Source organism: Cupressus sempervirens, chromosome 3 (assembly GCF_028749045.1).
Source record: "Cupressus sempervirens isolate cs-2001-9-10 chromosome 3, ASM2874904v1, whole genome shotgun sequence".
Classification (NCBI taxonomy): Eukaryota; Viridiplantae; Streptophyta; class Pinopsida; order Cupressales; family Cupressaceae; genus Cupressus; species Cupressus sempervirens.
The window spans coordinates 678,664,228-678,808,406 of record NC_143120.1 but is presented as its reverse complement, the minus strand read 5'-3'; positions in this window follow the sequence as shown (position 1 = coordinate 678,808,406).

The following is a 144,179-nucleotide window of genomic DNA, read 5'->3' as shown; positions in this document are numbered from 1 at the left end:
GGCTAGCTAAAAATAATGGTAATAACTAATGAATAGTTGTATTTTGAAACTCTCAAGGAGAGACATTATTTAAATTTGTTGTGCTATCATGTAATTCAACTGGTCTAATTTGTTATCCAATGCATTTGCTTTGGACATTGTTAGTGAAATTTATAGATTTGAATATTTATAATAAAATCTATGCTACTATATTGAAAATAATGAAACCATGCTAAATGTTTTGCATTTTTCTACATAGCATTATTGTAGAAAATTTTTACTATAATATCTTTGTTTGTTTCCTCTATTCAAATGGTCCACATTGTTTAAATTGTTCACTGTCTTTACAGAACCTAAAAATAACCATGGCTTGTTTGAAAGGGAAAACAATTATTGATTTGGAGGATGAAGACACATCCAGGTTTAAAGAAAAAAAATCTCTTCTACCAAATCAACATAATGTCCAAAAAATAGGAAATATAAGGGTGTTAGGAAATATCCTTGGGGATGCTATGCTACAGAGATAAGGGATCTAGAAACTAAGCATTGCCAATGGCTTGGAACATTTGAAATGCTAGAGAAAGTTGCAAATGCATACAATAGAGCAACACTCTCCATGAGAGGCATAACAAAATGTGCAGATTGCTATAGAAAATTTGCGGTAGAGAACAATGATGCAGTAGTTAGTATGAAGCCATTTGTGATGGAAAGTTTTCTCTACCAGATCCTAATAGATGATGAGGAAAAAATCAAGCCTCCTTATGAAACATCAACAACTATACCCAATGGCATACTATTACAAACAACATCACTAGATGATTTCTTGTTTGATAGCAGAGTAGTACCTAATGTGCATTGTGTAATGACACCTACAAAATTGAACTTCTTTATAGCCCAACATAATAAAGATTTCCAATCATCAACAATTTTCTCCAACCAATATGGAACTAGTTATGTCCCACCATATACAATTTCATCAACAAGATTACTAGAAAACATAGTTACCCAATACTCTGTTGGAAATGATACTATAGACAATGTGTACAAGTTAGACAATACTTGCAATGTGCATTCAACCTTTGAAAAGAAACCAACCTTACCATACAATTGCAATGTTGGAGATTTGAATGTGTTGCAAATTGCTACCGAAATTTTGAAATATGAAGACTTTCACTATAAAGGACTACAAGTAGAGAGTGGTATTTCCTTTTCCCATTTTTTCTTTGTTTTCTAATCATAGTCAATGGAGAACTCAATACACTCTACTCAAGTAATTTGAATAATTTGTAGAAATAGAATGTGGGAAAAGACATTTGAATATGAAGGATATCTAATTGTATTTTCCACATATTGTAGGGTATAACAACATCAACAAGTATAACATAGAAGCAATCCTTCCATGGAACCCAAAAATTCTACCCATAGAATTAGATCCAAGCACATATGATGTAAGTTTGAGCAATATGAATCAAACAAAGGTGTATAAAAATAATTTTGTTAATGCGACGGAACCAAATGTAGGGTGGGAAACATATGCATCTACTCTTTTGACAAATAATGTTGATAAGAAACAGTTGTCAGTTACTTACAAGATAATTTTAGATATTGATATTTTAAAGTGCAAGTTATCCAAAATTGAAAATGTGATAAATAATATAGAAAGCACACTCGTCAAATATGTACCTAGATCGATTCATCCAATATGAAATGTTTGGGAGCATACAAAGGTTCTTGCACATAGGCCATAATCTTGAAGCATTCTATTCAACTCTCTATAATGAGTTTCAATAGAACTATTAAAATGCTTGCACACATAGGAAGTAATCTTGCAACATTGTATTGAACTCTCAATATCAAGTTTCTATACCACTATTAAAATGCTTGTAGAAATATACACATATGTTACATAATAGAAAACCTCTAGAATTTATGATACAATGTAAAATAGTTTTCATTTGTTCGACTATGTACAACATTGGTTTGAGAAAGTTTTAATAGAAATATAGTGTGATAGATTATGTGTAATACATATTCAAATGTGGAAAACATAAATTTTGATGTTTTTTCAATTAGTAAAAATTATTTTCGTCCTCATGTTTCCAATGTTTGTTAAAATATAAGCACTTACATAGACTAGTTTACATGTTTAAAGAAGATTTTAAACATAAGTATTGGTTACAAAGTTGCTAAGTACAATTGAAGAAAACTAACAAAGTATGTGTGCTTCATGCACAGGGTAAGACATGACAGCTAAAAAATAACGGAGCTGTCAAAAATATCTAAAGAAGCTGTCTACTTTTGTGAGAATGCATTTATTCCACTTAGTATGAGGATCATTATCATTTCTTAAAAATTACTCCTTATCAAATGCATTAACTACAACTACACATTACCAAAGAATACTTATAAATTGATAACTTGTAATAAAGCAACATTCATGTCATGAACATGACTAATCGATATCAACCATGCAACATCAATATAGAGTTGGCAAAACAAGGACTATGTAAAGTAGAAGAATTCAAATACAATGTTGGAAATTTCTTGGTTGACTCTGTTGAATATTTACTTCACTTTACAAAAAATTCTAAAGATTTATGAAATGGTACAATAGACCATTTTTCAATGTGCCTTGAAAAAGAAGATCCAAAAGCAATACACGCATATAGTTATGAGTTGCACCCTCTTCTCATCAAAGACCTCCACAATGTAACTAACAAGAATACTTACTTGTGAAGAATGCATCTGTCTGCAAAAGAACAAAACAATAGTAAGAAAACTAGTTTATGGGGAGACATATTTTGCATTCACTGGCTTTCGAAGTGGTTAAATATTTGTATTTGTATCTTCTCACTACAAATAGGAAAGCAATAGCTAGACTTCAATAAAAAATTGAACACAAAACCATATTGTATATTATGTCATGATACAAATTCTCATAATGCACATTTTGAACCTCTAGTACAATCAAAAGTAGTCCAATGCGTAAACCATAAGATAAATTTACATAACTTTAGAAAAATGCCTACTAAAAATATGGACACCTTGAAAAACCATTGTATTAAAGAAGAAGAAATGTAAAGAGGTAAAGAAAACCACAAAGAACAACAAAATAAAGATATTTCTAAGGAAATCATTCCACAATCTCTCATAAACACAAAAAACTTCATCCAATCTAAAATGATAAGCAAAGAATTAGTCTAGAATACAATAAAGCTATTTTGAATACTAATCAAAATCTATGCAATATTAATTCTCTACCTATATCACCAAAAAAAAAAGTTTAAAAAGAAAGCAAAGAAGATAAAAAAAGATAGAAATAGAAAGATATGAACTCCAAATAGAAGACACTCTAAAATATACCTGTCGAGTTTGTCACACTCTGCATTTCAAAAGAGATATCAAACATGTGAGAGAAAAGGAAAAAGATATATACAAAATGTTGACCCAACATAATTACCCAAATAATGATGCAAAGATATGCAAAGCATGTGATAAAGCTTTGAAACAGTCAATGCTTCCAAAATTTGCAACACCGAAAAACATTGGAAAAAATAGTCCTTTGCAACATGTGAAATTTCTAAGTCAATTAGAGGAAAGGCTTGTGTCCTTGAGAATTGCTTTTGTAGAAATATGGAAACTAGGACATAGAAGATCACAAATGGGGCTAACCAGATCTATCATAAATGTTCCTATCAATTTGAACATTGTGCAGAAGCCTTTGCCCCTATCATTGAATAACAAATCAACATTTGTAATCTCCCTTAAGTGATGCCTTGAATATAAGAGTGTGTTTCAAAAAGGAGTGGAAAGACCCAACATTATTATGCAAGCTCTTAATGAATTGTCACATACAAAATTGTATAGATCACAAAATGTTGAGATCAATGATGCATAGCTACAATTACTAGAGGAAGAGAAAGAAGATGAAACATTAAGCAAATCTATGTCATCTGATTTTGATTTAGAAAGTGCTACTAACAATGTGAACCCATCAGAGACATTGATACATGGATTTACAGATTCAAGAAGCACATGAAACATGGATGAAAAAATTATTAAAATAACACCTACTCAAGAATCTTATTCAATAGGAATATTCAAAGGTAAACATGCTGAGGAAATGAATTTTCCTACATTATTTTTTGGAGAACCACATAGTAGTCATATCTTAGAAAATTTAAGTTATTAGAAAGTGGCACAATGGGAACTCCTAAACTGTCATCATAATTTTGCACTCCATACAACAAATCATTTCTTCAAAGCAATCATGATACTAATACATCAAGTGTTCTCAACAATGTGGGTCAGAATCAAAAAAGGTCAACTTAAAGGTAGGAAACTCATTGCAAGAGACATTAAAAAAATACCAAACTTAGAAAATATGTTGAAATTAAACATTGGATATGTTAATTTCAAAAGGATACGAATATCTCCAAACTATTGCCAACAACTAAAGAAAAATGTTTTTGCTATGATATGTCAATTGGGACCACCAACTTGTTTCCTTACTTTTACAAGTGCTGAATAGAATTGGGAACCATTAACAGAAACTCTATATGCTTGCACAAAATAGATGAATCAGGAGTAGAAAACAATGAAACAACTTCTGAAAATAATACCAACCAAGGTATTTTTTAGTGGCTAATATTCACAAATTGGCTAATTTTAGAATTTTTTGTCTAGTAATTCGGCTAATAATTTAAGATTTGATATAATCTAAATTGTCATAGTTTTATAAAATTTAGTTCTAGAATATTTAAAATCGCTCAATAATTCATTTTATTGAAAAATTTAAACTCAAATATTCACCACAATATTTGGAACATGATTAGACTTGAGTCACCTAAATATAATATATTATTGGAGAAATTAAATTGAGCTGACCAATATTTATCATAATTATTAGTTACTTTAGGGATATATCACCAATATTTAGTTTTTGCTATTGATTTAAAGTATATGTAACGATCCTCATAATATTCCATGAGGTAAAATAATGTTCAATTTTGATTTGTAATATTTCACAATGATTAATGAGCTTCCTATTATTATTGAGATTCATCAATATTTTATACAAAAAAATTATGATTCGAAAATAATTGCCAATTTTAACCATATTTAGAATAAAAAATTGAGAGATTCTTTTTGAAAATAATGAAAGAGTCGCGGATATTTTATATCATTTTTTGGAGGTGGCTTTCTTAAAGTTTACCTTGATACCAACATAAAAAACCTTATTTGCAAAGACCCTGTTACATGTGCAAATTATTGTCAACATCAAATAAAAGTTGTCTGAAAATTAATAATGAGTGATGTCTCCTTCTTTAGTAGTGTTCCTGATTTCTTCTCTATAACAACATTTCAGAATAGAGGTAACGAACATGACCATCTCTTAATTTGGGTAGATAATGCCCCAATCTATTGGAGAGAAAGCAATATGGACATAGTTAATTTTGTTGATAAGTACTTAAGTTGTAGCATAGAGCACTTAGATCTATCTTTAGCAAAATTGCAGATACATCACCATGCAAAAAAATGTAGAAGGTCAGGAAGAAGAACATGTTGATACAACTTCCCCATGCCTCCCTTTCCATGAACAATGATACTTGAACCTCTAGTACAAAGATCTGATACAATATCAACAAATGCAACAAATATATTTCTCAAGACTACAAAAAGAAAACTATGATAGTTCATGCACATATGATATGTTTCTCAATGACCTTCAATTAATAGAGTATGACTACATCAACTCAATTATGTCTACATTAGATAGGCCTACTCTATTTCTCAAACAAAGACCTTCTCAAATTTGGAATTTAACAACTTCTCGAAGAAAATGCCATCATTGTGGAGAGCAAATATAGATGCACAATTTGTACTTAATGCATATGTCACGGCTATGTATTGCAGCTCATGTATGGCAAAAGTAGACAAATCAGTGGAAAATGCATTCAAACACATTTGAAATTATCACCAAAGAAATAATATAGATGCAGTTCACATGATAAGAATATTAGGAAATACTTTACTTAACTTGCAACAAATGTCAAAACAACAAGCTGTACATTTAGACCTCTCAATGTCACTCAATCAAAGTTCTCGAAGGTGTATATTCATTAACACAATTCCTGAAGATGACCACATTTTTGTGCTTAAATTTGTAAAAGAATTAAGGGATGAGCCAGATGAATCTGAGAATATAATGGTAAGATGTACACACATTTCTATGTTGACCATTCAAAAACTCTACAACACATATGCTTTGCTAAATTTGTTTCAGAATATAACAGAACTAAACATCTTACTAGTAAAAAAAAAATACCTACTATAATATGCTTTATGAATTACAACATCCATACAGACCTAGAAAACTACTACAGAGAAAAAGTCCTAATATATGTTCCATTTATAGTAAATGCTCAAACAATCTTTGAAGAATTTAGGTGTTGGCAACTAGCATATGCATACCATGAACAAATAATTATTAGAAACCATGCATAGTTCTACTACAATATCAATATAAAATAGGGAAACATCGAAGAAGAAGAAAATGAACTACATTTCAGAGAGTCCACAGACAAAAGTCAAAGGAAGAAGAGAAAACTGACATAACACATGAAGATTATGATAGATTAAAAGATATACCAACAAATTCATACAAAAACATATGTACAATATCAAACATCAAATTCAAAATAACCAAAAACCCTCAAATAATGAATAACATTGACCACTTCAACTTATGTTGATCACTTAATACCGAGCAACAAATGATAGTTAAAGACATCATAATGAGGAAACAAAAAGATACAGCCACACCAATACACCTTTTCTTGACAAGTGTTGCTAGCACTGGGAAAACATTTATAGCCAAAGCTATTTACCATGCACTTGTATGTCTATATAGTAATGGCATCAATGATGACCCTAACAAACCTAAGGGATTGATAGCTACATATATTGGAAAAGCTTCCTATAAAATTGGTGGTGTCACTAGACATACCATTCAATAAGTCTGAATTTATCCCTTTAAACAGTGATATACTTGACAAGATGTGTAAGCATTACTGCCACCTTCGAATCCTACTCATAGATGAGATATCCTTAGTTGGATTCTCTTTCTTGAGATACATTGACTTACATTTGCAGGACATCATGCAAAAATCCACTACTTATTTTAGAGGACTGGACACAATCTTCTATGGTGACCTATACCAGGCATTACTAGTTCTAGATTCAAATGTCTTCGAAAAAAAAACAACAGCGAAAGAATTGATGCCCTACAATTTATGGAATGAGAAAATAAAGTGTTTTTCTTTGAAAAAAATAATGCGTCAGAAAGACCCCACATTTTTTGACATTCTAAATAGAATCCATATATGTAAACAAATACTAGAAGATATAGAATACCTCAATGACCACTGTGTACAAGCCATACCAAATGATCCTACCCTTCCTTTCCTCTACTTTAGGAGATTAGATGTAGACAAAGATAACAACAAAATGTTATGAACAATGCCTATAATTATAATTACATTAAGAGCTATTGATAATTTTGAGGACTAGTACAAAGGAATACGACTATATACTCATACAATAGCCCTTCCTACTAAAATAAATGTGAAGGAAGGAGTCCTTGTAGAAATATATTCAGAAAACTACAACACCCAAGATGGTATTGTCAATGGCTCTGATGGTATTTTAAAATTATACACTACAAATGATGAGCATGACATTGTATGGATCAAATTTAATGATGTAAGCATAGGCCACCAACAAAAAACAAGGTATATTACATACTACAATGATGAAATTTAAAAAGATTGGGTACCAATTCTGCACATTGCAAGACCGATCCTTAAAATTTTTGCAAATAAAAAAATAACCATACAAAAATAATTCCCAATACAACTTGCATGCGCTTGTACTATCCACTGATCTTAAGAGCTAACAATGGAAGCACTGGCTTTTGATCCAATAGGAGTTAAACATCACAACCTCACATATACAACACTGTCGTGAACAAGAACAATTGACCACTTATACTTGGTCAAGCCTCTTATGCCAAATAATTTCAAAGTGAAGTAGAAAATAATTATAGAAATGGAATGACTAGATACAATCGTAGAATGGAAACTTCAACATCATCATATATGTTTGGAATCATTACAACATTTGACCATTTTCTCACTAAACACTAGTGGATACCGTACACATTTATTTGACCTCTCAAATGACTATGATATCATCTCTTGTGACATGCTATGCCTACAAGAAATCAATGGAAAAATTGATGAACCCAAACCTTTTAGTGACAAATACAACCACTTCTTTATTCATGGTATCTTTGGTTTACTAACTTTAACAAAAAAAGAATTATCAGCAAGCAAGATCCAAGAACACATTACAGAAAATGTAGAAATATTGACAATCAAAATAATAAACTTCAACAATACAATAAATATTACCAACTTATATGTAAGGTCAAATTATGATATAATTGAGATACAAACAACTCTAAATTACGTACTCAACAACATAGACCCAAATGACATGTTGTACATATTAGGAGATTTCAATATAAATATGCAAACAACAAGCAACCAATCTAAAAATCTTAACAATTACATGCAATACCACAGACTTCAATTCCTCTTAGAACATATAGACAACATTAACTCTCCACTTATTGACCATATTCGGTCCAATATAACTACAAACATATGCAATATTTATAGATTGGAGGCATATTGGACTGATCACCTCTCAACAATACTAAAAATCCATCCAACAAATTACAATTTCCCAACTCAAACAATAATACATGACAATTGAAGTAAAAAAAAAATCAATACTCTTTGAAGAACATAACTCCTCTGTGATCTCAGACAATGATAAACTATAGGTTTACGATAATTGTTCTTTAGTTTTTAGGCACCAATGGAAGCAACTAATATGCAAGAACTCAATGCAACAAATGCTCAAGGGAAAGTGGAAGTAGCCGAAAGATCTAGAAAAACCACTCAACTAAAACAAGACCAAATTGTGAAAAGGTAATTAACTTATTTTTCTAATTTGATAGTTAATTTGATTGTTCAATTGTAACCTGTTTGAAAACTATTTGTCCATATACAGGTCCAAGGTAAAAAAAAAATTCCTCCCGTTTCAATTGAGGAGCTCAATGAAAGGAAAATTTAAAATATATTTAAAGGAGATGTTTTAGTTATCTACAAGTCACACTTGACAAGGTCAACAAGACACGAGAAGTGCTCCATGCTGACATGACAAATATAAAAGAAGAGGTGACAATTATAGTCAATGTTAGAGATGCTTTGGTAGAACAATATGATGGCAAATTCATCATAGACACGGGCATACAGATTACTAAATTTGATCTTGCAGCCAAATTTTACTATGATCAAGGAGACTACGAATTTATTGTTGTCATCAAAGATACAACCACAGTTGAAAAAATTCCCTAGATTTTCAATGAATACAAATTCATACCTGGTTGTACAATAAACCAACTCCTAAACAATCCTAGTGATTATCCAATTAGCACTATTGGAGCACTAGTTTTTGAAGCAAAGAAAATAGGGACACTAACAACATTTGAGCTCAAAGATGACTATACCGACAAGGACAGGGCATAGGTCATTACTTCACTTCATCTTATTTTAATAATTTTGAAAGAAAAATAAATAAATAAATTATATATATATATATATATATAAATGCTGAAATTTTTTTATGTCAAAAATTCCCCCTACCTAATATTGCGACAGTTATGCAGCTTGAAATACATCCATCCCTTGCTCACCACTACATTGCAATAGATGCCCAATTAAAGCAGAACGAGACTCCTGCACTGCTCTTTCAAAACATTGTTACAAAAGTGGACCAAAAAAATACATTCCACACAAGATCCTCTATATACATCTGCAAATTAAATGATACCACAACTGTTTGACTGTTGAATGAATTATTACAGAAGACATATCAAGTAAACAAAAGGAAATGATATAGTTTTCATTCTAGTGAACTATTTATGAAAAAAGAAATATAAGACATGACATCGACAAATTTGCAATAGGTGTGTGACATTCTCAAGGTCATCAATCCTTTCTCAAATCCTTTCACTGCATTCTACACACAATGCAACTACAAGTTTGATGGTTTTGGTATTCTCAAAGATGGATTTGGTCATTGTATGAAATGTGACAAAGATGTTGCCTATGTACAAAAAATCCATCTGAAAATGATGCTCAATAGTGTAGGTAAGAAAACAATATATTGTTCAGTTGATCATCCAATGGTTGAGAAGTTGATACTTGCCATTGGAAGCATTAAATATGAAGAGTACCTACAAAAAAATCCAAGGTAGTCTTTTGTCTCCCCAAAATATCATTGAAAGGAAACTACACCCTCACCCAAAACAATGTTGTCATACATGTGGCTGTCCTCGAAGACCATGAGTAGGTAGAACAAGTAATACGTTTGAATGTACACATTACTAGTAATAGAAAATTAATAAATTGTTCAATAAAGATTTTTTAAAGTTTTTTCCAAAATCTAACCAAAACTATTACCTTCTAAACACTGTAGGAGGCTACTCAACAGTAGGGAGTTGGTACAATGGATTAATATATTGGCACCATTGATTTCATCTAGATAATATGATTGGCTACCACCTCCTATGACATAGTAGTTTACACACACACACACACACACATATACATACATACATATATATGTATGTATGTATATATGTATGTATGTATGTATATATGTATGTATATATGTATATGTATGTATATGTATGTATATATGTATATGTATGTATATATGTATATGTATGTATATATGTATATGTATGTATATATATATATATATATATATATATATATATATATATATATATATATATATATATATATATATATATATATATATATATATATATATATATATATATATATATATATATATATATATATATATATATATATATATCACTACTACATTTGACCTCATTTTTCTACCAAAATTTTTGACCATCAACTAAAAAAGTTTAAGTTGGTTGGAATGTAGAAGATAAAAATTTCTTTTTTTTACATCTAAGCCCTGTGTTGGTCAAAATTTTGACCAACAAATATAAGGTGAACTGTGTTGGTCAAAATTTTTACCAACACGAGGATTAGATGTAAAAAACAAAAACATTTCTTGTTTGTTATTTTTCCTGCACATGTGATCATTCACATTTTGTTAGTGTTGGGTGCCATCAGACAAATAACCCAATGCTCTACCCTTGCTTGCTCACGGCTACGGATAGTAGCAATTTCTTAGATATATCAAAATCGCTAAAGAGGAAGAGGAGAGTGATGCATCAAAATTGCTAAAGAATATAGATCTGGAACAAGCTAAGAGGTACATATGGCAAACTCGAGCAACACCATGGGAAGAGGCCAAACAAGAAAAATATACAGCCAAGTAAGAAGAAGCAGCTAAAATACAAGCTTGGGAAAATCATCATAAAGCAAAAGATGAAGGATGAAATTTCATGCTCATGAGAAACTATTATACAAGTTGGCAACACTAAAACAACATGCAGAGCAAAAGTGTGCAACTGCGAATATATTATGATTATTACCACATTCCTAAACTTGGTAGCTCAGTACACTGCATAAACTAGGAAAAGGAGGCCGATTTCCTTCACAAGATGCTCCTGGATTCCCTGTGGGTGAGCATCCATAGGACATCCAGTGTGCATCCACAGGGCATCTAAACACATCTCCCCATGCATCCATACCCAAATGAATCTGCAATGGGTTGTAGGGACAGGGAGTGGGCATCCAGTAACATAGGATTCAAAAGTTGATAACATTTATAATAGGTACGTTTCTTTTTCTCATCATGAACATAATCTAGAGATATCTAAACTATTAAAATGTGCGTAATATGTGAATGGTGCTATAGCTATGTACCTCTATTTTTTTCACACTACAGTTTTGAACTAATGTTTAAAAGGGACATTGAGAACAGGTTTCTCTCTTTTGGCCTTGCTTATTTGATCCTACAAATTGAAGTTGTTACAAAGGAATGCTTTTGAGGAAAGGCCCTTTCATTTCCCATCTCCTCCTGTCAATGGATGAAAATATTTTCATACGGAATACAAGAACATAAATATTCAAAGTGTACTAGATGAGATGCATAAGATAGTTTTAGTCTTATGAAGATGATGATGCTAGAAAAAATGATAACAATCTTATACTAAGAAAGTATGCAATCAATGGATTAGCATGCCAAACAATCAGCACTAGTGAGCAGTGGAGCGCAAACTATGGAACTATCAAATATACTCATGTTACATATTCTTGTCCTCAATCAGAAGAAAAACACTTATAGATGCTATACAACAGTTTAGATTGAGTATTCTTTCCCAATTTAAAACCATTCATCTGCTAGAATGCATTCTCACATTTCATTTTTCCTTGACTCTCTTGCATCCTGACAATGGATCATGCAGTATGATGCGAAACATTGATGACAAAAAAACTTACACAATCATTCCCAAAAAATTGATAGAACATTTACATGGATTGTGGAAATCTGATAGCTTTGTTTGCATTCTCACTGTTAAATCTATTAAATAGTGATAAATCCTTTGCAGTCATAACTATTTAGAAAAATATTATTTATAGGACCAACTACTAAACATTGAAGCATAAGTAAAACACAAGTTAAATTTAAAAAATAAAATAAGATCATTCATTGTACCACAACAAATATTTGAAGTGGGAATACCTACTAATTGAATAAAAGCCCACATTTATTGGTCAAGATGACACCATGAAATCATACAAGGCTTACACACTCTCTCTCTATTACAAAATATGAGTATTCTAAAACAAAATGATAAAAAAACCTCACTTGAAGAAAGTAATGGCAAACCTCTACTTTATAGGGGTGATTCAATCATGCACGCAACTTCAAGTCTCTACATTTTTCATTTTGCATTTTGTATTAGTCCGTGCCTATTTGTTCTATTCCTCATGACAGGATGTAAGCTCACATGTGCAATTATTGTAGTTACATTCTAATATTTCTTGTAAAGAATATGGCAACACTTAAGAAATTGAAAGTCTTTAACTTAAAAAATGAATGTAATAGAAAACAAAAGATTGAAAGTTCTTGCCACCTGATTTAGAACAAAATATGTTTAAATGTGGGAAAGATCCATACATATAACTTAATGAGAATATCCTTTGTCATAAAGTTCACTGAACATCATATATGGAGTTTGATTCAGTGAACTAAAAAATAACCTACTTTTTTTTTCTTTAAATTCGTGTTTCCCCCTAAATTTATTTGTGGATAAGGGCTTATAGGTTTCTTTTAATAAAATGTATTTTTTAATAAGTGTTTTCAATAGTTTTTTAGAGCTTTTGTGTAAAATGAACACTGGAATGCTTCATGTCTGCAACCCTATGGCTGGAGTTTTGTGCTGGAATATTGCTGATGATTTGATGATCGTACTGACTATTCTCAGACATGGTGTAACAATACAATTATCACCTTTCAGTCTTAGACATGACACATCATTTTCTAGTGATCAATATTATTCATTGATTCCATATAGGACATCAAGAGGCATGTTGTTGTTGGTGTCAAGTGTCTATTAACCTTAATAATGTGGCAGTAGATTTGTGAGAACTACACTATACCAAATGAAATGTAACCCATCCCGCAATTGATTAACTTTGGTTCCTTTAACATCACATTCTTGTCTCTAGTACACTAGGTTACATATCTTGCATTGTAATCTTTTATATATTCATAAGCTAATTATATATTTGTGTACAATGTGTTTTGTAATTGTTTTTAACATTCACATCAATGTGTATTATAGAAATCTATTTAATATTTGAGCTAAAGACTGGGTTACATGTATGTGTCTCCACCCCTCAAACCCTCTTTCAGTCCTAAGACATTTCAAGGATAGGGGAACATTAAGGAATGTCCCCTAGCTATCCCCCTCAATATGAGAATCTGGAAGTATCTTGAAACATGTTTGCCATTTTAGGGACAGAAGGAAACATGTAGGGGATGTGTAACTATCCTCAAGGCAGTTGGGGATGTTTTAGATGTCTCTTGCCCTTCTCAATGTTAGATTGTGGTGACTGATCAGGAAAGTACTGTACATACTTCATAAATAGTGGGGTTCGGGGCATCGGCCCAAAATTTTTTTTTTTGGGAAGTAGCCGACATGGTAGCCGACATATTATGGCCGACATGTTATAACCCTAAAGCGGTTTAATACTTGTATAAAAAGGGCTTAGGATTGGGTATTTTTCATGTGTGGTGATACAAAATTGGTTCTTGCGGCGGTATTGAGCTGTAAGGGATTACGGATTGTAATCACCGGATTGTAATAAGATCGAACTTGCTGTTTGGTGGACGTAGCCCAGGGATTGGGTGAACCACGTCAAATCTTGGTGCCTTGTGTTCATTTCTATGTGTTCTATTATTTTCTGTTATTGGTTATATTTGCATGTAGTTTTTATTTTTGTCCATGGTTTATCCTAACAAGTGGTATCAGAGCAAGGTTGTCTTTCAGTTATCCTCTGCAGGAAAGTCTCACGGTTAAGTGGGAGTCTCACAGTTGAGTGGGAGCAATGGAAAATGAGGGTAAGTTGAGGGTTGATAGGTTTAATGGGCAGAACTTCCAATTATGGAAGATGCAAATGGAAGACTATTTATATCTGAAGGATTTATGGAAGCCGTTGGAAGGAAAAGCCAAGAATTAGGGAACTATGTCAGAGGTTGAATGGGATCTTTTGGACAGAAAGGCACTCGAAAGCATTCGGTTATGCTTGGCACCATCGGTGGCATTTAATATTACAAAAGCAAAGACGACAGAAGATTTGATGAAAACCCTAGCGACACTGTATGAAAAGCCCTCCGCTTCAAATAAGGTATTTCTGATGAAGCGTTTATTTAATATGAAAATGGCAGAAGGTGGATCTGTTGCAGATCATTTAAATGAGTTTAATACTATTACTAGTCAATTATCTTCTGTGGGTATCAATTTTGATGAAGAAATTCAGGCTCTCTTGATTTTGTGTTCTTTGCCTGAAAGCTGGAATGGCTTGGTAATGGCGGTGAGTAATTCTGTTTCTGGATCTAGTACCCTAAAATATGATGATGTGATCGGTGTTATTTTAAGTGAGGAAACTCGTAGAAAATCCTCAGGTGGATCTACATCAGGAAGTACTTTAAATGCACAAGCAGGGGCAAAACGACTGAAAGAGGAAGTAACTCTGGAAATCGTGGGAAATCAAGAGGAAAGTCAAAGGGGAGGAGGTCTCAATCGAGAGGACCAAATGATTGCTAGTACTATGGGAAACCAGGGCACAAAAAGAAAGATTGCTGGACTCGAAAGAAAAATGAAGGAGATAAATCAAATGGAGACAAAGAGGCAAATGTGGTAAGTAACAAATCCGAAGAGGATGCTTTGCTTCTATCTTTAGAGAGTGTTGATGATTCATGGGTTTTAGATTCTGGTGCTTCTTTTCATGCTACACCTCATAGAGGTTATTTCATTGATTATGTCCAAGGAGATTTTGGGCTTGTTTATTTGGGGGATAATGAACCCTGTCAGATTGTTGGAAAGGGAAAAATTAAGATTAAGTTGCAGAATGGGAATCATTGGCTACTACATGAGGTAAGACATGTTCCAAAGCTGAGTAGGAATTTAATTTTAGTAGGGCAACTCAGTGATGAGGGTTGTGTAGTTACTTTTAATGATAAAAATTGGAAGGTTTCAAAAGGTTCCCTTGTAGTAGCAAAAGGTGTGAAAGTAGGCACCTTATATCTTTGTACAGGTCATATTGTTCCTTCTACTTTGATTGTTTTAGAGAAAAATGAATATTCAGGAACAATTACTGCAGTTGAGTAGGGAGAACAAATAGCTGCTGTAGATTCTGATACAGCGTTGTGGCACAATAGACTTGGGCACATGAGTGAGAAAGGTATGAAAGTACTTCATTCAAGGAAATTTTTACCAGGTCTAAAATGTGTGAATATGGATTTCTGTGAAAGTTGTGTGTATGGAAAACAAAAGAGAGTGAGTTTTGTAAAGACTGGGAAGGAAAAAAAAAAGGAGAAATTAGAGCTTGTGCATACAGATGTATGGGGACCGGCTCAGGTATCTTCCCTTGGTGGCTCTCATTATCATGTTACATTTATTGATGATGCAACTAGAAAAGTATGGGTTTATTTCCTTAGACAGAAATATGATGCATTTCAAACTTTTAAGAAATGGAAATGCTTGGTTGAAAATGAGACTGGTAAGAAATTAAAATGTCTCAGATCTGATAATGGTGGTGAGTATTGCAGTCATGAATTTGAAGATTATTGCTCCACTAATGGTATTCGTAGACAAAAAACTGTTCCAAGGACTCCACAGGAAAATGGAGTGGCTGAACGCATGAACATGACTATAATAGAGCGCGCAAGGAGCATGAGGTTGTATGCTGGGTTGCCCTTACACATGTGGGCAGAGGCTGTCAATACTGCAGTATATTTGATTAATAGAGGACCCTCTACTCCTTTGGGCTGTGGTATTCCAGAGGAAGCATGGACTGGTAAGAAGGTGAGTTATTCTTTTCTCAAGACCTTTGGTTGTGAAGCTTTTGCTCATATAGACTCTGAAAATAGAACCAAGCTAGAAGCTAAATCAAAGAAATGTGTCTTTGTTGGATATGGCATTAATGAATTTGGCTATAGGCTTTGGGATTTTGAAAATCATAAAATTATAAGAAGCCGGGATGTCATATTCAATGAAAAAGTGTTGTACAAAGATCTGTTGCAGCAACATGAGAAGAAAGAAGATGATTATGTAGTGTTGGATGATACTCCAAAAGCTGATGTTCCAGCCATTCCTCATGATGTGCAACAACTGCAACAACAAATACCACACACACCAGTGAATGTTAGACGGTCAACAAGGCCAATTAGACCTCCACAAAGGTTTTCTCCCTCTTTGTATTCTATTTTACTTACTGATGCTGGTGAACCTGAAAGTTATGATGAAGCTGTGCAGGTGGATACTAAGATTCAATGGGAGTCTGCAATGAAAGATGCAATGGACTCTTTGCTGAAAAATAAGACATGGGATTTGTGCAAGTTGCCTGCAGGTAAAAAGGCTTTACAGAATAAATGGGTTTACAGGTTGAAAGAAGAGGAAGGAGGTAAGAAAAGATTTAAGGCCAGGTTAGTTGTAAAAGGATTTGCACAGAAAAAGGGAATTGATTTTGATGAGATATTTTCTCCTGTTGTTAAAATGACTTCTATTCGTACTATTTTAAGTCTTGTGGCTACTGAAGATTTGCATTTAGAGCAGATGGATGTTAAAACAACCTTTCTTCATGGTGATTTGGATGAAGAAATATATATGGCTCAGCCACAGCGTTTTGAGGTCAAAGGTAAGGAGAACTTAGTGTGCAAATTGAAGAAAAGTTTATATGGCTTGAAGCAAGCACCTCGGCAATGGTATCTGAAATTTGACAGTTTTATGCATGAGCATGGATATAATAGGTGTCATTCAGATTATTGTGTTTATTTTAAGAGGTTGGATGATGATAGCTACATTATTTTATGTTTATATGTTGATGATATGCTTATAGCTGGGTCTAACATGGATCATATTAAGGGGCTGAAACGCCAATTAGCACATGCATTTGCTATGAAGGATTTGGGGGCAGCAAAACAAATCCTTGGTATGAAGATTTGCAGAGATAGGAAGAATAGAACATTGTCGCTATCTCAAGCTGATTATGTTGAGAAGGTGTTGCAACGTTTCTCTATGGAGAATGCTAAAGCTGTCAGCACACCTTTACCTGGTCATTTGAAATTGACTAAGGAGATGTGTCCCAAGACACAGGAAGAGGAGGATAAGATGTCCAAGGTACCCTATGCTTCAGCTATAGGAAGTTTGATGTATGCTATGGTATGCACTAGGCCAGATATTGCACATGCAGTGGGAGTCGTTAGTAGGTATATGAGTCATCCAGGATTTGAGCATTGGAATGCTGTCAAGTGGATTCTCAGATATTTGAGAGGAACATCCCATAAGTGTTTACACTTTGGGGGCTCTACTACTGATTTACAGGGCTATGTTGACTCAGATTTGGCTGGGGATATTGATACCAGGCGGAGTACTACAGGTTATGTCTTTGCTGTTGGTGGGGCAGTCGTGAGCTGGGTTTCTAGGCTACAGAAGATTAATGCTCTCTCCACTACAGAGGCAGAGTATGTTGCTGCTACAGAGGCAGCCAAAGAGATGATATGGCTTCAGTTCTTCTTGGAAGAATTGGGACATTCTCAGAAGGATAATTATTTGTTCACAGATAGTCAGAGTGCCATTCATCTTGCTAAGAATTCAGCTCTGCATTCTAAGACCAAACACATACAGTTGCGGTACCATTTCATTTGGTCAGTTTTGGAGGATGGACAGTTAAAGCTGGAGAAGATACATACCAATGAAAATCTAGTAGATATGTTGCCAAAGGTTGTAACAAGGGAGAAGCTAAACTCCTCTTCAGCTTCAGTTGGTCTTTTAAACTAAATGTGAATAAAAGAACAGCAGAGTCTAGGGTGGTTTGATCCAGTGGGAGCCCCATGCGGTAGTTGTATTGCTACAGGATCAGTCTCCAAGTGGGAGATTGTTGTTTAGTGTGGAGCCTGATTAGTCCCCAAGTGGGAGATTGTTAGATTGTGGTGACTGATCAGGAAAGTACTGTACATACTTCATAGATAGTGGGGTTCGGGGCATCGGCCCAAAATTTTTTTTTTTGGGAAGTAGCCAACATGGTAGCCGACATATTATGGCCGACATGTTATAACCCTAAAGCAGTTTAATACTTGTATAAAAAGGGCTTAGGGTTGGGTATTTTTCATGTGTGGTGATACGAAATTGGTTCTTGCGGTGGTATTGAGCTGTAAGGGATTACGGATTGTAATTAGGTTGTAATCATTGGATTGTAATAAGATCGGACTTGCTATTTGGTGGACGTAGCCCAGGGATTGGGTGAACCACGTTAAATCTTGGTGCCTTGTGTTCATTTCTGTGTGTTCTATTATTTTCTGTTATTGGTTATATTTGCATGTAGTTTTTATTTCTGTCCGTGGTTTATCCTAACACTCAAGAATGGCTATGCGTTCCTTATAAAAAGAAACTTTTATAATGTTTTTGATTAAGTAAAATTTTTTTTTGACAAGGATTCTTGAAATAATGGCATTCCCTTGTCAAACTCAAATACATCATCTGCTAGAAATGAAAATCCTAACTGAAAGCACCCTTGACCCTGAAGCTCAGAATCTATAAATGCATTAGGATTAGACACAGATTCTGACATTAAATCCAAAATTTCTGTTATCTCTTTCTCCAGAGATGACCGTCCATTGTCTAAAAGGTTCAAGTTCACCTCATGATCCACCATTTGCATTCTTCCAATATCTATCTTGTTGAAACAAAACATGTGGATGGAACCAGAAAGAAGACTAGATCTACTTGTTGAGTCTTGCTTGGACTGTAGAAGGGTAAAAAAGGCTTGAAATCCATATCCACTTGTATTAGAAGGTAATAAGAATTTCCACAGTTCAAAAAACCCATAAGCAGTAAGTTTGAGCCTTTAATTATTGATTTAAGAAGCTTAACTCTAGCCACATCTTTTTCATACACTGATATTTAACAATTCAAGATTTATGAAAATTGATATTTGCACCAAAATTCTGCTACAAAGATAGGTAGTAAAAAAGTAGATTCCATCCATGTTATCTCTAGAATATCCACGAGGTATGAAGTTAATGCTATTGTAGTTTGAGCTAAAGTGGACTCGTATTTTGCTGTTATGTATGACACTGGTAAATAGAGTGGAAAGTGATAGCATCTTACAAGATGGATCAAAAATGTCTAAAAGGTTTGGTAGACTGTGGGGAAAGTGGTGATTTTCTCACCAATGAAAATCTAATTCTTTAAACCTTGACTCCCAAGAACAAAGAACGTTATAACAAGAGCACAACTATCTTTATTAGTGCCATACATTCCATGTAGAAGGAACACATGGATCTCCATTACATCACATTCAATTAGGATTTTGAAAAGATTCTTTTAATGCTTTCATAGTTAAAACTTTTGATGCTTCAGTTGTGAAATCCATTGAAATCAATGCATAGTTCTCAAGACCACTAATTATTAGAGTTCTAGTAAGAGGTGCTAACATTATGCTCATTGTTGGTTTGGTAAAGTTGTGAGCAGTCTGATGCCAATGAAATGCATTGAAGCTTCCTACTCCCTTGAAGATATCTATCAAGTGTAAATTGATGCCAGTGAAAATAATGCCAAACACTTGCTTCCCAACATCAGTAATACTTGAATCAATTTCTGCAAGGTGAGAAACCAAAGCCTATAGTGCAACCTTGTATCAACATACTCATAGTCTAAATTAGAAGTCAATGTAAGAGGAGTTTGATACAAATGAGCTGAGAAATAATCATGAGCTTGATTTGTACTCTTTATTAGATATTGGGTCGACAACGCCTTGCTTCCATTGAGGCTATTAACACCATTGATGTTTGATTGCTAGGCACACCCAAAATTATCTATATCATTCTTAAAGCCAGGACCAAGAGCCACATGTCAGGTGGCAACAATTCACCAAGATTACAATTCAACAATAATATGGGTTGGAAACCCCCGCAACATGTGACTAGAAACTCTTCTTTGGGTGTAAGGAAAGTACAGGAAATGCTAGAATATTGAGAATAGAGCTAAATTTGGAGCCATACTCAATATGGCCCTTAGCTCATAACTACTACAAGTAACTCTCATCCTAGTGATGGCAGCTCTAGGATCTCTCTTTATTAAAAAAGTTGAGATTATCATCAAATGGTCTTTCATCCGTAGAGTTATGGAAACTCTAGGATCTCTTTTTCAATGCCTTCAAGTGAAATCTCCTCTTTTGTTGATTCCAATTCCAAAGTGAATTATCTCATTACATGCTCCTAATGCAAGTTCCATGTTTTTTTGATCCCTTGAAGACCCATGATATTTAAATCTTTGCATCTCTTGTTCACTCAAAAGGATGATCAATTGCCTTTCTTTCATGTTGCTAGTAATTTTTCGTGTCTCATTCTTCTTGAACTCATCATCAACCATTTAAAAAGGGAAACCTTGTATGTAGCTTGAATGCTACAAGTCCATACCATGCTAAGTCATAAAACCTTGAAAATTTAGTTCAAATTTATTTTGCTTACAATCTTTCATCTCCAAGCATCTCATGGTGACTGCCATTAGCCATAAGTCTGGCACTTAGCTCCCAAGAGCTATCTATGAATCATTGAATTGTGAATCTCAATCCTTTACAATGTGATTAGGAAGCACAACCTACCCTATATGATCCATCCTAAACTTCCTTCCATTTAATTTACCTGCGGAAACTAAAAAAGAATTTGGGTTTCTTCAATTTCATGACATCACTCAACTTCTCTGAATAAGACAATTGTCAAAACTTTAGCATTGGTAAATACTAAATATAGAGCACAGATCTCCATTAGAACCATGAGCTAAGCTCTCTTTTAATATTGCTCAAGATGAGGCTCCATGGATCAAGCTTATGAATATCCCTTATTAAAGATAAACAAACTCTTGAATCTTGCTTCAAAATGTGTTGGTCATTTTGGACTAGAGTGCTTTTGTACCCTTCCACATTTTCTATATAAAAATGTTTTTCATGATAGATAAGCTGATATAGATCTATGTTATTAATCCAATACCTTGATCTGAAATCATAAAGATCTATAAAGTATTGACCTTTAGGTTTGGATGCTTTTTTGAGACTCTCTTATACAATTATCCTTGTAACTTAGAATTAGAATCAGCCAAAACATCTTCTTTAGTTGCTTGCTCCTCCACATGGTGACTCAAAAATTTGATGACTTGTTGCACTGGCTCTTCTTTTTGTATATTGGTGGGTATTTTGTAAATGAGAATGTCTATTTCTACCTCAACCTTTTCATTTTCAACCAGAAATGCTTTTTCAACATTAAGTTCATTGATATTTTTCTTTTGTTTTGACTACTCTTCTAGAGTCTTGGGCTCATGCTTAGTAACCTCCTCCTTAGCAACTTCAACAACTCCCTTCTACTTACTCTTTGGAATTCTTCATTTTTAATTCACACAACTCATCAAAAGATAAGTCATTATAAATTGCTTGACTTAGAGCATTATATACTTCATGATACTTTGCCATTTCTTCTTCTGGGTGTAGTGGTAATTGTTATTTCTCAATTGGATCTTCTTCCCTCTACAAATTTTTTTCTTGGAATGTCCTTATATGAGGATTCTTTGAAATTCTATCATTAGCTGAGTTACTTTCTTTTGCAAAAGGCTGATTGTATTTAGTAGTCTTTCATTGTTGATTCATCGATGTGAACTATCTCTACCATAGAATCACATATAGATTATTGAAATTCTTTGTTTTCTCTGATAACCTCTTGCATAATTTTTTCATTCCTATTTGTTAATCTACATTATAGGCTTTCAAGAACAATGGCTTTAAGACCAATTGAATGCCCCTAGGATTCATAAACTATTTAACCATTTTCAGATCTGTGATTTGAAGTTAATTCTCACAATTACGACAATATTTTAATCATTAATAATACTTAGGTTACCTAGAATACTAGTAGAATTCAGATTTATGGTTAATAAGAAAAATGTAATGAGTTGTTTGTGAACAAAAAAGAATCCTAATTTCTAGATTCTACACAACAGTTGAACAAGGTACATCAAGCAAACTGATTGCAATCTCTTGCTATAAAGTTCAGGTCTAAATTTCAAAATTGGCTGAGAAACAAAATAAATAATGTATATTGAGTCTAATTTATATTTTTTTTCATGCATATCCTAATTCACAAACCTCATAGGATTGTTTATATAACATTTACTATAGGATCAAGTTTAGATTTGTGTCCCACTCTGTATGCCATTCTAGATAAATCCAAAAGCTGATGAATGCATGCCAAATCTCCCTCTGCAACTTTCTACAGGACCTCAAAATTGAGGTAGTGGTAATGTCTCTCAAGGCTGGTGCCAAAATTTCCTTACCAAATCATAGAGGAATATACCCTGTAATGGCAGTTGCAGTCATCAATTTAGCAAGGATTAGACTCAGTTGCTCGGGGAAATCTGCCCAGCACTCAATTGTCCAAGATAAGAATGAACAAGTAAATCTACAATAATGCTATTGTAAATTTTATGTTTTTTGTTGGTGAGTTATGTGCAGTCAATCCATGCTAACTACACTTCATATTTAATTTATATTAACATATTTTACATTTGTATTTTTTATACTGAATGTATTCAGTAATTATGTAATGTTTCTAATGGTCATCTTTAGTGAGTTTAATTTTATTTGTCAATTTCTATTTTCATTTTTAGTTAATGATTATTTCATTTAGAGACCAGAATGTAGCTCTTAGGCATTGTATAGATATTGATTAAACTTGGTGACTTCAGTTGTTTGTAAATCCAAGCCTTCAAAGGTCTGGATCCTTAAGATGAGAGCTTTTAATTTCATGAACCACGGATGATGTTTAGCTTCTCCCAAGAGTAAATGAGCATAGGGTGTGTATTCCATCTTCTTTAATGTCTGGAAATAATGGCTTGATCATAATTCTTGGGTCATGATGGTGTAAGAAATGGGGTAGATTGCCCTTTAGAGAATGGGTGATTTTTTATAATAGCTGTTATAAAGGATTTGTGCTGAGGACAGATGGAGCCCATGCCATTCCTGTGGGAAATGCCAATGATAAATTTGATCGAATGGTTTTCCAGAATATTTTGGTTGAGAGGAAAAGAATGGGGATGGGTGTCTGTGGTGAAGTAGAGAAGAGCATGGTCAGTTAGATGATAAACTTTGCTAGCCACTACAACACAATATAGGGAATCACTAACCTTGCGATCCAAATTATAATTTTTTTTTTTCATATATCTGATGCTAATAATTCTTCAATATTGGTTTGAAGAAAACCTTAATGAATATATTTTAAAAAATTTATGAATAAAAACTTTTGGTTGTCGAATAATTACTAACAAGTTTATTCTTCCTTATTGGAGGTTGTAGAAATATGTGAATGCATTCTTTAGAAAGGTTCTGGCATGTTTGAACCCTAGAAAATCAATCACACACATTTTTGGGTAGGGAATATTAATAACTTGGTTTTTTGATAATAAAGTAGGATTGTGAAATTTTCAGTGGATTTTTTTGGCCATTCTTGTGAAAAATTAAGGTAATTCATTAATTTCTAGTCTGTATGCACTGTATGGAGCTATGAACCATATTAAGCTAGATTCTTGTAATATTTTAATGTTTGTGTAGCAAAAAAATGCTATTTTTCCAATTCTAATACATGGTGCATCTTTGTGAACTCTGATAATGAATGCTAATTCGACTATACTGTTGTTGCTTGGTAAATTGTTGCTCTCCATCTTAAATGACAGTGCTTTTCGTATTTTAAAAATAGCCAAACTCTATTTTCCTTAGCTCCTAGGATGATTACAGAGTGAGTGGAACTTAATGTTGTAATTGCAGGTTTTAGTGAACAACGGTTAAAATTTTGTGTGTCCATTTGAAGTAGATATGAGGGAGGTATAGTCACAGTTTTTTTTTTTGGAAGATTATTGATATTCTTATGCATTTATTTTAGAGTACTCTTATGCACTATACTTATCTTATGAGTTTTCTAATGTTTCTTTTATGTCTAGAAAATTTGATTAATCAATTTGCCTTTGACAATACTGCAAATACGATTCATTACATCTGGTAAATGTATTTGGTAGTATTTGTGCTGACATTTTTGCACATGGACACCATATAGCAGGGAAAGATAGACAGACATAGCTTTCAGGCTTGAGGTAGGTATTGCCTATGAACCAATTGCTTTTGTCTTTTTGTGAGCTATAATTGGGTCAGACCTTATGATGCTTTTATTCAATATTTTATCTTTACTCTCTATTTGTTATGTACAACAACTTGATTTGTTCTAAGAAAATAGATTGTGTAGTTTTATTGCATGTTTATTTTTGGGGAAGTTAAATGCATTGACATATTGATTGCATGGGTCACTTCATTGATGGATTATAATTTTGTCACATGCTTATGTCAGATAGTAATTTATTCAGCACTGTTCCAATAAACTTTTACAATATATTTGACTCCAATGTTAAAGAGACTTTTAACAAATCATTGATAGTCTTCAATTAACCTTAAATCTTACAAAACACCAACTTTACATGCAAAGAAACTTGTAAATACTTTGAAATCAAACAATAATGGACATCACTGTTATGACCGTCAGAAAAAAATACTGAAATGACAGAGATTTTATTTATTCTTTCTTTCAAATTGCTTCCTCCTCGACCACCACTATCTCTTACATTCAAAATGCATTCTTTTTAAAGACGTCTTGCCCTCTAACTACACTCAAACTGACTCCTATCGACCAAACTCCCATATAACTATCACATGAAAATAAACAAGCATTTTTGATAACTTTTAAATGATAGTCATTACTTATTTGGTTTCCCTTTGCCACTTTCTTGGCTTAAGATCTTGAGAACATTTATTATTGTACCTAAATGACTTTATGACACCTAAGTGACCTAAAGACTCCACCTTTATCCTTAATTTCCTCTAAGGTGCAGCATTTGGCTTACATTGTCAATATTAACAATTTTACCACATCTTGCACTTTGAGTGCATTTTACATCATTTAGAGTGTTTAATAGCCTATTACATTATTCATGACCTTGGACACATTTAATAACACCTAAATGACCCTTTATGACTCTTGACTCCTTATTTATGCTAATTTGCCCATTCTTGGCAAGGCATTACATTTTGACAACTTTATTATATTTCTTACATTTAATGGCTTCAATAGCCATGATTCCTCATCAATTGACTTCATATGTCTTCATTAGGGATGGGTTTCCCTTGGTACCTTTATGATCTCCTTCATAGCTCTTAGTGTACCCTGTAGTTTCCTGTGTCCGATGGGTGCCCCTGCACCAAACTCCCTGACTTCAAATGTTTCCCAGTCCCTGGGAAATTTTGTACCTACAAAATAAACATTAGAAAATTTATCTCGATGTCTTTGCAATGTGTTCTTCTTGTTCATGCACTTGCATGTGTCTTGTAGACACCTTGCATCCTCTTGTGTCCTAAAACTCTTCAAGACTGTCCTTTCCTTCTTCATATGCTAATCTATGTGTGGATCCTCCTTGTCAAACCTATAATTCATCTACTCCCACATCCCTTTGTGAGCTATGACATTCCCATTCTTCTTTCCCCTTCTCTTCTTCTTTTTGGGCTTAGTAGTCATCAACCCAATAAGTAGAAACAAGAAGCAATAACAAGCTCCTTCTAGAAATTAACTCTTACCAATTATTGCTATCTTCCCCACACTAGGAATCTCCATCATATTCTCATATGCCTACAACAAAATCAGAATAACAAACCAAAAATAACTCATATTTTCATACTTCTCCATGCTTGGAATATAATCACCTTGTTTAGCCTTCCCTTGGCTCTTCATCTCAATTGTCTTCTCATCCTTAGTCTCTTTACACCTTGAGACCTCTACTGCTATTTGCAACATGTCTTCACACCCTTTGCATTTGCCTTGGTATACCAACTCCTTGTTGGTGGCTATTCTATCAGATTCAATCATCATTGTATTTGTGAATTTTCTTTGTCCAACTTTCAATGGACACCATATAGAACCAATCAATATCATATCTACTTCTCCAAGCCTTGTTTCTTTGCTATTTACATCAGCATTTTCACTTTTCATCTTTGTTCCAATCATCTCCTTTAGCCCTTCAAGACCTGATCTTTTTCTTTCTTCATCAGCATCCCTTCTCTTTACCTCTGCTACAACCTTTTGAACCTTTTTGGTGTTAGATTCTCCTTTCTCTTCAACACTTGACTGCTACTCATTTGTTATTTGTCCTCCAAATGGACAAGTTGTCTTCATATCATCCTTTTCTAGGTTCTTTTCCTCAACCTCATTCTCATTAGCTATTTTCTTCAAAGCATCATCCTTCTTGATCAAAACATCTTCCATTGCTTCACCATGTTCCTTTTTTCTTGGGAACCTTTCCCTCTCAAAGATGCCAATGCTCACTGACACCTTCCAAGTTGTCTTGTGCTCCTCCAATGGTGTTAATACCATCTTCTCTCCATGATATTAGTATCTTTAGTTCTGCCAGTTTGAGCATCAATGTCCCTTTTCTTCAAATTTCTACTAGCTTAGGTTCAGAAGGAGTTTTGCTAATCGATGATCCTGGTTCTAGCTCATTATTGAATTTCATTAAGTTCCAAAGTCAAGAGCCAAATGAATCTAATACAAAAATTTTAGAAGATGAACTCCAAAGTTCAAGCACTTCTATATCTAATAGCACAAAAGAAATGTCTCCTCAAACTATTGTTTGTTCCTCTCAAAATAAGAAAAGGGCTTCAAGTTGCACCGTTTCTAATAAAGATGATTTGAACATTGATGATGACTCAATTATTATGCATAATTGGGATCCCACTACCAATGGTCTGAATATAACTGAAAAGAAATTTGCATGGAATTCTAGATCTCCAAAACCTATGATAGAAAATACTCCAAAAAGAACACATGATTTTTTAATAGAACATGCCAAGGTAACTCGGATTCTGCTTGAAGTGTTCATTGTTATAATTTTTGAATAAGTATAGTTTGCAAATTACAAAAAGATCAAAGTAGAACCATGTTGTTCTGAAACAATGTCCTTCATTTTCATGGATTTTATCGTCGATTGTAATGTTTTTTCATTTTGCTTAAATCACTGTTTTCTAAATCAGGAGCCAGATGAGTATAATTCTACAATTCTAGAAGATGAACTTTAGGGTCATAGCACTTCCATGTCTAATGGTGCAATGGAAATGTCTCCTCAAATTGCGATTAGTTCTTCTCAAAATAAGGAAAGGGCTTCAAGTTGCATCGTTTCTAACAAAGATGATTCTGACATTAATGATGACTCAATTTCCATGCATAAATCAGATCCCACTACCAATTTTTTGAATAGAACTGAAGAGAAATATTCATGGCACTCTAGATCTCCAAAACCTATGAAAACAAACACTGCAAAAAGAACACATTAATTTCTACTAGAACCTCACAAGTTAATCCAGACTCTGCTTGGATTTTTCACTTTTAAAAGTTGCGAATAAATATACTTGGCAAATTAAGAAAAGATCAAAGTAGACCCAATTTTTGTTTTCAAACAAAGTCCTCCATTGTCATGAATTTTATCTACAATCATAATGTTTTTATTTTATTTTAATCACCGCTTCTCTGAATAAGTTTATCATTTTATCAGTTACTCTTCCCATATGAATATTTTACCAAGCTTTTCAACTGGAACAATCTAGAACTTGCACCTCGTGGATTGATAAACTGTGGAAATAGGTAATCTTAGCATACGTGAGGTTGTTATGTGTTAATGAAGTCTTGATTAGTATTTTGTATTAATGAATTTTATATCATATTAATGAATGTTATGTGATTGTATTGATTGAATGTTAGTGTTCATAAATGGATGAATGAATGAATGAGGTATGTAATTAGATGATAATGGGTACTTTAGATTGATGTTAGGGTGAGGGGGGTGATGCCAGATGAGCTTCCACCTTCATGTGGTTGGCCTTGTTAAGTAGAGAATATTATATTATTCTTGAAACCAAGTGAAGCTCAAACTAACATAAAATGGACACTTTGCATGTCGTAGGTCTAAAATGATCCACAACTAATTGATCTCGATTCTCAACTGAATACCTTTGATTAGAATTGTCCTACTCGTGAGATTGTTTCCCTTGGTTATATTTTGGATAACTAGTTGAAAATGTTAAACTATTGTGGATGCAATGCAGAGAGTTTGTTTTAACTCATTTGTTAAATGTGTTGATCACAAACTTCTTGTGTTTGAACTACCCTTGACATCAACAATGGTATTTATTCAAAATATGATAATAGATTTTATCAAAGTTTAAGAATTTATGGTAATATTTAGGTCAATAAGTTATAGCATAATACAAAGTATATCAAATTGTGAATTTTCTGTGAATATTCTGCAAATCTGCTAAATTAGAGGGCTTCATTAATACCAAAGACCCTATCCCCAATATGTCAAGTGTAGGCCCTAATATGAAAAGACTAAGGACCCTAAGTGTATATTATATATATGCCATATATTTGGTCAATATATCCAACACAAAGCTTCAAGCTAAACTCTTCATTCTACCATCTGCATTCAACCTTAGGATTCATGGCACTAAGTTTTGTTTTAAGGTTAGATTACCATTTTAATATGAATAATGACATAGTATTTTATTAAAATAGTTAAAAAAGATTAATATGGTTCTAGCTTTTTATGGATATAGAAGTTTTAGGCTTCATATATATATATATATATATATATATATATATATATATATATATATATATATATATATATATATATATATATATATATATATATATATATATATATATATATATATATATATATATATATATATATATATATATATATATATATATATATATATAATGTATGTCTTGCATTGACATACCCAGATTGTACCCTGACTTCTGTTGCTCAACTAGAAATGCAGGCTTAAGAAGGGGTCCCTATAGTGATAGTCGTGCATCTGCCAATGACCATATATAAATTGATACATGTAACCTTTCATTCCAAGTATAGTGATACATGACCATATATTGATACATGACCATATATAGTGATAGTCATTCCAAGTACTATCCAAGGCATAAATATGGTATGAAGAGGACATATATGTCAGTTATTATCACCATGTGGAATTAAGGAGTTATTATTAAAGAGTATGTGGTGCTGAGTGCCAGAAAGTAACAAAGAAGATATTTGAACTTTTATTTGCATCCAAAACTTGTAAAACTTACCTAAAAGCATCATTTCAATACAAAAATTATTTTGCTCTCTTCATTCTTTTTTTTCTCATTTTTTGCATTTTGAAGAAGAGCTGATATGTGCAGATGGAATATATTTTAACATTTGTTTGAAGTCTGGATGGAATATGAGAATTGAGGATAAAAGTTTCTGAAGGTTTAAAATTTAAATCAAGAGGAATTTAATGAAGGTTTTATCCTATGATCACAATTCAGTTTTAAATTTGTTAAGATTAGTAAGATGCAAATTAGTGAGACTGTGCTATCTCTTTTATTACATGCTTTTTAATTCCTGATTTTTGAGTTTATATTTACTTTTTGCTATCTCTTCTATTACACACTTTTTAATTCCTAATTTTTGAGTTTATATTTACTTTTAGCTATCTTGATCTGTTAGTTCCAGGTGTTGACATACTAGTACTATTTGAAATTTGATTAAAAACATTGGTGTTGCTTATAAAAACTTTTGTGGTAGTTACAATGCCATGTCTACATTAATGGGTTTTAATGAACTTAAGGGGCACATGTTATGTAAATTTTTTGTAGAAGTCAACAAGACATTTTTAGATTCCCTAGATTAGCATGGATTTCATACATTTAGTAGTTTTCACTTGTCACCATATTTGATGCATAGTTGTAGAGTCGTGAGAGTGCTATATGTTCTTTGACGCAGGCTCACTCATACTTGCTTTGACAAATGTATAGAGAAGAGGTATGCAATTTTTGGAATTAGCTCATTTTGTTTTGGTTGAAATACATTGCAACAGTTTTATGTTTTTTCAGCATTAAGTTTCCTTGATGGGCTATTTCTTCAAGGACAACCCTCCAAGAATGACTGCTTGCACTTGTTATTTCTGTAGACATTGTTTTTCTACAAAAACAAGTTCCTTGATTTCTTGTTACTGCAATAATAATCTACTAGTGCTGGATGCATTTTTTGGTCAATTAACTAACTTTGTGCAACATGGAAACAATTTTTTATGTTGTTCTTTCTAAATTGTTTTTCAATAAACACATAAAGGTGGTAGGATGAAAGATCCCCTTTGATCTGATGTCTACTAATCTTGATTTTTTTGGTTTTTCCTTGACTTTTATGGTTTTTTGAGATTTTTGCAATATTCTGTTTTTTTTGGTATTTTGAATGTGTTTTGATGTTTATGCAATGAAATTGTTGGAAATATAGGGAAATTGAAAAATACTACTATTCTAAACAATAAAATGCATGATTTACACATAACATGACATACCCATTTCAATAGATGACTTATAAATGAATTGCTACATGACTATTATGGATTCCACAAGTCTGATCTGAGTTCTTGGGCTGCATCATGTGGCTGCTACAGGCCTGATATGCAACTTCCAACCTCTAAGATAAATATTATGGATTCTTCTTTGTTGCTCCAGCCAATCCTATGCCTGGTATGGATCTGGTCTCGAAAATCAGACTTACTTATGACTGATTTGTGGTCTGATTATGGCTCCAAACCCAACACCCAGTTGTAGTAGGTTGTATTTCACTAAATATGTCTGATATGCTATTGAAGATAGATTTATAAGCTCAAACAGCCCAGATCTGAATTCTCATCCTTAAATTTTCTCTTCAAGATGACTTTACCTAAGTTTTGCTCTAATGCCCAAGTTAGGTCTGATTTATGATTGATCCAAGGTTTGATTATGACTCCAAACCCGAATACCCAGCTGTAGGGTATGTTGTATTTCATTGGATAATAGATGGTATGGTAGGTCTAATTTTTTGCTCATGTATAAGGTCAAACAATTCAAATCTGAATTTTGATCTTTAAATATATTGTTTAGTGGTCCATTTGAAATCATATAGATTAAAAACTCATTTTATATTAATCTCATTTTATATTAAATTACAAACTGTATATAAGATCATCCAGACATGGACTGGGAAATGAGACAATGGTCTCTTTATGCTACTATATTTTCAAGTGTTTTTCTTCTTGAAATTTAGATAAAATATTGGATGCAATATCTGTGTATAAGTTCGTATTCTATCATAGTTTGTTCCGTAAAGGTTTCTTATGTTTTTGTTTATGTCTGAAATCCTTGAAGTGGCATGCTGCAGAATATGCCAGATGCTAAATGTTATTTTACAATAGTGCTAAATTCTAATTGATAATGGTTCAAATAGAGCAATTCAAATAATAAATTATTGTCATGTAATTCTTTCTCTCCTAGTTTTCATTTCTTTTTCTTAGTTGTTTCTAGAGTAAATGTATAGTAATATTGTTTGCCAAACTGGTAATGTCGTTAATTTTATTCAAGGTGATTATCCAGAGTATTATTTGTTCAAAATATTCATGTCTTTGAATAGAGATAAGTGATTGTGATGATCTGGTGTTCATCTTACCTGGATTAGGGAAAAGGTTAATAAAGAATTTGTCTACACTATTCAAGGGGATTGAGATAAAACCCTGTTTGCTTCATGGAGATCTTTGGAGTGGGAATATTTCTTCTGATAAGAACAATGAGCCTATTATACTTGATCCTACAGGTTATTGTAAGTTTTTAAATTTTCAATTTTTTGCATGATATCTTTACATTGTATTATAGGAATTTCTTACAGATTTTCTATATTACATAACTTTTGTCACAAGGATAAAAACCAAGATAAATGAGTGGATAAAAACCAAGATTGATGGGTATGAATTTTTTGGAACTGTTGAGGTTGGTAATATGTCATTACATGCTTCAATAGTACATAAAATAGTTGCATTTATGTACAACATCTCAAAAGATGCTAAACTTGAAAAGACAGTGAGCTGTATGCTTCTCTTTATCATGTTGGTAGAGGTATAATTTGATTTCCATTTTATTCAGAATATTTTCAAACACTTATTTCTATATATATTTCTTAATTTTATGTTTTTCAGCATGTTGGTTGGTGGTCACCAACTATTGTTAGAGGGGATGACCGGGAGGCTGTGCATATTTTGAATTGCAAATTTACTATTACTGCAGTAGGGAACATTAGTCAGAAGTCACACTGGCATATAAAGACTCATTTTTCTATCAGCCATTTAGATGTGAACAAAATTTGAGTAAGTAGACTTGACTTATTTTCCTTCTAGCTTGTGTGATCATGATATGCAAAAGTGTCTTTTGAGTTTATGTAATAAAGTATTTTTTTCACTATGGCATGTGGGAGAATGTGTAAGTTACTAAGACACTAATGATTTTGAAGTTTGGTGCAGTTTTCTTTTTCTCTAGCATTAATTGCTGAGTCTATTTTCCTTATTTCAAGATAGTTTATTTCTATTAGGCTCATAGGCAGGATTAAAAAATTGAACCCAGCCACTCCATATCTTCCATCTCCTTGTCTATGTGTTCCCAAATTCTGTGCTATTAAGCTTGAAAGCATTTTGAATAGGGGCAAGTTGAGTTCATTGTTTGTTGATAGATCCTTTGAGATCATCAATGAAAAGTGATAGTGGCATCTTGACAAGGCATCATGTTGCCCTTTCTCCTTCTTTCTAGCTATTTGATCAGTACCAATATCTATTTGGCATGAGGTTTTTGAATCTTAACATATGGCTGTTCAAATTCTATATCTCCTAAATGATTTCCTTTTAGTGTATAACTTGCTGTGCATAGTTGCCAAGTTTTCTTATTGTATCGGGCATATTAATGAAGAAGCATATTAGTTACTGTTGATGTTTATGACAGTTTGATTAGTTACTGTCGATGTTTTTCAGGCATTCTATAAAATAGTTCACATTCCTTGCGTATGATATGACATTTTGCATGCATCCTGCACTCTCTCATCTGGCTGATGATGGATTACGGAGACTGATCTGAAATGATGATGCTAAAAAACACACACAATCAAATGTACTAGTGTGTGTGTGTGTGTGTGTGTGTTTATGCACAAATATGTCTTGCTATGAATGAACCATAAGTAAGCTTTGTTGTTCTTTGTAAATAGACTGAGGTAATTGTGAAACACTTTAGCTTCTCAGTAGTAGGAGATTGGTACAATGCACTGATATATTGATAAAATCAATTTCATCTGGATGATATGATTATTTGGCACCTACTATAATGTAGTATTTATCAATATCTATGAATTATGATATGAAAATATGTCTTCTTTTGATTGTTTGAATTTATGGACTATAGAAAATGAATTTTTCTTAATTTGTGTTGTAGATTTTTCAAATTTAATGTGCATGCATCATATTGCGTGATATGTCAGAGGCTATTTGTTTTAGTGCATGCTAATATTGTTATATTTCCCATGTTTCAGTAATCTTTTGATCATTATTAACTGTTTAGTGGGTTTTTACCATCGATATCTTGACCATATTCTTTGATATGTTTGAGCTCACTATTTTCAAATATGTTAATTTTGTTTGAGGAGTAAATGCCTTTGAGCACTAGCTATGAAGTTTTGATCTCATTCCTAGCATAAATACTCACCAATAAAACTCTAGAGACCATTTGCAACCTATCAAAATGGCAATAATGCAAGATACATGAAATGCAGATGGCAAAAAAATTGAAAGTATCTTCATCTAGAAACCTATTTTTAAGTAAAAAGACTAAGTTTTTGTTTTTTCTATAAGCATGCATGCACACACACACACACGCGCACACACACGCACACGCACATGCACACGCGCATGCGCACGCACACGCACACGCGCACGCACACGCGCACGCGCACGCGCACACGCACACACACACACGCACACACACACACACACACACACACACACACGCGCGCGCGCGCGCGCGCACGCGCACATGCACACACACGCACGCACGCACACACACACACACACAAATTTGTAATTTTTATATTATATTAACAATTATAAAAATGAAAATACTCATAATTTCCAGTAAAAAAGATATTGAAATGCCTCATAATTTGCAAATTAACATATGCAATATGTGTTGCTCCAGCCAAATGTTATGGGCCCCAAAACTCTTATGAATACCATACCCATATACTAAAATTTAAAAAATTAGAAAATAAAAATATTGATATGTAGTTTGAAATATGAAATTAAAATTGTGCACTCTCTCATCCTAATGCTTAATCATGGAGTGTGATCCAAAACATTGATGATGAAAAAACATACGCAATTAATTCTAGAAGCAAAATTCTCATGTCATCACAATTGTAAATTCCATATACAAAGATAGTTTAAGGTAAATTACTGTAGATATCCATATCATTTCCAAAAATAATTGTATTTCTTACTTGAATTGAGAATTGGGGCCTTAATCCTCTCAGAGTTTTTCTTAACATGTTGTTTCTTGAGTGCACAGAACACGGGGAATTTTCTTCATGGAGGAGCTACTGCAACATATGTTAACATTATAGGTAGTGTAGTATTATTCATTATAGGAGCTAAATCATCTGTTGTTTCGGTTCAAATCAATGTCTCTTATCTTAGTGCTGTAAAGTTGGGGGTAAACCTAGGACATTCTCATTGTAACTATTTTGTTGTTGGCCTAGATTCCTTTGTTTTTTTTTGCATGATGAAGAAACCTTAAACTAATTTTTCCCCTTTAACTTAGGAGGAGATTGAAATTGAAGCCAATCTTCTCTAGATTGGCAAGGTGGTTTTTCTTTGTTACTATTGACTTCAGGAAGAAGAAAACAAGGAAACTAATTGCCTAGGGACATCACACAAAGTACCTTGCTATGACTAGTAAATTGTAACTTTCAAAAATTCACAGACTCCAAATCTTTCTTTTGTTTACCATGAGAAACATAAAGGAAAGGAACTCTAAAAAAAATGGGAAGAGACTACAACATGCCAAAATCTATATGTAACAAATGGCAATTTGTAAGCCTATTTTTGGCTTGCTAGGAAAGCTTAAAACAACATAAAGGAATAGAAACAATCCAGTTCATCAACTAGCAACCATGTTAAAAAGTTGATAATAATCCCATTGTTGAATCATTTAGCTTGAACTCTCCATTGGTATCATTTGATGACACAAAATAGAAAAGCTTAAAGCATAATCTATTAGTAGAATTCAAAGATCATACACCCACATCATAATCAATGTTTAATAGTACAAAAGTCATTCATGAACAATGAATCTTCAAGAGACCAAATAGTTGGAAGCATGATTGATTATATTTCATTGATTCAATTGCACACTATAATTTAAGGCCTAACAAAAACTAGTTCCAAAAATTGTGCTAGATGGCTTGCTCTATGAAGCAAAGAAGTTGCAACCTCCATTTCCACCCCTAAAAAAGTGACAAATAACATTTGATCCATTAAAATCATAAGATCCTCTGTAGTACGTAGTTAATACTCCTTACTAAAGTAGCAACCTCACTTGTAACTATGTCTTAACAGAAAGAGAATTGAGCTTGTGGATAGAGGATGCATGGATGCCTTCACTTTAGCTAGGGATGACATGTGGCAGACCAGTGCGAAATCTATTACACTTTATCCTACTCAACTAGCATTAAAAATAAAACATTAACAAACAATAGAATCATCAAAAACCCTCAATAAGCATTAACACCACCTGAAGAGGTAATAAGCGACAGGAACTAGATGCTTTGCATTCGTGTTAGGATAGGGTTTAGCCAAATTGGTTGTGAGATGAGTGTGGATTCATGGGTTGTATTTACTTTTATTTGTATGTTAGGGGAAGAGATCTCATATTTGCACACCTCAATTTTCTATATTATAGATTGTATAAGTATGTTGGATTTTGATTTTTTTTTTGTTGTTGTTTCTATGTGAGTTACTATTAAAAGCTAGTGTTTTAACTTCTAGTTATTCATAGATTTTTGAGACATCAAATATCAAATTGTTAAAAAGTGGTCATTTCAAAGTGTCACCCTAGAAATGGGCTCTTTCTTCACCTATACCCACTCACTAAAAGTCACCCATACTTGTTGATAAGTGTGTCTGTGGTGTACAAATATCCTAGTAGTTGTCCACAAATCTCCTATAGTAGTGCATAAATGGACCAATCATGAATCAAAAAGGTTAAAAAAAGTTAAAGAAAAAGGTAAATGTGATCAACTACTACTACATAAAGTGAGTGGTTATTACGAGTACATGCGAGGTTAATTAGGTGGATAAGAAGTGAACAGTTGGTGAGGGTCACTATGATAAAAACATACTGGTTATTGAACCCCTTGTTGGTTCTCAATGCTCTTCCTAATGATATTTGGCACTAGCTATGGGATCACAAATTGTGTCAAGATTAAGTCCTATTAGCTCCCCAACATGGTCATCCATGTCATCATTGTACTATGTTGCAATGTTAGTCATGGAAACACTATACATAATACTTTTGGTTCCAAATCTTCTGTCTAAAAAGTTTTATTTCATGTATATTTTTTCATTATTATATTTTTTTTTTATTAATTATTAAAATTAGTATATAATATAGGCAAGAGTCTACATCGCAACGATAAATTTTGAGCCTCTCATTGAGGAGGTCTTGGGTTCAAATCTACTTGAGCTTAACACGTAATAATAATAATAAATTTAACCAAATAAAAATAAAATAATAATAATAAAAATAATCTCTAGGCTTCTTCCCATTACCTATCAAAAAAGAAGTATATAATATAATATTTATCTTCTTTAATAATCTATATATTTCATGACAACAGTTAACTTTGCTTCACAATAATGTTGAGCTAATAGCAAATTTGTTTTCCAATTATAACAATGAAAAAAAAATTCTATATATATTTTTATACTATAAACATGTGTTAGAATATAACATAAATATAGAGTAAAAATATTTATGTTTAAATAAATATGTTTTTAATCTATATTTATATTATATTTTTGCATATATTTACAAGACAACATAATCGTTAATCTAATGTAAAAACTATATTTATAGAAATATTTTTATATCTAATTTATATCTATATAAATTATTTATACAATATTAAACATTATTATATATATATATATATATATATATATATATACACACACACACACACAGTTAAAAAATCTCTTCTTATACTTTTGGCATCAAACCAAAAATATTCATGCAATTTTCATTTTTTATTAAGTGTCTAACATGGCTGCCAACTTTGCATCATATGTCTACCAATCAGCTTTAATAAATGTTCATAATACAATAATGATATGGATGGCCATACAAATGAGCTAATGGAACCTGATGTAAATTTTCAACCCCATGGCCAGTGCCATGACATATGGTCTAGGCTAATTGGTGATAAGATGATGTAGGAGCATCTTGGGTTCGAAGCAATCTAGCATCGACCAAAATATTTTGTTTCTAGTTGTTCAATTTTTCAATTTTTATAGTCTTTGTGATCAATTTACTGATCCTTGAGTTAGCATTTGTGATGATCGGATTATAATCAGATTATATCTTGGATCATGTTCCTAGTTTTGCATCTCATTTTGTTCATTATTGCTTGACTTATGATTTGTTCTCTCTCTCTCTCTCTCTCTCTCTCTCTCTCTCTCTCTCTCTCTCTCTCTCTCTCTCTCTCTCTCTCTCTCTCTCTCTCTCTCTCTCTCTCGTAGTGTGTTCTTGCATGTTTTTGGACCTCTTTGTGGAATTTGATCTTGTGATGGAAATCTACAACTAGAAATCCTAATTGGTGCATAAATCTATGTTCTTGGACCATATGTAGACCTAAATCTTAGTTTGTGGTCCCTTACATGATTTTTGTGGGTTTTTCCTTATGATTTGGGACCAAATCTATTTGTTGTAATATGTTTCTTGTTCTTAGGGAATGTAATATAATATTGGGTTGACCTACATATTGTGATGCCTATATATTGTTATGCAATGTGTCTCTTGAGGTAACTCTAAGAACATTAAGGATAGATATCATTAGAAGGGGATCTAAGGTCACTTACCAAAGTTCATAATCAAGCAAGCATGTTGTAGCCTAGCATTTATGAATACATTTATCTTGCCAACTAGTTCTAATTTGATTTCCAATTAAATGAAAGTAGATCTAGCATTATTCTCTCAATCTCTGGTTATTTTCTATTTTGCTTACTCTTGTTGCACATTTGGGCATATCTCTTTGACATCCCTTTTTTTGTGACATCATCAAATGGTGTTAGAGCAATGTTGTGTTCCTTATGGAGTTAATTATTGAACATATTACTGTAAATCCTTAAATTAATTTGGTTATAGGATGGCAGAGTTGTGATATGGTCTAGAACTACATAGGGTTAACAAAATGGTTCAAGGAAGGAGATAAGCAAATCCAATTATGAAGGAAAATTTGAGATAGATAGGATCTAGATTGGAAGCTACAGCGACTACCCAAACAAGAGGTAGATTGATTGAAGATGTAAGTGGTGATAAAGTTGAAGAAGCAATTGAAGAACCTATAGTTGATTAAGGAAATTAAATTTTTTTGAAGGCCTTAAGTAGGGTTGATGCAAAACTGCATTTGTATTTGCCTAATTATAAAGGAAATCTAGATTCAGATAAATTGTTTGATTGGATTATTGAAATGGAAAAGTATTTTGATTATGAGAGTATGAATGTAGATAAGAAGGTGAAATTTACTGGCACTAAGTTGAAAGGACATGCATCTTTATGGTGGGAGCACTTGCAGTTGGATAGGAAAAAGAGAGGAAAGCAAAAGATCAAATCATGGGATAAGATGGTGAATAAATTGAAGGATAAATTTTTACTAGGTGATTATCAAGTAAGCTGGTTGAGGTAGATGCAAAACCTATATCAAAGAGATCCTGTGATGAGTGAATATACACAAAAATTATATATCATGATAAAATTAGTTTGGTCAAGATGGATAGTATTGATGAATCATACCAATTTTCTTTGAAGGATGAATAATTTTTTTTTAACAGACATGAATAAAGATAGAGAGGATGAGGTGGTAAATTTTAGAGAGACAAAGGTAGATCATTTGTAGAAGGAGGTAGATCTTAATCCAATTGAGACAAGGGTAAGTCAAAACAAAAAGAAGAGAGTACACACTGAGAAAGAGGAGGTGGATACCCTAGAGGTAATGATTACAAAAGAGAGGACAAAAATTCATTTAAAAGAACTTGTTTTAAATGTGGAGAAGAGGGTCATAGAGAATTTGAGTTCACCCATGGGAATTCAAGTAAGAAGATGGGTAGTAGTCGATAAAATCCATTTGCAAAGAAGAGTCACCTGATCAATGAATAAACCAGAAGATGGAGAATTCCTAATAGTTAGAAGAGCCCTATGTAATGAGGAACCTAATTAAGGATTGGTGATGAGAAAGAGTTTTTAAAAACCATATGTTAGGTTGCATGGAAGTGTTGCAAAGTCATTATTGATAGTGGAATTTTAGATAGCTTAGCATTAGAGCAATTGGTTACCAAGTCGTAGTTTCCAAGAGTGAAGCATCTAAATATATAATAAATTTCATGGATCAAGGATGATCATAATGTTCTAGTGAGTGATCAATGTCTTCTCAAATTAAAAATGGGAACATATCATGATGAATTTCCTTGTAATTTTATGTCAATGGATTGTTGTCTTATCTTGTTGGGTAGACCATGGTAGTATGGTAAAAAAGAAAGGCATGAAGGTAGACCGAATACATATACTATTGTAGCTAATGGGATGAATCAATTATTGTTTTCTTTGGTGGAAGATTCCAAGAGTGTGCATTTTACTATAGTAAGACTTTGTTTAGTTAAAGCAAGGGAATTCCTATATGAATTGAACAAGGAGAGTATGTGTTTTTCTTTGATTCCTAAGAAAATTGACTTGGGAATAGTAGATGAGAAACCACTAAAAGTAAAGTAATTGATGAGGCCATTTTATGGTTCAATATTTATGTCTTTTTATATTGTTAACTTAGGACTTGAGTTTTTATCATGATTTCACAAAGACTCTTTTAAGAAATTATAGTTCAAAATACTTGAGTATATATATTTTTGATACATATGGTTATTAGGAGGAACTTTTCTTATTATAGATAAACTTATATTGAAACTAATTACCTTTATATCATTCCATATATATGCAAATAGTTGAAGTATTATTTATGTGTGCAGCCAAATGAGTTCTTTTCTTGTAGCTATGGGTTGAATGAATAGTTATTTTTACTAAGATTAAATTGATGAATTTCATGTGTAATGAATAAGGTGAATACTTGTACCAATAACCTATGCTACAAGACTAGGTCGACCATGTGGGGACAAGATGATAAAGTAGGAAAAATTTTAGCTCGTGATCATCTAACACTTCAACATCTATTGGACCAATTCAAGACCATTGAGTGAATGGAGGAGTGATGACAGTCATAAAGAACCAACTTACTCATCACAACTGATGGATGAGCCAATATGAAGATGTTTCAATTTGTATAATATCTAGTTTATGTTCAACCTATATTTTCTCTCTTGTACTTAATATGAAGACATGTTCTTTTCAGTTGAGAGGAATTATTTAACGTGGTTTCAATGTAACCAACTATTGTAACTCATTTGACTAGTAATTTCCATTTATTTAGAAGTTAATTAAGCTTGTATAACTCTATAAATAATTGGTTGAGACCTCCTTTAAGGGTTTCAAATGATAGAATGGATAAGATAGAAGTCGATTGTACTATGTAATTTTTAGCAACAAGGTTGTCACTTTTCAATTATAGCATGTTTTATCAATTTTTAAAGTTATAAATAAAAATAACCATGTTTTAGTTTTTGTAGCTTTAGAAAACATTTCTAATTCTCTCATCCAAGGGAGTTCACTCGGTGAGAGAACATTCTATTTCCTATTTTAATAGAAGTTCTTCAACCATTTTTTTCCTACAACCACTAGGAAATAGAACATGTTTTATTCCTACAGCCAAGGCAAGAAAAGTATATTCATATTTGAAATTGGGCTTGTTTAAGTTTTATTAGTTAGTTGTGCTTTGAATTTCATCTAGAATATATTTTATTTCCAATTCTTTCCATTTTATAAGTTCATTTTCAAGTAGCTTAAGCATGGCATCAATAGTATCTTAGTACATATACTTTGTTGCATTATTTGAAGACTATGTCCCTGGGTTTGAGAAAGAAATGATCCTCTTATTAGTTTGATAGCTAATTAATAGGCTATCCAATTCATATGTATGCTAAATTACCCTAGTTATTATTCTAATTAAGTATGCCACAAATTATTTACTCTTTTAAAGTATGCATTGTTAGGAGCTTAACCTTGCTAAGAGTTACAAAGACATTGTTACGTTCCACCATGTTAGGGGATTTACCTCTAGCCCTATTAGAAGATTTTTCCTGTTATGGATATCCCTTTTAAAGGAATTTGAACACAAGTTAAAGTAACACCATGTTAAATAATTTACAAAAAGGAACCTCCTATAATCCACATGGTTAAGAGATTTTGACTATTGTAACTATTAGGAAATAATATAAAGAATGATTTGTGTAACAACACTACCCATTTCTAATTAGATTAAATAAGGCTCATACTCACTTCTAAACATTCATAACTTCTTCTTGGATGGATTGCACCTTTCACTTCTTCACTGCACTTGCTTAACCATGATCAACAACACAAATTATTCATCCTTCACTAGTGTATATAGGACTTCCAAGTCCATCACCATAATAAAACCCTAAACACATTACTTTCATAAAATTCAAATGTTCCACTCATATCCAATTATTCATAAGAAAAATCTTTAAAAAGGGAACTTGTTTACAAGACCATGCCAATTGATTCCTAGAATTCAGCTCCAAGAGGTCAAACACATTTTGACCAAACACTTCCTTCCTCTAGAATCTTCTATATGTGTTGTCCTCAAAAAATGTTATGACATATCATCACCTCCAAGTGTTCATTCATTTCCCTAGATCACAACTAACTCCTCTAGATTCATGAAAAATTTAATATCAATTGACAATCATCAACTAACTAATTGTTACTCAAGAACTCATTCTTCTTTAACCCTCTCATCAAAATTGTCACTACTTCACTAGTCACCTTTCCATCCTTGAAATAATTTTTTTATAATAATAATAAATTACCTTCATAACAAAATCAACTTCATTACCTTCTTCACATCATCTTCCAGTCACTCCACTCTATGCAACATAGTTTTGACAAAAAAATCAAATTACTTATTGCTTGTTACTAAATGTTCTAGCAAATGCACTATTGATTTTGCTAATTGTCTTAATATTTACTTCAAAATAAATATTCACCATATGCACTTCAAGAGGCATCCTTGATTGTATTTTAATGATCACACCTACTAAACCTTACTACAACACTCGACTCGTCATAATTGTTCTAGGTAACACACTAGGAACACTATGTCAATAGCTGACATTAATCAATAACAACACAATAGTTGATCATCAGACACTCAAATACATACCATGACATTACTAACATCACTAGTCATCACAACATCATTTATTCCAACAATATCCCCCTTTAAAATTAATGAAAACACCTATTACACTTATTTTCTTAATGTGCACATACTTGTTTATCAGTAACCAACACTAGAAAAAAAAAATCCAATTTAGTCTTTCATAACATCATCAAATGCTTCCCCTTAAATTGGAATTCTCTCTTTTTTCTTATACATTCTTCTCCTTTTCTTGATCAATATGTTCTCTCCTCCTATTACAACAATGTCCAAGGCACCAATACACACCTTTAATCTATTCAATGAATCTTGACTTACCAGTACTTACTGCAACTACAAATATTTCCCCTTAGAAGTAGCCTCCAAATATAAATTCAAAGCATAAAGATAGTTGATGACTACACTTGAACTAATTCAATTGTATCTTCTTCTAATTTAACTCAAGTAATAGAATTACCCCTAACCTACCTCTTAGATATTCAATCATATCCTTAGGCAATGGCTTGGAGAATATGTATGCTACATGTTCCTTAGATAGCATGTAGTTTAACTTTACTTCCTTTTCCTAAACTTATTCTCGAAGAAAATGATACTTGATGGCTATGTGTTTGGTCTTAGAGTGAATCATTGAGTTCTTTAAGATGTTAATGGAACTTGTATTATTGAAGTTGATAACCACCAATTTAGTTATCTTCTCTTGAATTCCTTCTATGACCTTCTTGATCCATATCACTTGTGTCTAATTTATAATAGCACCCATATACTCATCTTTGGTTGTCAACTGAGATACATAGTTCTATTTCTTTCTTGCCCATGGAACAAACTTATCACCAAGAAAGAATGCTCTTGTAATTATGCTCTTTCAACCATATACATTACCTACCTAATCCTTAGATCAATTAATGCATTTAATGTGACATCATCATTGTGTCTATACCATAGACTATAATCTTCACTCCCCTTAATATATCCAAAGATTCCCCTTATTGCAATCAAATGATATTCTTTGAGATTAGAAGAAATTATAGCCACTAATCCAACTTCATGTATTATATCTAGTCTACTATGCACCACATATTATATCTTACCATAGTGTCTCATTTACTTCTTTAGAATCATCTTCGTTGGACAACTTATAACTTGTTACCATTGAAGTACTAATGAGTTTTGAGTTTGCTAACTCAAATATCTTCAATATATCTTTTACATACATGGTCTGACTATGTAGATGCCATCTTTGAGTTGATATATATATAATCCTATGAAAAAATTGATCTCACCAATCATAAATATTTCAAAATCTTTCTTCATTATTTTTGAAAATGAAACACTCATTCCATGACCATTTCCTCCAAAAATGATAGCATCTACAAATGTTTTTGTACTTAGCAGCTTGTCATCACTTTTAGCCTTAAGTAGACATTGATATTATTACATGTTCTTGTGAACCCAATCTTGATTACATATGAATGCATCCTTTCATACCATTCCCTAGGTTCATTTTTTCAATCTATACAAATATTTATGTAGTTTTCACACCATATTCTTTCTTTCTAAATTAGTAAATCATTCTTGTTATTCTATGTATACTTTTTCTTCTAATACACCATTCATAAATGAAAACTTTATATCCATTTGATAAACTAAGTTCTTTTTTAGAATAAAATGTAAGAAGTATTCTTACCCCTTAGAGTCAGGCCACATGTGCAAATGTTTCTCCCTAGTCTAGGCCTTCTTCTTCTATGTATTCTTTGAAAACTATTCTTTCCTTATTTCTAATTGTTGGCAATGGGAAAGCATCCCTTGAAGGATTCACAACATGGTTTAACCACTTCATGTGGTTCTATAATACTATTGGTTGTATCATGAATTGACAAGTTGATCTTTTGGTGAAATAACTAATAGTATGAATGCTGATGGTATTCCTTTGGGGGAGTATCCTAAGCATTGCTAGAGCACTTGGGGATATTGACATGTTGCATTCATGACTATGTTTTTCATTGATGTCAACATAGAATTATTTTTGTGAAGACTGACAGAGTAGAAGATAGAGAACAAGGTCGTATGGATGAAGGATTGATGATTATGTCAAGCATAGTTAAGGACATATTTTGCAATGTGTCCTGATGAAGTGGTTAAGTGCACATATAGAGAATCAAAGACATGCAGAAGATATGTTTGATTTATAGAGGATAGTTTACAAATAGAATAATATGGAGATCAGTTGGACACTGAGTTCAATGATCCCACCCTTGAAGTTGTTTGGACAGTGTGTCCATTTACCTTATACAACTCCTAACATGGTTGGAATCTCCTAACAAGGATTGATAAGTGCTAAATGTATTTATTGACTCCTAATAGGGTCCATTGTCTAGCAGGGAACATTTATATTAGTACATCATTTTTTTGGTACCATCCCTAGTGGGATTTTCCCTCTAATAAAGGGTTTCCCTAGTTAACATATCTGGTGTTACTATGTATGAGTATCTTTTTATGGTTTTTGATTATATTATTGACATGCTTAAAGGTTATTAAGGTTGATAAGTTTTTTAAAAGTTAGATAACTGATTCATCCCTCCTCTTAGTTAAACTTGCATACTTTAATTTCTAACAATTGGTATTAGAGAATCAAGTCCTTGAAGAGAAATCTTAACAGCTTTGGGAGATCAATAGTGGGTTACTTCATAAAAGAAATTCCTAAATTTGATAGAGCTAATTTTGATAATAAAAAGATGGAGTTCCTTGGGGAGATGTCAAAATTATGTATAGAACAAAAGATTGAGTTTCCAAATCTAGAATCCTTTTTTTTTTTGCATACAAAAGAATAAACTACTAATGCAAGAACAAGTAAAGATCGATCTAGATCCAAAAAAGACAAGAAGATCCAAGAAGGAATTTCTCTTCTTATGAAAAGAGATTCAGAAGGTATGGAAAATTTTGTTTACATTGGACATGTAAAGAATTAGGTCATTTTTCATCCATATGTCCTAAAAGAGTAAGAAAAACTAGAAAGAATTCTCTTTCTTATGAGGATGAAGAATCTAGAAAAAGCATGGAAAGATTCTTGAATGATAGTGATGATAAAGATGATGAGCTTGAATTTATTTAGAAAGAAGAAGTAATAGAAGAAATAGATTTTTTAACTATTGTTGATGATGAAGAAGAATATAATCATAAATATGTTAGAGAAAATATTGAAGTTCTCTTTAAGACTAACAATGATTTGCAGAATGATGTACAAATTGAAAAAAGAAAAGAATAGAGATCAAAACCAAGAGAAGAGATAAGAGTTGAGGTAGCAACTCCTATACCAAATAGCAATTTGGAAAACAATGATCCTATTGAACATATTATTGGAAGTAAAGTCAAAGGAGTGATGATAAGAAATAGAGTACATGAGGAATTATGCTTGATTTCTCAAGTTGAACCAAGGAGCATAGATGAGGCATGCAAGGATGGTCATTGGATTCAATAAATGAAGGAAAAACTAGATCAAATTGTGAAGAATGAGACATTTTAATTGTTTCCTAGATGTAAAGACAAGAAATTTAATGGAACTAAACGGGTATTCAGAAATAAGATGAGTGAACAAGGTGAATTTGTGAGGAATAAATCTAGACTGGTATGAAAAGGACATTCACAACAAGAAGATATGTACTATGAAGAGATATTTTCTCCTATTGCCAAAATGGAAGCAATAAGAATGTTCTTGGCTTATGTAGCAACTAAGAAGTTTAAGTTTATCAGATGGATGTAAAGTCAACATTTCTAAATGGAGAACTTGAAGAAGAAGTACAAATTGAACATCCTGAAGGATTTCCTTTGACAAAAGAAAAATACATGGTATGTAGAATAAAGAAAGTTGTGTCTGGTCTAAAGCAAGCACCTAGAACCTTGTATACAAGATTGGATAAATATTTGACAAAACTTGGATTCGCTAAAGGTATGAAAAATAGTAATTTGTATTTGAAAGAAATTGAGAGTGGATTATTGATAATTGTCATATTTTTTGATGACATAATATTTTGAGGTGATGATGAAGAAAGTGATAAGTTTGCTAGCGAAATGAAGAATGAATTTGAGATGAGTATGATTGGTGACATGCTTTTTTTCTTAGGTTTAAAAATTGTGCAAAATAGGGATGGTATTTTTATATCACAAGATAAGTATTTGAAAGACTTTTTGAAAAGATTTGGTTTGGAAAGTTGTAAGCTTGTTGGCACACTTATGATAACTAGTCGCAAGTTATCTAGCAAAGATGAGATGCCTACAGTTGAGAAAAAGTATAGGTCTACAATTGGAGGTTTGCAATATCTAACTCACACCAAACTAGATATTGAAAATGTAGTTGGGATAGTAGCAATATTTAAAGCTAATCCTAAGGAATCTCATTATGTAGTAGTAAAGAGGATATTCATATATTTGAAGGGTAGACTTGATTTTGAATTATGGTATGATAGATCAAGTGATTTCACTTTATGTTCTTATACTTATGTGGATTGGCAAGAAGTATGGATGGTAGAAATAACACTAGTGATGGAGCATTTTTCCTTGGAGGAAGATTGGTTTCTTGGCTAAGAAAGAAACAAGGTTGTATTTCATAGAGTATAGATGAAGTAGAGTATGTAGCAATAGAAAATAATTGTAATTAGATCATTTGGATGAAGAAAATGCTAAAGAATACTAGGATAGAGTTTTTAGAACCTACTATCATACATTGTGATAGTACAAGTATAATGAGTATGTTTGAGAATCATGTGTTGCATTCTAAGACTAAGCATATATCTATTAAGTATCATGTTTTGAGAGAGAAAGTTGCAAAGAAAGAAATCAGATTGGAGTATATAAGTACTAAAGAGAATATTATAAATATCTTTATGAAGCCTTTTCCTAAAGATACATTTGAGTACTTGCAAGGTATGCTTGGGGTTATACCCCTTCCTACTTCTGAGTAGATGATGTAGAGATTACATCAATTTAGTGGTATAGAGCATTATTGTTTGACTAGACTAAATTTGGATGCTTCCTATATGAGGGAGTATCTTAGATGAGTAGAGTCATCAAGGACTCTTTTTAGTTGGCATAGAATAGTGTCTTTGTACACTCGAGCTAGTTGAAGACTTGGAACATATGATTAACATAATGAATCCTTTCTCATTGATGTCAATGGGGGAGAATTATACATGAAAAACATGTCTTATGAATGAGGGGAGAGAAGTACCATGAATGCGGGTAGAGTATACATGAAAGAAATCTCTTATGTATGAATGGAGGAGATATTGCATAGAAGATATCTCCTATGGGGGAGAAGTGTTGATTGAGGGCGAAGTTGTAAACAATTGATTTCCATCCATAAAAAAATGACAGTTGTTCCTAAGAATTAGAGTGTGAAAAATTGATGTTGATCCTAAAAAAGAGATGTAGATAGAGGAGTGTTCTAGTAAGTCTCATATTTGATTGATGAAGAGGATTTGAAAAGAAGGGAACAATAGCTGTAGTAGAGTTTGTTTTGGTATTCTTGGAAGTTAGATGCTTTTCATCTATGTTGTCATCAATGTGAAAGGGAGAGATTGTTTGCATGAATTTTGATGGTATTTCTTTGGGGGATTATCCTAAATTTTTTTAGAGAACCTGGGGAGATTGACATGTTGCATTCATGATTGTGTTTGTCATTGATGTCAACATAGCATTATTTATGTTTATACTAGTAGGGTAGTAGATAGAGAACGAGGTCATATGAATGAAGGATTGATGATTAGATCAAGTGTAGTTAAGGATGTATTCTAAACTATTTCTTGATGAAGTGGTTAAGTGCACATATAGAGAGTCAAAGAAATGAAGAATAGTTGTTTTATTTACAAAGGCTAGTTTACAAGCAGAGTACTTGAGAAGCAGTTTTTGATGTTTGGATTGTATCACCTAACAAAGATAGAATCATGATATGTGTAGTTAGATAGTGATGGTAGACAACTTGATGATGACATCAATGAGTTCACAAGGTCTAAGGTTTTACATTTGAGGATTTTTAATGATTGTGAGCCATTATTGATTTATACTTATGAATAAATGTAATGTTTTGTAATATCTTAATGAGGTCCTAGTATAATTATTTGGAAAAGCCTCAAGGGAAACTCAAGGAATTATTTTGAGGATATGGTATAAAGGAAGGTTATTTCCTTTTGATGAGGATTGAATTTTCTAATTTATATGCAAAGTATTTTTTAAATGTGACTAAGTGATCCAAGGGAATATTGGATGCAAATTTGGTGATTTGGTATCAAGATCAGAAGAGGAGAAGTCTAGTTAAAGGAAAGAAGAGCTATACATTTCTATTATTCTAAAAGGATGATACAAAGATTAGTTGGATAGTGAGTTTAATGATCTTACCCCTGAAGCTATTTGGATAGTGGGTCCACCTGCCTTCTACAACTCCTAACAAGGTTGGCACAACTATTAATAGGGTTAAAATCTCCTAACAAGGAACATTTATATTAGTACATCATTTTTTGGTTATCATCCCCACCCAGGTTTTCCCTCTGATCAAGGTTTTCCCTGGTTACCATATCTGGTGTTATTGTGTATGAGTATCTTGTTATGGTTGATTATATTGTTCACATGCTTAAATGTTATTAAGGTTGATAAGTTTTTTAATAGTTGGATAATCAATTCACACCCACCCACCCCCCTAGTTGTATTGGTGGACTTTACTTTCTAACAAAAATAACCCTGGCCTTTCTAATGATTGGTATCAAAGCTTGGTCATAAGTTTGAATCTTGTAGGTCATGGTGAGTGACATTGTGAGGGGATTTTTTGTAGTGGACCAGCATCCTTTTCAAGATTCATTACATGGCTTAACTACCTTGTGTGGATCTATAAGACTATTGGTTGTATTGGGCATTGACAAGTTGATCTTTTGGTGCAATAGTAACCTTGGCCTTTATAACACTAACCACCTCACTCATCTTATCCATCTTGTTTTAGAAAGCCAATTTTGTGTCAATCAAATTCTTTCCATGGCTATGGACACTAATGTCTAGGTCTAGTTCTTCTCAATCTCTTCCAATTCCTCTTTCATGAATTTTACTCAATGTTCATTCTTTAGCACATCCTTTATTATCTTTTCTTCAAATTGGGATAGAAAGCCAATACTTTCTCTTTCCTTTCTTCTTGTCATTACATCAAAATTTTTATCACCAATGATTTGATATAGAGATTGATTTACCTTGTCATAGCTTGGTAACACTGATTCTACTATGGATATTCTTCAACCAGTTGGATCTATTCATGTACATTCATCTATTCTATCATCGATTCTATTATAGCTTTATGTTCAATTGGTTGCATGTAGAAAAATCCATAATAATATTTTGGTTCCCTTTCTCTAGATTCATTATTTTTCTCTAAATATTCATCAATCATGATGTTTTCACTTTCTACCATCTTGTTTGTTCTCTTGTTGAAAGACTTGTTGATTTTCTCTTAGTGGAATACCCTAGGAATATTTATTTGTCACTTATTGAATCAAGCTTACCTAAATGAGCATTTCCCTTTGTATAACACCTTATTCCAAATACTTTGAAACAAATCACATAGGGTGCTAGAACATATAAAAAATTATAGGGAATTTTTACGTACCTTTCTTTAGTAGTACTCACTACTTCTGTATAGAAGTTTTGAGCAATAAATTTCTGCAATATTAGTGTTCTTGCATAGTCAATGAGTGTCATGTTTCTTTTTTAGCAAAATCATTAAGTTGATGTATCCTAGGAGTTGACATCTACCTTATGATTCCATTATCTTCACAATATTCAATGAATTCATGTGAAGTGAATGCACACCCTCTATCTAATCTAAGGCATGTCAAACTCTTATTAGTCTCCCTTTATACTCTAGCTTTAAAGATCTTAAACATGTAAAAACATTTAGATTTATATTTTAAAATCACAACACACAATATTATGGAATAATCATCTACAAACAACATGAAATATTTATCTCTATAATAGATTTGAGTTTTGAGTGGACCACATAGATCGATATGCACTATGTCTCAGATTTTTTTAGAAGAATGACTTTAACTAATGAAGCTAAAACTAGCTAACTTCTCAAGATGAAATTCTTTACACATTCAATTGTTTGATTTCACTAGGTTAGGAATACATCTTACTACATTAATCTTAATTATTTTGATTGGATTATCAAAGTTAGCATGATAGAACCTATTATGACATAACCAATAGTCTTAAATTCTAGGAATTAGACAACTCTTAACAATATAATTTAGATGAACAAGTAACATCTGGTTTATTCACTAGTAGAAATCACATCTCCTAATTTTCCAATGATCTTTTACATTCCTTCAACAAACTCCAATATGTATCCTTTTTAATTTAGTTGAGAAACACTCAACATATTGTATTTCAAACCTTCAACCTAGTAAACATTATCACAAATTTTTCTATTATTTAGAATGATAGAACCTTTACCTTTCACAATACAAGGACTATTATTTTCAAACATAATCAATCCTCCATCACATTCTTCTTGAATGATATTTCTTTTATCGTCGCTCATATTATGTGAGCAACAACTATCAATTATTCAATCTCCATTTTGATTCATCGTGGAAACCAATTCATTATAATCACCATCAAAGGGATATTCTTTGACTACAACATACATATTCTCTTCTTTATTATTTCATTATATTCTTCATTGGTAACACCTTCTTCTGCAAGATATCATGCCTTCTAATTGTTCTCCTTGGATTTTCTTTCCTTTTCCTTCTTTGCCTTTTCAAGGGTCTATGAAAAGAATTTCAAATTCAATATACCTTTGTATTTACCACTTCCTCCAGGTAACCTCCTAAAAAGAAACACTTCCGCTTTTGCATGTTCTTTGTCTTTAGTTAAAACAAACTCATAGACATTAGAAAAATAAGTAAAATAAATACTTACGATATCACTTCCTTTCCTTATAGGGGAAAGATTCATAGATGCCTTGGATACAACTTCTATATTAGGAATATTGTTATCAAAGCTACTTAATTCAAAGGCAATCAACTTGTATATTAATGCAGACAAAGTAAATGCACTAGTACCCAAAGATCTGACTTCCTAAATAGTTGAGACTCTAATAACATACTAAGGAAATTAAGTTCTAAGTATCTTATTTACCATGTTCTCTTCATCAAGAATACTGTTACCTAATTTTACCCCCCACCAAAATTTGAATTTTGAATACTTGACCCACCCAACGGCCACTTCCCATCTTTAATATTGTTTTAGTGCCTTGGAAATACAAAATAAAATGGTTAAACCTTATGATTTTTCTTTCAACTGGCCTACAACTTTTCCTACCATTGGATCTTGTTAAGATCTACGGATGTCACATTCTTGCTATGAAAAGTTGCGAGGTTGTTTGCCATAGTGAGATAGCGACCATCAAAATTTTTCTATGGTTCTAAAAAATGAAGTCCAATGCCGATTTTGATAAGTCCCCAAAAGCCGCTATGTCACTATCAAAAAATTTGTGTTTATCACCATTAGTGACATAGCGCCCAGACGGAAAGTAATACTATGGCTACATTTTAGAAAAAGTGGGTCCAAGACAATGCTCCATCAGATATCAGTTATAAAGTTTTTGCACATGATGGCATCTAGTGGGATACACATATACACTGGGAAAAGTGACGGCATCAAAGGTCACTATCTTGCTATTGCAAAACTTATTCTTCTCACCATTAGTGACATAGTGGCTAGCAGGTAAATAAACACATGGTGGGACCTCAAATGACATGGAAAGGTGACTAGGATGAAAGTAAGTTTTGGTTTGTTGCCAGTAGTGCATATTCTTTTGCATCATCAGTGCCCCAGACCCATGCCCATTCATAAAGCATGTCAATGATCCTGATCGTCAGATCATCTCAAATCAACAGTCCTCACTATCTTGCTATGGGAAGTTGCAAGTTGTTTAGTCTATGTGACATAGTGAGTATGGGACCCACCAGTTCTTCAGAGTACTTTGTGCAGTTTCTCTGCTTTTGATTTGGTCTCAAATCTACGATCATCACTATCTTGCTATGGTGAGTTGCACGAGGGTTACGAATAGCAACATAGCGACAAGGGACCCACCATATTTCTCTTAAGTAATGTATCAATGTCTTCGACATGATCAATGAGAATCTATGATGGTCGCTATCTTGCTATGGCAAGGTGCTCATTTTTTATGTATAGTGAGATAGCAATTCAGTGACACCTGTCCTTGCTGGCCTAGGGAGATAACACTATAGTTGGCATTAATAGTAAGAGGCTGGTAGTTGGGAGACCACCATGATCAGGGTTCTGAGGAGGTGGCATAGTTAGTTATAAAGATGTGGTCAGACTTAGGAAGACCTTGTGGGTGGAAAAATGAAATAAAATAATTGGCCCACCTAGCCCATTCTGGTTACAGGACTTGTTTGACCTGCTAATTTTTGTTGACTGATGAGCCAAAAATGAAGGAGATCGAGTTCTTTTACACAATCTAATCCTTTTGATCAATGCCAACCACTCTCAAATGAATGCTGAACTCAATGAATGAAGGAGAACACTCCACCACCCTAGTTTATCCATTACTTGGTCAAAATGGTTTAATTGCACCATTCCTATCAGGGCCCTATTTCAAAAAATATCAGGTTTCATTGTATCTAAATCTATACCTAGATCAAATTTTCTCCAGATCCTTATTGAGACTTAATGGCAGTGGTTGTAAAGTAACTTCAGTTAGATAATATCTCAGTTATGCCTAAGCTATAAAGGCAATTATTTTAGATTTTGGTTGGGTCGACTCTTCTCTGACTTCTTTGATATTGCTCTACAATTTCACTGTAAATTCCCTTTGTCTCTGAACTGTATGACATTATGCCTTATCTCCTTTAGCCATTGATGTAAAATGCAAGAACTGTTTACCTCTCATTGGTGTATTGTAGAGATCTGCAATCTTGCATGACTGTATCTCTTTTGGCCTATGAATGGTATATAAGTGAATCCTCTCTTTCCTTGTGTCATTCATTTGGGTTTTTTGATCTGCATGTGATTGTTAGATTAAAGCAAGTCTAGATGTGTATATTTTTTGGTGTCATGATGGTTCAATAGTGCATGTACGGGCAGAGATTAGTTTGAACACTCTATTTTGGTGCATCACCCCCTTAGGTTAGAGTAGGTAGATTTTCTTTTCATGCATTCCTTCTCCCTTTTCCTCTCCAAGAGTAGTTAGGTGCATCCTGATAGTAAAGGAAGCTGACCTTCTCTGGAGACTCAACCTCATAGGTCAAGTTTCATAGCTTGGAGGTTGTTTCCATGTTTTACAAGGTTGTCCTTAGGTAAAAAATTTGGACAAGGGTGCAAACCTTTGTGAAAACAGTTTTTGGCATGCCCAGTGGGACTTTATTCAAAAAAATTCAAGTCTACTAGTGTTAAAAGGAAGATTTCAAGATTAATACCAAGGAGATAGTACTGGCTTTTGTGTTCAAGCCTTCAAGAGGCTCATTCTTCAAGTACTTGGTAACTCTGAGCTTCAAATACATCTTGATCTATACCAAAGTTGCAGTAATTCATGCCCAAATTTTAAACAAGGGCATCTTCTAGAGGTAAATTTCAATACCAAGAGCTTTCATTTTCAAATCCTACAAGAAGGAAGACTAGAGTATCTTTATCACCAGTTAGGAGTGCAATAGCAACAAATACACCTACAAGATCTATCTCTACTCCTCCTATTGTTAGATCTCAGCCTAGATTTCCATAAGCACATATCAATAGATCATTTGTCTATATGGCACAACCTAGAGCCCATACTTTTGCCACCTTTAATGGTGGGATTCCTCTTTTATTGGCCCAAATACATGACATACCAATAGCTACACTCAAAAGTATACCAAAATTTACTGGTGAAACTTCTATCTCTCCCTCAGAACACATTCAAGAAGTTGCAAATGTCTATAATATCCATGGTATTACAGAGGATGATGTTGTAGTTAGGCTTCTAGCCTCATCCTTGAAAGGAAAAGCATTACAATTGTATAAAGGTTTGGCTCATGGTTCTATAACAGATTGGGATGGATTAGGAGCAGGACTATGTATTCAAGAAGTTGCAAATTTCTGTAATATCCATGGTATTATAGAGGATGATGTTGCAGTTAGGCTTCTAGCCTCATCCTTGAAAGGAAAAGCATTACAATGGTATAGAGGTTTGGCTCATGGTTCTATAATAGATTAGGATGGATTAGGGGCAGGACTATGCAAACACTTTGAGGACAAAAGTGACCATTTGTCACTTTTAGAATAGTTGACTACTATAAAAATAGCCCCCCATGAATGTATGACTAATTTCAACAGTAGGTTTTAAAAGACATGGGATAGAATACCTACTTCAGTAAAGCCTACCCCTGGTAATGCCTTCTTGCATTACCTCAGAGCTTTTAATAGTGACATTGCTACTACAATCCAAACTATGGGAGGAGATACCTTACCTAATGCTTATGACATAGCAATAAAGTTAGAAAACATCCTAATACAATGAGGTAAGCTAGCTCCAAGGCCTCCTATGCCTTTTTTCCCTGATGTTCCAGATCACCAACCAGTAATGGCTCCTCTTCCCACAACTTCCACATCTTCAAATGGAATAGATGAAATCAAAGAGATGATGCAATCTATGATGTTGAACATAGATAAAAGATTACAGGGCCAAGAGAAGAAGCTGGAGGATAGCTTCTTTGTGATACAGAAAGTGAGCAACAAGGTGGTGACTTTAGAAAGATAGCAAGCTCAAGGTAGTAAGGCTCATCAATTGCAACATCAAACTCTAAATAGTGGCAGGCCTCCAAATCATAATTATGGGAACAATTCTTTTGATCTAAATAGGCAAAATAGCCATGCTTCAACCTCGAATGTAAACCAAAGTAGGGCCATAGTTCCTTAGAACAACATGGCCCAAGATCAAGATTTTTGTCCCTCCTGTAGCTACTCCTATGCCCATTGCATGTGTTAGAAGGCTGAATCTTATTTTTCTTTGACCATCCAAGAGGCTGCAACAAGACAATCATACAAGGAGAACCAATTTAAAGATGCCTCATATATGCAAGGACTAGGTGATTTCTTTTTTATGAATCATTAGGTGGAGGAACATTGTAATGTAAACTAGGATTCCATTGCTCACAACACTAGGAGAAAAAGAAGAGATATTGAAGGTGCTAGTCCTCCTCCTCCCAATCAGGCCTCAACTTCAAATGCAATACCTCATGAACAAGTAGTAAATGATCAATCAAATACCCTTCAGCAGTAAAGGCTAAATAATGGTAGAAAGGATGTAAGTGATCCTTAGGTTTTTTCATCTCAATCTCCTAAAAATGCAGCTCCCAAGGCTTATACCAAAGTACCTACTATGCCATTCTGTGTGGTAGAACAAATGAAGAAGAAAAATGTGAATATTTCCATGTGGGATGTTGTTGCTACTATACCCATGCAAAAGAGGTTGCTGCAACAAGAATTGGAATGTATTGAACCAAAGGATCAACCACTCAGCATGGAAAGTGCCACAAGCCTAGTACAACCATCAAGGGAAGAAGAAACAAGTAAAAATATTATACCCCCTCCATTTTATGTCTCTTTAATTATAGGGGATAAACTAGTTGACAATTGCATGATTGATTCAAGGGCTAGTAGTTCAGTGATGCCTAGGTGTGTTGCTCATGCTTTAGGAATGAAATATGAGCCCATTGTTAGGGATGTATTATAGTTGGATGGTAGTACTATCAAGACTATAGGGATCCTTAGGAATTTTTAAATGGCCCTACATGTATGTCCTGGTTGTACTGTAACTCAAGATATATCTGTTGCTGAAGTCAAGCCACATTTTTCCATCTGCCTGTCAAGAGACTTCACTGCCCAAATAGGTGGTTACATATCTTCTGATTGGTCATATATGTCTTTTAGAAAAAGATATGGTACCAAATCTTCAATCAAAGTAGAGCCTCTAGCCCTCCATCATACTGAACCCTACAACCCTAATCTCATCAACATGAACTACACTATCCTAGAAATGGATGAGAATGACATAATGAATGAGCCTACTACTTCCCTAGCAGAGATACCTAATTTTCTCTTATATTAATGGGTTAATGCATATCAATTTGATCCTATGTTAGAAACCCTTGAGATAGGTCTCATTACATATTGTATATTAGAGAAGGACGCTCTAGTTATTGATCTTGTGGAGACTAAAGAAGATGTGAGTGGGATATGGAGTATGTACTTTGATGGATCAAGGAATAAGAATGGATCAGGGGTTGGTGTGATGTTGATTTCTCATACACAAGTTAGGTAATATTTCTCCTTTAGGCTCTAGTTCAAATGCACTAATAATGTGGCCGAGTATGAATCCTTGATTCTAGGTGTTCTACTTGCTCAAAAAAGAGGAATTCAAGCTTTAGTGTATATAGAGATGGTGAGTTGGTGGTTAATCAAGTGAGAAATTATAAAATCACCAAGAATGGTTTGCTCAAGTCTTATGAACAAAGGGTATGGGATTTTCTTGAGGGTTTCAATGCATTTAATATTCAATTCATTCCTAGAAAAGAAAATAGACATGCTGATAGACTTACAACAATAGGTGCATCTCATGATGTGCTAGGGAATCTTGAGGAGAAGAAAAAGCAAAAAATCAAAATGGTAGTAAGGCTTTCCATCCCTAACAACAATATCCATTAGCAAAAGTTTGAATCTAATGGACAAATTGTAAGCTTCTTGTAGAATGAAGCAGAATTTTTAGATAGAAACCAGTCGAGACTACAAGATCAGTATGGTGATCAAATTATTAATCTCAGTTCTAAAAAATTGCCTAAGGGTCTCATTATTTTAGAGAGTGTTTTCAATCTTGATGACCAAGCAAGAGGTAGAGTCATGAACTTACCTACTGACAAAGATGATCACACCCTAGTCATGGTTGCTGATGGAAGATCCTTAAACATGGGGAAGGTATGTTCTGACATTGAGCAAGAAAGTTTTATTCATCTATGTCAAGAATTTAATGATATATTTTCCTGTACGTATGATGATTTAAAGGGTTTTGACCCAAGGTTGTTTCAGCATACCATATATTTAGTTGATAATGTCAAACCAGTAAGACAAAAATAGAGTCCAGTGAATCCCAAAATTGAACCCTTAATGAGAAAAGAGCTATCCAAATTGATTGAGGCCAATATAATTTTCTCCATCAAGCACTTGTCTTGGGTAGCAAGAAGAATGGAGAAATTAGATTGTGTGTGGACTTTAGGGACCTTAACCAAGCTTCCCTTAAAGATCACCATCCTCTCCCTTCCATGGAGTAGATCTTGTCCAAGGTTAGTGGTTCAAAGAGGTTTTCATTTCTTGATGGATTTTTTGGCTACAATCAAGTACTGGTCAAAGAGTCTTATAGGTACAAGACTACATTCACTACCAAATAGGGTACCTATGCTTATTGTAAGATGCCTTTTGGGCTAACTAATGTAGGTGCTACATTTCAGAAGGCAATGGAGATGGCCTTCAAAAACATGATTGAAAAGTTTGTATTAGTTTACCTTGATGATATCATAGTGTATTCAAAGAGTGTAGAAGATCATTTTGATCATTTGAGATAGGTGTTCTCAAGGTGTAGAGAGTTGTGGATATCCCTTAACCCAAGAAAGTGTGTCTTTGCTACCAATCAAGGAAAATTATTAGGACACATTGTATCTGAGGGTGGTTTAACCATTGATCCAAAAAGAACAAAAGCAATACTTGCTCTCCCTCTTCCTAAACATAAAAAGGGCTTGCAAATTTTCCTCGATAGGATAAATTTTGTGAGAATATTTATCCCTAATCTTTCTACCATGGTAAAACCCATTACAACTATGCTCAAGAAAAGTATGGTCTTTGCATGGACCAAGGAAGGGAAGGAAAGTTTTGAAGAGATCAAGGTAGCCATAGCCTCGGCCCCCACTCTAATTAATCCAAAATTTGAAAAGGATTTCATCCTTTATACCCTAGGTGGTGAGTCAAATATTTTTGCTATCTTGATTCAAACAAATGATAAAGATGAAGAACAACCCATAGCTTTCTTTAGTGAAAGGCTTAAAGAGTATGAAGACAAAGATAGCTATGTAGAGAAGCAAGACCTTGTAGTCATCAGAGCTTTAAAGAAATTTAGACACCTCCTGTCTCATAATAAAATTCATTTGTTAGTACCCCATACCAGTGTGAAGGATTTCCTTTTAAGCAAAGATATTAGTGAGAAGAGAGCCAGTTGGATTACTAAAGTAATGGAATGTGATGTTGACATCCATATCACCAAGTTGGTAAGAGGGAAAGGGTTGTGTAAACATATGATATCATCTCAAGAATTAGATGAGGAAGTTGCTATGATACTAACAGAGAAACAAGAGACAAGAAATGATGACCCAAGGAACTGGATGGATGATATGAGGAATTTCTTATTAGGTAATGAATACCCTCAAGGATTAGATAAAACTAAAAGGAGACAGTATAGATTACAATCAATTCCTTATATTATAGTTGAGGCTATCCTTTTTAGGAAAGATTTTAATGGAGCCCTATTAAGATGCATTGACATAGACCAGGCTGAAAGAATTATCAAAGAGCTTCATGATGGTCCTAATGGTGGTCACTTCTTAGCAAGGACAACTACAATGAAGGTCATGAGGGCTAGTTGCTACTGGCTATCCCTGTTCCATGATTTTGATATGTATGTGAGGAAATGTGAAAAATGTGCCTTCTTCTCTGGTAAGAAAAAGCTTGCAACTCTTCCTCTTCATCCCATTCAGGTGGACCAGCCTTTTGCTCAATGGGGATTGAATTTCATAGGCCCTATCAATCCTTCTTCTAGTTCTGGTCATAAATGGATTTTAGCTGCTATAGATTACTTCAGTAGATGGACAGAGGTAGTTTCATTGAAGGATGCCATAGAATCTTTAGTTGTTGAGTTCCTTGACAGAATTATGACCAAGTTTGGTGCCCCTTCAACCATTATTTTAGATAATGCAAAACCTTTTGTAGGAGCTCAGATTTGTCCATGGGCAGTTGACCATAATATCTACTTAAGCACATCCTCAAACTACTATCCTTAGGGTAATGGTTTGGCTGAGTCATCCAAAAAAAACCTAATTAGGATTATGAAAAGAACTATAGAGGATAACTAGAGGTGTTGGCATCAAAAGTTGAGGACTACACTATGGGATAATAGAATAACATGTAAGAGGTCAATAGGAAATTCACCATTTATGTTGGTATATGGTAGAGAGGCAAGGCTTTCAATTTAATTAGAATTGCCATCCCTAGAACTAGCTCATTAGTTGGAGCTAATTGAAGATGATGCCATGATAGTGAGAATGGCAGAGCTGATGGAGCTGGAAGAGAAAAGAAGTCAGGCCATGTAGACCCTAGAAACACATCAGCAGTAGGTAAAAAGGAGCTTTGACAAGAAGGCTAGGGTCAGAACCTTCAGAGAGGGTGATTTAGTTTTGAAATGGAATGTAGAGAGGGAAAAACTAGGAAGAAACTCAAAATTTGATGCATTTTGGAGTGGTCCCTATCTGATTGTCAATTGCAAGCAAGCCAATGCTTTTCAACTAAGTAGGCCTGATGGTGAAATTTTGCCTATCCCAATCAATGGGATCTATCTCAAACCATGTTTCTAATAGGGTTTGAGGTTTCATGTAAAAAGGTAGCTTAGTTTTCTTTCTATTTTTTTCCAACTTTCCAAGAAGTGCATGATCACAAGTTTCTCTCTGTGTGATAGCCAATTTTTTCAAAGTTTTGAAGGTTGCAGAAGGTTTTTTGGTCTCTGGTTCCAATTGCAGAGATAGAGGGCAAGTTTTCAAGGTTTTATTCCCATAGAGGTAGGGTTAGGATTTCATAGTGCATTGATCCAAATCTTTTGTGACTCTATAGCCCAATGAATGCATAAGGTCATTGGTCACACGCATAGCTGGCTCGCATTCCCTTTGAGTCGCCAAAAATGTTACCTAATTTTACCCCTGCCAAAATTTGAATTTTGAATACTTGACCTACCCAACGTCCACTTCCCATCTTTAATATTATTTTAATGCCCTAGAAATACAAAATAAAATGATTAAACCTTATGATATTTCTTTTTGTTGGTGTGTAACTTTCCCTGCTGTTAGATCTTGTTAAGATCTACGGATGTCATGTTCTCGCTATGAAAAGTTGTGAGGTGTTTTGCCATAGTGAGATAGAGACCATCAGAATTTTGCTATGGTACTAAAAATGAAGTTCGATGCTGATTTTCATAAGTCCCCAAAAGTTTCTATGTTGCTATCATAAAATCTATGTTTCTTGCCATTAGCGACATAGCACCCAGATGGAAAGTAATACTGTGACAACAATTTAGAGAAAGTGGGTCCAAGACAATGCTCCATCAGATATCAGTTATAAAGTTTTGGCACACAATGGCATCTAGTGGGATACACATATACACCAAGAAAAGTGATGGCACTGGAGGTCGCTATCTCGCTATCGGGAGACTTGTTCTTCTTGCCATTAGTGACATAGTGCCCAACCAGTAAATAAACACCTGGTGGGACCTAAAATGATTGGGAAAGGTGACTAGGGTGAAAGTAAGGTTTTGGTTTGTTTCTAGTAGTGCATATTCTTTTGCATCATCAATGCCCTAGACCCACACCCATTTATAAAGCATGTCAATGATCCCGATCGTCAAATCATCTCAGATCAACATTCCTCACTACCTCACTATGGGAAATTGCAAGTTATTTAGTCTATGAGACATAGCGAGTATGGGAACCACCACTTCTTCAGAGTACTTTGTGTAGTTTCTCTGCCTTTGATTTGGTCTCAAATCTATGATCATCACTATCTTGCTATGGTGAGTTGCACAAGAGTTACGAACAGTGACATATCAACAAGGGACCCACCATATTTCTCTTAAGTAATGTATCAATGTCTTCCACATGATTAAAGAGAATCTATGATGGTCACTATCCTCCTATGGTGAGGTGCTCACTTTTTATGTATGGCAAGATAGCAATTCAGCGACACATGTCCTTGCGGGCCCGAGGAGATAACACTGTAGTTGGCATTAACAGTTAGAGGTTGGCAGTTGGGAGACTTCCACAGTTAGGGTTCTAAGGAGGTAGTGTAGTCATTTAGAAAGATGTGGTTAGACTCTAGAAGACCTTGTAGGTGGCAAAATGAAATGAAATAATTGGCCCACGTGGCCCATTCTAGTTATAGGACTTGTTTGACCTATTGATTTTTGTTGACTGATGAGCTAGAAATGAAGGAGATTGAGTTTTGTTGTGTGATCTGATCCTTGTGATCAATACCAACCACTCTCGAATGAATTTTGAACTTAGTGAATGAAGGAGAACACTCCACCACCCCAATTTATCCATCTACTTGGTCAGAATGGTTTAATGGCATCATTCCTATCAGGGCCCTATTTCAACAAATATCAGGTTTCATTGTATCTGAATCTATACTTAGATCAGATTTTCTCCAGATCCTTATCAAGACTTAATGGCAGTGGTTGTAGAGTAACTTTAGTTAGAGAATATCTCAGTTATGCCTAAGCTATAAAGGCAATTTTTGTAGATTTTGGTTGGGTCGACTCTTCTTTGACTTCTCTAATATTGCTTTGCAATTTCATTGTAAATTCCCTTTGTCTCTAAACTATATGACATTCTACCTTATCTCCTTCAACCATTGGTGTAAAGTGGAAGAACTATTTGCATCTCATTGGTGTATTGTAGAGATTTGCAATCTTGCATGATTGTATCTCTTTTGGCCTATGAATGGTATATAAGTGAATCCTCTCTTTCCTTGTGTCATTCATTTGGGTTTTTTGATCTACATGTGATTGTTAGATTAAATCAAGTATCGATGTGTATATCTTTTGGTGTCATGATATTTCAATAGTGCATGTTGTTGTTTAGTGTGGATCCTGATCAGTCCCCAAGTGGGAGATTGTTAGATTGTGGTGACTGATCAGGAAAGTACTGTACATACTTCATAAATAGTGGGGTTCGGAGCATTGCCTTAAAATTTTTTTTTTTGGGCAGTAGCCGACATGGTAGCCGACATATTATGGCCAACATATGGCCGACATGTTATAACCCTAAAGCGGTTTAATACTTGTATAAAAGGGCTTAGGGTTGGGTATTTTTTCATAATGTGGTGATACAAAATTGGTTCTTGCGGCGGTATTGAGCTATAAGTGATTACGGATTGTAATCAGGTTGTAATCACTGGATTGTAATAAGATCGGACTTGCTGTTTGGTGGACGTAGCCCAGGGATTGGGTGAACCACGTTAAATCTTGGTGCCTTGTGTTCATTTCTGTTTGTTCTATTATTTTTCTGTTATTGGTTATATTTGCATGTAGTTTTTTATTTCTGTCTGTGGTTTATCCTAACACATTAATGGGTAGAGATTGGTTTGAACACTCTATTTTGGTGCATTGCCCCTTAGGTTAGAGTAGGTAGATTTTATTTTCATGCATTCCTTCTCCCTTTTCCTCTCCAAGAGTAGTTAGGTGAATCTTGATAGTAAAGGAAGTCAGCCTTCTTCAGAGACTCAACCTCATAGTTCAAGTCCCACAACTTGGAGGTTGTTTCCATGTTTCACAAGGTTGTCCTTAGGTAAAAACTTTGGACAAGGGTGCAAACCTTTGTGACAAAAAATAACTCCAACACCTCTAATAGAAACAAGTTCATTTTTTATCCTTTGGCTATATTGCTCAATGTTCTAATTCCCCATCATATTCATTTCATCAAATTTCCCTTTCAGACTATCTATTTTAGCCATTTGTGCATGTGAGTTTCTACCATAGACTCTTAAATTTCTACCAAATTTCATGAGTGCTCTCTTAATCTTGGAAATTTATTTATTATTCATCAAAAAGAGTGTTAGTTGTGGCCTCCATAGTAGTTGGATGCTCATGTTATACCTTCAATTGTTCTTAATCAAGAGTTCCCATAGGGATAACATATCTTGTGACTACATGATTCCAACATATCTATACCCATATCTTTGAGATGGAGTTCCATCTTGACACACCACACTTTTTACTTCTTCCTTGTGAACTTGGGACATTCCTTCCTCATCATATTTGGATATTTCCCTCAAGTTGTTAAGATTCACCACAACAAACAACCAAAGCTCTAATACCAATTGTTAGTCCTAAGGGATCAAATTATTGAAAGGGGAGTGAATTAGTAATCAACCAAATAATCAAATTTTCAAGCCTTCAACTGAGAAACAACTTGATAGAAACACATAAAAGATTTCAAGATATGAAAAAATTCACAAAGTTGACACAACGATTTTCTATCATCAAAACTCAACTTGGATCAAAACCACAATGGTTATTAGTACTCATAAATTCTATTCTCTGGTAAAGTACACCCTATTAGGAGTTACAAAGATACTATTAGGTGCTACCCTATTAGGGTATTTACCTCTAACCCTATTGGGAGCTTTATCATGTTAGGGGTACCCTTGTTAAAGGACTTTGAATGGTAATTCATGTGCTACGTTGCTAAATGATTTACAAAAAAATTATTGTTAGGATCCACCTAGATAAAGGATTTTGACTATTATAATTGTCAAGGAACAATAGAAGGATTGATTAGTGTAACAAAACAATCTCTTCTTGATCAAATCCACTAAGGCTTAAACCCACTTCTCAACACACCCAACTTCTTTCTAGTTGGATTTTACCTAGCACTTCTTCACCATGCTTTCTTGACCATGATCAACAATACAAATTGTTCATCCTTCACTAGTATACATATGAATTCCAAATCTAATACCTAATCAAGCCTTAAACATGTAACTATAATGAAAATTAAATTTCCTACTCATATCCAATGTGCCATAAGGCATGAAATATTAAAATAGGAAATTCATTTATAAGACCATGCCAACTGATTCATAGAATTCAAGGCCAAGAAGTCAAATACATTTTTACCAATCATTTTTTATGTCCTCAAACAATGTGATGCCAGATCATCACCTCTAGGTGTTCATCCTTGTTACTAGATCACAACTAAATCCTCTAGATTTACTGCAACCTTAATATCAGTTTCCAATCATGAATTAACTAATTATCACTCAACAACTCATTATTCTTTAACATGTTCATCAAACCTATTACTGGTCACCTTTTCATCCTAGAACGAATTTACTTATAATGATAATGAGTTTATATTGTAATGACTTTAGCTTTACTATCTTCTTCACATCATCTTGTTATCACTCCACTACATTCAACATAGATTGTAAAAACTAATTAAATCAACTATCACTTCTCACAAACTATTCTAATAATTACATTGTTATTATCAATCATCTTAATCTTTACTTTGGTAGAACTTGTCACCATATGCACTTCAAGATACATCCCTAATGCTCTCAATTAATGATCACACCCACTAAACCTTAATATAATACACTTCTTATCATTGTTATGCTCAACAACATATTAGGAAAACTAGGTCAATAGTTGACATTAATGACAACACAATAACTAATCTTCATGTAATCAAATTTGTACCATGACATTACTAAACTCACCAATCATCACACCATCATTTGTGCCAAAAAATACTTTATGGTAGGATAAATACACACCCCAACAACATTCATTCCCATGGTAAACAAGTTATCAAGAGCTCATGTCATCATGGCCTTCATAAACTGGTCATTATGTATTTATTGTATTCAATCTTATGCTCTATTGTAAATAGGATATGTTTCCTTGCGTTTTGTCTTAAAACTTCCTTATGTGTTTTATCTTTATGTTGATGTTTTATTCAAATATTTGATCTTATATATTTATACATGTGACAATGACTTATATTAATCTATTTTCACTATTATGAATTATAAGAATTATATTATTTTAGAATAATGGTGATCGTTACAACATTCATTATGTTCTTGAGCATACTCAAACATATTTGAAATGGTCTTATTCAAGCTCATACTCACTAATTCATTATAAAGTATTAAAGAAATTATTTGAACTCCAAAAAATAATAAATCTATCAGATAATATGAAACTTAATAGAATTATCTTTCAAAGTACATATAAATAACTACTTATTCATTTTTTTGTATAAATATAAAGCTCAAAGTAGTGAAATATCCCAAATGTATATTGGAGTCACCTTTATCATATTACATTTCAAAGTGAGATGAAACAAGATCATTAAGTAAAGAATAAGTAACAATGTAAAAAATAAAATAATGTATTCTGTGCCTTAATATATTCATTATGTCCTTAATTTCTTCACACATAATCTACTTTTTGTAGGTTAACCAAAAGATTGACTAGTTAAACCTTAATACAACTAGTAGTCCTATAGAACACTAGAAGACATTATGGAATGTTAGGAACCAAGCATTATTTTGCACATCAAAAGTATTCCAAGGGTGCATGCCTTGCAATTTACCCCACCCCAACCCCACCGAAAAGAATGGTGGTTTAACCTAGGATTTGATACTAATTGTTGGTTGTTGTTGGACCAAAATATCAACATGTCAATATCTAGTACAACCACTAAATTTAGAGAACATGGGAGGTGGCTAAAATATTTCACAAAATAAACATTTTATTGCAAATCACAAGGAGACCAAGGATACACACCTCATAACACTTGACACATCACTCTAACTAGTTAATTTGGTAACTACATGCAAGGTGAAAGTAGGGATGGTGGTAGTAAGAAAAAGAGAAGAAAAGGTATGATATAAGTAGCTAGATATGAGATATGGTGATAAAGTATAAACAATAGCCATGCTAGGGGAAACAAAATAAGGAATACAGTTAAGAACAAATAAATAAATAAAGGGGTTTTGTAGTAGGAGTATGAAAATAATAGAACAATGCAAGTGGAGGGATTTTGAGAGATAGATGGAAAAGTATGAGTATTTTTAGTATTAGGATTAGTAAGGATAACATAGAAAGTGGGTGTAAAATTAATGATGTAGATAGAACAGAGAATATGTGTACATACATAAAGATAATTCTTCAAATAGTATTGAAGTAAAGGGTTTTAGGTCCCTTTTGTTGGTGTGTATTTCCAAAGTATTTTTTCAATTTTCACCTATGAACTCTTATGTTCATTTTTTTGTGCTTTTGGTTTTTCTTCTTTTGAAAAAAACTATAGTTGCATAGGGTTTTAGGTTGAAACCTTAGGCTAAACTAAGAAAACCCCCTAAGTCTTTTCTATTTCATTGTTACCTTTTGTAATTACTTAAGGAAAGGGTGTCCATTGTCATAATATGTTTTAGGCCTAGTCTTATCACCTTTAAAGTTATGACCCTACGACCTTTTTTTTTTAGAATAATAGTCACCTTAATCTTTAAGAAAATAGTTATACTTTGTAAATGGGGCCCCAAGTATACATCTCCTAGATATTAACTATTTTGTCACTCATGGTCCCCTTTTAATAATCTTTAAACCTTGTTATTAATTGCTTTATTAATTATTTAGTTTTGAGCATGTGAAAATGGTGTGATCTAGATCAACACACATTTCTTCTCAATGCCTAACCTTCATCTTAGTTAGAACATGTGATGATGCCATGTGGAGATGGTGATACTAGATACCTCTATTTTCTAGCCACTAGTTGAGATAGATAAATGGCCAACGCTATCTCACTAAGTTTCCTTCCCTAAATGGCACTATAACATAATGATGTCATGCATCCTACATAGGGTCCATATGTTGAAAATATAAAGAAACATATCGACAACTCATGTTACCCCGCAACCTCAAGAAATTGATATAGCGATGAAGTGGAATGATGACATGTGGAGTCAAACTCAACCTCAAATTTTAAGTGGGCCCAATTACAACAAGGGCTAACCATGTTCTGATTGGTCCATATATGTCCACAAAAACTAGCATGATGGATTAGAGGTGTGAGTTGTACGATGAGGATGCCAAAAGGATACCATATGGACTCACTGATCGGGTTTTTCCTTTAATATTAGAATGGGTCCTCCCCTTATGATTCAGCAACATTCGTGGCTTCTCAAAATATGACAAGGGTAATGAAAAGGAAGAGAGGTTATGAAACATGTGTTGGAAATATGGTTAGATATATTTCTTGATGGTTTTCATTTATGGAAACACACATTTACCATTTTAGTTATGCATTTAAAGTTAGAAAGTTGTCTAAGTGTTAGACAATTTGTAGCAGCACAGTGAATAGATGTTAAGTGTATAGATGAATCATTGAGAGTTAGCTCATGTGAAATTGAGGGAAACTTCATGACATAATCATGGTGGAATGTACTAGTGTGTACATGTGTATGGACAATATAGTGCAAGTTATGCTTAAAATACCAGTGTGGGTATTTGACAGTGTAGAACAAAGCATAGCAGAGAATCGTATTGTACGGCCTTAGGAATTATTTTTATTACAAAATAATTACTAAGTTATGATAGCTGACTATGTGAATATTATTTTATATTATGTCAAGTGTGTGAACACATGAAGGCTAACTAAGTAGATTTTTGCAAATATGTAAGGTCTAAGTAAAGATCTTATCTTGTGAAGATAAGTGTGCTATCTATGATAGACGAGCAAGTATTATTTGTTGCAAACTATTGTATAAAGAGATTTGCAAGCCTTATGTGATGCAAATTCTAATATATGATCAGAACATATGTGAAGTACAATAGACAACAAGAAGTGTATGTATATATATTCTTGTGAAGAACTGAATTATATAATTGCGTGTTAGGGTAGTGGGCTCTTCTTACATACATTGTATTTATTCTACCAATTCCTAACAGGGTTGAGGCTTTTAACAAGGCCTAGTCTCCTAATAGGGACTCAAGACATTATATGTACTTCATAGACTCCTACCAAGGTCAATATCCTTAACATGATCCTATTGTTTAGTGAATCATCTAGTGGGTATCATCCCCACATGGGTTTTCCCTACTTAATAAATAATTGTGTTATGAGTTATCTATGTACATGGTTTTATTTACTATTTAATGTTGTTGGTTTACTTTCATATGCAAGTTATAAAGTAATTAACAATATTCACTTGTGGGAAAATTTTTGTAGAATATTGATTCAACACCACCCCCCCCCCCCAAGTATTATCTATTTTTAACAATTGGTATTAGAGCCTAGTTACTCTAAAGAACTTTAATAGCTTAAGTAAGATCCTTGAAGATATAGAATAGTTGAAGAAAAACCTAGAAGAAGCTCTTGAGAAGATTGATCTTCTTATTGAAGAAAGATATAACCTAAAAGATAGGAATATGCAAAAAATTTCATTGGCAAGTTAAAAGACAAGATTGATGATTTAGAATCTAGCAAGAAATCAATTGCATACATTAGTGATAATGATGAAGTAGGAGATCTTTAGAAGGAAAATGAGATCTTGAAACATGAACTGAAAATCATTGAACTTAAGTTGAGTCTTCAAAAGAATGGTGGTAAGAATGAACCTAAACTAAAAACTAAGAATGCAAATCTTAGATCCTATTTAAGTCAAGTTGCATTAGAACTATATACTATCAAGATTGAGCATGCTAAGTTAGAAAAGTATAGCATTATTGTGAAAGGAGAATTGACACAAGCTAAACAACAATTAGAGAAGCTTTATTCCAATAGTAAAAAGATAGATCAACAAATATTTCATCAGAGACCTTATTATGACAAGATAGGACTTGGATATCTAATTGGAGAGAAATCAACCAAGAAAGTTGAAATTAGAAGAGAACCAAATCTAGTTATTGAATCCCTAAGGAATCTGATCTAAGTAAAGTAGAATCAAGAACATCTATTGAAGTATGAAAGGAAGTTGAGTTAATTGATTTGTTAGCTAAACTTGATGAACTTAAGGTAATGGAGCAAGTTGACAAACCTAAGCTAGATGAACCACCTAAGGAAGTAAGATGTGAATTCAAAGGTAGATGCTTCATATGTAATGAAGTTGGACACATGATAAGAGATTACAAAGGTAAGTCCTTCAAGCCCATTACTAATTTATGTTGTTATAATTGTCATGGTTATGGACATAAGTAAGTAGAATGTAAGAAACCTAAGTTTTGATGGTAATGATGCAAATAGTAGAATGTCTAGGAATACTAACCCTATAGGTAATGAAAGAGGAAGATCACATAATAGATCCAATTATGGACAGAAATCTAATGGAGAGAAGAACCAGTTCATGTGTTTCAAGTGTAACAATCTTGGACACATTAGAAGGAATTGTAGAGAACCTAAGAATTAGAATGGAATTAATCAGAGAAGAAATGCACCTATATGTTAGTTATGTAATAACTTCAGACACACAACAAGATATTGTTGAATGGATAGAAAGAACTTTAACAATAATCTGGATAATAGAAGGAACACCTATAGAAATGATAGAAGGAATGATAATGGTAGTGACAATAGTTAGAAGGAAGCAATTTAGGAACATGTCGATGAATTCAAGGAAGAATTTGTGATAGCTAAAGATCCAGAAAGCTCTTATACAGTTTTGGAGGAACAAGTTTTTGATGCACCTAAGAAGACATTGAAGTCACAGATTGCTTGTGACTCATCCTACTTGAATTAAGTAGTTTTAGTTGTGACAGGGTATCAGTTGGCCAAAACTAATGCAAGAGAGAGAGTTTGAAGTTGCACAGTTAACAAGAGGTTAAGGACATAGAGAGAAGGCTATGGTCAAGTGCACAAGTCTTGATATGATTGTAGTGAGAAGGAATTGAGAAATCAAGCTTACTAGTATACAAGATAGTATTTGAAATTATGGTAGATACACATTTAATGCATACTGTAATTTGAAATGATTCAAGGATCGGAAGAAAGATTGTACATACATTTGTTCATGCAAAGTGTTTTGAGAAAATCAAAGAGTGATTTGACAATGAATTGAAGTGTGAAGTGAAGTTTGAGAAGAAAAAAGTTATAGAAGCTCTAAATCATAATTTTAAGGTATTTTGTGAAACTTGAATCTAGTATTTTAGTGTTTATAGTTCAAATGACAAGTCACAATGTGTATTATGTAAGTGAAAGACTGTGATATGAGTTTAGGAAACATCTACTTGTTTCATTATTGGATGATCTGTTGGGTGCATTTTTGCAAGTTCTAGAAAATGTGTTTCATGACGAGGATATCAAAAGCTTCATCCATTATAAGATTGAGAGCATAGGTGATGAAGAGATTCATGAGGACTTGGGAAAGATGTGTAACAATGACTTATCCTTGAAGTCTAAGTATGCACACTTAGAGAATTTGAATCTAGTGAAGTATATATTTTACACAGAGTTTGACAATCACGATTGGACCTGAATCATTTTGAGTAGGGTACATGATGATATGTTTTGGTTAGGAGATGAGAAGATTGTTATTGAAAATGACCTAATTCAAAAGGTCATAGGACTAAGTAATGAAGGTTTCAATCATGTTAATGAGAAGAATGTCAGGAAGATGGTTGAAAGAAACCTAACTAAAAATTTTGACAAATGAAACATGAAGCTAGAATCCATTCAAGATAGAGGAGTAAAGTTGTTAACCAAGATATTAGGGTACAAGTTGAACCATGGATTGAGGGCTAACTCAGTACCTACTAGATTTTTGCATGCAACTTATGTAATGTCTATACAAGAAAGAAAGGTAAATTTATGGGAGATTATCAGATTGCAATTGTTGGACAATATTGCAAAGACTAAGAAGAAAAAGAATGTAGTTTTTAGATTTGAGTCCTTGTTGACTCATATATTCTTTTATGCTATAAGGAAGTTTCCTAGATGTATAAGTTTGGATAGCAGTGAGTGTACAATAAAGATGGTGACTCAATATTACAGATCTGAGCTAGATAATGTCAGAGATGATGACATCAATAGAATGATGAATATTTTCTAGTCTAAGATGAAAAAAAGGTATAGGATAGCTCCCTTTGTGGTAGAGAAGTACAAGGAAGAATTATGCTTCATGGTGGGAACTAACTACACCTACATGGAAGCAGTAATTCCTAGAGTTAAATTTATAGAGAGTATGGGATATGAGATGAGCACTAAGCTCATAGAAGGATATGTATAGATTATCCTTGAATCTAAGAAGGATACAAAGTGCCCTAGATGGGGAACATATGAGGAAAATATGAGAATAGTTCAGTCTAAACTATATAGCAAAGAAAGTAAGGAAAAGGTTGAAAAAGAGATAGATTCCATCCTTAAGGAGTCATGGATGACAAGGAAAGAATTTGATGAGATTAAATGTATTGCACCAGAGATGAAGTCCAATGAATAGACTTAAGTGTTGGTAGTAACTCCCATTTCAATTGTAGGACTTTCAGAGGGTGTGACAGTAGCACAATAATGTGCGCAAACACCAATTACACCATATGTAGTAGTTGCACCAATGCAACCAATTAGAACAAGGAGTGATTAGCCTAGAGGATAGTCAAAGGTTGAATCATCTATTGTGCAAAGGAAATAAGTGATATTGGTAAAGATGAAGTATGAACCTACACCAAAAACCAAGAAAAGGGTCAAGTAGACCACCATTAGACATAGAATGAGAAGAAAATGCACAAGTAAATGATTATGAGAAATTAGAGGATGAATCAAAAGACAGACTAGTAGTACAAAATGCACAAGAAGGAAGAACAAAAACTAGAAATAAAGTATGGAAGCCAAAGATAGAAAACCTTAACATGCAAATTATTAATGATGAAAATTTTGTACAATTGAATAAATATTATGATTTGTATAGTAATATAGATAGAAGGCAGTTAGAAAATGCCATTGTAAGGAACATGATTTTGAGGAACAAAATATTTGAGACTATATAGAATAAAATACCAAAGGATCTTATAATAGGCTTGTAAATAGGAAAAGAAGAATATTAGAAGAAGATATGAAGATAAAGATCACAATGATAAATAAACTATGTGATTTTGATTCTAAGGAAGAATCAAATAAAATTTTGAAGGGTATTGAGCCCTTGCTGAGGAAAAAAAGAAGAGTAATTCTTCTAATGGGAGGCAATTATGAAGATGTAAGGAAAGAAAATTAGTAGGCAATTATAAAGCATACGACTACAGTGCCTAAGGTGAGTGTATAGTCTAAACCTTAGAGTCCAACATAGAAAAGGAGACATAGCAAGCACCCTCACCACCTCACATTGTTATGGGTACTAATTCCATGCAAGTGGATAGTACGCACATAACTATAGATACTAAGGAAAATTATTTTGCAACATTTTTCCAATCTATTTTTAGCAATATTACAACTTATTATAGTTCTGATGATGAAGAAGAAGAGAAGAAGAAAGTAGAGGTGGAAAAGAAAAGGAAAGAAAGAAGATAGAAGAAGAGAGAAGGAAGAAATCAAATGAATATTCTGAACTCAGGTAGAAATGGAATATTGTGATTTAAGTATCAACATTCTTGCCCAATATGAAACATGTGGAGTCAAAAATAGGAAAAGTAGTGTTCCAACATGAGGTTGGCATATCTTATGTAGCTCTAGAAACTATGTCTATTACAACATCAACAACTAGTCCATCAGCAATAGCAATAGTAACATCAGATAATGAATATAAGAAAGGCTTGATGAACACATTAAGTAAGTTGTTTGAGAAAAAAAAATCATTAAATTCTTTGGAGAAGACATTAACTGAAGTTTTGGATAGAATGCAGAAGATAGTTACTACAAATGAAGCTATTCCAGACTTACAATTGAAGGCCATGGAGTTAGAGAAAACCTTTGATAAGGAATTCACAACTTTAGCCGAACTAGCTTCAGTACAAGCTCAAGTAAGACATGATGCAACACTATTTAGCACAGTGTGCACCAATGTGCATAATGATATGAAGGTGCTTGATGAAAACATCAAGGGAATGAGAAAGTATATTGATGAAGGGAAAAGATTGTATTGAAAGTGTACACAATCATACAAGTATCTTGTAGACTTTGAGAGTCAAATAAAAGGTAAGTTAAGTGAACTTGAAACACTCATTGTCAAGTTACAACTACTAGAATCTAGACTTGAATCCTATGGAGAAGATACATGATATGATTAGAGACTTGGAATCTAATAGAGAAAAAGAAATAAGAACATTCTCTAGTCTTAGAGAAATTTTTTCATCAAAAGACAACATTTTGCAAAAGCAACTTGATGAATTTCTTATAGCTAAGGCTTCCTATCACAAGTTTTCCTATACTAACTTGAGTGCAATTGAAGTTGCAACCTATCGACCGGTTCTTCTCTCTCCTTGGTTATTCTACCTCTTAGGACACTTGTTAGCATAGTGACCTATTTGGTTACAGTTGTAGCATTTGATTTTCCCATTTTTTCTTCCACCATTTCTACCTCTTCCATTACCTCTCCTTCCTCTGTATCCACCTCTTGAACTTATTTCTCCTTGGGTGTTCTCTTTATTGGAATCTCCTTGTGGCCTATTTTTTGTGTTCCTCTTCCTCCATAGTTTCATTTTCATCTATCATTCTTCCCTTTACCTCAACCACTTTGTCCATTTCCTCTTTTGAAATTCTCTTCAACCTTGAGTGCCAATTGGTAGCACTAGTTTATTGTGGTAGGGCTTGTTAGACTAACTTCATCTTGAATGGAAATCCTTAGTCTTTGTATATATCTAGTAAGTTTCACACTTTTGGGTTCAACAAGCTTAGATTTCATTGCTAATTTCTAAAATTCTTTAGTGTAGGTAGAGATATATATTTCTTTTTACCTCAAAATAATCCTTTTCTTATGAAGTTGGACTTCATAATCTTTAGGGACATAAGTTTCCCTGAGTAGGGTCACCATCTTCTTCCATGTTGTGACTAGATTCTTCTTATTCTTTATTTTGTCTTCTTGATAAAGTTCAACCATGTGAGTGCAGAGCGTTTGAGCTTGGACTTGGGAATACTTATTCTTTGGTTCTTAGGGATGTCTTCACAATCAAATAAATTTTTTAGGGCATCTACCCAATCCATTAGAGCATCTGGGTACATCTTCCCATTGTATGTAGGAAAATTAAGCTTAGTATCCATGGTTATCCTCTCTATAGATTTTAGATTCTTCACAAGTAGCCTCTAATCAAAAACCCATTCTTCTTCCTCCTACTTAAGGGTTCTTCATCACTCACTTCTCTAACCTCTTCAAAATTTTCACCACTTTTGTTGTGAAACTCTTCCTTAAGATTTTCCATCTCTTTCTAAATCAAATGCATTTCCTTGTTCCTTTGTTCATCTTGCCTCAATTTTTTTTATCTCTAAAGTACTTTACTATATTTGCATTAGTCATCCTGGTTGACAACCCTCCACCATCTTCTCCATCCATGGTGTTATTATATCTTTGCCCTAAGGGATCTTAGGTTTCTCTGATACCACTTGATGTAGAGATCTCCCTTGAATAGGGAAATTTTCTATGTTTTGGCCCTAGGGATTTCCTTCTACACCCAAAATAGGCTTCAAAGAGGTGTAAGAATTTAGTATAGCTATGATACTATGAAGAATTTTCCTTAGGGAAAAATAATGCCAAGATCAAGAAGCACAAGACTAGCACAATATGAACCAAATAATATATGATCATAACAATATGAGAATGAATAACTAATTGTTTAGATATCAAATTATTCAATAATTGATAATTTATTAATGTTCAATTACACTAGGAGAGCCTAAATATAAAGGCCTCTAGAATGCTTCTATAATGTCTACGAGTTAGCAATATGATAAGCTTTACAACTAGGAACATGTCCACCAAGAGTGGATTATCCTCCATTGAGCACAAAAGTTAGTGCGATGATGAGAGCATAAGACTACAAAGGTGTGGCACACAAAATTATGTTGTAGACACCATGTGCTTAATTAGAGTGTGAACAACTATGTTGTTGACATGAAAACTCAGTTGATTATGCAAATTCCAGTGTTATAGATACCATGTGCTAAATTAGAGTTTCTTACTCCTGTGTTGTCAACATGACATCTCTTATGAGTATGCAAACTCCTAGGTGTCTAACCTAATGAATAATAAAATAATGTATTTGTCCTAAGTAAACTTGAGTAAAGTGTAAATAATAATTATTAACACTAACACCCCCCTTAAGTAAAACTTATGGGAATGCACTTAAGCTCAAAAAAGATATGATGAAATGCATAATGGGTCCTAGCTACTAGGCCATGTTAGGTACCCAAGTACAAATGCAATGAAATCTCTCTACAAATGGAGAAAGAGAGAAAACCTCAAGAGAAAACCTCTCCTCCAATAAGAGAGATAAGTACAAGAAAGAAAGATGCATGAATTGATGGAGTAATCAAGACCCCCAATTATGACATACATCATGCATATACAATAGAGAATCTCTTGATAAAATCCCCCTCATGAAGGATTTCATGATGATGAGTGCTTGAAGAAAAAAGTAAATCCAATGCTAAAAAATAACATTTCTCCCTTTAGGAAGAAGATACACCAAGTATATGTGCAAATATGCTTCCCATTATGGATAGGAAGATGGAAGAGGGATCCAAATGTAGTAGGGTGTGGATGCTGCCTCTAAAGTCTACTCATATGTTGACAAGGCCTTGATGAATGTAGATGCCACAAACCAATGTGGTGAATGCCCAAAATAATGTGGCAAACAAGGTAACATGTCCATGCATGAAGCCAAATCAACCTCCAAAGATGATACAACATCCTAATAGGAAGATAATGGAAGAGAAGCAATGTTGTCTCCCCTCAATGATGTATGTACACCCATGAAAGAAGATCCTTGATGATTGAAGAAGCTACACCATGAAAGCTGAATGATCTTCCTCCTTGTAGGAAGAAATGGTGCCATAGGTGTAGTAGAGAACACTCCCCAACTAATAGGAAGAATCCTCAAAAAATAGGATGTCTAAGGAAATTGGAATACAATCTCCAAAGACTAATATGTCTCCTCTAGAGTGAAAGAGTTCTCCTCCAACTATTGTAAAGAAATGTTCATAATCATGTTAGAACAATCAACTGGTTGAGGGTCAGAGTGTGCCCTCACAATGAGTAAAGAAGTCTACTCAACAAAGAGAAGATTGATGTCATCTATGATGTCTCCCACATCATGTGAGACTCCACAAACAACCTTGCAATTTCTAGAAGGAAGTCATCCCATGAAGCTAAAGGAGAAAGACATGGTGTTTCCTACTACACTGAATCAAGAGCATCTATGGCTAGAACTGGATTAGTAGAAGCAACAAGAGCATCAAGAGGTAGGATCTCATCTGGAGTTGAAAGTACCATAACTGGAGTGACTGGACGTAGAATGTCCTCTAGGAATGGAGGAACTATAGGATCTCCATATGCTTTTCAAAGAGCCATCTAAATTTCATAAGGATCATTGAACTTGTCAATGACATCAAAACAATATTTATTGATACTGAAATAAATGACATCCATAGTTATTTAAACTAGTGGCAGATTAATGGAAGAGGGTAGTTCTTTGGAACATAGATAAGGGAATACTTCCTTATGATCTCTTCTTAGATGATCAATTATCAAGGCACTCCATGTCTGATAGCTCCTCTTTGTCAACCTTGGTCTAACACCAAACTGACATGTGAAACAAAACTCCATGAGATCAATAAATGTATGCACCCCCCAAAATGCAAAAATAAGCAATCAACCCTCCTAATATATGTTTTGGCACTTTATATGTAGTGCATTTACAATAGCCACTTTCAAATTTTGGCCTTAGTGGACTTCTAATTTTTTCGTTTACAACCTCCTTTTGGAGTTCAAAACTGAAACTTTACATTGTATCTCAAATATAGAACAATTCTAAAGTTTTAGCCAAGTATTACAATGCAAGAAAATGACCTAATTCTAAAAGTGATATTTCAGTCCACACAACCCTATAATCTAATAGTAGATCTAGAAAGTAGATGAAAAATTATGCACTTTAAAATAAATAGAACCTAATTATGTGTCCAAATAAGCCTGTACTAAGCATTTGAAGTTACAAAAAAAAGGGGTTTGCAATTTGCAGAAAATTTAGGAATAGAGATCTCAAACATCCTACACCAATGTGTAGATAATGAAATTCTACCCCAAAACAAAAAAATATTGCTAAAAAAAAAGAGTCTGTATGAGAGAAATATCATTGTTTGAAAATCACCTCTGCAATCATTTTTCTTAAATTGCATTCGTGGCACCTTGAAAAATCAATTGACTCTAGATTTCACCTAAGATGTCTGATTTTGATGAAACAAAAGTTGATTTAGGGGTTTTTTGACCTTCTAAATATGATGCCAATATCTAATTTGCACCAACAAGCTCCATTCTTCACCTACAAAAATTCTCTCCTACTGGCTTGATGGCCAAATTGTTTTTGAAAAAAATATGTAGATCCAAAAAATAATGCATAGAAATTGTAGAGACTAAAATAATAAAATATAAAAATTTGAAAATTAAACTTAGAGATCTAAAATGATCATACCAAATTCACAAATTGGGCCTTTAGGTTCTGGTTTGCAAAAAAAAAAATTCCTCTAATTTTACTATGGCCCAATATAGGCAAATATATAGTCAAATTTCACCAAATCAATGCTTCGGACATAATGGTGAGGTGTGCTTTGGCTCTAGACACTCCCAATAGGTGCAGATGCTCCAGATCTAAATCAAGGTGTCCTTAGAGAGGTGAAGCAAGAATGGCCTCCAATGGCTATGAAATGACACCTCTATGGCTCTAATACCATGTAAGAATTTTGTATAGCTATGATACCATGAAGAATTTTCCTTAGGGAAAAATAATGCCAAGATCAAGAAGCATAAGATTAGCACAATATGGACCAAATAATGTATGATCATAACAATATGAGAATGAATAATTGATTCTTTGGATATCAGATTATTCAACAATTAATAATTGATTGATGTTCAAGTACACTAGGAGAGCCTGAATATAAAGGCCTTTACAATGCTTCTAGAATGTCTAGGAGTTAGCAATATGATAAGCCTCATAACTAAGCACATGTCCACCAAGAGTGGATTATCCTCCATTAAGCATATAAGTTAGTGTGATGATGAGAGGATAAGCCTACAAAGGTGTGTCATGAAAAATTATGTTGTAGACACCATGTGCTTAATTAGAGTGTAAAAAACTATGTTGTCGACATGAAAACTCAGTTGATTATGCAAATTCCAATGTTGTAGACACCATGTGCTAAATTAGAGTTGTTTACTCCTATGTTGTCAACATAACAACTCATATGAGTATGCAAACTCCTAGGTGTCTAACCTAATAAATAATAAAATAATGCATTTATCCTAAGTAAACTTAAGTAAAGTGTAAATGATAATTATTTACACTAACAAGAGGGCTCTACACCTTTGTAAAATCTTCCATACAAACATCAAATAGGTACACCTAAGAGTACTCCAAATGTCCTTAGCAAAGGTAACCAAATGCTTAGTTATTACTTGGAATGGGAGCTTAGGTGATATGAGGGGAACGGAAAGCTTCCAAAATATCAACTAGTTTTTATGCACAAGAGCTTTGACAACAATTCTAGCTTTTAGGCCTATTAGCCTATCAACCCTACAAATAAGGAAATTGAGTCTTGGTCAGAAAATTGTCCAAAGGACCTAGAAAAAAAGTAGATATTTAGATGCCCATTTGGAATTTTTTTTAGACACCATGGATTCAAACTCCCAATCAACAAGGAGGGCACCAAACCCTAACTATAGCAATAGACCTAATTAGGCCTAATAGGTTAGGTTAATGAAGGAAGTCTTCACTAGTCCAATGTCGAGGCTTAGCCACTAGTTGGAATACTTGGAGAGATCCATATGAGACCACAATGAACCATTAGACTTGATTTATCCATCCCCAAAGTTCTTCTACCACTTCAATCTCAGTTATCCTAAACCAAACACATAAAGATGTTTGGCCTAGGGATGAGTTGCAAAAATAGAAATATAAATCCCCATCTCACATACTTCTAGAATCTTATAGTACACTATCCTAACTTGCATTTCCTTGAGCAATAAGGAATACCCGTGGTGGAAAAACAAGTTAGAACATTTTTGCCAAAAAATGCCAATGAATGGAGGGTTTTGATGTACTCAAGAGATATTTTGTGATAAGTTTTGACTCATACCTCCTTAACACTTCAAACCAATTGAATTTCCTTCTTATATAATCTTATATGTTTCTTTAAGCATTCATTTTCTTCCTCCAATCCATACCAATCTATGCACACACTTGTTTCGATCAAATTACAAGGAAAATAGGGAGTTTTTATTCATTTCATTTTCAAAAATACATTCCATGTCTTCCACCTACCTAGAAGAAATATTTGAAGACCTTTCCCAACTAATCCAACCAATTTTCAAAGGTTGTGATTGTTTGGATGTTACAATGCCAAAGTTGCTAAGCAACTTTTGTTGTAATGTGCAACTTTTTGCAATTTATACAAAATGCACTCATTTTCCATGCTAGGACATGCACTCCTTTTCCATGCTATGACCTTGCTCTAGTCTCCTAGGGACCTAAAAATAATTAAAATCTTAGAAACATACCTAACCTATCCTAGGACTAAGATGTTTCCATTGACCATAGTCAAAAACCAATGGTTTATAGAACACTAACAATGACTAGGCCTTACAAGTAGGCTTATTAGAATGAAAAAAAACTTCTAAAGACTATACAAGATTATTAGGCATTAATTACCTTGATTTAATCTCATGAAGACCTTGGAGGGATGGATTCCTTACAAAATGAAGGTATAGGTTTTCCTACACCAATTGTGTCACCTGAGATTTGCATTTTTCATTAGTAGGTCCTAGTTTGTATCCTTGAGCCCTAGATAAACCCTAGTTGAGTTCATCCTCTATTATAAGAAAAATACCTCCAAAAAAATTACTCTAGAAGGTTTAACTTTTAGGATAGAAGGCTTTGAGATGAATTTGTTGAATAGTTTCCTATGTCAAAGAAAGGCAGAGAAGCATCTGAAACATGGAAAGTGTTGAAGAGTGAGCTACATCTAGGTTTAAAGGAAAAATATGGAAATTTATGTGATACAAACATCCCCAAAAAATGCTTGTAGACCTTTAGGTGGTGTTATGGTCAAGTGAATACAGGGAGCCCACTCAGTAACATATGACAGTATGATTCAGGCAAATTGGTAATACGTATAGTTTTCATCAATGTTGACCTACTTTTTGAATTATTTGATAAATATGACCTAGTATCACATATAACTAGGGACATAAATGGAGATAAAATATTGAAAATAGATGTTGATTCTATCAAAAAATTCTTTGATCTTCATCAAGATGTGACTAATAGCATAAATTTCAATATGTCTAAGGAAGCTCTTGATCGAGCAGGGAAAGATGTTCAATAGAATTTGATAACTTCCTTCTTGAAAGAAGTAGATGGGATCAAATTAATGCCTTTGTCTATTTCATACACCATAGGTAATTGTGAGCATTACAATGACACTTTTATGAATACTCACACTGCCCTCTATCAGGTACTGTGACTGACAAATAGAAGAAAAATCAATAAGACCACAATGTGAATGTTATTGGCGATTGAAAATTATGGAGATAAAGTCATTTATAACTTCCCTAGGTATTTGTAAATAAATATCAATGAGAGATTGATAGTTTTGAATAAAGGAGAGTCCACATATTTCATGTGGTACTCAATGCTTATGCATTTGATTATCTACTACCATAAGGAATATTTTGCAGAATACATGGATCTTGAGTTTGAGAGGGATGGTGAATAGTTTCCTATACAACTATGGTCAATTATTATGTCTATGTATTGGGAAGACTCAAGCTTTCTACTATTTGAGAATCATTTTGGAACTGGCTTGAGGAGAAGAATTCTACCAATGGTCATTGATTTTCCCTAAGTATTAAAGATTTTCTAGAGACCTATTGATAATTATTCAATACCAAAGATGTGCAACTAGTGGGGACATATTTATTTCTACCCCTACATCACAATCATAACAATATATGGATTCCCAAGAAGGTCTTTTGTGCTCCCAAAGTATTTCCTATCAAGAATTTGTTTCCTTGAGGTTATGAGGTAGATTGCTATGTTGCAAGACATTGATTTTCCTCTAGAGAACACTACTAAAGGAATTCTATTTCCTAACCTCACAATTTTTCATTATTTTGCAATTATTAAAGATGTCAGGAATAATTTGGTTCAATTTCTCAAACTCTATAATATGGAGGTTATCTCAAAGAGGATGATTGAAATGGAACATTTCTATGAAAGATTGATTTAGAAGATAAATGAAGCTCCAAGGCATAAACATGAATTTGATTACTAAGAGGATATCATAAAAAAATGATGAGGATCTAAAATCTCAAAGAAGAAAGAAGGCATATTGGTGTATGTAATAGGAGACATTGCAAGAAATTTGAGAAAAGGAACCCAAGTATGATCCACTCCTAGATTGTAAGAACCTAGAGAAAAGATTAAGAATACTTATGGAAAATTTCCAAAGTATATATGATATCATGATTGAGAAGCTGGGGAGAGGGAAAAAGACAAAGGTGAATTTTATTGATGATGAGGAAAGCCTAAATGTGTTCTTATAATCTATTGATGTAATCCCAAAAGAAAGAAGAGGGCAAAAGAGAATGAGAGAAGAATCACAAGCCTATGATTTTATTAAGATTGCATCAAAGGCAGAGAATTAGAGAGAAGTATGTTTCCCAAGAATAGTTGAAATACCAACTATGGAGGCAATAGTACTAGATGATCTAGCAAGAAGATCTCCATCTCCAGAATCTCCAAGACCACCTCTGTAATGTCTCGCCAAGGGATCCAAAGAATTAACCTAGAATTTCACTAAGTTTAGAAGCAATTTTTTTTTTCATGATAGTAAACATCACATATAACTTATGCACAATAACGGAAGCAATAGCATTGTCCATCTGAAATTAAACATAACATACATAACAGATTACATTCTTTAAGATCCCTTAACGTTGATTTACATACATGAATCCATCTAGCACAACATCCACATGAAATAATAATGATAAGTCCAATGTTTATACATTACATTTCAAATACTCAATCATCCACTGTACATGTCACAGGGTATGACAAGCTCAAAAATATACATACATAGAATAAGGTACATCATCCTATTCTAATCCATGATACATCAAAGTAGAGATAAACACATGATACACATGATAGAGAACATATACATCCATCATAAAGATCAACATAATAAACTAAGTGCACAGTTCCTCCCAACCGTTAATAGCATCATTAGACCATCGTGGATCCTAGCCATCCCTCCGTGCGTAACATTCCAAATCACTGAAGAGATCATCGATACTAACATAGCAAGAATGTCACTCCTAATATATACAACATCATATGTAGAAAGTAATCTAACATGCAAATAAAAGCATAAGATAACATCATCTAACATATGCTAATCATCAATGAAAAAGGATACAGATCCACCATCATGAAGGACGCATTAGCCACGATGTCTCAATGAATCTCAAAATGATAAGAGTGGAAAATACACTACCACCCGACCGCATGGTACCAAAGTGGTCCACTCCCACTGTGATGAGGAGATAATCTCAAGTCCCAAATAGGCTATCAAAATCACATAGCACAAATCTCCATAAGTCCAAGAATCCTAAAAGTATACTAACTCAAAGGTTCCAAACACAAAATCTGACATCTAATCTCCAGAGGCACACAGTGACATGTAGGAACCTACTATGCAAGCGGAAAAGTGTCATCGCAATTATCATGTACAAGTTACCCTAGCAGTTAACTAAACTCCACGGGTCCATACTGATTTCATGTGGCCACTAGTATCCTCTCATACTGACGAGGCATACTACTGAATGCAAGGTCGCAACCATGCATCTCACTACTCCCATCCTAGCCTGTACAAGCGCTCAAGGCATGGGCAAGAACAAAACACTTATCTTTTTAGGTTCATTTTGTTAGTATTAGGTGTGAATGTTATCACTTATTAATCCAACTTATAATGAGTTACCCTGGCAGCCTCTTAGAGCCCCACCCCCATTGCAAGCCACTTCCCGTCACTACATGCAGATATCCTACCCTAATGCTCATGGAATCATAAATCTCATAATCAAAAAAGATAATCCATAATTAAATCATCAAATATGCATAAAAGCATCAAATCTCCATGAGCTAACATCCATAGAAAATCATGAACACAATAGCTCTCTATTGGCAACTGAAGTATCACTGATAATCAAATATCCAATGGTTCTCAATAACCAAAAAATATATATACCAATCATACTGATCAAAGAATCCAAAAATGGTTGAGTCAAACATGTCACAACATGACATCATCAAGAATAAATCCACATCTCAGTCCCATCATGGCAACTAGAAAATAATCAAGGATAACTGATCGATGACCAAAATAATGGTTAGGTCAAGAGTCTCATATACAAGAATCTCAACTATAACAATCAGTAATCACAACCAATACATAGAGCATTCCATCACAAACCATGGTTGGGTTTATAAAGATCAAGATTAAAACATCATCATGACATCACAATCACATAACCCCCAAGCCTCTGGTAGATGTCCTATACTGGTCAACACTAGTCAACCCAAAATCCAAAACAATAGCATAAAGAATACACAATGTAAACACATGTTTTGGTTTTGCTAAGTTTTCAAATTTGAATTTAAAAGTCCCAGTTTACGTTTTTCCAAATTATATTAAGTGGAGAAATTTCACATTTTTCCTAACCCATGTATTTGTTTGATAGATAAAATTTTCTCCCCAAAACTATTAGACTCAATTTTTTAATTGATCTAATAATATTTTGTTTATATAACATTGTTTGAAAATTGACACTCTCAATGAATCAAAAATAACTAATCTTAATTAAACTGAGTTTAATTAAATTAATTATTAATATCTCTTCATAATTGACAAGCTCAATATCAATATTTTAAATCATTAAAAGAGTGATCCATTAATTTAGAACTTTATACTATTCATTTACAATTAATTATATATACATATATATATATATATACATACATAAATATATATATATAGTAACATTTAGTAATTAATGATATTGCAACAAAATCGAGATTCATATCCAAATCTCATATGAAATAACGTTGCAAATAAAATTTTATATAATTTAAAACCAAACTCAAATCGCAATGCGATTTTAAAATTGCGCGGTCCAATGCATCTACACCGCAGGTACACTGCGGATCGCAGGTACACTGCAGTCACAGGTACCCTGCGATCTCGCAAGCCTGTGGTGGGTGGGTTATATAATACCCGCCCAACATCATATATATATATATATATTTTTTTTTTTTAATGCGATTTTCAATAACATTTTTTATAAAAATGTTCCCATGCAATATGAAATACTATTAACATGAAACTCTATCGTGATTTGACATTCGATTATTATATAAATAAATATGTATATGTATATATATACATATGTATGTATATATATGGGTATATATATGTATATATATATGTGTATATATATATATATATATATATATATATATATATATATATATATATATATATATATATATATATACACGCAAAGTTTATCACCATCACAGCACATACATATATATATATATGTATGTATGTATATAATGATATATATGTATATGTGTATGCAGATTCAAGAATATACACTGTTTACTTAAAAATTCTAATTTTTAGAATTTTCCTTTAAATCTTTGATCTTCAAATTTATCCAATAAATAATCTAATGGATTTGGCTATGAATTTAAACCCTAGCCCCGTTTTCTTTCAGATCTATGCATATAAAGATTTTCACATAAATTCAATTGCCCATATTGAGAATGCATACAATAAAAATATGAAATTCCTTAGAAGACATATGGAAGACACGAAGAAGACAGGGAATGCAAGATGCAGAAATAGCATAAATAAAATCACAAGAATCTACCTGGATTCTGATGCTAATTTGCTCTTCCTCAGAAAACTTGCAGAGCAAGCTCCCTTCTTCAGAATTCTCGAATCCTCCAATGCTCCAATTGCACTCCAAATGCTATGTCTAAGCTTCTAGGGATGCCTGAATATAAAGAGCTCTCAAGAAACCTCTAGAATGTTTCTAGAAATAGCTGGAAGGTGTCACCAACTAAGCATGGGTCTTTTCCAACCTTCAAGATGAGCCATAGGGTTGTAGACACCATGTGCTTAATTGATGCACTAACCCTCGTGTTGTTGACACATGAGAAATAGAAAAGTGTGTTAATTCCCATGCAAGCTTATAACTCCAATTTACTTTTTATATAATTTCTATTTAAATTTTTATAACTTCCATTTTAATTTTTATAACTTTTATTTTAATTTTTATAACTTTTATTATTATTATTTATTTATTACTTTATTATTATTTTATAATTATTATTAATTTTAATTTCTAATTTTCTTTTATTTAATTCTTTTCTCTCAATTAATTCTCATTTAGTTAATTATACTCAAAATATCAAAGATCATGATATTTTAATAATTTTCTCCAAAATAATTAATTTATTAATTAAATCTATTTATTAAGACTTAATTAATAAAAATTCACCATAGACCTCCAAGATAAAATATGAAAACCCATCATAGAACAAATCATACAAAATCAGTCTAAAGGGTTAAAAATCATGAAATATGTCATCCAACACATTCAGTGGGTACTCAACTCTGATACTTGTCCTAACTCACTAGGACAAATGGTTTAAGGGTTTGGGATTTGGACTTGAGAATTTATCTCCCTTCTCTTATAATTGAGATAGCATAATAGGGTATGCTCATCCTGGCAATTCAGGGAAGTCAATACCTGGTACTTGCAACCTGCAAAAAAACCATGCATGTACATACAATATATAATGCTAAGCTAAAAAGACAATGGCAGAAAGTGGTGCATCGTGTAGATCCCGACTAAGCAGGTGACTATGACTCCCTTCCTTAACCACATCAGAAATTCCATACAATAAGAAAACATGCACACCATACACATGCAAGCATGGGGTAAGTTTCCATAATAAAACACATAAGATAATAAACCATCCATCTAATCATCAATAATAACTGAAAATAGTATAATGATCATCATGTATGCATGAAATGTAAAATCTAAATGATCTCATCATATAACCACTGAATCCACATCATAATATCTGATAGTGTCAAAACAATACTACTAATCCATTAACATCAAACTAATCTTTCAAAGTCTGATAATAACAACAATGTATCCAGAAAAGATGTGAACGAGGGTAGGCACTACAACCTCCTAAGGCGTCACCACATGAAAGGAATTTTGATGACATACATGAAAAAAAGGAGAAAGAGATTGATAATGAACAAATTATAATGGAGGCAGATAATATTCAAGGTAAATAGCAATTTGGAGAGTTGAATCGACCATATTGAGATGGTGATGTCGAAGAAGAGGAATATGTTTATGTTCCTAAAGAAGATGTTACATGAAGAGATATTTAAGTCCCTAGAGCACAATAATTTGATATTAATACACAATAGATAAAGGAATTGTTCCCAAGGGAACCCATAATAGAGTATTCTAATGTGGATGTTTCTAATAATGAATTTGTTAAATTAAAACCCTTCAAGCAATTATTATGGTAGTATTTTAGGGAATATTACCATTGGATGGTTGATGAGAAAAGGAAACAAAGTCCAGATGATGATCCTGATGACATTGGTAAAGAAGTAGAACATGAAATGATGATCAAATTTCATGCTATCAAACTAGAGCAAGCAAGGAAATTTGTAAAATTATCAGAAGTCATATGTTGTCAAATCTTAACATTGCTAATGAAATTGCATTTGAATCTATCATGAAAGATATGAGGTTGACAAAACCTAAAAGGGGAGTAGAGATATCTATTTCTTAGATATATTATAGTGAAGACCCAATTGTCTTGGCTACTTGGTCTATTTCTCCCTCTTCTTTTGATCAAGGCACTAGTGAAGATAGTGGAGTTAGGGGAAATTTTTTTTTGCATAGAGTTAAAGATGTTGAACTTTCCTTATCCACAAGGAACTCAGAAGAACATGTGTCTTATGTTCACAATGTGGAAGAGGGGAAAGAAAAGAAACCTAAATAGTTACAAGAAAAGTACAACACTTTATATTCTTCTTATGAACAAAGGACAAAGGAAAGTTCTAGCTTGCAAAGCCAAGTGAGTTTTTTGGAGAAAAGAAGAGCGGATCTTGAATTAGATAAACTTTCTAGCATAAATCAACCATCCACCACAGGGTAAGCTACTTCATTAAAGAAGCTAAGCATGGTTCTTTTGCCCCCACAATTTTGTCAACTCAGCCCACGAGAACCTCTTCGAAGAAGTCTAGGAGTAATGATGCTTTGATAAAAGAGTCTATACATCTAAAAATGTAGTTATAGAATAAGAAGAGTGATTTTGACTATAAAAAAGAAATTATTTTTTGAACTACATTGATGTTTTTGTTTGAGAGGATTAACTCAAAATTTCTTAGAATTCATGAAGTTTTCAAAATTCAATATTTAGCCATCAGTAAAATGGAGGATGATAGCAAGTTGGTTAAGATAATAGATCATAAATGGATAGAGAGAATTGAAAAAATTAGGTATTTTGAGTTATGTGTAAGGGTGGACCCTAACCCTCCTCCAAGTGCCATGGGCATAGTGAAAATTGTTAAATCACTTATGAATTTTTATATTTTTCTAGATTAAATTGAGAATAAAATGGTCGAGTTAAAAAGGTCAAATAGAGAAATTCAAAGATACTCTTGTGCCACCTATTTTGAATAAAAATAAAAGTACTAAAGATTTTTCTAGATGGAGAATAAAGGCTATAACCATAATGAATGACTTGGTAAAAAAATAGATGTGGATGTGGACATGTCATTTTTACAAGAATGTATGTCCAAGATAGTTAATTCAGCAATATTTTATGAAAAATTTAAGAAATAAGTCACTCAAGGCACAACTAAATATATTCCTTATAGATGGGTGGCAAATCAAATCTTTGAGCATATGTGGCTTACTGATGATGAATTTGAAGAATGGCTTACATTCCATCTGATGATTCTAATCATGAAGATTCCCCATCATAAAAGTAGTAATAAAGGGATATCTCATATGAGACAAAATGCAAAGAAGAGACATGTAGTCATGTGATCACAAACTATCACATCAGCTTGTTATAGGATTAGCCATATTGATAGTTTTTAAGAAATTGAAATGTCATATCAGATGGTGACATATTTATTGATCTCTACACCTGAGGCTTGTAGCAACTCACCTATATAAGTGAGTTCCTAGGGCTAGAGAAGGGTCCAATTTTTATGAAATGAATGTACTCTCTCATGTTCTGAGTTGGTCCATTACTATATAGTGTTTTTTGTCCAAAATTTCTTTGAATGGAAACTAAGGGTTAGAAGTGTCGAGTCTATTTTGGGTCTTTTTTCATAGAGGTTCATACTAAATTTTATATTCTCAAACATGATAATACAAAGTCCATATATGTTGGTGACTCAATTTGGATCTTGTCTCTCTCTGTGTTTTTTTCTTATTTTTTGTAGAGTTTGATGGAAAAGTCAATTGGATTTTAGTTGTAGTTCATTTATAATTATGTCTTTATTCATATCTTGTTGATAATCAAATTGGTTATGTAAATGTTTGATGCGATTTAAGAGAATTGAGGGTTTCATAAAGAGATTTTGGTAAGAATGAGATCATGAGTTAAGTATTGATTTCCTTTTGACAAAGTGAGAGGATAGATATAGAGTCATGTGTCAATCTTATGATTTAATAGCTCAAATTTATAAAGAACTAGTCATATATCAAGTGGATAGAATCTGGATAAACTATATGGTGTAAAATTCATAAATCAAATATTTAAAATCTTTTGCTGTTTATAGATCTAAAAATTTCACTTGTGCTTGATTCAGGGAGTTTTAGCATTTGAAGAATCAACCATTTTCCACCCCTTCTACAATTCTTGAATTAGAAGAATTGAAGGGAAATCATTTGTTATGCTAGAATTTATGTTGAATATTGTTATTAAGGAGAAAATGGAAAATTCCAAAGGTACACTCACTTAAATCTTGCAGAATTCAAAGGGTGGAAGATGGGAGAGTCTTAATAGTTGGTCCTAGTAATTTTCCTTTAAATTACTTATCATGGTCTTTAACTAATTCTCAGGTATTTTTTGTATTTACACAAGGATTTTGAAATCCTATCAAATTAGGAACCAAAAAAATGGTGACTCTATTAGGGGCACACAATGGAAGCACTATATTACAAATTGCAAAGTATGTGTGTCAGATTGGTTTCTTACCATTTATAAAGTAGGCTTGTGTCAATATACAAGGTTTCTGTTAGACTTAGAGTGTGAACCATAACCCTAGTACAAGTGCGATGTTCCCATTGCTCAAAATAAGTCATGAAAGTAAGTCATATTTAGTGGAATATTTGGTTAAGCATTGGGTATGGTGGTGTATCTCTCTTTTGTAGATCCTCAAGGTTTGACATTAGAAGGTATTTTCCCTTAGTGGGTGGTGACTTGGTCAAGGTTTCAAAAGCTAGTGTTGGTTTAATATTGTAAAAATTGGTTGACTATATACAAGAGCTAGTACCAAAGAAACCATGGGGTCCCACTGTATGTAGAGATACCACAAGTTAATAGGAGGAATTGTGCAAAGAAAAAAGGGTAATCATGCCATACGTGGAAGCCTAGGGATAGTCTTAGAAATTATCACTATATCAACATCTAGAAGAAAAAGAACTTTCATCTTTAAGTTCTAGTTATAAAAATACTAGATTGCTCAGTGATCTCTTTACAACTCTTAAAAATGAAGAAGATTACCGAGACAAAATAGTCTCATTAGCAGGGGACATAATCCTTCATCCTAGTTGGTCTAAAGGAAGGAACAAACATGTCAAAAGGCATTCAACCAGTCAGATCTAGTTTTGAACAAATTCCATTCACATAGAGAAATCTCATTAACCTTAGTAATCCCACTAAATTTGAAGTTACAACAACATATCATGATGAATTTTTGGTTGAGGTGGAAGTTCTTAGAAAGAAAGATGTTGAGGAAGATGCCAAGCATCTACACTTGGAGAAAGAAAAGGAGAAGGTCATTATGAATGCTCTTTTGGAAAGAGATGATTTTCTTAGAAGAATGGCCATGCTTAAAGAGAAAAATAAGAGGATGGACCCTGTTAGGAGTCTATGAGATACATTTAGTACATATCAATCCATGTCAAGAGATTCCATTCCTATTAAGAGCTATGGAAGGTAGATGGACCCACTGTCCAAACAACTTCAAGGGAAAAACTAATGAACCCACTGTCCAAATGATCTTTGTATTATTCCTTATAGAATAATAGAATTGAAGTATATTTCTCCTTCCTCTTTCTCTATCATGTCAACCAAAATTTTTCTCCTTTTGATTTCAATACCAAATCATGAACTTCGCATACAATAATCCCTTGGATTGCTAACTCACATTACCAATTACTCTTCCCCTTCCTGCACTTCCTTAAAAACTTCGCATTCCATGTACTTAAAAACAAAGAAAATACTTTCCTTTATACCAAGTCCTCAAAAAAATTCCTTGAGTCAACCTTGAGGCTTTCCCAATTAATTATAATGGGACCATAATAAGATAATTAATTATTTTTCATCCATATCTAGCACTATCAGCTCACTATCTATACAACTTCTCACATGTATGATTCTAAGAATTGTGCTCTCATTGACATCATCATCAGGCTTTCCTTTATCATGATATAACTACACATCTCTAGATTATATTTGTGTTAGAAGAAATAATAGGATCATCAAAAACTATTTTCTAGGCACTTTGTCTATGCACTACTCTTTGTAAATAACATGTAACTTTTGTATATCTTTGACTTAGATTAGGTGCACTTGACCTCACTATCAAGACACTATATGGAACATCTCCTTAACCACATGTCTCCAAATAATCAAAACATTGTCTGTGATCTCCATCTACTACTCTGTTAGTCTTCACAGAATTATTGCTATGTTGACATCAATGACAAACACAGTCATCAATGAAACATGTCAATCATGCTAACAATCTCTGCAAGTGTTATATAAATTCTTAGGATACTCCCCTAAATGAATACCACCAGTATTCATGCTAAAAATCTACCCCTTTGGCATTAATCAGAAAATAGATTAAAAAAATCTAGATTCCAAGAATACCAAAAAATACTTTGTTGATGCTCTCATCTTTTCAAATCTTTTTCATCAATCAAATCTAAGATCCTCTAGAACACCACTCTGTTATGCATCTTCAAGGATTAGAATCAGTTGTTCACACACTAAACAACTCTTAGATTCTCCTCCATACATCAAGAGTCTTCATAATGTATATCTCCCCATAGAGATATTTCTTCTCCTTAAATGAATCTTTCTAAATCTCCCTAATAAAGTATAGATATTCTTCATGTACATATCTCCCCAATTGACATCAATGAAAAAGGACTCATTATGTCAATTCTCAACTCTAAGTCTTTAACCATCTCAAGTGTCCAAAGATACTATTACAAGACCACTTACCAAGAGTCATTAATGACTCTTCTCATCATAGATACTCCCCCATATAGGAAGCATCGATAATCAATCTAGTCAGACAATAGTTCTTTGTACCACTAGACTAATGCAATCTCTACATCATCTACTCTAAAGTAGGCAAGGGCATAACCCCAAGCATACCTCTCAAGTACTCTAATGGATCTTTAGGCAAGGGCTTAGTAAAGATATCTACAATCTATTCTTTAGTACTGACATACTCCAATCTGATTTCTTTTTCTACTACCTTCTCTCTCAAAACATTATACTTAATAGATATATGCTTAGTCTTAGAATACAATATAGGATTCTTAGACATACTTATTGTACTTGTGTTATCACAATATATGATAATAGGTTCTAAGAATTTTATCTCAATATCCTTCAGCATCTGCTTCATCCATATGACTTGATTGCAATTATTTTTTGTTGCTACATACTCTACCTTAGTCGTACTTTAGAAAACACAATCTTGTTTATTACTTAACAAAGAAACCAATCTTCCTCCAAGAAAGAATGCTCCACCACTAGTGCTTCTTTTTTTCATCCATATTGCCTACCCAATCCGCATTAGTATAAGCACATATAGTGAAATCACTTGATCTTTCATTCCATAACCCATAATCAAATGTTCATTTCAAATATATGAATATCCTCTTTATTGCTTCATAATGATAATCCTTAGGATAAGCTTAAAATCTAGCTACAATCCCAACAACATTTGCTATATCTGGTCTAGTCTAAGTCAGATATTGCAAACCTCCAATCATGGGTCTGTACTTCTTCTACTCAACTATAGATGTCTCATCTTTTCTAGATAACTTGTGACTAGTTATCATTGGTGTACCAGTAGGCATACAACTTTCCAAGCCAAATATCTTCAATAAGTCTTTCAAATACTTAGCTTGTGAAATGAAAATGCCATCAATATTTTGCACGATTTGCAAATGTAGAAAGATCTTCATCTCTCCTATAATACCCATTTCAAAATTATTCTTCATTTATTTTATCAATTACTTCATTATTACCTCCAAATATTATATCCAACAACAAATATTACTATTATTAGAAAACCATTCTCAATATCTTTCAAATATAGGTTACTATCTATTGTACCTTTAGCAAATCCATTTTTTTCCAAATACTTGTCCAACCTTTCATACCAAGTTCTAGGTGCTTGCTTTAGACTATATAGAGATTTCTTCAATCTACATACCATATCCTTTTCTTCTGCCAAAGGGAAACCTTTGGGTTGCTCAATGCATACCTCTTCCTCAAGTTGTCCATTCAGGAAGGTTTATTTGACATTCATCTTACACAATTTGAATTTCTTATTTTCTGCATAAGCCAAGAACATTATTACTTCTTCCATTCTAGCTACAAGGGCATATGTCTCCTCATATTGTATTCCTTCTTGCTATGAATATCCTTTGCACAAAATTCTATCTATGTTCCTTACAACTTCACCTTGCTCATTCATCTTATTTCTAAATACCTATTTGGTTGCTATAACATTCTTGCCTTTAGGTCTAGGAACTAATTCCCATGTGTCACTCTTTACAATCTAATCTAATTCTTCCTTCATTTCTTGAATCCATTGATCATCCTTACATGCTTTATCTATACTCTTAGGTTCAACTTGAGAAATCAGACATATTTCTTCATTAGCTCTATTTGTTGTGATCACTCCTTTCTCTTTTCTTCCAATTATCTTCTTTGGAGGGAAATTCATTATTAGATTCCCATTAGAGGTAGGAGTTGCTAACTCAACTCTTACTTCTCTTGGTTTAGATCTTTCTTCTCTTTGCTCAACAATTTTTATATCATTTTGTAAATCATTATTAGTCTCAAAGAAAACTTCTACATTCTATCTAACAATTCTAGTATTATCTTCTTCTTCATCATAAAAAAATAGTTACTAAAGCTATCTCTTCAATTATTTCCTCTTTCTTAACCAATTCAAGCTCATTATCTTTATCATCATCACCATTCAATAATATTTTCATACTTGATTTAAATTCCTCATCTTCATCAAAAAGTGAATTCTTTCTAGTTTTTCTTATTCTCTTAGGATGTCTGGACAAAAAATGACCAAATTCTTTACATGTTCAACAAACATAGCTTCTGGCTCTCTTTTCATAAGAATATCAATAACTTCTTTGATCTTCTTGTCTTCTTTCGATCTAGATCTATCTTTACTTGTGCTTCTTTTCTTTTGAAAGCAAAAAAGGGATTCTAGAGAAGGAAAATCAATACTCTATTCTTTGCACAAATCTGATAACTCGTCAAGAACTTCTATCTTCTAGGTGTCAAATTTTTCTCCATCAAACTTAGGAATATCCATTTTGAAATGACTAACCATTGATCTCCCAAAGATGTTAAGCTTTTCCTTCAAGGACCTAGTGCTCTGATACCAATTGTTAGAATATATAGTCTACCAATATAACTAAGAGGGGGGGTGTGGATTAGTTATCCAACTATTACTAGAATTATCAACCTTATTAAATCTTAACCATATGAGCAATATAATAGGAAATGACAACAAGATACTCATGTACAAGAATACCAACTATGTTATCTAGGAAAACCCTTGATCAAAGGGAAAACTCTGATGGCGATGGTACCCACAAGATGATGTACTAATATAAATACTCCTTGTTAGAGGATGGACCCTATAAGGAGTCTATGAAATACATTCAGTACATATCAGTCCCTATTAGGAGACTTTGAATCCCTATTAGAATATTCCAATCCTATTAAGAGTTGTGCCAAACCTATTAGAAATTTTGGAAGGTAGATGGACCCACTATACAAATGATCTTTGTATTATTCCTTGTAGAATAATAGAATTGAATTATACTACTCCTTTCTCTTTCTTTGTCATGTCAACTAGACTCCTACTCCTTCTGATCTCAATACTAGATCATGAACTTCACATCCAATAATCCCTTGGATCACTGACTTTCATTTACCAATTACTCTTCTCCTTTTCACACTTCCTTAAACACTTCACATTCCACACACTTACAAAAAAATAAAATAATTTCCTTTATACCAAGTCCTCAAAACAATTCCTTGAGTCAACCTTGATTATTTCCCAATTAATTATAATAGGACCATAATAAGATAATTAATTATTTCACAACCATATAGCACTATTGGCTCATAGTCTATACAACTTCTCACATGTGCAACTCCAAGACTTGAGCACTCTCTGAAATTATCATCAGGTTGTCCTTTATCACTATATAATTGCACATCTCTAGATTATATTTCTGTTAGAAAATATAATAGGATCATTAGAAACTACTTTCCAAGCACTTTATCTCTATACTACTCTCTCTAAATAGCATATAACTTTTGAATATCTTTGACTTAGGTTATGCACACTTGACATTACTATTAGGACACATTATGGAACATGTCCTTAACTACATGTCTCTAGATAATCAAAACATTGTCTATATGACCATGATCTCTATCTTCTACTCTATCAGTCTTCACAAAATTATTGATATGTTGACATCAATGACAAACATAGTGATGAATACAATATGGAAATCATGCTAACAATATACCTAAGTGTGATAGAAATTCTTAGGATACTCCCACAAAGTAATACCATCATCATTCATGCTAAAAAATAGGTTAGTAAGGTGTAAGGAAACAAGGGAAAATAGTTGTGCAAACTCAAACTGCCAGACCCATTTCTACAAATATTTTAGGATTTTAGAGAAAACCCATATATATGGAAAGATATAGAAAGATGTCCTTCATGGATATTCCTCACTATCCCAATCCCATTCCAAATAAATTGAGAGATAAGGACTTAAATTTTTTGGAAACAATACAATTAGTGGTGAGGAACACCTTAGGAAATTCATTAACATGTTGAACAATTATGAGGTGGAGCATGAAGATGTGGTTATGAAATTATTTGTACATTCACTTATTGAAGATGCTAGGGATTGGTTTAGAAGGCTCCCTGATAATAGCATTAGTTCATGGGATGACTTAGAGAAATTTTTTAAATAACAATATGGAGATAACATAAATGCCAATTTTGTTTTAAATGAGTTTAACAATATCAAGAAAAACCAAAATGAGACTACATTTGATGTTAATGTTAGATTCTAGAAGGGCATGTACAAGTTATTCCAAGTCATGAAAATATATGAGAATGCATGCCTAACTACATATTTCAATGTATTTGATAGCAAGATAGCATATATGGTGAGAGATAAATATCCTAAGTCACTAAGGGATGTTTTTAGAGTTATTGTGAATATTGAAAACAATAGAAGAGCCTCAGGAAAGTTGGGAAGGAGAGATGATCAAAAACTCTTCAACCCTAGGGGAAATAAGAAAGAAGGTGATAATCCTACTATAAATAAGAAGTTTGAAGAGGAAAAGATGGATTAGATGTTGAATCTATTAAAAAAAATGAAACCTTGATTGGGCAATGTCAAGAATCCTAATACTGGTGACAAACCATAGTTTAACAACATTTTCAATAGGAAAAATAGATTGCAAAATTACCCCTACAACATAGATTAGAAAAATGGTAAACCCATTAGTACCCCTGTACAAGGTGTAGATGAGAAAAATACACTTGATCCATTACAAAGGAATTCTATGAATGTTGTTGAAGAAATGCCTTGGTGTATGGTTTGTCAATCCCCTCATTCTCCTAAATATTTTGTAGTGGCTCAATCAATCTCTATATCTCAATAATCAAAATCAAAAGAAGCACTAGAAGGGGAAAATCATGATGATATGGCCTGTAAACTAATCAACTCTTGTTTTAATTATGAGGAATTAGATGTAGAAGAGCTAGAATGGGATGTAAACAATTAGCAAAGTGTATATGGAGTCTATCATTAGTAAGTTTTTTTAGATGATGAGGAAGAAATTAATGATAGAGCATGAAACATGACATAAGAGTTGAAACACATGAACTTGAGGAAGCCATCTAAGGAGGAAATTGACAAAATAATTACAAAAATGGTCACCCAAGTTTAGAGTGCCTCTCATCTAAGAAATAGGACATATAATGATAACACTAATAAATAATTTGGTATCTTCATCAAGGATGTTACCCACAAATCAGTTGATATAAAATGTCCATTGGTTGTTAAAGTGAAGATTGTTAACGATAAGAAATGGGAACCCAAAAAGAGTCTGCCAGTTCAAAATGTTGATAAAAAGAAAGAACATGTTTTTACAAAAGGACCCAAACTAGGAACTCATAGCCATCCTAAAGCCACTATGGATAAACCATAAGAACATAGAGGTATGGTTGTTAAATTTCCCCCTAATACTCCCATTGATATGATGACCATGTTGTGAAGGTTCCTCTGTTTGAAATATTCTAAATAGAAGAACATAGGAATAAGGCCTTAGCATGGTTGGGGAGAATTAGAAAAAGTAATGCCATTGAGATTAAAAACACCCTAGGAGATAAGACCCAAGCCTGATCTAAATTTAAAAGGGATGAAGGAGTGATATTTTAGATACCTCCAATATACCTTGATAATTTAGCTCCATCTTATATTGAAAACATTCACCCTTTCTTTTTGAGCTTGATAGTAAATGAAAAGATTGTAAAAAGAATGTATGATTGGCTCCAGTGCTTCAAATATTGTTATGCCCTTTAAGATCATGGAATCCCTTGGTTTGAAAGTAGATATTAAATAGGGAAGATTTCATGCTTTGGATTTAAGGCAGGTCTATATTATAGGTACCATTAGTGCATTTCCATGATTGTGACCTTACCATGAGTGTTTTAGTAGTGGATATCCCTCCACAATATGGTATGTTATTATTAAGAAACTGGAGTGCTTCTATGGGGGGAAGTCTATAATGTGATTTATAATTTTCTACTTTTCATGTTGGTGATAAAGATATTAAGGTAAAAAAAGAGCCTAGGGTAACTCATATGATCGAAGAAAACATAGACAATGATGGTAAATATTTCTTGGATACTGATATAAATGCCTTTAGGACTTAAGTGACTATTCTAGAAAAGGAGAAATCAACCCCATTGATTAAATAGGAAATAGATGAATGCTCTAACTTAGAGGGAATATGCACCATATATTTTGATGGTGCTAACTCAAAATAAGGGGTAGGGACTTTAGTAGTTTATGTTTCACCAAAAAAGAAGACTTTTAGATATTCTTTCACCTTGAACTTCACATGTACCAACAACATTATAGGGTTTGAGGCACTCCTGCTAGGGCTGAAAGTAGTTGCTAAACATGGTATAATGAAATTACATGTGATTGGTGATTTTGAGCTAGTAGTATCTCAAGTTAGGAAAACATATGCATCCAAGAAAAAAAGGCTTAAATAGTATAGAAAAACTATGTGGGATGAGATTGAAGCATTTGATGCATTTGGAATAACTTGGATGGACAAGACCAATAATAAAATGGCTAATATACTAGCTAATGTGGCTATTAAATCAGATGATGTGTATTTTGTAGGGGTTTCTAAAATTGAAACACTAACAAGGCCTTCAATTCCAAATAACCTTGAAAATTGACAAGTGTTTGAAGATGATAGAGATATATTGAAGTTCCTCCTAAATGAAGATAGATATCATGGGCAGTAATTGAATTGTGATCTCGTGGAAATTATGGATGGTAAAAACATAATTTTTAGCCAAGAAATTTTGTAACTCAAAATGAATAAAGTGCCAAGGAATTGGTAGTATTGGAAATTTTTTTTGATAATCAAGATAGAGTATAACCAAAAGGCAAAGATAAAGGACTAGATTAGTTGGAAGAAATAAATATTGGAACCACTAAATCTCCTAGAAAGGTCTACATAGGCAACAACCTAAATCCTACTATAAACAAGTCTCTCAGTGAATTTTTGAGGAAGTTTAGACATGTTTTTGCATGGCCATATGATGACCTAAAGGCATTTAAGGAAGACCTTTTCAAACATGTTATTCCCCTGAAGGAAATTTTCAAACCTTTCAAACAAAAACAAAGGCCCATCAACCCAATACTAGCTTTAAAGATGCAAGAGGAGTTGATGAAACTCAAAGAGAGAGGTATTATAAAACCAATAAGACATTCCACTCGAGTTTCAAATCTAGTGTTAGTCAGAAAAAAGAATGGAGACATCAGGTTATGTGTTGACTTTAGGAACTTAAACATTGCTTCTTTAAAGGATAACTATGATTTGCCAAATGTAGAAGCTATGCTACAATAAGTGACAATATCAGAGTTGATGTCCATGATGGATGATTTCTCAGGGTATAACTAGGTGTTGGTAGACAAATTTGAGCTATATAAAACTTCTTATACAACACCCTAGGGTGTGTATGTATATGTCAAAATGCCTTTTGGCATGACTAACGCAAGAGCAACATTTCAAAGAGCCATAGATGTGGTTTTTGCAGATATCATAGGCAAGTTTATGGTTGTATACTAAGATTATCTAACTGCATACTATAAGAATTAAAAGGACCATTGTAAACATTTGGGAAAAAAATCTAAAGGCCCCATAATATGGGGTTTCCCTAAACCTAAAGAAATGTGCATTCAGGGTGACTAAGGGTAAACTCTTAGGTCACATAGTATCCAAAGGTGGAGTAAGGATAGACCCTAAGAGAGTTATTTCTATTGACAAAATTCCAAACCCTAGGAATGTAAAAAGAATTCAATTATTTTGTGGCCAAGTAAATTTCCTAAAAAGATTCATTAAAAACTTTGTTGAAATTGGTAGGCCTATTCTAAAATGCTCAAGCAAGGAGTAGAAATTAGATGGGATGGGGAACCTTCTATAGAATTCTAGAATAGTAAGGATGTTATTACAAATGCACTAGTAACAAGGACCCCATATTATGGTAAGCCTATGCATATTTTTTATTTTGCTTCTTTTCACATTGTTGTTGTAGTATTACTCCAAAAGAATGAAGAAGGATTTGAGCATCCCATTGCATTCTTCAACAAGTCCCTTTAGGTAGTTGAGCTTAAATATGATATAAATAAGAAATAGACATATGCCTTGTTAAAAGTAGTTAAGGCCTTTAGATGCTATTTGGTTGGCACTACAGTCATTTTCTTTGTTCCATGTGTTGCAGTTAAGGACATTTTTCTATCCAGGGGATGTAGGTAGATCAATAAGATACAAGAGTTCAACATTTATGTCCAAATCACAAAGATGGTAAGATGACAAGGTTTAGCTAGACTTATGCCACAATCCAACTTGGATGGAAACCAAATCAATGTTTTGGATGACCAACATCAACCCTATGTTTGTGACATGGATCAATCTAACTAGTAGAGGGGTATTATTTACTATTTACAGATCATGTCTACCCCACCTAGAATGAATGACAATAACAAGAGGTCTTTGAAACTTCAATCCATTAGGTACATTATTATCGAAGGACAGTTATGGTGGAGAAATATTGAATGGGTATTGTTGAAATGTGTTGATATGGAAGAATTAGTCAAAAAATTAGCTAAAGTAAACAATATAGTGTGTGTTGGCCATTGCATGGCCATGAAAACTATTGGAATTACAATAGGAAAGGTAAACTTCTAGGGGGGTAAATCAATGCTTTAAACTTTGACCCATTAAAATATTCACCACATTGATCTCACATATTCAATAAGTAAACCGAAATATCATGTAAAGCATATACATCTAAAGCATGTAAATAAGTAAGAATTCACACATATATGACACCATATATGATTACCCAAAATCCCTCCAATAAGAATGTAAAACTAGAGTGGGGATGACACCCACAAATCTTCACTACTGCAGTAATAAAGTGTATCCAATTAAGGTTACAATGTTTGATCATGAACCATGATATACCCTATGAAAGGTCTGCCTTGTTAAAGGCTTCCAAAGACTATTAGGTCTCACCTTGTTAGAGGATTTTAACACCCTGTTATAAGTCTATCTAGTTAAAGGACTTCAACTCATAATTAAGTAAGCACATTGTTAGAGGATTTCAATACAGTCTATTAGGACTTCTCTATTAAAAGATTTAACTGGTTCACTTGTTAGAATGTCTTAGAAATGATCATGTGGTTAGCAATCTAATGCTTGATGACAAATCACCTCTATTTTGTTGTGTACTTGATCCTTCTTGATCAGATAACTCTCTGTTGTCCACTATTTCCTTCCTCTATTCTCCTTTAACTGATTCTGCAATACAATTCAAAACATAATACCTTCTTCACCATGAATGTTCTAGTTTGCACATGAAAAACTCTCCTTGATCATTCATTCATTCCCTTTCTTGCTCAAAAAAAATTTAGGGTTTTTCCTCCTTAAGAAGACCTAGGTGACTTAGGGTTATGTATGAATCAATGACTGTGATTCATCCATATTACCACTTAAACCTTCCTTCTACCTAATTGGTTGCATGTAATACATAGGGATTCCAACTTAATATTTTTCCTTATCACCAAAATATTGTAATTCAATCTTTAAGTCATCTCAAAAATGGTTTACATTGTATTTTGTGCCAATACAAACAACTATGAAAAAATTGTGTTACTCGGCATCTGAAGTCCCTGGTGCTTGGCACAATATACTAACTTCAATGCTATCTCTTAGCATCTAAATGACTAGGCATGCATTTCTTTCTCAGCTCCTGAATCACTTAACACATACTATCTTCTCAAGACTTGAGTTACTCAACACTCACTATTTACTCAGTGTGCTCTATCTTGCATGTTGTGCTTGGCATATGTTACTTGTTTGGAATGAACTAAGAAAATGACTTAAGTGTATATACACTCACTAGTAAAAACCAATCAAATATTGTGACAATATCCCCCTTTGACATGAGTGTCAAAAACACTTGGTCATACATTAATACTCTTATTCTTACGAGCATAACATAAGCTCTTATTTGGTTTCTATAAAAAATTTCAAAATATCAAAATTTTGTAACATGACTTATACCTCAAAATCTTATAACTCCCCCTGAGTTTTTTGATCTATTTTGTACTCAAAATCTTACTCTTGCTGATTATATTTGCCTCAACTAATACTCTTTCTTTGTGTTCTACTTTATGCTCTTATGCTCCGTTTTCTCTTACTCTCCCATTCTGGCTCCCCCATAGCCCTTACTCTCCCTTTTGACAATAATTTCAATGGGTTATACACTAATAGTGTATTTTCCAAAAAAGATTTATGGGCCGAAAGAATAATCTTAAGAGTTGCATCCCAATTATCACATGCTACCTCCAAAGACTTAATTTGGATGGCCAGCTCGATAGTAAGTTGTACTAAGCCATCTAATGTAGAAAGATTGGATGTTTTGTCATAAGTGCTTTTGCATAGCCTAGCTCCTTGTGTAGAATCTCCATGTGAGGAATTAATGTCAATTGGATGCTTATTAGTTTAGCCCTTGTGTTGGCTTCATCTGCAGATAGTGTTGCTAACATACTTTGGGTTTGCAACAGAGTCTGAAAGTGTTTCTCACTTTGAGCTAGAGTTATGGGAAATTTAGCTCTAGATGACTACATTTGACTTTCCAAGCTCAAAATATGATTCCTTGCCTCTTGTGTGAAGAGTGTAGGATTACACAATTTGGAGTATAGAGAGAAAATGTTCTCTAGTACCTTCTTTACACTATCTATCTTAGTTGTCAATGCAACTTATGTTAGTGTTATCTCACTAGATATCTTCTCATTTACTTTATTTTCAAATTTCTTCTTAGACCATTCTAAAAATTTGACATTGGTATCCAGGTATGTATCACTTACTGTTTCCATTATGTTGGTCAATTGTTCAATGATTAGCTTTGTTTCATATGGAGTAGGTAGATTAAATGCATCTAAGAAAATGTCATTGATCTCAAGAAAAGGCTGCTTCTACCTATGCTCTCTTTTGAGCAGTTCTTGATGTTTCTTTATAGCTAAGGCATCTTGAAGTATACCCATCTGCTCAATTGTTATTGATGCATAACCATAATTAGGCAAAACAATTTCTTCATCTAGGCTAACATCTCAATAAGTTATTACCTCTTCATCCTTTGATGAGCTAGGACTTGGCACTAAGAATTGCAAAGGTTTTGCATCTATGCTCAACCTTTGAAGAATTTGAATAGGAGTTCTTGATTCTAGTAATGTTACTAGTACTTGTATTGCTTCTACCTCATTTTGCTTGGGTGTCAAATTTGTCTCTTCAAGCTTTTCCTATTCTACCTCTTTAATTTAATTACACCTTGAACTTGTGTTGGAGATGTAGGTACATCTACCTAACCTATTTGACTTGGTGTCCCATCATTGACTGTTGTTTCCACCTTATCCTCTCCACTTGTCTCAACCTTGCCTTTTTTAGGTTCTTGAACATTTGTGAATATTGGAGTTCTTTCCATGGGTGCATTGATAGTATATCATATTGTCTCCTTCCTTTGATATAAAACTAAATATGGTGAAGGTTGTACACTTGTGACTTGATGAGTAAATGTAGTTGTTTCTTGTGTTTTCACCTCCTCCCCTATAGTCATAGACTCTGACTTCTAAATTTCATCAATACTTACCAATATAGGGTTGTCACATAATTTGGCCTATTGTGTGGATTGGTCAAGTATCCTTTTAAAATATTCCTCTATTAGGGGATTAATGTTCTGAGCTGTAGGATCAAAAACATCCTTTACTATAATACATTTAGTAATTACACTTATCACCTGTAGAGGTCTGGCACTCAGTATTTATGTATCTCGTACACTCTAATCTAGTTGTTGTTCTTCCTTAGCTATTTCTTGATCATCAATATTCATATCCATGCCTCCCTCAACTATGCCTTCTTCATTGTTATCCTCTTCATCACCTTCTACCTTAATAGGATCTTTTTCAACTTCTTTGGGTGTGGCTAGTCCATATGTAATTTTCCACATCTATGTGGTCTTCTTTACAGCATCCTCTATGTTGTTCTATAATATATTGAATGCCCTATACTTAGGTGAAAATCCCACAGCATATTTCTTTATGGCTTTAGACATCTATGCCTTGCTAAGTTCTAGCATAACTTGAGCGAGGGTTTTCTCCCTAATTTATTTTTCTGTGTCTAAACAATAGTGCCATTTTTGGTCAACTTTTTCATATAGACTTTTAGGCGTGGAGTTGGTAATTTCTAGAGGAGCTTTATTGAAAGTAGCCATCATGGCATATATTGCCTCTCCTACTTGATTCTTCTCAATCTTTCCAGGGTTTTCAAATTCAATGTGAGAGAAACCTAAAAAAATAGCATTAGTTCTAATGTTCTCACATAAATTATCTAGGTCTAAGGAGGGACTATGACTCATCACTTGGAATTGGCTATTGTCATCAGATTTAGTCTTCTCCTCATTAGATTTAGCTAGAGAAACATACTTCCTTCTTGGCCTTTTCTATGGTCCACCTTCTTGTTCTTTAGGCTTGGCTACCTCTTGATCCTTCTACACAATAATTCTTGTACTAGCCCCTATGGTAGGTGCTATTGGTTTAGGCTAATTTGGTTTTGCAACCTTCTTTGGTTTTGTCACTTCGGATGTTTTGTGTTCCTTTTCTTCTTGTTAATAGGAGTAGGTGCTTTTGCAGCTTCTTCTCCCTCAACACCTTTTACAATTTCTATTTCCTCTTCTTCTTGATCCTCTCCCTAACTTTGTGTTAGTGCCAATGGTGCTTGAGCCTGTGTTCCTTCATCTTCTTCCTCTTCCTTAGCTCCTTCATCAAAATTTTATTTTAATTTCTTCACCAGTTTTTTCTTCTTTCTAATTACAAAGGTATTCTTTAATTCCATAGTCATTTTAGATTTGGCCAATTCATAGTTACCAAATGCTTTGCCTTCTTTGTCTACTTCTTTTGAAAGTAATGTTGTGATTGTTGAAGAGGCCTCATCCACATTTATCTTATATCCCAATGGCCTTAGCCCTCTCACTCTAGGAATTGCTTCTTGTACATATGTATGATCAATGTCAGCTAGGAAGCAAACATCATCATAATGTTTCTCCACTAGTGAGACTAGTATCGTTAATCTCTTCTTCATAGATTGCTTGAAATCTTCAAAATAACTAGTCATTACTGACTCAAACTTATTGCCTCATTGTTCAACAAATTATCCTATATGTACTACAATTGATCTATTTTTCTTCCATGTAACCTTTCCAAATTTGGTAAATGTGTTCTACACATAGAAGAAAATACATACCAAAATAGATCCAAATTTTCACTAAGAACTCTTTGTTTTCCTTATTGCTCCAAGTTTTTCAATCAATTGTTGTAACTACAAATTAGCAAGATCATAAGTATGATCTTTCTCCACAATTTTATAGCCCATGTCCACTGCAATGCAAGGTACACTATTTAATCTACTTGATTGATAAAACTTGTGTGCTATTATTCTCATTGCAAAAGCTATTAGGGGAATTTTGATTATATCAATTGTCATCCCCCTTTTTTTCCATACAACCCCTATGTTCTTTTCAATAACTTCTTTAGACTCACTTCTCATTGTCTTTGGTTGATCTAGGGTTGGATACCCTGTTACCCTATGAATAATTTTCTTTATGATCTTAACTAGCCCATTATCTAACCATACTAAGCTTTCATGAATTTTTCTTAAGAAAATCCTTATCCACTTAGTTTTGAAGACATTCAAAAAATCTAGGGCATTAGTTAACCCTTTCTTCTCAACAATGTTGCATTTTTCCTTCAATGCTCCATCTTCACATAATCTACCATACTCTTCTCTAATTTCCATGTCACCTATGCTACCAATCTTCCAATTATAACAATTCTTGACATCTTATATCATTAAGACTCATAGTGGTATCATAGACAACACATTAGAGGGATCCTTTTCATATGCTATGTCTAGAATAGCCTTGAAAATAGGTTTCTTAATCTCATTATTGATTAATTTAACATTAACAACTTATTTTTCCTCTACACCTTTTGCTTTCAAAGAACTAGACATCATCACATAAATCTAGGGTTTGTGAAATTTGAAACTACATAACTCGACACACAATAAATACCTTACAAATCATTATGAAATAGTGTGGAATAGTGATTCAAATCTCATATAAATGCTTTAGATGGTATTCTCCAAATCACCTTTATCTCTTTGTCTTCTCTCTCAAATTCAAATGATGTGAAATGGGCAGAAATTGATCAAATAGTCCTTAAAATATTGCAATTAATACTAAGTGCTTACATAGATGTAAGTTCAACATCAACTAATTTCTAGCTAACTTAGCATCCAAATGTCATTCCATTTTATTAGTAACCATTACAAGCTCGGCCTTAACTAACCACTTTTGTTAGCTTGGCATCCACAAGATAATTTTCATGCTTGGTAGTAACATGAAAAGGTTGAAAAACTTAAAGGTTTTTCTTTGATTTCTAGTAACACTCTGCGTCTTTATTCATGCATATGTAATATTTTCAAAACTAATCCTTGGAACTGATGCATGGTATAACTTTTTAAATATCAGTCTCACATACCTTTTGATTACTTATTTCGATGAGGTTTGATCACCTGACCCATTGGGTGAAGTGATCGCATCTGCACATGATGTGCTACAATCCTCCTTTCTCTTCCATGTCTTGTTCATCTCATCTCTAAAATTTTCAATATCTACCTTGCCTTTTCCTTTGTTTAAGTCACAACTTGGTGTCTTTGACCTTGTTGGACAATATCAGTTGATGTGACCAGTCTTCAAACAACTAAAACATGTGGTTTGACTCAGCCACCTTTTGTAGTCACTCTTGAAGTGTGTTCTAATAAAATTCTTAGGAACATGTCCATACTCTTAACAATAGTGAAAACTATACCTTGTATTGTGATCCCAATTATAAAAAAATTCATTATTCTTTACCTTTGTTTGCTTGTTTGATGACCACATGGGTTTAGATCTAGACTCAAAATCTCTATGTCCATACTTTTGATAGTTATAACAATATCCTTCAAATCTTTGAGTGTGCATGGTCTTAGTTCTGCATTCATGTGCCTAATGACCTTGTTTGTTGCACTTATGGTAGTGACCCATGCTCTTTTGCTTAACATTCTAATTTACAGTCTTGCTCCTACACACATTAGCAGTATGTCCTTTCCTACCACAATTTTGACAAGTAGGTTTTGAGTTCTTAAATTTGTTGCTTCTTTCTTCAGTAATTTTGGATTATTCTCCTTCTTTAGTACTTTTGTATCCCAATCCAGATGTATCATTGTTAGATCTAGGAGATCTCATCAATTGTTCAAAGTATTTGATAGCTTCATTTGGTTTATTGATACTTTCAACAAATTCATTTTCCCTTTCTAGGTCATTGCTCATTTGTTCATTCTGCAACTTTAGTGTTGTTATCTCAATGTCCTTGGCCTTTCGTTCATGGTTGGCATTCATCATTTGACTCAAAGTTTCTAATTGCATACTAGCAATCCTGTTACCTCTAATGATTTCTCTTCCAATCTACTAGTCAAAACTCTTTTGTCATCTTCAATCATGACTTTATCTTCCATAGATTTATTTTTCTATTCGGTCACCTCACATAGTAATATGGCCTATGATTCTTTTTCTATCTTAAGATTTTTGATTTCTTCAACTAGAGTTCTATTCTTTTCCATTAGATCTACAAGTGTTGCATCAAATTCATTGGAGTTTCCTTTTGCAAATACCTTAGTAGTGTCTATCTCTTGGTATTGTGTGTCATTCTCCTCAATAAAAAATTTCTTCCTTCTCTTTAAATATTTCTTTTAATCTTCTCTTACTTAATTTAACTGATGTAGAATGAGATGTATTTCAATCTCCTAGTTCTCAATAATCTTTCCCAACTTGTAGACTTCCATTTTCAAGATCTTTCCTCAAAGCTGCAAAGCTTCACTTTCAAAGAACTGTGCTTTGATACCAATTATTGGAGTTATAATAGGAAAGGTAAACTTCTGAGGGCGGGTGGGGGGGTCAAGGGTGAATCAGTGCTTTAAACTTTGACCCATTAAAATATTCACCACACATCCATCTCTTATATTCAATAAGTAAATTGAAATACCATGTAAATCATATACATCTAAAGCATGTAAATAATTAATCATTCACACATATATGACACTAGATATGATTGCTTAGAAAGCCTCCAATGAGAAGGTAAAACTAGGGTGGCAATAACACCCACAAATCTTCACTATTGTAGTAATAAAGTGTATCCAATGAAGGTTATAATGTTTGATCATGAATCATGATCTACCTGTGAAAGGTCTTCCATATTAAAGCTTCCAAAAACTATTGGGTCTCACTTTTTTAGAGGATTTTAATACCCTATTAGAAGTGTGCATCATTAAAGGACTTCAACTCACAATTAAATAAGCACCTTGTTAGAGGATTTCATTACAATTTATTAGGACTACTTTGTTAAGATATTTAATTGATTCACCTATTAGAATTTCTCAACAATGATCCTAAGGTTAGCACTCTGATGCTTGATGATAAATCACGTCTATTTTGCTATGTAATTGATCCTTCTTGATCAGATAACTCTCTGCTATCCACTGTTTTCTTCCTCTATTCTCCTTTAACTGATTTTGTAATATAATTTAGATCATAATGCCTTGGTCACCATGAATTTCATATTCTATGCATGAAACACTCTCCTTGATCATTTATTCATTCCCTTTCTCGCTCATCAAAAATTTAGGGTTTGTCCTCCTTAAGAAGACCTAGGTGACTTAGGGTTAAGTATGAATCCACAACTGTGATTCATCCACATTTCCATGTAAACCTTCCCTTTACTTGATTGGGTGCATGTAACACATAGGGATTCCAACTTAAGATTCATCCTTATCACCAAAATATCATAATTCAATCTTTAAGTCGGCTCTAAATGGTTTACATAGTAGTTTATGCCAATACAAAGAACTATGATAAAACTATGTTACTCACCATTTGAAGTCCCTAGTGCTTGGCAGATACTGACTTCAATGTTGTCACTCAACATCTAAATGACTCAGCATGCACTACTTTCTTAGCTCCTAAATCACTCCACGCATATTGTCTACTCGGCACTTTAGTGACCCAACACTCACTATTTACTCGGCATGCTCTATCTTGTATGTTGTGCTCATCATATGTTAATTTTTTGGCACAAACTAAGTAAATGACTTAAGTGTGTAGACACTCACTTTTCAAAACCAATCTAATATTGTAATAGAAAACAACCCATAAGGTAATGAGATTTGACTTATGGTGGCTAGCCTTGTTCAGGAATGCTCATCAATTAGTAAAGAAATGTGATCCATGCCAAAGATTTGTTGGTAAGCTAATTTTTGTTGGAAATAAATCACTAAGACTATTGGATTTTAAAGCACCTTTCTAACAATGGGGCATTGACTTCATATGTGAGATAACTGACAAGTCAAGCAGTGGTTACTCATAGATTCTTGTTGCTACTGACTACTTTACAAAATGGGTAGAAGTCATTCCAACTAGACAAGCAACTACCAAAGTAGTAAATGATTTCCTATTAAACCATATAATTACTACATTTGGATACCCATAAGAAATTATGATAGATAATGCTATGTGCTTTAGATATGATGACTTTGTGTAATTTTTTAATGAATATAGTATAACTAGGTCAACTTCTTCCCTATATCACCCACAAGGAAATGGACAAGATGAATCCACAAAAAAGAGTTTATTGAAAATCATAAAGAGGATCTTAGATCAAAATAATAAGGACTAGGACTCAAAACTACCCTTGGTATTATGGGCAAACAAGGCGATAGTTAAAAAGGACATTGGATTAGCACCTTTAGATCTAGTGTGTGGGATTTGAGACAAAATGCTCCAAAACAATTTGATAGTTATGTATAGGTTCATCCAAAAGTATGAAGGTGATTTGATAGATGACATGTAGGAATAAATTGATGAGATCAATGGATTAAATGAATAGAGGAGAGAAGAATTAGGAATAAATGCTAAGTTGTAGTTGAAAGTGAAGAACTCATTTGACAAGAAGGCAACAGACCAAAAGTTTGAGCATGATGATTTAGTATTGATGTGGAATGAAAGGTTGGAGGATAAGGGGAAGATTATAAATTGTGACCCCATATGGGTTGGTCCTTATCTAATTGATTCCAAGTGGGGAGAAGACTCATGCTTACTAAAGGAACTCTCTGGAAATACTCTTGAACTACCAGTTCATGGATAGTTCTTGAAGAGGTATTTTTGTTGAGAAATACTTCTTTCCATGAACACTAGCTAGGCTTTATACATATTTTTTTCCCTTTATATAGGTGTGTTCATTTCTATTTATGTTGTTGTTTCCCTTTGTAGCATTGTCAAGTTTGTGGTCTACTTCATCCAAAAATTATAAAGAGCCACTGTTGGTGTGTTTCTCTAGAGTATTTTTTAATTTTCACCTAAGATCTCTTATGTTCATCTTTTTGTGCCTATGGTTTTTCTTCTTTTGAAAAAACCCTAGTTGCATAGGGTTTTAGGTTAAAACCCTAGGCTGAATTGAGAAAACACCTAAGCCTTTTCTATTTCTTTGTTAATTTTTGTAATTACTTAAGGAAAGGTTGCCCATTGTCATAATATTTTTTAGGCCTAGGCTTTATCACCTTTTAAGTTGTGACCCCATGGCTTTTTCTTTTTAAAATAATAGTCACCCTAAGCTTTAAGATAAGGGTTATACTTCATGAATGGGGTCTTGTGTATTCATGTCCTAGATATTAACTCTTTTTCCACTCATGTTCCCCTTTAATTAATCTTTAAACATTGGTATTAATTGATTTATTCATTATTTAGTTTTCAGCACATGAAAATGGTGTGATCCATATCAATGGTACACATTTCTTCTCAACGTCTTACCTTCATCTTAGTGAGAATGTGTGATGATGCTAGGTGGAGATGGAAAGACCAAATGCCTCTCTATTTGAGCTAGTAGTCAAGACATAGCAATGGCCAACGCCATCCTACTAAGTTTCCTTCCCTAAATGGCACTATAACATGATGATGACATGCATCCTACATTAGGCTCATATGCTACAAATATAAAGAAATAGATTGATGGCTAATGTTAACCTAAAACCTTAGGCATCTAATAGAGTGATGAAGTGGGATGCTAACACATAGACTCAAACTCAAGCTCTAATTTTAGTGGGGCCAATTCTAGTAGGGACTAACCATATTTTGATTGGTCCATGTATGTCCATGATAGCCAATATGATGGGTCATAGGTATGAGTTGTACGATGAGGATGCCATGTGGACTTAGCAATTAAGTTTTTCCTTTTATATTATAGTGGTCCCTCCTCTTATGAGTCAACAACTATCATGGCTTCTCAAAATCTGACAAGGGTTATGGCAAGAAAGTGAGGTTATGACAAGTGTCACACTTTCTAGTGAGGTTTTCTACTGGGACCTAAGGAGTCACTAGGGACTTGATACATTATTAGGCCATGTGCACAATGTTAGTAAGTCTAGTCACCTAATTGCTCATGATATTAATTATAAAGGATGATCCAACCTTATGTGCTCTTCACCAAAGACTTGTTCTCCTATGTCAATGAAGTGTGATGCTTCCATGTGCCTCGTCCATGACAAGATAAAACATCACCCCTTAAAGGAAATTTAGAGCATGAGGAATAAATCAATGGTGGGGACTCCATCGATCAATGAAGATCAGTCATCTAGTGTATCCAAAGAGAAAAGGGTAGATCGACAGTTTGTGTATTATTGCAGGGCAATGCAAGTTGTATTACAATGTAGTGTGATGTGGCCATGTGTCTCTCCCACTCAAGGGTGTTGAATTTTCAAATAAGTTTGTGTAATCAATTTTTTGAATCCTCATTGGTTGGTCATGGGTCCCAAAGGGTGAATCAGCTAGTCAATGAGAGTCAAAATGATATCTAAGCCATCTGATGCATGTTAGAACATGATTGACAACTAATTTTCAAACTAAGTGAAGAACCAAGAAAGGAATTCTTTTTCAGGATAGCAAAATGATAGTTATTTTGCATGAATTTGAGGTTTAATGCTCATACAACAAATTTTAAAGGTTTTCACCTCATTTTTATTGTTAACATCTAAAAACTAAATTTGCAAGAAGCAGAATTTTTGGGCTTGAGGGTTTCAAAATCAGAATTGTGGTTGTTGGTACTCAAAATTGAAGCCCTGATTTTAAGTACCATTCTAAATTTTGAATCTAATTGAGCCCCTATAAGCACTTTTCATGCATGTGTACTTGGTCATCACTTTGAGGTCTATGAAGTGTTTTATATTTCCAACACCTTGCATTCAGTATATGCATGTGTCTCATAATGGTAAGTTGTCATTCTAGGTCATTCCATAAAGTTTCATTTTGAGCACTTCATATCTGCATTTTTACCTAAGTGCCAAACAACAACAAGAAACCTAGTTTGCAATTCAATATCTTGCACCTAGTTAAGTTTCATGACTCACTACTTTGGAAATGTTTAGTATGCTTATCAAAGAACCCATGTTTTAGATTTAAAGTTATTTTGATATGCTTTGACTAGGTGTTGAATCCCTCAAAGTTGGTTGTTTACTGTTGTCATGCTGATGCATATATCTCAAAACTTTGGGAAGCCCTGTTTGACCAATTATAAATTTGACCCAGTTGACCAAAATGAGAAAATTCCTTTTGCATTTCATTTTAGGGGTCATGTACATGCTCTATTCTAGATTTGAGACTATGATGGATCTATTTAACTAGTTTTCAAACATGATTCCAAATGCAATTTATGAAGTTTCACTAGTGTCTAAAAGTGTAGATTGATCACTAGCCCTATTCAAGATGTCATAATTTTGAAACCATGACATATTGAGCCAAATGGATTGTACCACTATGTTCTACTCTAAAAATACTTCAAGTATGCCAATTTATAGGTCTTGATGAATTCATCTACACACTTTCCTAGGTGTATTCCATATGTGATCATTATGATGCTAATGTTCCCAGTTCTGCAATTCTAAGAACCTAATTTTGAACACCTACCAAATGTGCCTAGTTATCCATCATGAGATCAAATAAAAAATTCATACTCTCCATGTGATAGTAAACTAGTGCCTCAATTTTAATGCCCCCAAGTATTTGTTTGACCTATTTTCGAAGCCAAAGCCAAACACACTTTATTGTTTTCTGACATGTTCTTTTACAAACAATTTGAAAAGTACAACTTTGAGTGTTATTAACTTTTGACTAAGAGATCATCATGAAGTGATATTTTATAGACTGAAAGAGTGTTGATAAGAGAGCAAGTATGTCAATTTCCAAGGATATGTCAAGTGCTTTGGTCAGTTTTTAAAGCCAATTTTAGAGGCTTCTTGAAAGAGAATTATAGTTTTCAAAAGGAGGTAAATGAGTTTTAAATGATGATTCAGTGATCTGAATTTGAATCTAATTAGTGCCAGGTGATTAATTGATCAGTTCAATGGGTTAGGTTTTTTAGTTTGAAATTTGTTTAGATAGGCCCACTTTGGGATTCAACTGATTTCATCAGATGGTCAAGATGTGCATGGGAAATAAAAATGACTTGGGAGGATGAAATGTTTATGACCATTAAGAAAATTCATTATGCATGTATAGTTATTTGAGATTAGAGGAGTCTCATTTCAAATGCAAACATCGGATATACTGAATGTGTCTAATTAATTAGTTTGCATAGGAGATGTTTGTTATTGTCATATAGGGTGGTCAATATCCTATAGTCTATGGTGCTTAAGTTTATAGGGTAGTTTTACATAAACTTTGATTATAACTATGGATTATAAACCCTATTTTTATTGCTTTATTTCTAACCAATTCACTAGAATGCAAAAGGACAAATGAATTGTTTAATATATGAGGACTACATTTTCAAAGTACATGACTAGCACTTGGCTCATTATGAAGGAAGGCGTGACATAAGGGGTCAAGAATGATGATACTGACAAAAATACTCTTTTCGTCAGAGCTACGACCCCATTAATGTAAGGGCATGTCATGGGAGTCCCCAAATCAAACTCATAGTCTACAACATCTCTACTATATGCAACCAATATGTTCATACTAGGAGCAATTGTCCCGGGCTTGAGGATCTGTTGATATTCTTTACCTGGGCCCCTTGAAGGAAATGCAGCCACTATGGGAGCCATTCATGTTTGGTTTCTCACAAAATTCAATATTGTGATGTTCATGGTGGCCATGGTGGCATTATCCATAGCAGTATGTTGATATCACTTAAAACCAAACATGAAGGTGTGTGCACTTTTAGATTAGAATTTAGTTTTCAAAAGACAAAGCTTGTGCAAAGGCATTATTTAGATTTTGGATTTAGTTGAAGAGCATTGCCAATTTAATCTTTAAAAAGGTGTTGGGACTCAAAATTAAAGCCCTAATTTTGAGTTACGTCCAAAAAATTGAGCTGTATAAGTGCATTTAATGCATGTGTACCCAGCTATCCTATTGAGGCCTATGAAGTGTTTAATGTTTCTAATACTTTGTATTTAGTATATCCATACATTTCATGAAGATAATTTTCCATTCCAAGTCATTCTGTGAAGTTTTGTTTTGAGCAATGTTCAAAGCTGCATATTTGCATGTGTCAAACACTGACAGGAAGCCTAGTTTACATTTGAATATCTCACACCTAGTAATGTTTCATGACTCACCACTTTGGAAGTATGTAGTATGCATATTAGAAATTTATGTTTCAGATTTCAAGTCATTTTGATATGTTTTGACTAGGTTTTGAATCCCTCAAAGTTGGTTGTTTATTGTTGTCATACTGATGTAAATTTTTCAAAATTCTAAAAAGCCATGTTTGACCAGTTATAACTTTGATCCAGTTGACCAAAATAATAAAATTCCTTTTATATTTCATTTTAGAGGTTAGACACATGCTATGTTATATATTTGAGCTTATTAAAAATCCATTTGATTAGTTTGTAAACACAATTCCAAATGCAAACTGTAATGTTTTACTAGTGCCTAAAGTGCAGATTGATTAGTAATCATGTTTGGGATTTCATACCATTGAATCTATGATTGATGATATCAAATGGATTGTACCACTATGTTCTACTCTAAAAAAAATTTAAGTGTACAAGTTTGTAAGTCTTGATAAATCTGTTTGCACACTTTCCCAAGTCCATTATGTTTGCAAAAATCACTTTTTTGCCATTATTTCCAATCTTGCAAATCCATGTACCCCACTTTGAACATTATCCAATTGTGTCTAGTTATTTTTCATGAGTCCAAATCTTAGATTTATACTCTCCTCAAGGTGGCATCATGAGAAGAAAATATAATAGGGTGCAAGAATGTAGAACAAAGAATCAACATGTCATTTTTCAGAGCCTAGTTCTTGGATTCAGTCAATTTTCAAAGCCAGTCTCAAAGGCATCTAGGCATAAAATCATAGTTTGTAGGAAGAGATTATAATGAGTTTTAAATGATGCGATAGTGATTGAATTTCAATCAATTTAGTATCAAGTGATTTATGGATTAGTTTGGGAGGTCAGTTATTTTAGTTTGAAAAAAAAATTAGTTGGACCCACTTTGGGGGCCCAACTAACTTCAGCAAATTGATAAGATTTCAGGGTTTCAATTCGTTCAAAAGATGTTAGTGATTATAATCACTTAAACATTTTCGTGTGTGAACATCATTGTACAAGTGTTAAAAGGGGTGTGTAAGTTTGCACATACCATGACCAATGAATGAAGTGGCACTAAATACTTTCAGTCCCCAAGTGCTTTCTCCAACCTAGGGAAATTCAGAACATTGTTGATGAGGCCAAGGCTCGGTTCTTGCATATTGATGGAAATCACTTGACGTTGCTGAATGTTTTAAGTTGTTTCAAAGATCCCACAAATTTTTCTCTCAACTCTATTGTTTCTTTCTCCCATCCTTTGTATGGTACTCATCAAGCTCATTCCTACATTCATTTTTTAATAGAACCATAGATCAAGCAAGCAACTTATTTGACTAAATTCTTTAAGTTCTTAAAAGGAGAGATATTAGAAGTGCATTGTGTATTGAGCTGGACAAGATCCAAAAAATATGTGGATGAAAGCTTCAAAAAAAATATATAAGTGCATCAAAACTTTCTTAGAGGCCTTATCTCCCTATCCAGAAGGGATGTGAAATGTATGTTTCAAGACTCACAATGAGTGTAGGTCAAAGATGAAATATTGTCTGATCTTGGTAAGTTTATTGCTCATGGTGTGAGGAATATATATCAGTATACACAATGTATTTCATTTGCACACAAAATTTTGAGTGAGTAATGGTCATCTTTCTTTAAAATTGAAGATGGGTGTGGCCAATGTGAATGATGGAATCCCAAGAAAATGATGAAGGCTTTGCACAATTCATGTCTAGTAGTGCTCTTCATTTACACCATAATTTAAATCTTTGCATCTTATGGAGGAGCACTAATCCATTTTTGAAAGGGTAACATGACTATCTGACATGGGTTGTAAAGCACAATTTCAGTCATTATAGATGGTGAAATGACTATTATGGACCTATAATTACTTCTTAACAGTTGTGAAATAGAGCATTTCCCATTTACTCAGTGCATATAGGGAAGATGGTGTCAAATTTCTCCAGATCATGAGGGAGATTTGTTTGCAATGTTGGGCCCTGCTGGTTGGCAATTTAGTGTGTGCTGCCACTTCAAAGTGGTGAAGCCATTAAAAAGTGGAAGTTGAGATTGGATGTTACACATAAGGAGACAACAAAGCTTCCATGTTGAAGTTACGAGTCTAGAGTGAGCACATAGAGATAGATATGGAAGAATCTAAATCTTCTTTGATACACTAGTCAAATGAGATATCTAGAATTATAAAGGAGCTTTCCACCTAACTCCTAGCCTAGTGCAATTTGCTCTCAGTCGTCAGTAAAAATCATTTTTGAATACTTATTGCAGGAGAATTTGGACCCTTTGGTGATATTGATTATGGGAAGAGGATTTATCAAGATGGGAGTGATGTTTTCTATCCTCATCACATTTGCAAAGAGAAACTTTTTTTAACTTCTCCCCAATTGTAAATCTAAATAATGTGTAATGAGTTTGCAAGTGTAATCTTTAAAAAAAGGGAAAAAAAAGGATGTATTATGTAGGGAGGCTCAGTAGATTTCCTTATGTGAATACCAACTGATAGATAGGTAAATCACAAGGGGTAGTAGAATATTTTCCTATGGTTTTTTATTTGTGTTTTTGGCATCTAGGGTTGATAAACTAAAGGGATATCTTCACAATTTGTAAGTGAGTTTAAGAAAATGTAAGGAAATGCCAATATCCCGCATTTCTTAGATAGAAGGGCATTTTAATGTTTAAGTATGAAAGCACTCAGCTCTATAGTGTCTTTAAGACACTTGGATTTTGTAAGCCACAAGGCATGCTCGTGTGGGGCCCATTGTTAGTTGGATTGCATAATGAAGATATTTTGAATGAATGTGTTGACTAGATGATGATGTGGAATGTCAAACTAACTAGAACACATCATGTGGCATCCAAATGAGAAAATCGCAAGATAATAAGTGGCATAGATTTTGAGGAGTGATGTGGTGAGTCCAAAATTGGAGGATGTAGATTGTGACATGTGTCAAATCCAATGGTCATCACTTCCCTACATTATGAAGTTGCTCGATCATTAAGGAATGTGAGGAAGTGTGGTTGATGATGTGGCATCAAACAGGATCAATGAATCAGATAACACCACATGGAAATGATGTTGTAGGGTGCCCAACAAGAGGATGACATACCAACATGACCATGTAAGAAGATCTAACAGGAGACTGCTACATGGCATGTATCAGGTAACAGTTGGTAGATCAGTGGCCCAATTAGAGGTTGGTACATGGCAATGGACCCAGTTAGACATGGCATAGTGAGGACCAATCTGAGGGTGCAATGTGGAGACTAGGTGGTGAAGGTAATGACAAAATAGATGATGGTGCAAAGGCTAGCCAATCAAACTTTGACACATGTCATAGCCCAGTCAAATAGGTTTGACCTAGATGGAAATATGGAGAGAAAATTAATAAGGCATTAAAAATAATTTTTTAACTCTTGTTAACCAAAATTACGTTGCGCCAAAAAATTGAATTTAAATGTCTAAGGCCCACCCAAAAGTCACTACCAATATTTGAATATTTAAATGTGACAAAAATACAAGATAAATAAATGAAATAAACTTTATTGTATTTCCTTTTTTTCTAAGTTAATTTTTTCGGGCCCTACAACTTTTCAAACCATCATATCTTGCATAGATCCATAGTGGGAACTTTCCTGTATTATAAAAATGCTCTATCTTTATGCAATGCCAGCAAGGGCCTCGCTGCCATGTGGCATGTGGGTTCATTCTCTTCTTGTGGGCCACATAAAAGGAAAGGTTGTCAAGTGTGTTGGCATATAGAAGGCACTTCATTGGCTGAGGTACTGATACAAGTTGTCAGTGGACTACATGTTTCCATTTGAGATTATATTGAAGATGATTGATAGTGGGCACTTTCCCATATTATGGAATTGCAAGATGTTTAAACAATGTGGGAATGTGCATGATCACCATGCATACTTATGGGTCCAGGTTATTTAGTGGGTTGTCTTTTGACTATGCTAACATGTTGGTGTTCATTGGCATTTTTATTGGCCATCACTTTCCCACATTTTGTATTTTGTCAAAGTTTCTAACAATGCAGGGAAGCAAATTTTTGACATGTGGACATGTGGGTCCATTCTTCCGTGTGGGTTGCCCAAGTTATAAAGCAATGCCAGGTAGTTTCCAAGTGGATTTCCTTCTAGTTGCTTCATATTAATTCACTAGAAAGGGTGACATGTTGTGTTGGATGATGAGTAGTAAGCAAAAGTTTCAAGAGCAAGGGTTATAATAACTAGGATCTTTCATGATCATTGATTGTTTGGTGATCAATGATCATTGCTTGCCCGTAGTATGGACTTTCTTAGAAATTAGGCAATCCAAGAAAGTGTCAAATGGCCACATGTCCTAGTAGGCCTAGTTAAGGAAATAACATAGTGGTAACATCACAATTAAGTTGTGGTTTCTTGAACAGTCATAATTAGGGTTTTAAAAGGTGGTGCAATTATGTTCATTAAATTGTCAAACCCATGAGGACCTTGCGAGGTGGTAGAAAGATAAAAGACTATTCGCCCATGTGGCTCATCTTGGTTGCAAGACTCAATTGACCTATTGATCTTGCTAATTTGTAAGCCAAAAATGAAGGAAGATAGGGTTTCTTGCATGATTTGATCTTCATGATCAATTCCAACCACTCTCAAATGAATGCAGTGCTAGAAACAATGAAGGACATCTCTCCACCATCTGGTTTATCCATCTACTTGGTCAAAATGATTAAATGGCACCATTTATATCTTCTCAGGGCTCTATTTTGTGCAAAATATTAGATTTTCTTGCATCTGAATCTATGCCAAGATCATATTTTCTCTAGATCTATATGATTGTTCTCTACAATCTTAAATGGTAGTGGTTGAGTTTGGTTTAGGGCAAAAAATATCTCAGTTATGCTTGAGCTATAAAGGCATTTTTTGTAAATTTTTTTAAGGTCAAATACTCTCTATTTCTCTAACATTACTCTGGCATGCTACTATAAATCCCCTTTTCCTTTGAACAATATGGCATTCTACCTTATCTCCTTCAGCCATTGATGTATTGTGCAAGACCTATTTAGCTCTCATTAGTGTATTGTGGATATATACAATGTTACATGATTGTATCTCCTTTTGGCCTATGAATAATATATTAGTGAATTCTCTTCTTCCTTGTATTATCCATTTTGGTCATCTAATCTGCATGTGATTATTATATTAAAACAAGTTTGAATAAATATATCTTTGATGTCATAATGGTTCAAGTGTGCATGTATGGGAAGAGATTGGTTTGAACACTCTATTTTGGTGCATTACCTCTTAGATTAGAGTAGGTAGATTTGCTTTCATGCATTCCTTCTCCCTTTTCCTTTCCAAGTGTAGTTAGGTGCACCCTAATAATAATGGAAGCCAGCCTTCTCTAAAGACTAAACCTCATAGCTCAAGTCCCACAACTTGGAGGTTGTTTCCATGTTTCACAAGGTTGTCCTTAGGTAAAAACTCTAGATAAGGGTGCAAACTTTTGTGAAAAAAATTATTATCCTCCAAAGTATGTATAGAAAAAGGTCATTTAAATCTTTTAATTTATATTGTAAAGTTTTGACATTAGGAAGATTTAAATTTTTGAAAAAGAATTGTAAACCTAAGAGCCATGCCTGAACCTAATTTTCAAACTAACATCTTGGGCATTTCTGATAAGCCAACATAAGACTATCATATACCATTAGAAAACTCTTGGAATGAACTTTCCATATTTTTAGTTTATTTTTGCACAAGAAGTAGTATTTTGGAGTTATTTATGGTTTTTTCTTAGGTGCCTATTTATCAACCACACTTAGGTATAGTAGTTTAGACATGGTTTTTGGAAAAATGGTGAACTGGGTGTGTGCCAAAGGTAGTAAGGATGTAGTTAGTGATGGTCTTTTCACTTTCACATTAGTTTAGTAGAAGATTTTATTAGCATTTTAGATGCATACGTAATGATTTTTTCAGGATAAGGTTTCTCATCAATTGGAAGAGATATTTTGAGTTTGTTAAAGCTTAATGATGAGATTCCTTTCAGATTTCAATTATAGAGAGAAGAGAGATGCTTTGCAACAGTAGGGGATGGAGATTCAAGTGGACATGTATCACTTCCAAATTAGATCTAGTTTCTTCTTCCTTTCCTATATCTTTCTCTTTTTCTCTCATTGTAATGGTGGGTTCCAATTTCTTGAAAAAGTTCTAGTTAGTCTATGGTACCACCTGGTTGGTTCTCAAGTTCTTTTAGCAAGCTCAACTAGGTTTCCACTATTCTTCAGCAATTTCTCTCTTGTATGAACAATAGTAAAGCTAATACAGATAGTTCTAGTCTATTTAGTGGCTTCATGAGTCACTTACATTCATCCTGAATGTATAGTTTCAAAGAAATGACTACAATGAACAACAAACTTCTTAGTTTCATTCTTATTGTCATATCCTATCTCTATAATTTGCAATGTTTTTTGGTTTAGGGAAAAATAAATTAGAGCCTTTTTTAGCCCCTTAAGGTTATATGTCTTACATGTTTTGTTGGTGGAACAAAGAGCCAAGTAAATACTTGATATATTTGATAGGGTTGTCAGTTACATGAGAAGGATATTTCATGAATATGACATCTTTATGAATATTGATGTCTAATTCACAAAGTGATAGTATAGATATGATATCTTGATGTAGGGAATATGTCACTAGTATCATGGATGTATGTGTATGATTTATGGAACTACCCAATAGAATAGGCTCTAATCAGCTACAGGATCAACATGTTCTTATTGTTGCATATTTGGGATTTGCTAAAATCAAACTTAAGTCAATTATCCATTTCCCTTTCTGTTTAGGAATTGAAAGAATGTCCTCACTCAGGTTGTGGATTTCATAGGTTTTGCAATTTTCTAGTACATATCTTTGTTATTGCATAAGTATAGGAGAAATAAGGGTTTTATCTGCCTTGTCTAAATTTAGTTATATGTTCTTAACACTAGTACCATGTGAAGAATCTATAGGTTCACCCACCTAAGTTTTGCAGAGCCTGAAGAAAAAAGGAGTATAGCCTTATAGTTGGCCCAGTGTCTAAATAGGTATGTTGTAGATGGGAATTAGCTGCCCCTAGATGTATGTGTTCCTATCACTGGGTTATTGAAAAGCTATTTATTTAGGAGCCAACATAAGGGAAGAGATTTATTTTTAAATGTGCCTTGGTTCCTATTGTCAAGTAAATGATAGAAACCATAAATAAAATTGAAGATCTATTTGGGGAATTCTACAACACTTCTTTAGATGACTATAAATAGAAAATGAATGATCAAATAAGTCATTTGGATTGGCACCAAAAGGAAGCATGGAGTGATGGAATGCTTACAAAGTATCTGATCACAATTTTGGATGGTCAATGGAGGGTTTTGGAGGAAGCCAAATAATGTGTTACAAGTCATTCAAATAGGGATTGGAATGCTACTAGATGACTATAGCATTCACACTTTGAATGGAACCCCTGAATTAACCATGTGCCTTGACTGCCATGTCAATGTCTGGACAACTTCCTTTTTCCCTAGCTTCGAGGATCGATGATGTTTAAAGTGACATATGAGTACATATAAGGGGGTGCCTCTATAGTGATACTAAAATAATGCCCATTCTTTTATCCCACATTCATGAGTGGAAGGAATTTCAAGCCATTTTTATATTTGAGTGGCCATGGAGTAAGTGTCTAAAAGACTCTGGCCTTTTGACATGCATAGTTCAAGCATGTGGGCCCATTCCAATGATTTAAGGTAAATTTTGGTTAGACAAGAAAATAATTAGTTGTTAATGCAAAGGCTTAACAAAACAATGAAAATTGGTCATGTGTCATAGTTACCAAGGAGATCACAACTTTGTCTAGGTTAATGCACAATCAATGAAAGTAGTTGCAAGAATGCAAAGTAGTTAATCATGATGTCTCCAGTTGGTACCTATAGTTAGTATTTCATGTTGTGAAGTTGCAAAAAATGGTTGATCATGACATCTCCACTATCTACTCATAGTTAGTAAAAGAGGTGGAGAAGTGGAGATAGCCATTAATCTCAACTTCTCTAGTTAATTCTGGCAGTTAGCCTAACAAGTAGAGATGAAGAGAAAATGGTTAATGTGACTTCTCGATAGTTAGTTGGTAGTTAAAGGTAGCTGTGGAGATGTAGAGATAAAGTGACATATGATGGGGTATACTAACAAGGAGATGAGATGGAAAATCTGACCTATATGAGATTGACACATAGCACCCAGGTGGAGCTGATTAAAGGTTTGACCCAATATTTTGGAGGAAAATTCAAGTGAAGATTGAAATTAAATAATATAACCCCTTCAATTGTGTATGCATGATAAGAATTATATTTTTGACTTTTAATATAGTTAAGAATATATAAGTTTTGAAACTTTCACATTTTAAATAGCTTGTGCATGGCCAAGGGTCAAAATTTTCAAATGCACTCTAGGGGGGTTTATATTTCTCCATAATATATAGTGTAATATACCATTGGAAAGGTGAAAAGATGAAGTTTTCATATCTATAATTAGAATGTGTGTAGGTCATTAGTGGTGAAATATGTGGTCAAATTTTTTAAATTAGGGGCATTCTTAGCAAAACAAGTAGTTTTCATGATGGAGTTTCATATTGAGTTAAAAGGAAAATAGAGGATTTTTTTGGCTCCAAATTTGGGGAAAATGTTCTTAGGTGTACTATTATGCCTCTAAAGCTAGTTGTCATGTGTTTTCACATGAATTTTAGTGGGATTTTTGTCTTTTTGCAAATCAAATGTGTTTTTCATTAGTTTGAAGATATTTTGATCGCATGGTAGAGGTAAAAATGATGGGATCTAATTTTTAGTTGAAGAAAGTGAGAAGAGAGGTGTTGTAGTAGCAAGTGGAAGATTTTCAAGTGGAAAAGTGGTAGTTTAATAACAGATCCAAGAATCCTTCATCTTATACTTCTTCTCATCTTTTCTCTTTCTTTAGGGTTGGTTGGTTCCAGTCTATTGAGTAGAGCTTTAGCTGTGTATACCACATCCTCAACATATTTATCCTTGTATGAACAACATTAATGGAGTTTTAGAGGAATTTTTTGATCTATTATTTGTTTCATGAGTTATTTTTATATATCCTTAATGTATTTGTTTTCAAGGAAATGAAAAGAAAAGAAGCAAAGCATTTTAGCTTCATTATGATTCTTGTCTCCTATCTATATTTTTTGCAGTGTTTTTTGGTTTATGAACAAGGAGCTTAAATCTAGTTGCAACCCCTTAAAGTTGTATGTTTGGATAGGATTTTCCATTGGTTTAAGCAACCAAGTAAATGCTTTCTTATCCTGATAGGGATGCAGGTTTCATGAGTATGAGATTCATTGTGGACATTGATGTCTGATTCACAAAGTGATAGGATAGATCTAATATCTTGATGTATGAGATATGTCACTGATATCATAGATGTATGTTTTTGATTTGTGGAATTGCCCAATAGATAAGGCATTGATCAATAATAGGATCATTAACTTTATTGTTGTTGCATATATGGGTTGTGTTGATTCAAATCTTATAATCAATATCTTTTCCCTTTCTATTTAGGAGTTGAAAGGATACCCTCACTCATTTTCTAGATTTCATAGGTTTTGTAATTCTCTACTACATACCTCTACTATTGCATGAGTATAAGAGAAATAAGGGTTTAATCTTCTTTGTATAGATTCAAATATATGCTTTGAAACAATACCATATGAATGAATATAAAGGCCTACCCCCTAGGTTTTGCAGAGCCTAAAATAGAAAAAGGAGTTCACCTTATAGTTGGCCCAAATTCTATTCATGTGCATTCATTATAGGAGTTAATTTCCCTTAGATGCATCTTGACCTAGTTATTCGGTTGTTGAAAAATTGTTAAATTAGGAGCCAACAGTGGCAATCTAGATTTCATGAATTGAGCAAGTGTTTTATTTCTGCTCTTGTGTTTTGATTTTGAAAATTTTTTGTCACCTGTGATTTAATTTTTCCATTAGTGGGTCCTAGTTTGTATACTTGAACCTAGATAAAAACTAATTGAGTTGATCCTCTATTATAAGAAAAATGCCTCCAAAAAAGTACTCTAGGAAGTTAAATTTTGAGGATAGAAGGTTTTGGGATGACATTGTTGAATAGTTACTTATGTTGAAGGAAGGCAGAGATGGAACTAAAGCATCAAACATGTTGAAGAAAGAGATATGTTTAGGTTTAAAGGACAAATATGTAAATTTATGTAATATGAACATGCCCAATAAAGGCTTGGATATCTTTAGGTGGTGGTATGGTCAATCCAATGCAGGGATCCCACTTAGTAACATATGGCAATATGATTTAGGAAAATTGGTAATACCTATAGTTTTCCTCAATGTTGACCTACTTTTGGAATTAGTGGATAAATATGACCCACTATCACATGTAATTAGGGAAATTAATGGAGATACCCTATTGAGAATAGATGTTGATTCTATTAGAAAAGCCTTTGGTCTTCATCATGTTGAAGATGTGACTGACAATATAAATTTTAGTGTCTAAGGAAACTTTTGATTAAGCACGGAAATAAGTGAAATAGAATTTTATAACTTCCTTTTTGAAAGAAATCGATGGGATCAAATTAACACCTTTGGCTATTTAATACACCATAGGTAACTATGAGCATTACAATGACACTTTTGTAAACAACCATACTGCCCTCTACTAGGTACTAGGGCTGACAAATAGAAGGAAATTCAGTAAGACCACAATGTAGATGTTCTTGGAGATCAAAAAGTGTGAAGATTTAGTGATTTATGACTTCCTTGGATATTTAGAAATAAATATCAATGAGGGATTGATAGTTTTGAAGAAGAGAGAGTCCACATATTTTAGATGGTACTCATTGCTTATGCATATGGTTATCTTGTACAATACGGACTATTTTGTAGAATACATGGATCTTGAGCTTGAGAGGGATGGTGAACAATTTCCTATCCAACTATAGTCAACTATTGTGTCTATGGATTGAGAAGGCTCAAGCTTTCTACTATGTGGGAATCAATTTACAATTTTCCTAAGGAGAATAATTCTACCAATGGTTATTGATTTTCCCTGATTATTAAATATTTTCTTAAGGATTATTGATTATAATTTAGTACCAAATATGTGCCACTAGTGGGGAGATAATTATTTCTACCCCTACACCATAGTCATAAGACTATATGGATTTCTAGTAAGGCCTTTTGTGCTACCAAAATATGTCCTATTGAAATTGGTTTCCTCGAGGTTATGAGGTAGATTGTTATGCTGCAAGACACTAATTTCCCTCTAGAGAAGGCTAGGAAGGGAACTTTCTTTCTTGACCTCACATTTTTCATCATTTTTCAATTATTAAAGATGGAAGGAATAATTTGGTTCAATTTCTCAAACTCTATGATATGGAGGTTATCTCAAAGAGGATGAATGACATGGAAGGTTTCTATGAAGGATTGATGCAACAAATAAATGAGGCTCCAAGAAGTAAATGTGAATTTGATTACCAAGAGAATATCATTAGAAATGGTGAGGATCTAAAATGTCAAAGAAGAAAGAAGGCATACTAGAGTATGTACCAGGAGACATTGCAAGAAAATTGAGAAAAGGACCCCAAGTATGATCCACTCTCAGATTGTAAGAACCTAGAGAAGAGATTTTAAATACTTTTGATAAATTTCCAAAGTATATGTGATACCATGACTGAGAAGTTGGGGAGAGGAAAAAAGAAAAAGGTAAATTTTGTTGATGATGAGGAAACCCTAAATGTGTTGTTACAATCTACTGATGTAATCCCAAAAGAGAGAAGAAGATAGAATAGAATAAAAGAAGAATCAAAATCCCATAATGTTGAATTAGATAAATATCTTGAGACTCCAAAGGGCTTAAGATTCTACCAAAGGAGGAGAATGGGAGAGAGGCATGTTGACCCAATAATAGTTGAAATACCAACTATGGAAGAAATAGTGCTAGATGATCCAACAAGAAGATCTCCATCTCTAGAATCTCCAAGAACACCTCCTATAGCTTCACCTCATGAAAGGCATGTCGATGACATACATGAAGAGAAGGAGGAAGAGATTGATAAAAAAGAGGTCATAATGGAGGTAGAGAATATTCAAAGTACAAATAAATTTGGACAGTTGAATCTTCCATATGGAGATGATGATGAAGAAGAAGAGGAATATGTTTATGTTCCTAAAGAAGATGTTATAGGAAACTCGATCTTCAAGTCCTTAGAGCACCAATCTCTAGATTTTTTCCCAAGGGAACTCATAATAGATTCTTGTAAGGTGGATGTTTTTGATGATGAATTTGTTAAATTAGTCCCCTTCAAGAAATTATTATGACAGTATTTTAGGGAAGATTTCCATAGGATGGTTGATGAGAGAAGGAAAAAAAGGCTAGATGATGATCCTGATGATATTGATAAAGAAGTAGAACATGAAATGATGGTCAAATTTGAACATGAAATGATGATCAAATTTGATGCTATCATCCTTGAGCAAGGGTAGAAAATTATAAAATAATTGAGAGTCCAGATGTTGTCTCTTAACATTTTCGATGCAATTAAATTTGACTCTATCATGCAAGATATGAGGTTGAGGAAACCTAAGAGGGAAGTAGAAATATCTACCTCTTGTATTTATTATAGTGAAGACCTATTTGTCTTGGCTACTTTGTCTATTTCTCCCTCTTCTTTTGGTCAAGGCACTAGCAAAGATAGTGGAGGTAAGGAAATGTGGTTTTTCATAGAGTTGAAGATGCCAAAGTTTCCCAATCCACAAGGAGCTTGCAAGAACATGTGCCTTATGTTCACAATATGGTAGAAATGAAAGAAAAGAAACTTGAATAGTTACAAGAAAAGTTAGAAGTGTTGAGTCTATTTTGAGTCTTCCTTCATGGAGGTTGATACTAAATTGTATATTTTCAAACAAGATATACAAAGTGCATAAATGTTGGTGACTCAATTTAGATATTGTCTCTCTTTTTGTTGTTTTCTTAGTTTTTCTTGAATGTTATGGTAAAATGAATTAGATTTCAGTTGTAATTCATTTAGAATTATGTCTTTATTCATATCTTGTTGATAATCAAATTGGTTGTGTAAATACGTGATGTGATTTAAGAGAATTGGGGGTTTCATAAAGAAATTTTGGTAAGAATGAGATCTTGAGTTGAGTATTGATGTCTTTTTTACAATGTGAGAGGATATATTTGGATTCATGTGTCAATATTATGAGTTAATAGGCCAAATAGATAAAGCACTAGTCATATATAATAAATTCCAAAGATACATCCACCTGAATCTTGAAAAATTCAAAGGGAGGAAGACATAAGAATCTTAATAGTTTTTGATAAGAAAAGAAGAGTCTTAATAGTTGGTCCTAGTGGTCTTCTTTGAATTAATTATCTTGGTTTATAGCTAATTCCTATGTATTTTTTGTATTTACACAAGGTTTTTGAAGTCTTATCAAATCAGGAGCAGAACCTTCAAAACTTTTTTTCCCTTAATCAAAAGAACTTCAAAGAGTATTAGTAGTAATTTAGAATTCATGGGATGCATATGATGATAATGTGTATATTTGATGATTATGAATAAAAATTTTGATGAGCCTCTAAAAGGCCATATTTTGAGACTTGTTTTATCTTATTTTTAGACAATTATCTTGCAGAAACTTTTATGACTCTATGGTTTTAAGTGAAGGAACTTGTGTTTTTTATGAATATATTATCTATATGTTAAGACATGATGTTGAAGAGTAAATAGTTTAGATATGCTTTATTTACTTGAATTTATGGACTTCTATGGTATAATGAAGGAATGTTACATGCTAATAAATGTTTCCCCTTCCATGCTATGTTTTGGGTAGATTCCTTCTTGTAGCCATAGGATTTGCAAAGAGTGATAGTTTGAACATTATATCTTTTCTAACATTGATGATGATATGAATATATGTATGTGGAAGTTGTTTGCATTCAATATTTTTTAGGTACTTGTTGCACATATTCAAAGTTAGCACTTCAAGCTAAGTCAAAGCCGACCAGATTGTTGAATCACCACAATGAGTAGAATATTGTGTGATTTCTGTTAAGGCAGCACATGAATATAGCTCCCTCAACTTGCTATATTTTTGAAGGAATTAATTGTGGTTAACGATATCTATGTTATAAACTTTATGAATCTATAATTGGTCCTCATTGATGGAGTGATCATAGAGTTTTGAAGTTGTTGTAGTTTCCCTTTAAATAATACCTACTATAGCTTTGAAATAAGTTTTTTAAGGAGATAGAATAGATTGATTTTCATAATAGTAGCATGTGATCTTGTTTTTAATTAGATGTAATCTCTTACCATGAATGAATAGAATACAAAGTTCAAGTTTTCATCCTCTGTCTTGATTGTCTTTTCTATTCACTCATCCAAGGGGGGCCACTTGGTGAGTGAACTACTTTGTTAGAATAGATTTCATTTCTTTGTTTGTTTCTTCACAAGGTAGAATTGTGTTGTTCTTGTAGCTATTGATAACAGAATCATTGAATTATTCCTACAAAATAGGTGCAAGATAGATTTATTGTTTGCAACATTACTTTAAGCTCTACGAAAACATGTTGTATCAGTTCCTAGTTTAAGTCTCCTTCAACATTCCCTTTGTTTTAGTGGTAATGACTTAAAGAGGAATTAGAGCATATACTTTGCAACCACCCTCTCAAGCTTATGCTCCCAAGTTGACAAAATAAAATGAAGTCAGTATGTTATTCTTTGGAAAAACACATGATTTTGTCTAATCATGGAGTCATTGTGAGAGGATGTCCAATCCTTTGTTTCTAAGATATTAAGCTGACCAACCAAAGTGTATGGAAAAGGGATCATACATCATATTACATAGCCAAATTTTAACTAGCTATTTTATAATAAGATGTGATTCGGCATGTGCAGGATCATGGTCAACCAAACTATGGCCTTAAGTGGCAATGAAAAAGCAAAAAATTGGGGTTATGTCAACTTGACACATAATTTTAAATTAGTTCTGGACTTTGTATCAAAAAGTTGTAAGAAAATATTATCTGTAGGAAATTGAATCTAATTTCTAAAATACTAGGCCTTATTTGGAGAAAAAAATATTTGATTGGTCCATTTTTTTATTTTAATGCAGTAGTACAAAATTTTGGCATGAAAATAAAAAGTAGGTGTATGTCTGACCACCATAATCAAAATCAAATGATAACATTTTTTAATATAATTATAGATATAAAAAGTAGACTCGTGCCCGAATATGATGCATATTTTTGGGTATTTTTATTCCAAATATATAATTAATTATGAATTTTCTACAATACCATTTTCAGAATTAAAATGCTTTCATGTCTGGCCACCTTAACTAGTTCCAAAAAATTAAAAATTAGATTTTATTTTATTTTCCTTATAGTAGTCAAAGCATAGAATGTTATGCATCTTTTGGATTTCAAGAATCTTATACGGTTTGAAAGTTATAGCTATTTTTCAATTAGTATGTTAATCAGCACTTTGTAGCTAACTCCATTAGAAAATAAGTAGTAATTACTTACTAAACTCATAATTTAATAGACATTATATCAATGGGAAGCTGAAAATGTTCTAAAAAAACCCTTTTCATTTCATCAAATTTGGACGAACAAAAAGTCATCAGCTACATTGTTGAAGTCAGAAACACATAATAACAAGCCAAAAACATGTTTTTGGGACACTTTTGGTGTTGACCATGGAGGGTTAGCATCTAGAGAAAAGCCAAGTTTAATCAAGTACCCATTCCAAATCAGGTACCCATTCCCAAATCGGATACTCATTCTCAAATCAAATACCCATTTATTTTTAAATTTATTTTTAATTAATTTTTAAAAATATTTAAAAATTAACTTTTCAATATTTTAAATAATAGCATGACCCATTTTTAGGATCCTTAATACATCTTTTAAATGATTTAGACCCTTACCCATACATATAATGGTTCCAAAGGATCAAAAGGGTTCATAGGGTATCTTTTGACACTCTTTGACCCATTAAATCACAATATGTGTGCTTATGGGTCCTAGTACCCCTAGCCACATAAATGATGTGATATAATGGGTAAAAATGGACCTTAGAATATGCTATGACCTCTTTTGACCCATTGCATGACATTAAGTGTGCTTAGGGCTCATAGGATACTCTATTATCCATTTCGGCTCATTCAAACACATGATATATGTTCCTAAGACCTTAGGAATGTATTTTTTTGTTTAATGTGTGAAAAGGGGTCATAGGAAACTATATGACCCCATTCAACCCATTCAAACACATAATATATGTTCAAGACCCCTAGGAACATATGTTGTCATATAATGCATCGAAATGGGTCATAGGGTACTCTATGACCCCTTTCGACTCATTCAAACACATGATATATGTTCAAAGGATTCCTGAGACCCATGGGAACATATGTTCTCATTTAATGGGTCAAAAGGTCATAGGGCATCCTATGACCCCATTAGATTAATTTAGACACATGTTATATGTCATTAAGGGTCCTAGTACCCCTAAGAATATATGTTGACACATAATGCATCAAAAGGGGTCAAATGGTATTCTATGACTCCTTTCGACTCATTTGAGCATATATGTTAGGTATCCTAGGACTACTAGGAACATATGATATCATTTAATGGGTCAAAAGGAGTCATAGGGAAACCTATGACAACATTCAACCCATTCAAACACATTATGTATCTCCCTAGGGGTCCTAAGACCCCTAAGAGCATATTTTGTCATATAATGGATTGAGAGGGATCAAAATGCACCCTATGACTCATTTTGATCCATTAAAACATATGATATATGTCTTTAGGGGTCTTAGTACTCATAGGAACATGTGTTGTCATATAATAGGTTGAAAGGGGTCATAGAGTACTCTCTGACCCCTTTCAACTCATTTGAACACATGATATATGTTCCTTAGTGTCCTAAGAACATATGTTACTATTTAATGAGTCAAAAGGGATCACAAGATACCATATGGTCCCTTTTGACCCATTCAAATACATAATGAATGTCCCTAGGGGTCCTAGGAGCCCTAAGAACATATGTTATCATACAATGGGTTGAAACGAGTTATAGGGCACTCCATGACCCCTTTTGACTCATTCAAACACATGAAATATCTTCCTATACCCCTAGTAACATATGTTAATGGGTCAAAATGGATCATAGGGAAACCTATGATCCCATTTGACTCATTCAAACACATGATGTATGTCCCTAGGGGTCCTAGGACCCATAGGAAGATATGTTCTCATATAATGGGTCTAGAGGGGTCAAAGCATACCATATGACCCCTTTGGATCCATTCAAACATATGATGTATGTCCTTAGGGGTAATATGAGTTTTCATATAATGGATCAAAAGGGGTCCTAGGGTACTCTTTCATCCTTTTTGACTCATTTAAACACATGATATATGTTTCTAGCGGTCCTAAGAAAATGGGTTAAATGCATAACATACTATGAGCAAATCACAAACTCAATCAACATACATTAGCACCCACTAGTCTACCATGAAAGCCAAACCAATCAAAAGAAGCAAACATAAGGTTAGAAACCCCCTCTTTCACTTGCAGCTCCCATATCCTTCTTTCTTCTCCAAATGATGTAGCTCCAAAGTTGCCTACAGTGCACATAATATTGAAGCAAACTCTATGATAGGGATAAATCCATGAGAATACTAGAAGTGTGATTTTAGTGTAATAGTAAGAATACAAAATTCAAAGAATCTAGGACTCAAAGACTCAAGAATTAGAACTCAAAGACTCAAGAGTTAGGACCGGAAATGAGAGGAAGAGTGCTCATTTTATAATGGGCATGGAGGATGAGAGCATTGGATTTTTCACCCTTAGATATGTGATGTGGCAAGAGATTCCTTTGAGAATCCATGACACATATGAAAAAAGATGCCAATTGTAAGATTCTATGATGCATGGAAGTCAAACTTGGCTAAAGGTGGAAGAGAATCTATGACGTTTCATAAGACACCTCTGTTAGTCTCAAAATGGTTTTGACATTTGAGTGCCAACACACTTAACTACTTTCTACATTGAAGCCAAGCGCACTATGCATGTCAAACCACAACATGTGCCAAGTCAAAAAATCCATCAAGTGCCGAGTGATCTTCAGGTTCTGAGTAGCCTTCAAGTGCTAAGTGAAGATCAAGTGTCGAGTGACTTCAGGTGCTGAGCATGATACAAGAGCCAAGTGACATTTAAGTGACGAGTCACAGATGATGCCGAGCAAAATAGAAATGCAATAGGAGCCGAATGAGATAGTTTTATTACATGTGCCAAGCATCAGAAATTAGTAAGTGCCGAGTAACACAGAATGCACATATGAGTTTGTAACTTCACTAATTCAGATGTAAACCATTTTTATGGCCAACATTGAAGGATCTAGAAGGATCAAATAGATGAGATCAAATCTTTTATTTTTCCTATGCAAACTACAAGCAACCAATTTAAAAAATGAAGAAGGCATGCAACCAATAACAAAAGTGCAAGGAATGAGTAGGAAACAGAGATTCAATATGGATCATAGATCCACACCTAACCCTAAGTCTTTGAATGTATTTATAAGGAAGATGAAATATCATTTATTATCGATGGAAAAAGGAGTGTATGGGGAAAATATAGTGCAGTTTAGAGTGAACAATAAAAAGAATTAGAGGAAGAGAGCAGCAGTTAGACATTCAGTTGATGAGAATAAAGCAATGGATACAAAATAATATCAGATCTCAGAGGATCAAGATTAGAGAAAGTAGATCAAGTGCCTATATTCAGCAATCAAGGATTGTAAGCTATCAGGTTTATTATACCTAATACTCTCTAGCCATTATATTAGAAAGAAAACCCTATGTTGAATAGGTTAGCTTAACAGCTATTTTGTAGATCCTTTAAAAAAGGTGATTAAATCCTTTAATAGGGTAACACTTCATGTAAAGTATTTGTAAATCCTTTAATTAGGTCACTATTGACATAGTGTAAATCTTAGAATAGGGCAGGCCTTTAACAGGGTAGACCATCAGAAGCGGTCAAACACTATTGCTATAGTGATTTTGTGGGTATCATCCCCACCCCACTTTTACCTTCTTATTCCTGGAGGGTTTCTGGGTTACCAAAATCTCAAGTGTTATGTGGTGATGCATGTTTGTTTCTCATGATTATTAATGTTTTTATGCATGCATGATAATTTTAGTTATATGTTATTAAGGATTTAAAATAGGTTAAAGGCCAATACTTTTGATTCACCCCCCCTGCCCCCCCCCCCCCCCCCCCCCTCTTAGAAGCATTCTTTCCATTTGAATATTTCAACAATTGGTATCAGAGAAAAGTTCTCTCAAGAAGGAGTTTAATAGCTTGGAGGAAAAGATCTAAAGATGGAATTTTTCAAACTTGGAAAGATCATTGAGAATCAGGTGATTGATGTGCAACTGGCTCTACTCAAAGTAGAGGAAGCTATAGAGGAACTGAGAAAATCCTTGAAAAGAAGAAACAAGATAGCCATAGCTAAAAATGATATAAACTATAGGGAGACTGATACCACACAAGTGTTTGCCAATGGAGACACTAAAGAGTTTGATGCAGCAATAATAGAATTGATGGAGAAAAATAGAGCACAAGAAGAAGAGATAAGATCTCTTAGGATGGAAGATGAATCACAGGCCATAATTTTTTGTGAAATCACTTCACAAAAGAAAAGAGCGGTTGAGGATAGAGTCATGATGGAAGATGAAAAAAGGAATCTTGCAAATAGACTTGAAGAAAAATGTACTAAATTAACAAGAATCTCAAACATGCAGATGGATACACTTGCCCAAATGATGAACCTTCATCATGAGCTAAATATGAAGGACATTGAGATCTCTACACTAAAAATGCAAAATGAACAATTGCAGAATGACTTGAAAAGAGAAAAGGAAATTTTAGAGAGCTTCAAAAAACCCAATGAGGCCATCAAATATTTTGAGTAGTTACTGAAATCCCCAAGGTCTAGCCATGATACTCAAGGATTAGGATATACTAGCACTGAAGAAGGAGAGTCATCCAAGACTGCAAAAGAAAGAAGCAACAAAGCTAAGAACAACAAACCTACTTATCATTTCTATGGTAAGAAAGGACATACCTCTAATGAATGCAGAAGTAAGAATTCCCATTAACATGATAAGCCTAAGAGTGCAAGCCATTGTCATAAGTGCAAGAAGCAAGGACATCAAGCACATGAATGCAAAACTAGGACTATCAAGACACCAATATTTGAAGGTCATTGTTACAACTGCAAGAAGTATGGACACAAAGCCTTTGAATGCAAATCAAAGCCTATGTGGACACCAAATAAGCATACAAGAACGAACAACTATGTAAACCATTATAATTGGGATTACAACACCAAGTATAGATATCATTATTGTTAGGAATATGGACATATCCCTAAAAAAATTATAAGAACACACTTCAAAGGGAATTATAGCAGGTGGCTAAGTCAAACCACTTGTTTCAGCTACTTGAAAAATGGTCATATGAGCAGAAACTATCCTACAAGGTCAAAAGCACCAAAAACTAAAGCCAACAAAGGAAAAGAAAAGATTGATGTCAAAAAAATAAGAGGGCAAATGAATAAGACTTGGAAGAAGAAAGATGAGTACAACACATTAAGTGAAGGGATCACTTCACCCAATGGGTCAAGTGATCAGACTAAATCAAACTAAACATGAATAGATGCATGGGACTGATATAAAGAGTTATATCATACACCAGTCCCAAGACAAAGAAGTACTAAAAAGAAGAAATTAGTATAAGCAAAGATACCAAGTCATAATATGAAGATTCTTACAAAAATTTTGAGTTTTCCTCAAAGGCTAAGTAAAACTCTAGTGGGTGTCGAGTTCCTAACAGTGACTAAGTTGATGACTAATGTCGAGTTGAGTAACTCCAATGGAAGTTGAGTAATGTTAAAAATCCTTCAAAAGTTGAGTGGGTAGTTGAGCATTTAATGCGATGGAAATAGGGTATATTATCATGATTTTAATCATTTTTCTTCATCATAAACAAGAAGCAAAGAAGAGAAAGAGAGCGGCATGACTTCATAGTAGAGAATCCAATGTTCCAAGTAGATTCCAACCTCTTACAATGTGTTTTCATCGATCTTGAGGTATTTTCATTTGTGTTGAGCTATGCAGTTTTATATTTCTTTATAAAGGAAACCCTAGTTTGCACAAATGGCTTTGAGTTCTAAGAAAACCCATGACAAAGAGTCATTTGAGGTCCAACTAGTATCTAATGAGGTTAAGCAGCCTAATTTCCATCCCATCCCTAAAGTTCCATATAAGAACGATCCTGCTGGAGCCCTTTCCCGCATACCCCCAAAAATTGTAATGGTTTAGGATGTAAGGAGATGCTATAATTGTAAGATAGGAGCCATAGGAGATATGGAAATAAGGGAAGCCCATGAGAAGTTGTGTGTTGATGGAAATTTGAAGGATGAATATAAAATTGCTGAGAGGAAGGGTTTAACATGAGCTTTAGGTTTTCCTACCATATTTAAGATAGAATGGATTAGACTAGTGTTAAGCAGAATTCATGATGGTAGTCTGTGGTTAGAAGATGTTCCCATAAAGATCACAAAAAGAATCATTCATAGGGTAACTAGATATCCTACCCTAGATTGGTACAAGACCTTGAGAAGAGAATCCAAGGAGGTTATTGAGAAAAACATAGGTGCCAAGTGGAATAAAAGAGGAATGACAATTGACACCATTCAAGATCCTCTCATTGAATTTTCTATTAGAGTTATTGCCCATAAATTCTATCAATCCAGTAGACTCAACAGTGTGCCATGTATCATAGTAGATGTAGAGGCTGCAAATTGGGGAAAAAGGATCATACTTATGATCTTGCAGAGTTGCAACTACAATAGATTAATGAAAACTTAGCAGCTATAAGAAGAACAAAGGGTGCCCAATTCAAATTTGGTGCAATTTTAGTTTGTGTATTCTTCTATGTTCAGAATGAATTTCCTTCTTTTAAAAAAGTTGCATTACGAAATGATAGAACTATCATAGCCCAAATTAATGAATATATAGAACAAATGGGGGACAATTTTGACACACTAATGACAAGTTATTTTGAAGATTTTAAGAAATCAATGAAGCAAAGATGAAGGATTCTAGTTTCTTTAGTTGAGAAACATGTAAATGATGTTTTTTTTTCTTGTATATATTGACTATACCTATGTACAAGCCATCATACCAAGAGTGAGATGGTTAAGGCCTCTTGGTTATGAGATCAACATAGATGAAGCATCTGTAGCAATAACTACATTATTGGTAGAAGAGATAGACAAGAGTGCCCCACACTTTGGCACTTATAATGTGGTAAGATCAAAGGTGAATATGGAGTTAAAGAATTCCTCCACACTCAAGAAAAAGGATAAATTGGTTAAAAAGCTAAAGGCAAAACTTGGTGAAGGCACAGCAGAAGGGGATGAAGAAGATGAAGAAGCAGAAGGAGATGAAGAAGAGCAAGAGCAAGGACCAACTGCATTAACCCAAGGCATGGGTGAAGATGTTGAAGAAGAGGAAAGTTTAGAGAAGAATGCACCCAAGGCTGAACCCAAGAAAAGAAAAGTAAAGAAGCAACCAGTAGCATAGCCTAAGGCACAGAAAACTGGAACAAAACCTAGCCTAGTATAGCAACCTACAAGGGTAGATACAAGGGGAACAACCAAAGTAGAAAAGGAACAAAAAAAGAAGAAGGCAATAGAGCAAGGTGAGCCTACAGAGTATAAGAAAAGAAAGTTTATTGCACCACAAAAGTCAGAGGAAGAAGAAACAAAATTTGATGAAGAAAAATTTAGAATGGTAAGACGCTCCACTTCATCTAGATTAGAAAGCATTTGTAATAATATTAGAGATAATGCAGATTTGTCTAGTCTTAAGACCATAAATTTCAATAAGTTGTCTATAGAACAACAAAACATAGTTGAGGAGTCCATCTACACTATGATGGAAAAGTTCAAGACTACTCCACTTGAACTTGGTGACTCAATACCCAAGGAGCTAAGTACGTTAATTGAGAATAAGTGGCATTACTGCCTCAAAGTGGAAAAGGAAATAAGAGAGTCAACTTTGGCTTATGTAATGCCAAATCTTACAAAAGGTCAAATCAGTAATGCAAGCAAGAAATATACAAGAAAATTTGTACCTAAATATCGAGCCTTCAGTATCCTACAGAATCAAATTGAAGGTGTTGTCAAAAAGTCAACACAAATATGGAAGGTAATCTATGGATTGACTACAAGAAATGAGGGAGAAGAGGACCCTTTTGAAGGGAGAAATGAAGAAGAAGATATTGCTGAAAGTGAAAAAGGGGAAGATGTGGAGAAAGATGCCCAAGAAGGTGAACAGGCAACAGCTGAGGAGCAACAACAAGAACAGAGTGTCCAAGACAACCAATTGCCACCACCTAGTCCTCCACATATTGCAACTACACCTGCAAAATCTATAAAAATAAAGAATGTTCCTAACATCTCTTGTTAGAACATTACCATCATAGTTGTGCACTAGCCCTATTTTAGTGAGTGTAGATGAATTGCAAAAAATAGTAGCTAAAATTACCAAGTAAAAGGTGAATCCACAAGAACCACCTTCACAACTTCCTACAGCTACTAGTACTCAACCTAAAGAGCATGAAGTCAAAGATACAACTGCTAAGGTTGACACTTCGGTGAGTACACCTACAGGGGAGACAAGAAAAGAGCAAACTAGACAAAAAGATACCTTTGTATCTACAACACAAACACAAAGTGCATTGCCTAATATAACTATCATTGATCAAGGCAGAAAAGAATAGGAAAAGGAAGGGGAGAGCCTTAAGGAGAAGGAGTCGTAGGAAATCCAAACATTAGCCAACTTTCCTAGAATAAGGACTCCCACTGAAACTTCACAGCAGCCGAGCTCTGTAGTACCATTGCAGATATTTGTACCATGCTCAAGTTCTACCAAGGTTGCAAGGGTACTTCACTATGGAGACCCTACTCTTGATGAAGAGATAGTCATTCCTAGGTATGACTTTGACACCATGACCATTGCCCAAATGACTAAAGTACAAGAGGCACTTGAAAGGAAAAAGAAGCAAGCGGTACTTAGGTATGAGTACGAATAGAGGCAAGCATCAGTAGAAATTAAGGATATATTTCTAGATGCTTTCAATTTATAGGTGCCTGATGAAACAAAGCCCATAATGGAGCAACTAGCCAATATAGTAGAATAGGTACAAAGTGAAGACCAAGAGACCAATGTAAAATTAATGGAATGGTCTGAAAAGAAATTTCAAGGGCAAGTAAACAAGAAAATTGCAAGTGAAATAGCACTATCACAAGTTGAACTAGACAAGAAAATTGAAAAGGTCAAACAAGTACTTGAGAATATATTCTCATTGTACAAAAAGTTGTGTGACTTCTCATATTTCACACAAGAGACCAGCCAAAGGATAATGAGCTTGGAGAGGAATTTGAATTTTTCAAGCATGTAGCTACCTAAGGATCCAGCTCAAAGTGAGAAGCATTTTTCTCAAATACTTCATAGTCAGATGGAATTAGATAAATTGACAAAAGAAGAGAGCACCATCAAAGCTAAATTTTTATAGCTTCAATCTTCCATCACTCCACACTTGGAAATCCTCTAGAAGGAACAAGCCTATGCAGAAAATGTTCTAAAGAAAGACCCTAATTTGTCTACTTTAGATGGTCTTGTTCATCTTGCTGCAGAGACTTTGATCCAATATAAATCTCTTGAAATTTCTTTGAGTAATTGGGATGCTTCTCTCAGGATGATTATGGAGGTAAATAGTACATTTTTGGCAAAATATGGTCTTAATCCTTAGAACCCTTTGACATAAGTTTCAAAAAGAGGGAGATAAAGAGAATGGGGGAGGATGAGATAAAAGATGAGATATAGGGAGATATAATGCTATATCAACATGAGACATGAGATACAGCATGAGACATATTCAACACAACAATTTTGGTTACCAAGATAGAACAAATAATGGCACAATCAACTCAGGGGGAGATACAATAATTTTGCAATATATATTATTTCTTACAAAATTTTGATCAAGTCTTTTAACTTCTATATATATACCAAGCAGATTAGTGAATGTACTCATAAGGTCAGATAAATAATGCTTAGTTAAGTGTTTTTGTCACTCATGTCAAAGGAGGAGATTGTTAGTCTCAGAATGGTTTTGACATATGAGTGCCAACACACTTAACTAATTTCTACATCAAAGCCAAGCACACTATGCATGTCAAGCCACAACATGTGCTGAATCAAAAAAATCCATCAAGTTTTGAGTGATCTTCAGGTGCTGAGTGAAGATCAAGTGTCGAGTGATCTTTAAGTATTGAGCAGCCTTCAAGTGCCGAGTGAAGATCAATTTTCGAGTGACTTCAAGTGCCGAGCATGATACAAGAGCCGAGTGACATTTAAGTGCCAAGTCACAGATGATGTCCAAAAAAATAGAAATACAACAGGAGCTGAATCAAATAGTTTTGTTACATGTGCCGAGCATCAGAAATTAGTAAGTGTCGAGTAACATAGAATGCACATATGAATTTGTAACTTTAGTAATTCAAATGTAAACCATTTTTATGGACAACATTGAAGGATCTAGAAGGATCAAATAGATAAGATAGAATCTTTTATTTTTCCTATGCAAACTACATGCAGACAATTAAGAAAATGAAGAGGACATGCAACCAATAACAAAAGTGCAAGGAATGAGCAAGAAACAGAGATTCAATATGGATCATAGATCCACACCTAACCCTCATTCTTTGACTATCTTTATAAGGAAGATGAAATCTCATTGTATTATGGACAAAAAAATGAGTATAATGGGAAAATATAGTGGAGTTTAGAGTGAAGAGTAAAAAGATTTAGAGGAAGAGAGCAGTAGTTAGACATTCAGTTGATCAGAAAAAAGCAAGGGATATGAACAAATATCAGATCTCAGAGGATCAAGATCAAAGAAAGTAGATCAAGTGCCTATATTCAGCAATCAAGGATTGTAAGCTATCAGGTTTATTATACCTAATACTCTCTAGCCATTGTATTAGAAAGGAAACCCTATGTTGAATATTTTATCTTTATAGCTATTTTCTAGATCCTTTAAAAAAGGTGATTAACTCCTTTAACATGATAACACTCCATGTAAAGTGTTTGTAAATCCTTTAACCCGGTCATTATTGACATAGTGTAAAGCTTTGAATAGGGTAGGCCTTTAACAGGGCAAACCATCAGAAGTGGTCAAACATTATTGCTACAGTGATTTTGTGGGTATCATCCCCACCCTAGTTTTACCTTCTTATTCTTAGAGGGTTTCTAGGTTACCAAAATCTCAAGTGTTATGTGGTGATGCATGTTTTTTTCTCATGATTGTTTAATGTTTATATGCATGCATGATAATTTCAGTTATATGTTATTAAGGATTTAAAATAGGTTAAAGGCCAATACTTCTGATTGATCAACCCCCTCTTAGAAGCATTCTTTCCATTTGAATATTCCAACCACCTCAAGCCCACTTAGAGCCAAGAATCTATTACAAATGACCCAAATAGGGACATGCGTAAGGAATAAGAATATTTGATTATGACAAATCTTAGCCAAGTGTCAAAGGAGAATCCATGAGGTGTCATATCGAAGTGTCATGATGATGCAATATTTTATAAAATATTTCAATTAAAAATCCTTTATTCCACAAAATAGAAATTAGTAGAAAATGGAATTAATGATGGAAAATGGAACTTAGGAAATTAAGAATTTCCATGGTTTGCGGATAATGAAATAATTAATTAATAAAATTAATTAATTGAGGATGATAATTAGGAAGAATAATTAGTAAGCATAATGGAATTAAATTATGGGTTATTTAATCCTATAGAGAAAATTAGTAAATGATTGGCCAAATTGATTAAATAAATGCAACCATATCCTTTGATGAAAATGTGATGATGATAGTGGAAATTGACTAGGATGGTGATATGTAGACCAAAGCCATGGCAAAATTTATTGACTGGTTGAAATTGATAACATGCCAAGGACACAGACATGAAATGATTGATATGTAACATTTAACTAACATTATAAATGCTATAGGATCGAGGTTGATTGATAAGATTGATCATAATAACATTGACAGATATTGTCAATATTATTAAAGTGGTTTGATGATGTCATGATCCAACATTGAAAGCCTCAATAATGTCAAAAATTGGATGACATGAATGATAGTTTGACCTAGCACTGAGAGCCATGACAGTACTAAGGTCAGATATATAAGATTGCCAGGTTGATAGGTTTCCAAGGCACTAAAGGCCACAAAAATGCCTAGGAATGGAAAAATGACGACTAATTTTTTATATTTGATATGTTTTGTGATGATTATGGCTAATTATGGGTGATTCTAAGTTGATTTGGGGTGATTTCAAGTTGATTTGAAATTTTTTTGAGTTGATATGAAATGGTTTTGAAATTATGTGAAATTGATGTGAAAGAGGATACAAATGAACAAATATGATCGATTTGGTCAAAATATCAAAGTTAGTGGAATGAGAAAATGGGATGAATTAGTATGAAGAAGTGATGAAACCATAGATGTGAACCATTTTTGAGCATCTACATTTTGCCCCTCTTTGATACAATGTGATTTGCAACGTTGTGTCAAAGAACAACTAGTGAGAAAGCCAGAACATGCCCCACTAGGGATGATATATATGGGTGCCCCATTGAGAAATTGACTAAGATAAGCATATGATAAGTCAATTTATCAAAAACAAGAATACAAAACCATAGCAATTGATGGATCAATAATTGGAGTTAAAATGTGAAAGTTATGAGTTTTAGAGTGCAAAACAGGGTTAGTCGGGAGCCCAAGAGTAATTGCATGGTTTACCACTCAAGAAAGACACAAAATGATGAAAATGATAGTTCATTTTTTCCAAAATGAAGATATGAATCCAGTACAACTTATGGATTACAAATTTGAGTTAAAACGCAAAAGTTAGGGCTTCTGAATTGCAACGTAGGGGCTCTGGGAGCAGTTCTAGGCATCCTACTGCCCCAACTGCTTCCAAAACTCATCTAAGTGCATTCTAGACGCACTTGGTAAGCCCAAGTGCATCATGACAGTACCAAGTGTGCCCATGATGCACTTGGGAAGCCCAAGTGGACTTGGAAAGTGCAAAATGTGCTCGAGAAGGCTCTGGGGGCCAAAATCAACATGACGGGGGCAACTAGGAGCCCAAGGGTAGTTTCAAGGATTAACACTCCATATAGTGAACAAA